The following is a 114261-nucleotide window of genomic DNA, read 5'->3' on the forward strand; positions in this document are numbered from 1 at the left end:
GTCTAAAGACTTGGGGAGAAAGGAACACCATCCTTTGGAAAGCGACACGCAAGTTGTGCCTCCACTGTGGCTATACTGCCTACCACCTTCAGAAGTCAACCTGGGAAAATGGGACTGTCCTGCCAAGAGCAAGAGGAAGTATAACTGGAGTGCCAAGGCTAAGGGATGAAACACTAGTCTATCGTAGTTTCAGACATGGAGTCCGCGAAGGGACATCAAAACCCAAGAAGGCAGTTGTTGCAGCATCCAGTTCACCTTGAGGATTTCAGACTTGGGAGTCTGCGTGTTTTGCTGACAGCATGGCGACAAGCCGTCTCCAGGTATCACTTGGTGTCTTTTGCTTCTACTGCCATCTTTGTTTCATGTCCACCTTGTACCACATTCTTCCTTAGAACTTCTGTGTACTGTCAGATTACCAAAATGATAGGCTAAGATCTTTACGTCCTTATGTTTGGATAACTGACTCTAGCCACTGATGCTTATCCTTTATGTCTCCTAATTTTCCCTATAATTTTCCCTCAATGTTGCTAATTATTTGTTCCCAGCTGCTTCACCCTTATTGCAGGTACAACTTCTAACGCTAGATTTGTGTCTGTTAGTAAGACTGTGTTTTTTTTCTGTTCGTGAGACAGGACCTCACTATGCACATACATCAGGCTGGCTTTGCATTGGTCCTATCCTCCTGCCTCAGTTTTCAAATGCCTGGCTTGTTATTAAAATCTTGATTTTTTTTTCTTCTGAGTTTTTAATTGTAGTTCCTAGCTTTTATATTCAGTCTTTCGGAACGATTTTATAGTACCTTTCATACAACATTGAGTTTTGATTCCACTTTTTAAGTGGTAAATTCTCTTGCTGTTGTTGTTTTATGTGTGACCCATGCTTGTATGCAAGTGTTAGCATGCTTAGGCTGAAGCCAGAGGAGAATATTTGGTCTCTCCTCCTCCTCTGCCTTTTCCCCTTGAGACCGGGTCTCTTACTGAACCTGAAGCTCACCCGTTCAGGCAGGTTGGCTAGCCAGCGACCGCTGGGGAATCTGCTGGTCTCTGTTCTCTAGTACTCAGGTTCTAGGTATGCCTGGCTTCTAGGAGAGGCCTGGAGATTCGAATTCTGGTCCTCATGTGTGCACAGCAAATGCTCTTACCCACTTTGCTATCACACCTGAAATCACCTTTCCCTTATTTGTTGTTTACCTGAATTATATTACTATGATTAATATGTTACTTTTGACTTAAGTTTTATTATCTTTGACTCTACGCTCTTGAACTATTTCTTTTTTTTCTTTCCTCCTCCTCCTCCTCTTCCTCCTCCTTCTTCTTCTTTTTTAGGAAACATTTCTTATAAGAAATGGTATATTTGTTACTGTTATGTCTCATATTATTTACATTAAAAACACCCTTTTATTGGTTCTTTGTGAATATCACATCATGCACTCCAGTCCCAATCATCTCCTCTTCTCCTCATACCTGACCTCCACGCCTGCAACCTCCCCTACAACAAAAGAAAAAAAGAATCTCATTGTGGAAGCTGTAGTGTGTCAGTGTGTCCCACGGTATTTTCTTTTGTCAACACTTTTTTGCTTGCTTTTTTTTTTTTTTTTTTTTTGCAATGACTCATTGGTTTGGTACGAGGCCTCCAGTTTCTGCCATCCTATCAATACTGGATCCTCACTGAGATTCCTCTCAGATATCCTGTTGTTGCCCTGTGTCATGGAGATCCTGTAGTTTTGGATCTGTAGACCTGGCCCCTCCATGCCCTCCAGCAGTTCATCAATTCGGTAGATGTTGAGATGGGTCAATTTAAAGCCCTGGATCTGAGCCTGAGAAGTATCAGAGACGCTCAGCTCACCAGTTCACATTCTCAACGCCCTTGGAGCCCTGCTGCCCAGGTGAGGTGCAGAGCCTGCTTTTCTCCGTGTTGTGGCAGGTGAGGGACATGGCCAGTTCTCCCTGGCCATAACCCCTAGCCAGCTTTCCCATCCACCATAGATGATGAGGAATGAGAGAAGAGGGTGTCTCTCCTTGTCTGCACCACCGCCCAGCAAACAAGAGGCAGGGCCAGCTCTCCCACTCATGCGCTTGGGGGTGGTGTGGTTCATCCACATCCCCCAGATCCTGGGTCAGCTTTACTGTGCTGCAGCAGGTGAGTGGCAGGGCCACTCTTCCCCCTGCCTGCCACTGGTGGTGAGGGCAAAAGAGAGGAGGGGATATCACCAATGCCACAACATGGCAGACAGAGGCTCTTGAACTTAAAAAAAAAAATTATTTAATGGGTAGTTTGATTTCTTCTGTATTTCTTTTAATAATCAGGAAGATTTGTAGTTTTGTTCTTATAGTTGTATCTGTGGGATGCCATGATTGTATAGTAGCCTGTTTTCTATTTATTCTGCCAGCATCTTAGTATCTGTAATTCACTTTTGTAAATAATGCAGAATTAGTTTATCCATTCTAGTCTCTCTCTCTCTCTCGTTTGTTTGTTTTTTGAGACAGGGTTTTTCTATGTAGCCCTGGCTGTCCTGGAACTCACTCTGTAGACCAGGCTGGCTTTGAACTCAGAAATCTGCCTGTCTCTGCCTCCCAAGTGCTGGGATTAAAGGCGTGCGCCACCACTGCCCAGCCATTCTAATCTCTCTTGGTGTTCGCATCTGTATCTAAGCACCACATATCTCTCTTTCCTGATGTCACGGCTGCAGAACTCCTCATGCTTGCAGTCTCCTCTCACCTTCCATCCTCAGGGCCTTCCTTCTTCAGAAAGTCACTTGTGTTATCTTACAGGCCCTGAGGTACGGAACATCCCATGGTACTTGCATTTGCTTTCAAAGCTCCACAGCCCAGTGTTATCTCACCCTCACCCTTACTATGACCAGAATACTCCTTCGAAATTGGCACAAGCCTGTTTCATAGCCACAAACCATTTAAGGATAAATGAAGAGAAATTGTCCATAAGAAAATGTATTAAGATACCTGACCAAGGAAGAATATTCAAAGCTGTCAAAGCCATCACTGAGATTGTTACAACCTAGAGTTGTCTTAAATTTTTTTTTTTTTAATTACTAAATGTGACATGCTGGGTAGGAAACTGATGAAGGAGATATTAGGGACCAAGTAAGTCAGAATTCTGCTGCAACTGAGGAACAAAGAGATCGAGGAAGAGAAAGGAGTCCCGACATCCCCTTCAAAGCTCACTGCTATCTTCCTTCCACAGGCTTCAGCTCATAAGGGTTCCAGAACCTCTTGTTGAGCTAGCCACCGTCCTCAGTAAACCGTCCTCCATCATACAGTGATGGAGGAAGACAGTTGACATCAACCTCTGGCCTACACAAGCATGCATACACAGGTGTCCTCTCATCACATACACATTGACAAGAAGGCAGGCAGGCAGGTTAGACTCAATTCAAGTCTGCAATCCCAGCACTAGGGGGTAGGGACAGAACTCCTGGAGCTTGCTAGCTACCTGGTCTAGCCAATTAGCTATAGGTTCAGTTAGAGATCACCCCCCCCCCTCCCAATGGTACAGATCAATTGAAAAGGCCCTTGACATAATCCTCTGGGCTCCATATACAGATGAATAGAGTCTTCAATAATGTCCCACTATCGGTTCATTGTGACAAATGTAATGTACAATGTAAGATGAGTGAGAGAGGACACTGGGTGTGGGCCCTATGGCAATCCAGAAAACCTCTAGCTGTTCTAAAATGCAAGCTTATTTAAAAGAAAAAGGAACACGTCCTGCTTGTGGAAGGGTAGCAAGTCAACAGATGGCCCAGGATGGTACTGCGGTCCTGGAAACGCAATCTCCGCTTTGACAAAACTTTAGAGACAGAGGCTACCTTCTCTCTTCTCTAAGCTGCATTGCATGCCAGAGGCCCATGACTCCAGTTTAAGAACTCCTGTAACTCAGAGTGGCCGTGAGTCTCTGACGGCATCTTGGGAACAGATGTAAAGAGTAACAGTGGGGTGGAGGCTGTGCCCAGATGGAGCGAGGTCAAGCTGTAAGCGGCCAACTGACTGTTCTTATTACTTTAAAAAGGGCAACGAGGATTTTAAAGCGGGTTTTGAGTGATTCCCCAACCAACATGATGATTATTAGAGTCCCAGGCTCTACATCTCATTGTTTCTAGGGTGCCACGTCACGGAGGTCAGTGTAAGCCACCGCCTCGGTGGTGGTGGGTGGTGGCGTCACCATCTGCCTCAGAAGCAGCTGCTTAGCAACTCGCTTCCTGGGTTAGGGTCACAGTGCAAAGCTTGGCCCTTTTAGAACACTTGCTGTGCCTTTTCCTGCTTCCTAAATTCAGCCTTAAGGGACACCACATAAGAGCAGGTGCTAATGCCTAGTCATGCCTGTTGAGGCTTCAGCTAAACTAAAGAACAAATGATATTTATTCTTCGGTGAATAAAACAAGCTCACTTGTTGCTTTACAACAGCACACAAAGGAGAAGTTATTTTCTCCAATGGAGTCTCCCTGAGTACACAAACCACTCAAGGGCAGGCCCCATGCTCAGCAGGAGATGGGCAACTCAAAATGAACGCAATGGTACTTTGGGGGGGGGGTTGTTTTTTGGGGTTTTGCTTTGTTTTGTCTGTTTCCTGATGCTTTGGCCATTTCCCCCCTTGGTCTTTTACTTCTATATTTTGTTAGTGATTTTGTGCTTTAATGGGTTTTCTGTGTGCCCGCTCCCTGCACTCGAGTGCGTGCGTGCGTGCATGTGCGTGCGTGCGTGTGTGTGTGTGTGTGTGTGTGTGTGTATTTGTGTGTGCTTTTACTTTTCTGTCTTGCTCTATCCTGTGCTCTGCTTTTGTTTTTATTTTTCCTGTTTGCTTTCTAAAGATTGAGATAAAGAGGCTCAGAGTTCCATAGAGAGGGAAGATCTGGGAAATAAGGGAGAAGTTATCAGAATGTTATATGAAAAAGAGCTGTGTTCAATTAAAAAAAAACCACACAACTCATTTTAAGGCAACAGAGTCGTCGGCTAAGCTCTAATGGGCTTCGATGCTCAGGATGTGATACACAAAGGGACAAATGTTTCCTGTCCCTGCACAATGCTCTATATCTGGACACCTCTTATTAAATACATTTGTGACGGCAAGCTTGACACACATGACAAAATGGCTTGATGAGGTCACGGCCAACAGGTCCATATTTAAAACAAAAGCAGCAAGACCATTTTAGTGAAAACTACTTTTATTTTAAAATCAAGTGCACAGCACTCATCTAACCCTGCTGTGTAGACTTAGCACCATACTCACTGTTTGTAGTTAGTCATAGCACAGATATTTGGTTTGCATTTTTGTACTTGAATAGTGTTTATTAGTGGACTCTGGTTAAGTCCTTTACACACATCATTAATCTTTTCACAGTACACATTTAATGATGGTCCAGTAATCTCAAAATAAAACAGAAAAAAACCTCTTAAGACTAATTAATAAATTAAACAAAACAACCCCCACCCCCATCCCCAGCTAACTGTTGTTGAGTTGCATTATATACTGAATTCTGCTGTTTTTAAAAATAATCATGATTCTCCAGCCTCCCCATCCGGGTATGCAGCAATAGTCATCAATTATTTGACTCTACCCCCAAAAAGGATTAATCCAGTGTTCTTTAGCTTTTTAAATATAAACTGGAAAGTGTTAATAAGCTTCTTTAAAAAGGCAAGTATTCTTTGACAACAAGAATGACACATAACCAATCAATAAAAGCACTGACAAGACATTAAATCACCACAGGCACTGGCTGTTGTTTCAAGTTAGGATTCTCTCCCAATCTCTTACATTCATAGCATTACTGAGGTAGTTACAATACTGAACACTGGACTCCATGCTGCAGGCCTCTATCTGTGAACGGGAAAGATACATTATCTTTTGAACCTACTTCCTCCTCCTAATTCAAGTTTTCTTAAGAATTATAAAATCCAATTAGCAGCCTTTTTAAAGAGGAAAAGTGATACGTTCCTACAACAGTTTTCATGCTTGAAAACTGTCACAAGTGTTCTTACCTGAGTGGTTTTCATCACCAGGCCTTCTGTGTGCTAAATATAAAAGTTAGCTTCCTTGTAAGGAAAGCACATTTCTGGAAGAACTCCTGTTGGCAGCTGCTGCCCACGGGCACTTCTCCTCCGGAGCTGCCCGTCAGTCAATCAGGCTGTGGAGCCCTTCCGTCCCTTCCCAGCAAAGGCCACCGACTCCTGCTGCATACCCACATCTTTACAGCGAGCTCTCGCCAATAGACACTGTGTCTCATAGCTGCCACAGTTTCCCTTCTATTCAAGTGCTATCTTATAAAAACAAACACGCCTTACTCATTTTAAACCAGAAAGTGCCCCCCCCCCACCAGCTCCTTCCTCCTGCATGGATAGGAGTACTATGCTTATAGTTTATCAGTTATCTTTTTACTTCTGAAGTCTGTTCTCCTCCCTACTTCCTGACAGTATTTTATGGCCAGGTTGCCCCGGGTATGACTATTACTGCTGCTTTCATTCACTACCAATACAATGACTTGTCCCCGGGCAGGTACACAGCCAACCACAGAAAGCGGCTACTGAGATCAGCACCCCTGCTTGCCTGACTTGCTGGATCCCAAGGGTGCTCACTGAACCACCCTTTCATAACAAAGTGCTGCGTCAGCCCACACTGAGCACTACCCTAGCCATCCTGAACTCAAGAACAATCCTACCTGACTCGACTCTAGCACTGACACTTTATAGAATGCCTTCTCCTGAAAACTGCCTTCAGGAACAACAGCCAATCTGAGTATTTGGGCATCACTGGGTGATGCCCAGCCTGTCCGTGCACGAACACAGGACCCACTTCATTCGACCTGTGCCGTGATCGATTCTTATCCCAGCAGGAGCACTGCAGCTGATGTTGCACGGGTAGTTCATGTCCTAATACTCCCAAGGCATGTCGGTTAGAGCCAAGTATTTCCAAGTGCTACAAGGTCCCTGAGTTAAATGTGCTTAACCCTGAAGAATCGGGGCTGATCACTTAGGGGGAAAAGGCAGCAGAGGAAAACCAAAATTATGACCATGATTTCAAGGTATGGATCTGCTTCGCCCCTAATTGTAGTATATAAATCCAGCACCTGTATTTATGATATGAAGTTATATAAAAATCATCTGGATTTTTTTTTAACTGCACAGATTAGTATATGTAGCAACTGGTGAGTTTGAATTTAGAAACCTACCAGTAGGTAAAAAAACAAAAAAAAACCAAACAAAAAAAAAACCTCTGAGCTGCAAGATTAAAACAATTCTTCAAAAATTAATACTGCAACTTCCTTCATAAAAGATGGTTTGGCAAGTCCACAGATAAACACTAAGTCTTTGACATATATGCCAGCATAAGGCCAAAGCCCATCACAGGTCAAATCTTAGAATGGCAAATTTTCTGCTGTATTGAGCATCTTGAAATATTTGGACCATCAGTCAGGAACTGGGACATTTCTGTCACACAGGATTTGACACGTCAGTACCATGCAGAGTCCTCCTAAGCACTCATGGTTCTGAAAGGGGTATTGGTACTCAGTCTTCCGGTGCTGGGGCCCGTTGCATTGTGGTACTGATTGTATCCTTTCCTTCTGAAAAGGAAGACAAAAGGCTTGCTCCAGAGCTAACCATCTCAGAACAGTCTGGATCGTCTGTGGCCTGCATACATACGTCATCACCTCTCAAAGCATGGGGTAATACATGGGAAATGTTCGTTTATCTGGTAACTCCGGTTATAAGAAACACTGAGGCAGGGTTTAACTTCTACTGGTATTGCCAGGGACATCCCAACACCAGTCTGCATGTGGCCAAGGCCCTGAACACTCGTTTGAAAGCCCGCGGGACAAGTCTGTAGCGTGTAAGACGAGGTGTGTGTGGTAGACACAATCTGCTGACGGCTGGGCTGTTCTGACACAGGATGTCGTCGGTACTGCAGGGAGCTCGGATGGAGATACTGAGGCTGCTGGAAGTGAACCGGCCGGGAGGGCTGCGCTGTCTGGAACACAGTCAGCTGTGCCGACTGAGGAGCTGACTGTCCCCTCTGCTTGTTTGCTTCTTTCACATCGTTATCGTGAGCACTGAGACAAAAGAAAGGGAAGAGTAACACCATTCGGGCAGGATGCAGCAAAGCCCGCTTCCCGCCTCTGCCACTGCTCACTCCACAAACCACCACTGCTGCCACCTAAGGTCACTGTCATTTCAACAAGTGACACCTTCCTTGTACCTTTCTCAAGTGTTCATCTTGGTATGAACAGTGCTGGTGGCTTTGAGGACTCTTTACAACTAGGAATTTGAGGTCACATCTTGGCAACCCTTAAATTCAGTGGTATGGAGAAGGGAATGGAGTAAGATCGGCCTGGACCGCTCCGTGTCCCGCCAAATACTGAGGGTCGTACCAGTAACAGGATCACAGGCAAAGAATGTTCCTTGGCTGCAGAGCACGATTGTTCACAGCAGTGGCAACTGACAGAATTACCCTAAGAACCTCGAGCCTTTGAGAAGTAGCTAGGATACACTATACACAAAGGAAAATGCTAACTAGAAACTATAAATGCAAGAGCAAAGAGGCTTACAGCAACAGCCGTTCGATACACTGCACCAAGAAGTCCCAGGAGTAGGCAGTGAGACGGTGCAGTCTCGTGGGCCACGTTGGAGACAGACGAAGGATAATCCTCGAAGAAGCCACACACGCAGCAGCTACTAAAGAAGGTGCATAATTTAGAAAGGCATAATCTGTGGAGACATCAAAAACGAGCCTGAGCAACAGAACACAGGAGTCACCATGCACAGTCACCTGAGGCCACTCTCAGCCACTCACCTTGCAGAGACACTTCCAGGAAGTAATCTGCATATTTGGCCATGTAGAGTTTAGTCTTCTCCAAGCAAACCATCGGCCAGCCGTCGTGAAGGTCTGTCTCGTGCACGGCTTCAGACAGGTAGTACTCGATGAAGTGGGCAGCCGTGGGCAGGCAGAGGTTCCACTGGAAGGTCTCTAACAGGAGCAGCTCCATATGCAGCAGGGTCTGCTTGGTGAGCACGAGATTCATGTTGGTCATACAGCCCAGACTATTGAGCTGCTCGAGCTTAGGCACGCTGTCTTCTTTTTCTTCAAATTTGCCTTGTAAAAAGGAGTGGAAAAAAAAATGTCAGCAGAGTGGTAGTTGGAGGTCTTCCAGCAGGACACAGACTTAAGAGCAGTCTCCTCCATCTCACACAGATGTCCTTGCATCTGTTCCATGTCATCCTCTTCCTAGAATTTCCCCACCCTTGACCTTTAACCATTCTCTGAAAAGAAATGTGCACTTGAACAGTGTCCTGTGGCATAAAGAAAACAGTCATATATGCTAACAAGGCCAGTTGATTTTTTTTTTTCAGGAAAGTATCATTTTGGTGGGCAGGGGGTAGTTGCAGAACATTATTTTAGAGTGTCAAAAATTTAACATCAGAACTTTATGTGGCGGAGTGCTCAGCCACTGAACTAGTAGCTCTTAACTTCTGAAAAACCAGTAAGCACCAAGCATATTTAATCTTGGCAAGTTTTCAGCATAATCTCAAGGGCAGAGAAAAAGCAACTATGGAAGGAAAAACCCCGAGTGGACGCCTCTAATATACTCACTGCTATTTCACAAACAAAAGCACAAAGAATAAACCTCCCTCTATGTCTCCTTTCTGTAAGTTTATTTTTCAGAAAAGGAGAGGGATGAGGTACGGTGGTGCGTGCATACAATACACGTGCCTGTAATCATTTGGGAAGCTGACACAGAACAGGAAGTAGGATATGGGCTGTATAGTGAAAAACTGTCTGCACAAGCTCACTGAGGCGGCTCGGTGGCTAGAAGTGCTCGCCGTGCAAGCCTGGACACCTGAGTGCATGCCCAGAACCCCCAAGGGTGGCAGCAGAGGTCACTTCACAGGTTGTCCTCTGATCTTCACACAGCACATACACCCAAGGGTGGGCTTTCCTTCCCTTCAATAATGTTTTAAAGCCGGGGGTGGGGGGGGGTGAATTCTTATCCTCTTTTAAATCCCTTACTCAAAGAAGAACAGGAGTGACGGTCACACTGTAGGGCTCACTATCTGAAGCCTTAACTTCTTAGAAAATGCTCATCTGATGCTCCAGCTAGTCACAGCGGAGGGGTAAGATTTCCTTTCCACCTAAGAAAAATGTTTCTACGGATTATGAAACAAGTTACATTTACATTTCCAAATAAGCACTCCTAGGCATAAAGAGTGCACTCGGACACTTCATAAGCTATGCCTGTCTCTGGGGCATGGTGGTTCACAGAAGAACAGAGACTGGGATTAAAGGACACACTCTCTCAGCACTGCGCTCTATTTTACACTGAAATTTAAAAGTTATAATTACAGATTTCACTCAAGGGATTTTACACTAATTCTTGTTCAAAGCTAGTTAGAAAGTTATTTTTCAGAAGCACACATTATTATATATAAAAATTATTTTAACATCTTGATAACGATTACAATATCATCTGCTTTCCTTGGAAACGTTCTATTATTTTTCTCTTTTTTTCTTTTTATTAGATATTTTCTTATTTACAATGCAAATGTTATCACCTTTCCTGGTTTCCCCTCTGAAAACCCCCCTCCCCTCCCCCCTCCCCTTGCTCACCAACCCACCAACTCCTGCTTTCTGGGCCTGGCATTCCCCTATACTGGGGCATCAAGCCTTCACAGGACCCAAGGCCTCTCCTCCCATTGATGACCGACATGACCATCCTCTGCTACATATGCAGCCGGAGCCATGAGTCCCACCATGTGTGCTCTATGGTCGATGGAAACCTTGTAATTTTAATCTACCCAATTTACAAACATTTTACAAGTAAAAGAAAGTAAGTCTGCCAAAGCAAGGAAATTAACATTCCCTGGTGAAGGGTTTCTTCTTGCAGGGGTGGATTTGTAACACTGGTTAAAGCTGCTACCACAGACAGCAGAGGCCAAGGCCACTCGGTTGGCCAGTGTGCTGGCCGTGGGTAGTCAGAGGGGCTCTGTGCACTCTGGCTCATCTGGAGACAGAGAAAGTGCTGCTGCGAACCTAGGAGCAGCTCCCTAGGAGTCTGCTTAGGGAACAGAAGAGGGCTCAAAGATTTGTCCCTGATGCCAGAGAAAAACTTAAACCCAAAGATGCAGGAGACAGCTACTCTTGCTCTAGAGAGGCTGTGAACTTCTTTAAATCTAAACCACATGTGGGTCTTGAATGAACTGTGTACATACATGTTAATCAACTGTTGTAAAACTGAACTACACTACTGGCCCTTTTCAGTATTAATTTGAAAACCCTGTTTCCATTGCCTAGGCTGGTCTCTTGAGCATCTGGAACCCCAGATACACCCCACCCCGCTGCCACCTCCAGCTCAAAATCACTCTAAGGATTACTGCTGAGGAGCAAAAGTTACGTAATTCAGACTTTAGGAATCGAGACAGCCTTCCCTAGTTCAAGTCATATAAAAATGGCATTTTACACCACCACCACAGTGGCCTTCGCGTGACAGCGGTGCTCAGCGCTGCCACGGAGCAGGAAAGGAAGTCAGTGCTCCCAGAGGACTTACATAAAGCTCTGCAGAGGAGAATGGTGCAGGTGTTTGTTCAGTCGCCGATGAGTCACTAAGGCTTTCACGCACTTGGCCATTTGTGTAGCAGCAGGACTGGCTGCACACTTCAAACGAATGTTATAAAAATTAATGAGCTTATTTATGCCATATTTTAAGTTGCTTTGAAAAAGTTAATATGCCATAATTCACCATAATTCAAGGATCAAGGGTGCTTCAAATTCTCCCTTTGAAACTTTCATCATCAAAAAATAAAAACTATTTAGGGTCAATTTCAAGCTTAAGAAATCAAGACACTACATAAGGTTAGCCAGTTCACCCAGGAACAAAAAAGAAGTCTAGTGAAACCAAAACTGAAGGCCAGAGGACAACTTCTAATTCCCAAACTTGCATTTCTAAACCAAGACGCGATGCCAGACTACATGAACAGCTATCTGGATGACAGACTTTATCTATGTTTATAAATATTTAGCTGTCAATGTCAAGTAGTCTATATGCTGTTTCTCAAACTTAAACATGACTTGCACAGGGCTGGAGAGATGGCTTGCCCATCAAGAGCTCAGGTTCTTCCAGAGGACCCATGTGGCAGCTCAAAACTGTCTGTAACTCCAGCTCTAGGGAAGCCGATACCCTCACACAGACACATATAAAGGCAAAACACGAATGCACATAAAATAAAAATAAATCTTTTAAAAGTAAAATAAAATACATTTCATGCCAGGCACAGTGCACAGGCCTTTAATCCTAGTACTTGGGAGGGAGGCAGAAGCAGGTGGATTTCTGTGAGTTTAAGACCAGTTTGGTCTACCTAGGAGGTTTCATGTCAGCCAGCTATATAGTGAAACCAACAGATAAATAAGTGACATGCTGGGTAATAACCACATTTGGGATTCTAATTCAGTCTGAAGTTTTTGGAAACCTTTTCATTACGGATAGTGGTACACATTCAACTCCATGGACAAGATTTTCACGAAGTGTGAAAACATAAATGAGCTACATGCATTTGCACCTACCACTGTGTTAACTGCTCCGTGTCATTTAAATCTGCTTGTTCATATACAGATCACAAAGATCAGGGTTTTTTTTCACTTGAAAGGAAATACCAGAAGCCATATGACTATATTGATAAAGGACCCAAACAGGAAACAAGGATACAGGAAATTCATATCTGCTTCCCAGAAAATAAAGAATTAGAGGTCAGAAACAAAATACCACAGTGTCTTTCCTTTGCAGGAACTGTACAGATCAGCCATGGAAACCACATGTTTTCAAAGACAGCAGCAAATGATAGCATCGTGGCAGAGACACCAATACAGTGACTAGGCAGACGATGCTCTCTGGAGCTCAGCCAGTATTCTTTCCCTTCATTACTAAATCGGAAAGTCATCTACACTATACACAAAGAATCCTCACAAATCACTAAGGCCATCAGCTTAAAAGAGAAATGGAGAAAGAGCAGGAAAAGGCCACTCGTGGGGGGCAAGGAAGTGAAATTCATTAAAAAATAAGATGTAAATCAAACCACGGTAAGCTTTAACTTTTCACCTAATAAAAAATAAAGTGAAAAACTTAAGACGGTATCGGTGAGCCAAGAGAAACAAACACTTGCTACAAATTATTGCACTAACAGCCTAGGACGGAAAGTCCCATGATCACAAGCATCTATCCGAAGCTCTGCTTCAAGGTGGCTTCCTAACTGCCTGTGAGCCCAGTGCTGCTCGAGCCAGAGCGAGCCTCGGAGAACAGCTGAAGTCTAAGAAGTTACTTTCCGGAAAAACACAGTTCTACTGTAGAAAAAGGCAGACTCTTCAGGAGTGTCAGAGAAACTGGTCAGTACAATGCTACACTTTTTATAACTGCAGTTTTCCTATGTGGCTCTACTTGCTCCTCAGAACAACTTTATAAGCCAAGTGTCTTTATTTCCGTTTTATAGAGAATTAACCCGAGACCCAGGGTTATTGAAATGTGTTATTGTATTGAAGATTCAAACCTACAAAACCTATCACTATAATCTGACTCCAAAATACTACAAACTGCTTTCAAATCAGATAACGTGCAGGCCCTTTCTTCCCACTTCCAGGTGTACTTCCCAGGCAGGCAGTGAGCATTAGTTCCAAGAACATACAAACTCCAATCTGTTTTTGGCCACAATACACACAGCATCCAATCTATTATATAACTGCCTCTTGATCTAATAGTTATGAACTATTCTTTATTTCAGACAGCCTCATATGCAGGGAACAGACAGCAGGCAGTCAGAATCTGAAGTTAGTCTTTTTAATGGAGAGCTGCCACTGGTATCCAAATGGAGGAAAACAGGTGCTATAATGTACGAAATGCTGGGTATAGTAGAACATGCCTTTAATCTCAGCAAATGCGAGGCAGAGGGGCAGAGGGGCAGAGGGGCAGAGGGGCAGAGAGGCAGAGGGGCAGAGGGGCAGAGGGGCAGAGAGGCAGAGAGGCAGAGAGGCAGAGAGGCAGAGAGGCAGAGAGGCAGAGAGGCAGAGAGGCAGAGAGGCAGAGAGGCAGAATCTCTGAGGTTGAAGTCACCCTGGTCTACAGAGCAAGTTCTAGGACAGCCAGGACTATAAAGAGAAAGCCTGGGGGAGGCAAGAGTTTAGAAAGAAAAAAAAAAAAAAATACAAGAAATACTAAAATAATTCCACAAATTTATAAAAAGTATCAGAAACTATTGGTTTATAAGCACACTAAGCTTTACTGACACAGTATTAGAGTCTGAGGGGAGGTTATACTATTGCTTGCTAAATTCCAATCTCCTCAGTTCCTGACCTAGAGAAGACAATTGTTCCAACTCTCACTACACTTGCTCTGTAGGGCTCATGGGTACCCTGGACCTGCCTGCCCCATTCTACAGTGGGAAAGTGGAATACAAAAGCGGTTCTCTCAGGAGAACAGGTAAAAGGGTCTGGCTCTTCCAGCAGTAGGTGACTGCGGTGGATTGAAGGAGAATGTACCCTAGGCTCATATGTTTAAATGCTTGGTTCCCATGAGTGGAACTTTGGCCCTGTTGGAGGAGTGTCCCTGGGGGTAGGCTTTGAGGTTTCAGAAGCCCCTGCCATTCCAGTTGGTTCTCTCTCTCTCTCTCTCTCTCTCTCTCTCTCATGGTTGTTGTCTGAATATGTAAGCTCTCAGCGTCTGCTCCAGGACTATGCTTGCCTGCTGCCATGCTCTCTGCCACAAAGGCCATGGACTCTGCCACCTCTAGGTTGGCGAGCCCACTACATGCCTTTGTAAGTTACCGTGGTCACTGTGTGTATAGATCTTAGAGGAAAACAGATTTTAGTGGGGGAAGTAAGATATTTGGGAAGTACGGAGTATTCTGATAAGAACTTGGCTCAAGAGGCACACGAGGAGACTCGACTGGATTTGTAAGAAGGGTTCTAGAAAAGTCATTGAAGTAGAAGTCTCAGGGTAAGAAAATAAAACTTAAGAGGCTCAGGTCTGGAAGTGATATCACCTAGTAACGCGCTGGGTCTTAGGTTTGTCAATGTCTAAGAGCTTCACAGCCTATTGGGAATGTTCTTATCATAGCAGCCATACTGGATTCAAACTTTTCATCAGAGGTCAAGGGTGATGATAGCAACTATATGCTACTTTGAAATACTGTTTAATGGCATGGATACTATAAAAACAACATTATCAATTCCACTTCATATCAAACGTGACCTTTTTATACTACTGACTAGAGAGAAACTCAATTTTAATTGTCCTTTCTCTTTAGTGCAGACACTACAAACCTCAAAGTGAGGTTTGGCACTGAGAGGCCTAAAGTACACTTCAGTTGGATTATATACTGAAGCCACGTTCGTATCAGTTGCATCGAACCCAGTCAAGTTCAGTAAGCTCGTGACAGTAGCCAAGACAAAGAAGCGTGTGGCACCTTTAAGACAGAGTTTCTCAACGTCAGCTACATTCATGTTTTGAGTTAGAGAATCTCAGTTCCAGGGACCTGTCCTTCGAATTACAGCATATTTAGTAGCATCCAAAGCATTTACACACTAGGTATAGTCACGTCCCCAAAATGGCTTCTGGCTGTCCAATCACTGATCAAGAAAAATTAGTTCTCAATCAAAATGGTCCATCAAAATCACCCGTGGGATTTTTAAAGTGTTAAAAATAAAAATATGCAGCCCCTATTACTCAAATTCTGGCACAGTATCTTAGATACCACTCTTGTTGCTATTCCCAAACATGTGACGAGAAGCTAGAGGAGAAGGATTTTCTATCGTTGGTGGGGAAGACACAGTGGTAGGAACAGGGAAGCGGAGGCAGGGGAATGCACGGAGTTAGCTGGCTTTCTCTTTTCCTCTTTGTTTAGTCCTGGCCCCAGCCTATGGGGTAGTGTCATCTGCACTCAACGTTCTCCTTAGTTAAACCTCTCTGGAAATTTCCATATGCAGAGTGTGTCTCCTAGGAGATTCAAAATCACGTTTAGTTGACAATTAACCTGTACTGTATGTGGTGCCTAGAATCTGTATTTGTATCAATCTTGATAAGGTAGGGTTTAGGCATTTGTTGTTTTTAAAAAAAAAAAAAAGCCTGAACTATTTTTTAATATCCAACTAACAACCATAATATAAAGTTGTAATATAAATTTCCTAAAAGCAATAAACGGGAAGTGACTAGGATTTGACAATAATTCGGTGAGTTCTCTGGTTTTATCCTGTCAGCACTGTCTACCTTGAGTCAAGTCACTGTGGTTCATACTCACTTGCTAGAAGCAGACAGGAAAGCGCAACTAAGTGTAGCTGCTGAATGGAGATGTCATAGCGGTCCATGAACAGGTCCAGCAGGTAGACGGCGAGATGGCGGGCAGGGGGGCAGAGGGTGAAGCGATTGCTCACAATGGCAATCAAATCAGCAAAATACCGCCTGAGGTTCAGCTGAGGAGACTGGCCCTTGTAAGAAGGCAGCTTCAGCTCCTAGATCAAGAAGAGGAATATTTAATATATAGACGTACCGTCATAATATCAAGACTCAACATTGTTTTCCTAACAGATTGTGTAGTGAGAGCTTAAAGACGCACTTTGCTTGAAAGGAGCGCAGCAATGAAGTTGAGTGGAAGGTGTATGGCTTTAAGAAAAACCACACTGCAAATACACTCTTTCTCCAAGGAGGTCAAAGCTTTGGTTGAATGGGAGCGGAATGGTGAGTAGGCTCCTGGGCCTGTGCAGGGCTGTAGAGACCAGAAAGAACCTGTCAGCCTCTTTTAATCTTACTTCCCTCCTATCCCTTACGATCTTTATTTTGTCACCATCCTTTATATTCCTAAAATTGTTCTAATCAAGACAGTATCAAACAATGTGTTTTAAAATTTTGTATTATTAGGAGACTCTGCGGCTGGGAATATAACTTAGTGGTAGAGCATACTCTTATCATGTATTAAGCCCTGGGCTCAGTTCTCACAGCACGAAACACCACACACACACACACACACACAGGGAGGGGGGAGTATCCAAATGTGTATCAAGATGGAAAGCTCTGAAATTCATTTTGTAAGATCAGTGTGATGCTGAGACTAAACCTTACAGGTAATCACAACAGAATCACAACCAAAAGCACAGAGAAATAAAACAAAAATGAGACTCCGTAAAGAAAATGTATCTTGAAGGAAACCATCGGAGTGAAAAGGGCAGCCCTCGGGACAGGAGGAACTGTCTAAATTCATATATCTGATAAGACGTTAGGAGCCAAATCACTTTTAAAGCTTCCTTTCTCTTATTCTAGAATGTGAAGAATTGAACCTATGGCCTTGCACGGACTAGACACCCCGTTACTTAGATACATTCCCCAATCCTTCCCAAATTACAGAAAGAATTCCTACAACTTAAAAGCAATAAAACAATCTAATTTTAAAGTGGGAAAATAACTTGGACATTTTCACTAAGAAAACAGAAAAAGTAGCTCAGGAGATGGCTGACAGGACAAGAGAGCTTTCTAGGAAAGCACGAGGACCCAAATCAGATCCCAGAACCTGTATGAACGGCTGAGTACAGCTGCCCATGCCTCTAACTCCAGCATCAGGGGAAGGAAGGGCAGGCGGACTCACAGGGCTTGCTGGTCAGCCAACCCAGCCAAAGAGAGTTCAGTGAGAGATCCTTTCCCACGGCAATGCAATGGATGGAGGAAGACACCCAGAGTATTACCTATGTACACGTACCACTCACACATGACCTCAATGGAACATACAGAGAAAAAAACATAAAGAAGCCAACACACACAGAAAGAGATGCTCGACAGCTTTAATCATGAAGAAAATACAAAACCAAAACCACAAGCTAATACCTCATACCCATTTAGAGTGCTATTATCAAAAGCAACCCCATTCCCAGAAAGCCCTCATAAAAGGGAAAGTAGCAAGCACTGACCAGGCCACGCAGAAACTAGAATCCCTGCCCAATCGTACTGTAAAATAAAATGAGGTAACTGCTGGAGGCAACAGTCCAGTAGTTTTTCAAAACACTCGCCCCAGGATGCCACACTTCCACTTTTAATTATATATCCCACGTATTTGAAAGCAGGGAGATAGGTAGGCATTTGCACACCCACGTCCATAACACCATTACCCACAATGAGCAAAAAAAAAAAAAAGCAAAACTAGCAACCCAAACGCGGATGAGCAGATGTGTGCACGCACACACACTGTTCAGCTTTCAAAAGGAAACTGTGACATATGCTGCACGGGTGAACTTGGGAGATCATACACTAGTCACACAAAAGGACACTTATTATGTTAATATAATCCCACTTAACACGAAGTATTTGATCAAAGTCACAGAGGCTCAAAGTGGTTCCTGGGCTAGGTACCTGAGAACTGGGAAGTTCCACAATGAACACTTAGTTTTAGTTTAGAAAGCTGAAACTCAAAAGAACTGGGATGCAGAGATCATAAAATACACTGTTGAGAACACCAAAGATGACCTAGCTTGGCCACGGGGAGAGGGAGTTCTAGAAAAAGAAGCCTGAATATACCATTGCACACACTAGCAAGATTTTGCTGAAAGGACCCAGATAGAGCTGTCTCTTGTGAGACAATGCTGGGGCCTAGCAAACACAGAAGTGGATGCTCACAGTCAGCTATTGAATGGATCACAGGGCCCCCAATGGAGGAGATAGAGAAAGTACCCAAGGAGCTAAAGGGATCCGCAATCCTATAGGTGGAACAACAATATGAACTAACTAGCCACCCCCCACCCCCAGCTCCTGTCTCTAGCTGCATATGAATCAGAAGATGGCCTAGTTGGCCATCGGTGGAAAGAGAGGCCCACTGGTCGTGCAAACTTTATATGCCCCAGTACAGGGGAACGCCAGGGCCAAGAAGTAGGAGTGGGTAGGTGGGAGACTTTTGGGATAGCATTGGAAATGTAAATGAAATAAATACTCAATAAAAAAAAATTCTAGCCGGGCGTGGTGGCGCACGCCTTTAATCCCAGCACTCGGGAGGCAGAGGCAGGCGGATTTCTAAGTTCGAAGCCAGCCTGGTCTACAAAGTGAGTTCCAGGACAGCCAGGGCTATACAGAGAAACCCTGTCTCGAAAAAAACAAACAAACAAAAAAAAATTCTAAAAGGGAAATAAGTACCCTAAAAAAAGTACCCTAAAAAAAGAAAAGAAAAGTTTGTAAATAGAAAGTTTGTGATAGAAAATACTATGCCATGGTACGTTTTCCAAATTAAAACAGATGGGAAATATACCTATGCCTGGACAAAGACAGTGAAAATGGCAGGGGAGGGCTAGCTTGGGGGTATTGGAATCATAACTATTTGTCTTTCAAAGTTCCATTTGTATTCTCATTGTCATTCCATCAGTTGATAACAAACTCAATTATGGAAAAAATAAAAGACAAACTGGTGGTCCTATCTAGAAAATATTGGTGGGCTTTACTTTTAACTATGTTAATTTTACCAACAGTTATAAAGCCAGCCTGGAACCCAGGGTCATCAGTGAGATTTTATTCTTACTCACTGTTATTGCTGTGTGAGTCATGGTATTTGTGGGTAGGCGCAATGCCATGCTGTACACACGGAGAGATTTTTTTTCCTTCCATCTTTAAGTGAACTCAGGGGTAAAGCTCGGATCACAAGTACCTTTACCTGCTGAGCTACGTCCCCAGCCTCCACAGAAGAGTTAAACTAACATAACAACACAGGTCACTTGTCTTCTTCAGTGGGAAAGTACAAGTGCTGATCAGAAGGCTGTCAGAACCTGTTGTCTTTGCGCAGGTATGGAAAAGAAACTATACTTTCTCAGTACATCTTTCTTCCGCTATCTTTCTCTGTGCCTTGTTCCGGAGGATCAGATCAGGAATTTGGAGGACCAAAGTACAGGGAAGCCAAATGTACCACCTAAAGTCTCCTCTCTAGCCAGTTTGGAAATAAAGGCCTCTAGGAAACTACCAACTAACTACAACTAACTCCTTGGACTGATATTTTCTTATGTTTCTCATAAAACTGTGATTGTTTCCATTTGTCTCTGTGGCTCCTCAATATTTTCCAGAGAGTTACGGGACTGGAATATGGGGCAGACTGATAGGCACTTAAAGTCTTTTTGAGTGGGAAACCGTATTTACAAAAGTAGCCCAGTTGGCATTCATTATTCTTCACTTCTTCCCAGTCAACACAATGTTGGTCACATCAACTATCTCTTTAAAATCTGGTGGGTCTAAACTTAGACCATCGTTCACCGATGAAGGGTAAGATGAAGGGTAACTGCCCTGGGGAAGCGCTACATTCAGATGCCTTCAACTTATCAAACAGATTGTTGGCGGCAAGGGCCATGCTGGTCACACTAGTTACTGATCTAACACCTCGAATATGCTAAGTACTAAGCAGGCCACACAAACAAATGATCAAACCACCGATTAATAGCTGACTTTAGCATTTTTAATGAGAAAAGTTTATTTAACTTCCTTGACTCGAGTGCACTACAAATAGTGATCTCTCCAGCTGTAAAGTTCAAGTCCTACACATTAATGCAAATCCTCTGTGTTACTATTGCCAGAAATCAGGACCATCGTCTACAGAGAGCTTAAAGACAACCCCAAGTAGTTTACAACAGGTGGCCTGAGACAGGCTTCAGAAGTAATCCCCCACATCCACCTGACTAGAGGGCTGCCTTATTCCCTGGCTCCTTCAGAGACTACATAAGCATGCCAACAAACTCTTAACTTAAAAAAAAAAAAAAAGAAAGAAAGAAAATTCTACTTCTAAGATCACCTGTAAAACCAATTCAGACAATTATTTATGATTAAAACTACCTATATATAAAGTATTAGGACTAAAAATCACAGGGATCATCATGAAAAAAAATCTTTAAACAGTCAGCCCCACCCCCACACTCAAAGTATCATTACCATTTATACCAAGTAACTAGTTTTGTTGCACACTAGAAAGATAAAAAGACTGACACTTAGAAAACCCAAATATACCTCCCCAAAATCCAAAGTGAATTGGGACTTTTCCCTCTAACATTCCAAAGAACCTGTCCATAGTTGGAACATTTATGTAGAGCAATCATCTCATAGGGGTCTGGGATGTACTCAGAGTAAGAGACTGAATGCCAGGACTATTAAAGAACTTTTGGAGATTTCAAGCTGGGGGGGTGCAATTTTAACAACTTAAGCCAAGATTCCATGTCCTAATCTGCTTAATTTGGTCATATACACCAGATATAAATCTATTATCACTCAAAAATCCTTAAGCCTCAAGCTGCACGGTCTTATTAAAGAGTCAGCTGTTTCGATCCTTTCCCAGTTTTCATCCAAGGTGAAACTGAGTTAAGTTGATCATTCTGGATCTTCCTTCCCTCTGGCTGTCAGAGAAGCAGGGCTATCGCATATATCTGACTTATAACATCCATCCTATAATCATTAGTTAGAATACCCAGGCTTTGGTCCAAAAAGAGCAGTTTTTTTTTTTTTTCCAATGACTATTAAGAACATTGTGTCTATTTTCTACACTTGACATTACCAAGGACTAGCTCCTTCCACCTTAAGGCTTTTTGTATAGCCTGGATTTGAAGGACCAAGGAACAGTAAGTTAGCACATAGCTCTTACACTGTTCTAAGTTCCTGCACAGTACATACTTAACAGATTTCACAATCACCCCATAAGAACGTTCTGTCATTGTTATTTCTCCTTTTACAGACGGGGAAACTGAGAAAGAGAAAATTAAGTTGTCCGAAGTCTCAGAGCAGGTTTGGGGAAAGGTTGGAGAACTGAGTCATGTACAGGGCTTACAACAGCTTCATGCAACAGCATGTTCGAAGCAAGGAGGGCTGTTCACTCACACACAGACACAGACAGACAGACACACACCCATGGTCGACCTGGCAACATTGGAACACCATCCACCTTCTCCCAACTACCACGCCCCAGTCTTCTCCACATTTACAGGTTCTTCGGATGCGGCCCAGGGAAGGAAGAAGTTAATTAACTTTGACAAATAAGCAAACTCGCCTTCTCTGGCCTGGAAGGTAGAGAGTAAAGAACCTGACTGGCCTTTCCAGGAAGCACAAGAGCCGGGATGGGGAAAGTCGGGTCTCGGGAGTTACCTTGTACCGAAGCGCCTGGTGAATATCCGCAGCCAGCTGTCCTCGCCACCACTGCCCCTCCAGCTCCATGGAAGCCGGAGGTGCGCCCGGCCAGACGCCGCAACTTCAGTCTGGAAGACACGCCCCAGACACGGTCACGGCTAGCAACTCCCCACCACGTCCCCCCGCGATCCTCCGCGCCCCCTCTTCCAGGGATGCGATCTCGGGTCACCCCGCGCAGCTGCTCCTCTTCACCTGACCCGACCCCGAGCCATCTTCCAACAAGGCCTGATCTACCCAGTCGTCTGCAATCGCCCGCTGCAAGAACTGCAGAAAAGTGCGAGCTCCGAAAGCTCCGGGCGGGACGGCCCGCCTCCGGCTCTCCGAGTTCTGGGTTCGAACTCAGCCGCCTGCACTTAGGCGCGGGAGCCCTGACATTGTCAGAACGTCGCCGGAATGGAGAGTGACCAGCGCGCGAGACCAGGTCCGCGCCGACAGCCCCGCACGCTCCACCACCCTGGGGGTCTGCGGTGCGCCCGCCGCAGCGCGGCCCCGGAGCGGCAAACAAAAGGCCGGGCGGCCGGCCGTGCTCCGCGCCTCGCTTCCCCTCGCTTCGCTGCGCTCCCGCAGGCCTGCCCGGCCCACGCGGGTTCTTACCCGGAACCGCGGCCCTCAGAGCCCCAGCCCGGCCGGCGTGCACGGGGCGCCGGCAGCGTTCATGCCGCGGACCGTCGGCCGCGAAGCCCCCGCCTCAGCTAGGGCCCAGCACCCGGGCGCTCGCGCCGCCCATTGTTAAAGGACCGGCAGGCGGCTCGCCGTACAAAGCCAGCGCCGGGGCACGGGCCGCCCTGCGCTGCCAATCGGCTCTCGCGATACAGCGGGGTCGCGCCTCGCCGTCCAATCGGCGGCCGGGCCGAGCCAGGTGCGAGTCCGTCTCCCGGGCCCCTGCCCGGTGCCGGGCGGTCTCGCTCTGCAGCCTCGGCGGTCTGTCGGCGCCTGAGGGCCGCTCACCTGCAGAGAATCTTTGATGGGTCCCGGGTGCTGGCAAAGAAAGATGCGATGTCTCAGCCCCGCGATTAAAATTTGGCAGCTCGGATCTGGCCCGCTGTCTCACTTCCGAGGGGCTGCCCTCCGGGATCCTCCCCCTACCCTAAGCCTTCCGAATGGGCTTTAGCTCTTACCAGTCCCTAACGCGCTTTGGTTGTCGAGTTCTGATCCAGTCTCCCCTCTAAACCCAGTACTCCTTTTAGCTCTTCTAACTCAGCAATTCTTGTTGCTTTCGCTTCAGCGGTTCGCGCGAGTTGCGACTGGAATTGACATCTTTAGCAACCTGGTTTGTCAGATCCGTAATGGATGTAATTGACCATCTGTGGTGGTCAAGGAAGAAACCCTAAACGGTGGGAACACTCCAGCGTCAATTGAGATGTTGACTGGGGCTGGAAATGTAACAGAAACCCCATCAGTTGTATTTGAGAGTATCTGGAGGACCACCCCAAAAGAAGTAGATGGGTTCCCTCAATTTTCCAGAGACTGTAAAGCGACTTCCTTCAATATTTAAACATAAATCATGAAACCTCACCCTTACTTTGAATATTTTGTTTAGAAAGAGGAAGAGTGACAAAGGGCTAGTACAGAAAAAGTTGAGTGCACACTGCGGGAGCATGACTTATCACCCTGGTATTTGCATCCATCCCGGAAGGGCTGCTGCAGACCCCTGTGTGACAGTGTTACACAATGCCTGGGGAGAGCAGGGATTCAGGAACTGATGGGAAGAAACTGGAAGCATGCACGTGAAAATTGGCAGAACCCAGCCTAGCCCGGTGCATTTCGGGAAGAGACTACTAGTAGAGGAAAAGGACGTTATCTGGCTAAAATTTCCATGTCTTATGGTATTTAAATAGTACTCGTGTCCTCAGTTTCCAATTCATGACTACTAAGCAGCTTTTGGCTTCCAAATGATTTAGGGTCCAGGCCTTTCTTAAGAACCTTTTCAGAAAAGTGGGTCACAGACTATAATTGTCTATGCGATCCCATAATAAGCAGGTTGTCCTACAGTCTCTACTTTGAACACGTTGTTTGCCGGGAGAGACCGGTTTAGAAATCATGTATTATTCTAGACTTAGATGGCTCATTATAAGATGCCAGTATTCATCCTTGTTCATGCCTGTGTATGTCTCTGGTGGTCTTAGAGCCTACATTCCTAAAAGGAATTTCGGTCTTACTGTTTTTTTTTGTTTTTTTTTTTTTTCCCTTTAGAGTGAGCTGGGCAGAAGGCACTTACTTCAACTCTGTGTTTCCACAGTTTACATTCTACTGGGAAGAGAAAAGTCATAATAAATGAAAGATAAATCCATACCACATGGTGACAAGTGCTGTAAGGCAAACAAAGTGAAAGGCTAGATAGGTGGACGTTGTTTTATGATAGGGAAGCCATGCAAAGGCCTGAGGGGAAGTGACTGGGTATCTAGATGGTGGATGGGCATGCCAGTCGAGGGGACAGTAAACACGACCGGGTTCTCAGGAGAAAACACTTTTGGAAGGAAAGTAGAGGGCAGTTTTCGTCTTCAGTAAAGACAATCCAAACTTCAAGAGACTAGCAAAGGTTTCAGAGCGAACCGGGCAAGGCACCGGCACAACAGAGAATGGAACCTCGAGTCGGGTTGCAAGAGGTGAGGGTGAGCCGGGCGTGGTGGCGCACGCCTTTAATCTCAGCACTCGGGAGGCAGAGGCAGTCGGATTTCTGAGTTCGAGGCCAGCCTGGTCTACAAAGTGAGTTCCAGGACAGCCAGAGCTATACAGAGAAACCCTGTCTCGAAAAACCAAAAAAAAAAAAAAAAAAAAAAGAGGTGAGGGTGGGAGCAGATTCTCTGGAAGGCTTTTGTGACTGCGAACTTCAGGCAGCCGGAAGCCACCACGCTCTGGCAGCCAAGACACTAACATCGGCGCACGCAGAGGAGAGGATTCTTCACGAAGCTCTCTGTACTCGAGGCGTGTGTTTACCAAACGGTGTGCCCTGAGAACTAGGGGAGGGGGATGAGCAGTACAGTGCTTGCCCAGTGTACCTGAGTCCCTGGCTTCAGGCTACTGTACCACAAAACCAAAACACTGTAAACCAAATACACAGAATGTATTTAAAAGTTTTTTTTTTTTTAAAGAAGCAAGCCATTGCTTTTTGTCAAAAAGAGAAAACACTTTAAAATAAATGCAAGCAAAAGGCAAAACATACAACCAATAGAAAACTATGCATACTAACTGGCAGACTCCTTTCTCCACTTCTTCCAGAGATGGCCTTTCCCAGAGGCACCACTACTGCTGTGTCTTTTGTTGTATCTTTTCAGAAGTATACAGGTCTTTATAGCAGCACGCACATATCGCCTGCTTGCCTCGTGTAAAATGGTAGCTTATTCCGAGGTCTACTGTGCACCTTGTTTTTGCCATACATCCTAGTCTAGGGATCGTTCTGCCATGGGACATCCGGGGCTCTTCTCAGGCTCTATCAAATTCCTTTGGCTACGGAACACTCACTAGGAGCCAGAAGCCCTGGACCCTGTTCTTGATTTGTTTCCTTGGTGCAACTTTACACCGTGGCACTGTTTACATCACAGCAAACACATTCACACCCAGTGTCTTTGCCTACAACACCATCATCTCCCACTTAATTCAGATAAGCCCATTAACTGCTCTTATTGCCACGACGACTGTCATCCTTCTTTAAAATATTTGACCCTTGGCACTTGGAGCAGTTGAGAAAAGGTAGACTACACCTGTAATGAACTTGATCTGGCAGAGCCTAGATCATATTTCTAAGCCACTACAGTACAGAACGCAAGGATAGTCTTTATGCTATTCTCAGAAACTGGGATCAAAATCCACAGATATTTATAATTCGAAATTTACCAGGGAGTTAATCAACATTGAAATTGAACATACATTTTTACTTCTGGTTAAAATTGACATAGATTGTGATTATGAATCTATGTGTCCGGGCCATAGGATAACCAGTGATCAGACACCATAGATATATCCTGGGTATACCGGGGGAATGCTGGCTTGGAGAGTATTTGACTTGGTGAGCTGAGTAGAGCAGACTGCCCTTCTGAATGTGGGCAGCCCTCATCCAGGCAGCTGGAGGTCTGAGCAGAGTTAAAAGACTGCCCTCCCTCGGTTGAGTAAGAGGGATTGGGGATTTCCTCCTGCTTAATTTCTTTAAGCTGGGACATAGTTCTTTTCTGGCTTTTAAACTCAAACTGAAACAGGCTTTTCTTACATCTTGAGCCTGCTGGCTTTCAGACTAGAATATGACCTCAGGGTTCCCTCTGAGAAATTTTCACCTGGAACTGTACCAGAACTAGCATTGAATGTGCCCATGTCTCATTGGGACTGATGGCATTCCACAAGGGCGGTGATCTCTCACTCAACAGGGAATCCAAGTTGCCTGGGAGATTGTTGAAAATAATGCTGCTCTCCTCTCAGAGGTTCTGATTGAGGAAGTCTTGGGTGGATCTAGGAATCCTCTTTATTAGTAAGACTCTCCAGACGGCTCAGATGGAGGTGTCCTGACCTCCACAAGTTGAGCATCACGAATCAGGCCAGGATTGCTTCTTTTCCAGAATGAGATCTAATGTGGACTGCAGTACACAAAGCAGTCAGACTACCTGAAGAGTCTCCCAGAAGAGGTGTGTTGGTGAGGATGTCATCAAAGGCTGGGGGAAGGGTGCTGATGTGGTGGTCTCCGTAGTACTCAGCTCTATGTAAGAATCCAGATTATGCCCAGCATTGATAAACTTGAAAATAAGCAGCCAAATCTCAAGGTGTCAGGACTAGGAGACCATAGTCCTCTCTGCCTTTTCCTGTGTTCTGTTTCACTGGTGTCGGGCTAAGGAAGCCAAATAGACCCACACAGATAAAATGTTGTTCGGGTATGGATGGATGTACACAGCTAAAGCAAATTCTGTCTGGGGAAATTCAGAAGCATGGATTCCAGTCTGGTACACAGCATCAATGACTGCCTGGACATCTGTGTAGGGCATCTGGATAGGAAATCCTGTGACCTGGATCAAGGTTAGAACAACACAAGGTATGTTACAGTCTTAGAGGTAGTCTGGAATGATCGTATGCAGAAAGATCACAGAAACCTTAGTGGTGTGATAGTTATAGCAGTAATTGCCTTTTGTGAGTGACAATATTTTAGATATAGTGTTAAATAAGCCGCGGATAACCGTATGAGGTAAGTTCTGTCATCACCCCTGGTCTACAGACCATGTTGGAGCACAACCAAGGCCCTCTGCCGCCAGAATGTGTGCAGTTGTCGCAGGACAAACTTGGATCCTCTGGATAGCAAACTGCAAACAAGGAAATGTTGGGGTTCTACATAGGAGGGATTTAAGTGGAAATCTGAGGGGTTTATTCAACACCAGTCATGCCTGGAGTCTCTACTGTGATAGTAGTGAAGGAACGAGGAACATGGGTCTAAGTAACGTTACATAATAGGACACAGATGATAGCCATGAACCCCTCAGTCAGCCTTCCATTGCTTCCCTGGGGAGGATGTTTCTCACCCTTTAATCTGCTCACTCGCTTTTCCCATGTGCTGTCGTTTCTCTAGCTCACCTAACAAGATTTCATCATTAGGATTTTCTGATCTGCCACTGTAACCCAGACCTGTGTGAATGCACTTGATTGTGTCTTTAAGGTTCACTGCCTAAGTCCTGGCACAGAATGGAAACAATGTTTATTAAATAAACATATACTAAATAGTTGAGTGCAATGCAAAGTGTAAACTCATTTAATCATTAGTACAACTTCAAAACAAACAACTATTTTTACCCTGTTATCCAATGGAGGGAAAGGTAGAGATGGGTTAGGTGACTTGACCTCGGTTAAAACCAGTAAATGGTCAAAATAAGATCTAACTACAGGCTGCAGGGCTCAATCTTGACCTGATCTTGACCTATGTCAATAGGTCAGTACCTACTAGTCTGGTATTTTTACATAGACACTCCAAGCTTTAAATCTTGGCTTATATTTAACTATATTTTATTTATCTCTCTAATCCCAAATTCTATTAAAAACAACAACAAAGTAAGAACAACTCCCTCCTCATTCCTGAAGGGATGGTACCTGCAGACCCCTCCCTGGCAGCTGAAATACTCAACTGCTAACAGAGTTCATTCTTTCTCTTAGGGGGTTCTCCTGGGAGACATCTTGCTTCCTGGAGGGGAGAGGGGAGAGTCTAAGAACCCAGTGGACTAGTTAATAGACAGCAGCTGGGGTGAGTGAAGACAATAAGAAAAGGGAAGGAAGACTAACAAATGCCTGCCTTGTTTATCTATGGACTTGCTCAAGTTGAGATGTCTTTTCACTATGCAGGGGGATGTCAGTGTGCAGACGACGGTAAATGGTGAGGTTGGTACATGTGAAACTGGAAGTAATTGGCACACAGAAGACACTGAGGTTTCCTGGACTCCTCTTGCCCAGAAGCAATGACACAGAATTAAATATATTATTCGAGATCATTTCTCAGTTTCCCAGTTGCAGGGTGGATCTCTCTTTCCAAAAATCATCATTTATGCATCATAAAACATATAGTTGGTCCTAAGAAAATGCCATTTATGGGATGGTCATGACATTACAACTTTTTGGTCTGTAAGTAAGTAGAATCCATGCTGAAGAGCTCAGTCTCAACCTAATTATTGTCTACTTTGCTCTATTGGTTAGATACTTTTACAAAGAAGCTCCAAGCGTTAACACCTTGGTTTATAGCTAACTATATCTTACTTATCTCTTTAACTCCAAATTCTATTAAAAACAAAGGAAGTTAATAACTTCCTTCCTATTTCCAAATAAATGCTACCTGAAGACCCCTCCCTGACAGCCGAAGTACCCAACCCCTAACAGACCTCTTCCTACTTTGTCTCAGAGAGTTCTGGGAGACAGCTAGCCTATTGGAACAGGAGATTCTCTCTCTTTGCATTTCCAAATCATCTGTCTTTGGTGACCAAGAGAACAGGTATTTCAGAGATAGTTTAGAGTGCTATTATTTGCCAGTTAACAACAGGTTAAAACCAAATGTCATTTGCATCCTAAGTCATATACAAACCCAGTAAAACTGTAGCAGCCTTTCCAAGTCACTGTCTTCAAATGAAGCAAAACTGCCCGGGTAAAACTCTAGCTTCGGAAGGAGTTGCCGTAGAACAGAAGTGCACTGTCGATTCCAGCGTGTCGGGTGCTTAGGCCGCCATTCCATCATCTTACATTTCACTGCCCTCTCTATCCTATGGTGAGAACGCAGAGATAATTTGGTGACAAACTGCAACTCTACTCACGCTACTCACTTGTCACAAGAACTTTTCCACTTCACAAATGAGAAAGAAACTTTGGGGGTTTATGAAGAAACCAGGCACTTATAGTGAGGGCTGCCAACTATGATGCACACTGACCAATCAAATATGGAGAGATAGGCTCTTGTTGGCTCAGGAAGGCCAGAAATTAGGGCTGCAAAGAGTATCTCTTCCAGACACCCAAGTATAAGCAGTTGCTGGTTGACAGAATTTGTCATGTGATTATTGACTGGGACATTTACCTGTCAAGGCTCATTTGACAAAGGGCATAGTGTTTTCAGGAAATTGCCTTTCCAGAAATGCAGATATCTAGTCTGGGGCATTAGAAGGAGTGGCATCGTTAGTTTAGTCAATTCAGGATGTGGACTTGGAAGGAAAGGAGGCAAGGCACTGAATTGGGTGGTCACTCCCACCCACCCACCCAAGAATGCAGTTCCACAGGAGCAGAGGTGTGGACCATCCCTGCACTAGTGCCTGGTGGCACCATGGAGGGAGAAGGGTGTAAGTTGGATCACAGGATCCTGTGAGTGAGATGACCTTGTGGGGTTGTGTCTACAAGTTGTTACGGAGAAGCTGCCGAGAGCCTCTTCTTTTCTTTTTTCTTTTCCTTTTCCTTTTCCTTTTCCTTTTTCTTTTTCTTTTTCTTTTTCTTTTTCTTTTTCTTTTTCTTTTTCTTTCTTTCCCTTCCCTTCCCTTCCCTTTCCCTTTTCCCTTTTCCCTTTCCCTCTTTCTTTCCCTCTTTCTTTCTTTCCCTCTTTCTTTCTTTCTTTCCCTCTTTCTTTCTTTTCCCTCTTTCTTTTTCCCTCTTTCTTTTTCCCTCTTTCTTTTCCCCTCTTTCTTTTCCCCTCTTTCTTTTCCCCTCTTTTTTTCCCTCTTTTTCCCTCTTTTCCCTCTTTTTCCCTTTTTCCCTTTTTTCCCTTTCCCTTTCCCTTTTTTTCCCTTTTTCCCTTTCCCTTCCCTTCTTCCCTTCCCTTTCTTTTCTTTTCTTTTCTTTTCTTTTCTTTTCTTTTCTTTTCTTTTCTTTTCTTTTCATTTCTCTTCTCTTTTTGGTTTTTCAAGACAGAGTTTCTCTGTATAGGCCTTGCTGTCCTGGAACTCACTTTGTAGACCAGGCTGGCCTCGAACTCAGAAATCCACTTGCGGAGAGCCTCTTCTTGACTGAGTTTACAATGCAACTTCTACGTTTGTTTTGTAGTATGTCAGCTAACATGGGCAGTGGGTCTCAGTGGGTCTGGCACCAGAGTGCTTCACCTTCTGATAACGATGCAAGTGGACTCTAGGCTCTTAGAGTCAATGGTTCAGATAGTTCTGGAAGCAGCTCCAATGCAAATCAGTTGGGAAAGCTTTCCCTACTGTGTTTATTCCTTGTTTTCTTAAGAACTGGGAAGTAGGCCGGGTGTGGTGGCGAACGCCTTTAATCCCAGCACTTGGGAGGGAGGCAGAGGCAGGTGGATTTCTGAGTTCAAGGCCAACCTGGTCTACAGAGTGAGTTCCAGGACAGCCAGGGCTAAGAACCCTGTCTCAAAAAACCAAAAAAAAAAAAACCAAACAAACAAAAACCCCCCACCAAAACAAACAAACAAACAAACAAGAACTAGGAAATGAAGACTGGAGAGATGCCTCAACAGTTAAGAGCATTGGCTGCTCTTCCAGAGGACCCAGGTCTGATTCACAGCTGCCACATGGTGACTCACAATCATCTGTAACTCCAGTTCCACAGGATCCAAACTCCTGTTCTGGACTCTGTGGACACCAGACAAGCACGTGGTGCCCAAACTTACATGCAGGTGTATGTACCCATACACACAATAATATTAATAGGGGTTTGTAAATATAAAAGGGGGTAGTAATGGCTGCAGATGGAGTGGGCCTAAATGCTTGCAAAGGAAGTGACCAGATCATTTTGGCGGCAGTGTTTTGACTAGCTGACAGTGGGTTACATGTGAGGCTGCAGTGGGAGTGTGATCCCCTGCAGGAAGTCCCACCCAGAAGCTGCTGACACGTGTGAAGGGGAGTGAAGCCTACTACAGGCTATGGCCCATTTGAGGCTTGGCTGGAGCTTTCCATAAGTCAATGAATGTATATATTTGGGGAAGTGGGGAACACTCAGAAGTGACAGTGCTGCTGGGTGCTTGAATTCTCTAACTGCTCTGTTTTCCCTCCATCATGGTCATGGCCATTATTAGCTTTCATATCCTTCTAGAAAGTGTTGGCTCTTGCATACCACAGGCTTATCATCAACTATCTACACCAAGGATATTTCACCCATGGCCAGTGATGTCCAGAGTTATTTTAGACTATCCCTTCAAGGGCTGCCTTAGCTGGTAGAGAGACCATTTATCAATGCAGATGCCAGGACTTAGTAGTTCAATGGGTTTAGCCCTTATCATCTCCCTTTTCTTGCTTCCTTTGTCGAGCCTAATGAGTAATTTGAGAGGCTGGGATAGATGGTTAGAAGGTGGCTAGGCATGAGATGGGACGGAAGACACAGTACCTGCTCTTTAGATCTTCTACCATGCTTTTATTGGTGTCCGAGTAAACTATTTCTTCAGGCTGAAATACAGACAGCTGAAAGTTAGGAGCAACTCTAGAGATCACCTTTAAATCCCAGTCACCCCTGAAGTCCTGGGGCAGGGAAAGCTGGACCCAAACCAGTCTCTCATGAAAAAGCAATCTCAAACTCAAAGATCACACATTTCCTTTGATTTCCATAGTACTTACTCAGCATGGGGCGTGGTTGTAAAAGATAGTTTTCATGGGTAAAACACATTTTCTGTTCTCATTTCTTTTTTTAGGCAACTATCTGGCATCAAATGATCTCACACACCGGTCTCTTATACTTATGGTGACTTTGGCAAAATTACCAAACATGACTTTGTTCTGAACCTCAGATGCTTTGATCATTAGAACAGGAACAACAGAGCCAGGCAGTGGTGGCACACGCCTTTAATCCCAGCACTTGGGAGGCAGAGGCAGGCGGATTTCTGAGTTCGAGGCCAGCCTGGTCTACAGAGTGAGTTCCAGGACAGCCAGGGCTATACAGAGAAACCCTGTCTCAAAAAACCAAAAGAAAGAAAGAAAAAAAAAAAAAAACAGGAATAGGAACAATAGTTATACCTGCTGCTTTGGATTCTTACAACAATTTTAAAATGAAGCAAAACATGTCGAGCCTGGCATTTAAGGGATGCTCAGGAGACATCAGATGATGCTCATCTGTTGCTTATCTGGGATGGTTTATAACCATTCTTCTCTGGGTCTATGTGTCTTGTAGCTGGCAGGAACCAGGTCTTTGTGCCCATTTGTACCTGCATGTATGTATGTACTTAAATACACACACTTCATGTGCCCATCTCCGTACACTCTATCCTACAGTAGGAAGCAATGCTTGTTCGTCATGTTTGTTCATTTCCTGTCCCAGGTTAGGTTTACAGCTCAAGTTCTTGCCTAACCCTACTCTAGTTCCTTGTGAGATTCACAAGGCCAGTTATAAGGGGCTGATTTTCAAGTCTCTAGTTTGGGTTTCTGAACCAAGGAATAGAGGCAGCTGAAGGGATGGGGACAGGGGATCCCTACAGTGAAAAGAAGGGAACGACACTAGAACCTATCAGGTCTCTAGGTCCCCAAACTGTGACCCTACCATCAATCCCTAGACATGAGAACTTGTTAAAAAAAATGCAAAATTTCAACTCTGCTTTCATGGCCACTGACTCAGAAACTAGGGTGTGGCCCAGTGATGCTTGCTTTAACCAGTCTCCCAGTGATTCTGGTGCATGCTGTGATTAGACAGCTGCTAGAGTAAGGAACAGACTCAGGCACACTGAACATGGCAGAGCAGAGCAAGAAGCAGAAGTCTGAACTCCAAACACCTTGAGGGGGACTGCAGCTACACTGGACAGAGCAGAGAGACCGAGTCCCTGATCCAGCAACCACTGCCTACCCATGAGGCAACTCCCATGGATCAGTGAATCCCTCAGGTCTGAGTTTGAGGCCTGAGTATGCTGACTTGGTAAATCCTGTGATGGGGTTTTGTGAGCTTTCCAATTTCACTGAAAGGACTTTTGGTTTGTTTGTTTGTTTGTTTGTTTGTTTGTTTGTTTGTTTTTGCAAGAATTTGTGTTCTCTAAAACTTCCAAAAGGTTTCCTGTTAATCCTGGATCTAGGTGTGCTTGTATTGCACAATGCAATCTGTGTTCTTTGTCATCTAATATAGTGGTCATTCAGACAGTAGCTTATTCTGGGATGCATGTGGTAAGGCAGGAGACTGACTGGAGGAAGATTAGCTCAATGATAGTGCTTGCCTTGCATGCACAAAGCTCAGTTTCAAGCACCATAAAAGGTCAATAGAGATACAAGTCCATCAATCGTATTTGATTACAGCGTCCTAGGGTAATGTTGGCTTCTGACTTTCCCGAAGATTAAGGCTCACGTCCCTACCAGGATTTTGCTCATCCCTCAACCCATCTCTGCTCATGCAGCAGCCAAGCTGCTCTGGAAGCTCCTAGAGACACTCCCTGTGCACTGCAGATCTTGCTGCTAGCTAGCTGTCCCCTAGGGGCCATTCTTTACCCTGAATTTCAAGAGGCAAGCTCTGGGTTACCTCACTCAGGATGATATTTTCTAGTTCCATCCATTTGCCTGGGAAATTCATGATGTCCTCATTTTTAATAGCTGAATAGTATTCCACTGTTGTAAATGAACCATATTTTCTGTAGGACATGAATGGTATGTATTTACCAATAAGTGGATATTAGCCAAAAAACAGAATACTCATGATATAACAAGAAGTTTAACAAGAAGAAAGGCCCCAGTGAGGATGCTTTAATCCCACTTAGAAGGGGAACAAAATAATCACATGAGGCAGTGGGAGGGAGGCAACCGGGTGGGAAAGGGGAGGGGGGAAAGGATGGTACAGGTATGGGGAGAGACCGGAAAGGAGCCCAGAGGGGCAGGAGAATGAATGGAAATATGCAGTTTCAGGGGTTGGGGGGAGCAGGGAGAACCTCTAAAAATCCCAGAGACCTGAGAATGAGAGGCTCCCAGGACTTAATAGGGATGACCTTAGCCTAAATGCCCAATAGTGGGGAGATGGAAACTGAAAAGACCACCTCCAGTAGATAGACGGGGCTCCCAGTGAAGAAATAGGGTGACCCACCCATCTTTGACCTAGAATTATGCCTGTCTAAAGGAAATGAAGGGACAAAAATGGAGCAGAGACTGAAGGGAAAGTTCATCCGGTGACCAGTCCAACTTGGGATTCATCCCATGGGTGGGTACCAAACCCTGACACTATTACTGATGCCATGTTGTGCTTGCAGACTGGAGCCTAGCTGTCCTCTGAGAGGCTCTGCCAGCAGCTGACTGAGACAGATGCAGATACTTACAGCCAACCACTGGACTGAGATTGGGACCCCCTATGAAAGAGTTAGGGGAAGGACTGAAAGAGCTGAAGGGGATTGTAACCTCATAGGAAGAACAACAATATCAAACTAACCTGGCCTGGGAGCTCCCAGAGACTAAGCCATCAACCAGAGAGCATACATGGGCTGGTCCAGGGCTCCTGGCACATATGTAGCAGAGAACTGCCTTGTCTGGCCTCAGTGTGAGAAGATACACCTAATCCTGCTGAGACTTGATGCCACAGGGAAGAGTTGTGTGTGGTGGGGAGCACCCTCTCAGAGGCAAAGGGGAGGGTAAATAAAGCACTCTTGGAGGGGGGCTGGGAAGGGGGACAACACTTGGAATGTAAATAAATAAAACAATTTTAAAAAAAGAACCAAGTAAGCAAGTTCTAGTCACTTAGCTTGTCATCCACTTTCCTGAGTCCCACCCCACTCCCCCCCTTTTGCTGTGAGCTCCCCAAAACACATTCATGACTTCTGCAGCAGCATTTTGTTGTTGAATTTTCCTCCCTGAAAATGGAAGGTCAAAGAATAAGGGGCGTGTCTTTTACCTTAGCCGCAGCTACATCTAACACAACACCAACAGGAAACCGCCAAACCCAACCTGACTGGACAAGGAAAAAAAACTGAACAGAACCAAAACTAAACAAAACAGAAACAAAACCTCTAGACAGCTCTCTCTCTCTCTCTCTAGGAGGCAGCAGCGCCACCGCGCCGCCGCAGCCATGGCTATTTGTGGTTTGCACAAGAAAGATAAGCACATTTCCCTTTTTTAAAAATGGCATTTCAAACAGGAAATATAAAAACACGTATGTATGCTTGATCTGCATGGAGAATGTTTAGAGGAACGCACGAGGAACTGATAGGCCAGGGTTATTTCTGTTATTTCTTAAAAGAAGTGGGGAAAAACTATATCCCTTGGTATCCTTGACTTTGGCCCCTGTGACTGCATTTCTGAGCTGTTGTGAGTTGCCTAGAATACACAGGCAATCAAGGACCATGACAGAATGAACACCTGCCCAACACACGGCCACCCAGCTATATGTAACCATTGCATCCTTCTGAATTTGCTTATGTTTTTACTTATTCGTTTCTATTCTATTTATTATCTATTTATTTGCAGCACTGAGGATCGAACCCAGGGCCTTGTACATGATAGCCAAATGGTCTGCCGCTGAACTACATCCCTGGCCCTTACTTTAGATTAAAAAAAAATAATAATAAAGACAAGATAGCTCTCTAGGTATCTGTAGTTCACAGCTATCACTCCAGGGTCTGCTTGCATGCTGCCAAGCTTCCCGCCATGATGACAATGGACTAAACCTCTGACACTGTAAGCCAGCCCCCAGTTAAATGCTTTCTTATAATGGTTGCGTTGGTCATGGTGTCTCTTCAAAGCAAAAGAACAGTGACTAAGACAGAAACTGGTACTGAGATAGTAGGGGGTATCTCTGTGTCAGACCTGACCATGCTGTTTTAGGGAGGATTATGGAAGGACTTTGGAGCTTTTGGCCTAGGAAAGCTGTTGAGTGTGAAGAGCTCCTTGGCTGGTCCATAGGAGCTTAGAAGATAAGAGTGTTGCACATAATGCAGATAAGAAAGGTCTGGCTTGTGCCTTCCAGATGTAAGCAAAGGCTTGTGTGAATAATCTGTGGTGTCTGGTCAGCTGGGGCTGAGGAATCAGCTGTGATTAAGAAGAGGCTAGCATCCTTGAGGTAAAGTGTTTGGGAAGTGTTTCCTCAGAGTCAGCACATGTATACTATACTCCTTATTCTGCTATATATACTTTTGGTATTGTTCTTTCTTCTCCTTCCAGTCTAAAGGTAACTGCTAACATGCATTTGGTATTTAGCATTCCTATAAATGCCTTTACAAATCTATTGTATAGAAAAGTGTGTATACGTGTATAGTGTATATGCACATATAGATACACAATGTCGGTTTCAAACTTCACTAAGTACTCTTGTACTTTGTGCATTATTTCACATCCTCTTTATTTTTCTTCCTATAATGGTTTTTTATTTCCATTCTTATTGTTATGCTTAGCTCTAGGCCAGTGCTTCTCAACCTTGACTGGAAATTGTAATTGGAGAGCTTAAAAAACTACTGATATGCAGATTTGCCCATCCATCCCAAGGTAATAACGTATAGATTGAGAACTACTGCAAACTTGTTCAAACATTTTCCATGGCTGTGGAAGAATTCATTGTATGCATATTTCACAACTCACAGACTAATTTCCTAATCGGGAATTGTTTCCAATTCCTTGCTGTTTTCTCTGCTGACCACTGTGTTTTTCTAACCTGTGCATATTCTCCAGGGCACACAGCTAGATGGTTCAACTGGGAGATCACAAGTTGAGCAAGTTCAACTTTATCATATTACCAGGTAATCTCTACCTCCACCATTTCTCTGCTTTTTGTTAACAGTTCTATGAATACACATCTTTTACTCCTAAATTTCCCTGATTTTAAGTGAGCCTGAACATTTGCCTTCATTCTGCCACCCTGTGGCCCTCAATCCAGAAAGTGCTACTGATGGCAGCACAGGTCTGCTCAGCCATGACACGTAGATACTGGGCTAAGCTGGTCTCCTCATTCCTGGACACCAGGCCTTTTTCCTCCCACCTTATTTCAAAAGTAAATGAAGAGCGCTCCCTCAGAGTCTGGCTCCCGAAGGGATGCCTGCTCCAGCTCCTTCACTTGCTAGCGTGGTTTTAGACCTTGCTGCCATCTTTGCTTTACCCCTACCAACGGGCACGATTTCTGTCCTATTTTCATTCTGCAAGATAAGCATTGTGGTTTGGAGTCCAGAGAAGCAATTTCATTTATCGTTTTTTATACTTGATCATCAGGTGACATGAAAACTTACATGCCATCTTGAATGCTATGTGTTTTATTTCTGACGGGAAAGGTTATAAGACGTAAATAACATTTGAGATGACATTCTTTTTCTCAAATCATTTTTTTTTGAAGATTCAGGAAAGGCATCAAAGTAGCCCAAGCATAAGCTAGATGGAGGAGAAGATTCATTTTGAGTGAGCATTGCTGAGTAATTCCATAACTGGGCTGTCACAACTCACAAAGATTAGAAGCAATACTCACCCTCATGCAGATACACCCGAAGGACTATTTACCTGTACACTCTGGGCTTTGCTCCCCTGGAAGTTTTTTGGAAGCAGCTGTTTCCAGAAGCTCTCCTTTGAGTAGTCAAACTGTACAGCCATTGGTGTATTATTTTGTTGAATATTAAACCAGACCTGTGAAACCATCAACAAGGAGACACCGTAAGCCCACAGGAACGCAAGACTACAGTAGGGAAGGATGATGCAGAATTCTACAGGCTTGTAGACAACTTAAGTGTCTGAAGCCAAGGGGGCTGTGAGGGAGGAGCAGATTCCAGGGCTCTGGGAGCTCTGCAGACTGGCTGTCAGGGTAAGCGATGGGTTAATCCCTGACCCCACAGACTCGTGGGTGCCATGACTTCAAAGTTCCTGGGAGACTCTAATGTGTGCTCAGGATGACATGAAGAAATAACTTGAGGGTTTTTTTTATCTATATACTTACATTTTTATCATTGAACAAACAATCTACACTTTGCAAGGGACAAAATGGGTCAAACTGCTTATGACATTGCCCCGTCGATGGATTCCAAAGCAAACACTCATCAGTTTCTTGAGTTAACACATAAGCCACATGGCCCTGCATAAGGAAAGAGATTCGTCATACAATGTATTTGTTGACTACCTTCTATATGTAAAAATTATAGTTATTCTGAGTTGTAAAGTTTTCTTTGGGTTTAAAAAAATGGATTTTTTTAAGGAGGAAAAACAACTTAACAGCAAAACCCAAAACAAAACTAAAACCAAACCACTACAACAACAAAAAAATCAAAGTCAAGAAAGTTTCAGAAATCCTCAGACCCAGGTAGTATGATGATTTAAATAAGAGATTCTATGAGCCAGTGTCACCGTTAGAGGTTCTGTAGGGTGTACTGGTGGCAATAAAACATGCTACTCTAACAAAGTCAGTATGCTATGATGGCTTTCTAACAGACAGTCCTAAAGCATTGTGACTGGGCCACTTTTGTCTAATTCACACAAAAGTGCTGTGGGAACTCACTTTGGTTAGCATATACCTGGAGACAGAATACCAGGCCAAATAAAATAAACAGTTAAGTAAGATTATTGCCTAAGGCTCCGAGGGAATCATGGAAGGAGTTTAAAATCCACTAAATTAAAACTGAGAGAAAGACTTGGAACTAGAAGGTAAAGTATACAGGAAAGCAGTCTAACGGATAAGAAGCCCAGGGCAGGAGAGCATCTTAGCGGGCAAAGACACTTACCATGGAAGGCTAGTCAGTAACATGAGCTCCATCCTGGGGACCCATGAGAAAGCCCAAGGGGAACGCCACAGCATGCCCTCTGACCTCCACGTGTGTGCCCTGGCACATCTCCCTGCCACCCATACACACACATACATACTAATAATGATAATAAATATTTATTTAGAAAAGACAGTATTAGTTATGGGGCCAACGAGAAAGCTCAGCTGGTAGAAGCCTGCTGGCCTGGCCACAGGAACCCGTGTAGGCAGAAGGAGAAAGCACTCAAGTTTTCCTGTGACCACTATGTGTGTGCTGTGGCATGTGACTCGTGAAATAATAAATACAATTTTAAAAAGTTTTTTTTTTAAGTATTTATTTATTTTATGTATGTGGATACACTGTCGCTGTCTTCAGACACACCAGACGAGGGCATCAGATCCCATTACAGATGGTTGTGAGCCACCATGTGGTTGCTGGGAATTGAACTCAGGACCTCTGGCAGAGCAGTAAGTGCTCTTAACCGCTGAGCCATCTTTTCAGGCCCTTAAAAAGTTTTTTTTAAATGGTTATTATTTTGCTCTACATGTATCTTCTCATAGTGTTAAGACTTTCTTAGTGGAAAAATAAATAATTCAAGTAATGATAGCAATATTTAGTATTTATTGGTTATGCTAAGATTCATACTGATTTTCCCCTTTTAATTCACTCTCAGTTCTGAAGGTAGGCATGTTTATCACACACGCTCTTTAATGAGGACTTGGAGTTTAAGGGGCTAAAGTGACAGCGAAAAGCAAAGTGACACTTCCAGCAGAGGTTAGCAGGATGGAGAGGTGAACAAAGCCCAGCCCACACCTGAGTGAAGCTGCTGACTTTAAACCCAAGCCAGTCTGGACACTGCTCAGCCCACTGCTGTCCTGTCCCTATGTCTCTACTTCTCTGGCCCAGCTGCTTTAAACCCAAGCCAGTCTGGACACTGCTCGGCCCATTGTCGTTCTTGTCCTGATGTCTCTATATCTCTGGCCTAGAGTGCTTGCTCTTCATTACTGTGTCTCCCATTTCACCTCATCCACCAACTGAGGTGGAACCTGCCTGCTGTGGATTTTCTCTCTGGATCAAGTAACAGTTATTTATTGAGATCTTATTAGTGCCACCTACTAGCACTTACAACCAGGGTAGTGGATCAAAGGGGACATTAACAAATTTGACAAATAATAAGCTACAACAAGGGATCTTGGGAAATAAATCATATCATAGTAATAAACAAACAAACAAACAAATAAACAAAAGGCAAGACTGGAAATGCTGAAACGTGGCCAGAATATATATATATATATATATATATATATATATATATATATATATATTCAGAAGTGTAATGTAAAGTGTTAAATCCTGGAGAAGAAGAGAAGACATCATTAGAGTGTTAGTTCAAGCCTTACAGTGTAGTTTCTGAAACCGGATGGTGGTGCTGGATGAGAACAGCCACAGAGCCACGCACGGGATGCCACATGACCCCTTATCTCATTCACTGCCCATTTGCCACAGACAGCTGCTGGGGTATGAGGTGATTTAATATTCCCGGAGGCCACACCAAGAGCACCATTTTACAGGAAGAAAAGTAAAACCTGTTCTTTGCACTGTAGAAATGTTGGTGTGCCAGCATTACCCTCAGGTCACAAGTGCTTGCCCTTGAAGCTCTCTGGTGAGCAGGAAGTCTCCCAGACTGGCAGCTTAAGTCTGCTTGAGTTTCTTTCGCACTTTCCGGGACTTACTTCTAGTACTGAGGTTCCCAGGATCACCAATGCCTTCTTCCCGAAGTACAGAAAGAAATTACAGAGAAGTATGGCATGCTCTTCTTTATTTCCAATGGCCAAACTAATGCAGCACTGGGCAAAAGGGGGAAAAAAAAGGAACAAAAATAATACAATGTATTCTAAAAGGAGGAGGAGAGGAAGAGGAGGAGAGAGGAAAGAGAAAGTTGAGTCCAGTAAACAAGGCATTTAGAACCTTATACTCCCTGAAGTCCAGCTTCCACTTTATCAGGATGTTACTACAAAAGCAAAGCAGAAAGCTCTGACTTTGATAAGGAGTAAGAAGAAGAGAATATTAACTTGGGACACCAGGCCACTCAGATAATGGGATAGGTGATCCGGATATTGTACAGAGTGGCAGGACAATTTATATCCCAAACGAGACATTTCTTGCAAGACAGATATACTGCCCTGAGCTTCCAAGGGCGCATTCTGGATAAGTAATCACACAGGATCTGGAGGAGTGATACTTGGGGCCTTGGAGCTACAGTCTGTCCTGTACCAATACAGTGTTTGATTCAAAGAAAGGAAGAGATATAAGTCAAATGATGCTCAATCAGGAAGCATAATAGAAACTTCTTACCCTAAAGAGCTAGACAGATGGGCTACAGATAAGAGATCCAACCCAGGATACTGAGTAAGCGTGTGTGGCAAACAGGAATAGGTACAGCAGGAAAGGCAGCCTGGTGGCCTAGGCCCACGCCAATGGAAGTATGTTTGTTTGGTCCTTAGACATTTTGTGTGTGTGTGTTTTTGTCTTGTTGTTGTTGTTGTTGTTATTGTTGTTTTGAGTCCCTGACTGTTCTAGAATTCACTATGTAGACCAAGCTGGCTTCAAACTCAGAGATATTTGCCTGCCTCTGTCTTTTGGGTGCTGGGATTAAAGGCATGGGCCACTACTCCCAGTCTTGGCCCTAGAATTTTTTTTTTTTAAAGAAAATGTTTGTGTAAAACTTTAGATTTCTGACTTCTGTTGAAAAAAAGATTCTGACTTTCTATTAATAACATTGGGCCTAAATGTTCAATTGGCAGCTGTTTAGTCTCTCAGACTATCCAAACACCCAGAAGGGACCTTACACTGGACCGAAGATTTCTGACACTTAGATAAAAGCCAGAATTTCTCAGGAACTTATAAAACTGGTTCCCTTCTACCAGGAGTCATTTCCCTTACCTCTAGCAGAAGGGACACATGGCTGCCTATGGTGCCTACCACAATATCAAAGTCCATGTTGGCCTCTGTGTTCCCTCAGTATCACAAGTGCCTCTCACACATTTCAAAGTCCATCCTAGGCCTCCTTGCCCCTCCTCTACCCTCCCTCCAGCTCATGGGCTTCCCTCCTCGCAGCCATCCATCCTTCCTATATCCCTGCTATTCCCACTCTTCTCATTGTTACACACGTTCTCTCTCTAGCTCTTGCTGTCCACTTTCTCTCTGTGTCTCCTATTCCCACTAACTCTATTTCACTGTTCTCTCTCTCCCCTCCCCTCCCCTCCCCTCCCTCCCCTCCCCTCCCCTCCCTCCCCTCCCCTCCCCTCCCCTCCCCTCCCCTCCCCTCCCCTGCCCTCTCCTCCCCTCCCCTGCCCTCTCCTCCCCTTCCTTCCCCTCCCCCCCTCTCATTGCTATTTTCCTTCTCTTGCAGATAGCCCTGGCGGTGCCCAGTCTGCCAGCCATTTTCCGTCTACTTCTTTTTGTGTACACCCTGGGCTCCTTCAGGTGGCTCTGTCTGTCCTCCCTTTTCTATCTACAACAAAGCCCCTAACCATATCATGGGTCATGTCAGCAGTTTCTTTACTGTGCCCACTGGGATACAGCAGCAATCTGCTGTTGAGTAGCAGCGATAACACACCAATGAGACACATGCTCTCCAGTTCATGACGGCCCTAGAGAGAGGGACATGGGGTGGGATGGGAGGCCAGTGAGCTCCCGGTTCCAACTATTTATTCAGCATCATGGAAGGGAGCATAGCCAGAGATACAGCCACACCAGTGTGCCCTGGCTGCATCTGATGCTAGATGACAGGGTTCAGAGAGAACATAATACCGCACTGCTATGTTCCCACAGAATAGGAATATTCATGAGGAATTACTTTGACTTTTGAATGGAAAATCACCCTAATGACTTATTTTCATAAATGACTATGGAGTAGTCAAGTAGACACAAATTATCAAATACTTTCTGTTGTGAGCTATCTACCAGAGAAGACTGCTAGACTGTGGGTTTTAAGCTAATAGAAAGCCTTTATAAGCTGGCTGGCTACTACCCTGGACGCCTGGCATCCCAGTGTAGCCCTGAGCCTTTCTTAGAATGAACTTTTAAGCACAGGAACCATTCTCTAGGTCGACAGACTTCAGTTAAGAATAGTTAGCCAGAATTGGAACTACAAAAGCCAAGAAAAGCAAGGTTAGCACATTTAGAGACTTTCCCAAAACTATGGGCTTTGATGGATTAGGTCTTTGTTTTTGTTTTGGCAGGTGGTGCTGTGTGCTGAATTTTACAGCCTGAATGGTACTTCCATCATGGAGTCATTTGTGCTAAGGTCTCAGGGCCTGCTAAGGTCTGGGGCCCTGTTACATTCTCATATTTCACAAAGCAGAACACTACATAAGAAGTGCTACCTTAAGGGGAAAGACAAGTGAGAAACAGTATACATTTTAACTATAAAATGTCGTTTGTTACCTCTGATGTCATCCATATGTCAGACCCATCATTTTCATCCAACGTCTCGGCCGCAAAAGGAATCAGAGATACAAATCGGGCAATGAGGTCCTGGAACGGTATTAACTGACGTTCACTGAGCATGTCCATCATCCCGTATAGCACTTTATAAGCAGAACACACTACAGGTCTCCAGGGGCCAGAAAGAACAAGCTTAGAGGGATAAAATAACTTGCTCAGAGGCACAAAGGTGAGTCTCTGGTGGGGATTGGGCCCAAATAGCCTGACACAGAGAAGACTTGTCCCGCATTATGTTTTATTGTAATAAATTATTACAATTTAAAAATACTATACCACCACATCAACATTAAATGTGTACTTTATAACTGTAAATGTCAGCATTTTTGAAAAGGTGAGAAACAATGAATATTTGCCTTGCTTTTAGATCAACATCTTTCTGAACTCCTCTTCTTAGAAACTTCTTTAAGCTGCTGCAGCCAGAAACAGAGGGAGACGTGACCTGCTTCCTCAAACACAAGAGCACTGAAGGATGTCCCCTCCCCACCAGAATGAGGCAGCCCAAGACTCAGGCAAGAAAGGAGAAAGGACAACACACAGGAAGCTCTTTAACATTTGAAGTGATGTGTAACAGGTGCCCGGTAATGCACAGCCACCACGGGTTGCACTAATGACTTCATGCAGTTACGGCTCAACAAGTGCCTGAGAGAACCCTTAGTTCCAGGACAGTGGGCCTCAGACCAACAGGCAGCAAGAAACCATGATGGAAAAGCAGAGTGCTGTAAAAACTAACCTACCTGGATTTGGGTGTTGATATATATATATTTAGGTCAAAGGGTCCTATTAAGAGAGCTTTATAATTAACAAATAACATAAATTGTCTGAGGACAATCAATCGCCTAGATTGACCCCCAGATAAAAGGTATGGTTGAGCTCAGCAATAGTGGTGCATGTCTTTAGTCCTAGAACTCAGGTGGTAGAGGCAGGCAGACCTTTGTGAGTTTGAGGCCAGCCTGGTCTACAAAGCAGGTTCCAAGACAGTCAGGTTTACACAGACAGACACACAGACAGACACACACACACGAGACTCTTGAGTCTTCATAGGTTCTCTGTAATCTCGATGAAACTGCTAAAAACAGTAACTGAAAGAAAACTTGCCACTCACAAGCGTTGCATTTGAGTCATGAAGAAATATATCCAGAAGCTGCTGAGGTGGATTCAGTGCCTTGATGTATCTGGTGACTAAGATGTGCATTCCTTCACCATTAAAAACAGTTGCCACGACTCTTCGGTTGGGAAACATGGCCTTGCAGTTCCTGGTAAAAGTCTGTGCTCGCTGTAGAATGTCTATTTGGTCTGAAAACTAGAATCAGATTTAAGGCAGCTCAACACTATGCCTCCCCCTTACAAAATAAGGGAAAAGCCAATGTTTACTTCTGATAGATTTGAAATTTCCACTGGTCTTTAAAACCGTTTACACTTTTTTGATGATCCGTTTCAGAATAATTCAGCGTGAGACCTACCTCGTCTACTTTTGGATTGTACGTGACATATGATATCTGAGGTTCAATTGTAGCAAAAATGTTTAGGAAGGTACATTCTTTGGGGTTCTGCCCACTGCAGTCTTCTCTAGGAGGGACGTAGGTGTTACTCCAGGTATACCCGAGCAAAATGGGTGGGATGTTCACTTGAAATGTCCCGCTAATCTGAGAGAACAAAGGATGAGAATTAGCTAAACCTATATCCCAGAGCAATCCTCTGCCCAGGAGAGCCTTGGCTTACACAGGGACATGGACTCCTGCTCAGTAGTTAAGAGTGCGCGCCACTTTTCCAGAGGACCCCAGGGTGTTTCTCAGTGCTCGTGTTGGGTGGCTCACAACAGTCTGCAACTCTAGCTCCAGGGGATCTGATGCTCTCATCTGAACTCAAGGGCACAAACCCACACATATACAGAACCCAAAATAAAATAAATTGTAAAAATGAGAAAATCTAATTTAGGCTCAACGAAGATGCTGAAAGATCATGTTGTCTTCTCCGTTTGAGTCTGGAGTGGGAGGGAAATGTAAGGGCAGAACCCACAGCCCTGAGTACGGTTGTGGAAACAGAGATAGTGAATGTCAGTAAGAAAGTTAAGAGGCAGGGCCGGGGGGGGGGGCAGGGAGAATCATAGTGACACCAGCAGCCTATGGTCAGGAGCCCTCACTGTGTGCAAGACCCTTGCACTGTGTACACAGTATACAGGGTGCCAAATGCTGGGGCAGTGTGTTCCATTCAGCGAGGCGGCTACTGCCGTTACCTTTACTTACAGTTCCAAAGTTGAGGTTCAGAGAGCTGATGCAATTTGTGAAAGATCATAGAATTAATGAATAGTAGAGCCAGGATTATAATCCAGTCTTTGCCATCTTTGAAAGCCACACTTCGTAACTACCTGTCATACAGCCTGGTCTGAGGCAGAGAGATGTCTGCAGAGATTTGCAAGTATAGCAAACCCTGTACCTCTGACCCCCTTGGATCTCTTTGTCAGTAATACGTTCTATCAGGGCCTCGTGTGACTGTCCATAGCATCTTTCTATCTTCCAACTACTATCTCTGATCTCCTCCTTTTAAAAAGGCAACAGTTTCAGTTGGTACCGTGACACCAATAAAAGGCAAGCAGAAGTCTGGGTGGCTGGAGAACCTCTTCTCTGACACGCAGAGTGGCTGTCCTGTTCCCCAATGCCTCCTGTCATGGCACAGCTGTGAAGCTGGACTTGTAGTGAACAGTTTAAAACTCTAAGGATAAAGAGGAGAGCGGAGCAGAAGGATAAAGACCGCTTGGGCACTTGGGAATATCCTTGAGCAGCTGGCCCTGGGCATCTGAACTTCTTTCCTGGAGGGGTAAGAAGACCCCTGACTGACACCGCCACCGTGGTTGGTTTCTCTGCTGCACCTGGCCTAATCAGGTCCTAATAAATGATTCATTTTTACTCAAATCCCCTCAAGTGCTTGTGAGACTCATTAAAATAACTTCAAAGAGTCAAACAAGTAAGGGAAAAATAAGTCACAAAAGCATTCTTGTCTTACCTACCACCAAACTCTAAGCCTCCATTGCCCCAGCAGCCCAGGCACAGCAAGGTCCTGCTGCTCTGAACCCTCAGAAAACCCATCCCATACACCACAGAAACACTATAGCATTTCACACTACACCAACATGAAATTCACTTCCGACTCTTCAAATTCTCAGGGTCTGGCATAGGGATTTCGGGTACCCTGCGTAAGACCTTCCAAGATGTAACTGAGCCTTAAGTCGAGCCTAGACTAGAGTGTCACACTTGCTGGTTGCGCAGGCTTGTTGTTGCTGTCGAATCCAGCAGTTGAGCCCCGCCCCCAGGTTCTTGCAGAATCCAGTCTCGTCATCGACCTGACATAACTAATAAGCAAGGCTGGAAAGCTGAAATTCTTGGTACCTGGATCTGGCCTTACAAAGGCCTTCATGCAAATACGAATTTTGCTTTAAGACGTAGGACTAGCTATGTTATTCTGTCTTTTTAAACACTTTAAAAATACAAGAAATGAGTTTATGGGTACCTCGTAGAGATGGTGACACCCTGCAAAGCCCTCTCAGACCCCACAGTACTTGGTAATAGTTTACTAACCTGGCAGTACAGAATCTGACTCAAAAATACCAGTAAGATAGAAACGAATCTTGGGGTAATTAGCAAAGAACTTTTCTGTTACCTCAGGCTGCTGCAGAAGGGCTGAGAAAGGGAAGCTGATGGAGCCCAGCCAGTTCTTTTGTATGTATGAGTGAGCACTGCAGCTCTTGAGACAATGGTCCTATTAAAGCAAATTTAAGTTAAACTCACAAATATGTTTCCTATAAGACGAATACTTTTACAAACTCATAGGTAACTATGACAAATCAATCTTTTTATTTTTTTTGTTCTTTCCCTCCTTCCCTCCCTCCCCCTCTCTCTGTGCATGTGTGCATGCAGTGTGTGTGTGTGTGTGTGTGTGTTCATGCGTGTATGCACTCATGGTGTATCTGGGTGCACTTTTTATGCCTGTCTCAATGGGGTTCTCTTTCACTCTGTCTTACTTCTTCGAGGCAAAGTCTCTCCCTGAGCCCATGTATGTAACTGAGACTGACCCTAAACTATGAGCCTTTACTTTGAAAGTACTGCGAGTCTGACCCTGAATCACCACACCTAGCTACAAATTTTATGTTTAAGATGGCCAGTTTGGTGACCTGTTGTGTCAGTTAGTGTGGGTCAGGAGGAGGCAGATTCTCAAAGAGCCAGTTTCACATTTTCAAATGCTAACATTTCATCATATGATCTTTACAAATCATAATAACCCTTTCCTCTTGGTCTTAGGATGTGACTTCTTTGTAACCTAGCTGGCCTAGTGGGCCCTTCTCTTTCTATTAGGGTCTACTAAATGGCAGCCATAGAGTGGGACCAGTGATGCTATGAAACTGGAGACTAGGAAGTAATTGGTGATTGCTCATGCAACTAAATGATGCAGCTAAAAGTTAAAACTGAAAGTTTACACAGAGACCTCTCAAACATTTAAAAATGTAAAAACATAACATTCAAAAGTTGCAAACTAAGGAAGAATATATAATTGAAAACATACACAGAAAATAATATAAATTAAAAATAGTGAGTACTCAGAAAATATGCAGACCAAGATGGTTTGAAGATGAAGTCATCATTTTAGGATGTTTCTATCATTCAGGATTGAGTCAGAAACAAAACAAGCAAGCAAGCAAGCAAGCAAGCAAGCAAATAAACAGATACTGAACACATTTGCCCAAGTAAATTCAGAAATCCTGGTCACAAGAACACTAGAAAAACATAATAAAACACCAAACAGAAATAAACCAGAAAACACAGACTGAAGTATAAAAATTCAAATAGTTGGTGATTTTTCAAAAAATTGAGAAATCTGATAGAAGTTCCAAGAAATTCTAAATTTTAGGCACAAGGGCCATAGGAGGAGAAAAACGAGAAACACTTATCATTTATCAAGACACAGGCTAAACAGAACCCAGGCCTGAATAATAACCCCAGCGTATCAACACCAGGTGCTGCCCATCCTGCTGACAAGGACAACCAATCAGAAGCAAATCCCTCTGGCTATGGACTACCCTCCTGCCTAGCTTCTCCTGCTTTGTGTTATCTACAGCCAGTGTAAGTCCAGTGTGAATGGGTTAGGCTTTCTAAGCCACATGGTCACAGGTCTTTTTCTTTGCAGCTGCACTCAGGCTTTGCTGCTGGCAGCCGCAGGACCTTGCCCAAGGACCACATTCTTTGGGACAGGAAGCTGCGGTAGGTAACTAAATAAGCTCCCACCTTTGTTTCAGAGCTCCTTGATCTCAAAGAACGTGGGTGTGCTGCTGCATACCTGTAATTCCTTCCTCTGGGAGACTACGGCAGAAGAATCGTGAGTTCTACATCAGTCTGAACAATAGGTTAAGATCTCATCTTTAAAAAGCAGATACAAGGGGCTGGAGAGATTGCTCAATAGTCAAAAGCACGTTCTGCTCTTCCAGGGATCTGAATTCAGTTGCCAGCATCCACACCAGGCTGTTTACAACCATCAGTAAGTCACTGACTCCAGTAACTAACTCAGTCCAGCTTCAGGGGAGCTGACATCCCACTGGCTTCTGTATACACACGCACATGGACACATGAGTAAATAGTAACACAAATCTTTTTAAAAATAGACACAAACGATATGGTCAGAAGAAAACAACGCACTTGGATAAAGTCAGAAATGACAAAAGGCTAACAGAGTATTAGAGATTATAAGACACTGGCAATGATATGCTAATGATTTGAAGTCTTTCAAAAGAATCTTTTCTTCTGCCTTCTCCTTTCTTCCCATTCGTCCCCTCGCTCCACTGAACTCTTCACTCCTTCCCCCTCCTGCCCGTATCCTTTCCTAAGCATTCAAACCATCATCTGAACACTGGATTCATTTACGTCCATTCTATGCCTTTCAGGTTTATGTTACAGTTGAATGTAACCCAGGCTCTGAGCCTGGAGTACCTAGTCCACCCCCAGATGCTGTTGGCAACAGCTCTGCCATCTCTAGTGTTGAAAATCAGTGTTGTGTCTGTGAGACTTGTAAGTCCTCAGGGTTCTGCTAACACATAAGTTAACAAAGTGGGGATGTGTGGGGAGTAAAGGTCTGATAACAAGAAAATAATATAGGAGAAAGAGCCTTTTAGGAAGAGAATAATGAGAAATGATCGCCCAAACTGTCTTTCACATGGGGGCTTGCTGTTGTGGAATGTTCTCCAGAGAAGATTGACTGGACCCGGGTGTGAGCCAATACAAAGTCTAATAGCCAGCGACTACACTGGATGTTAGGGATCCATCCCAGTGTAGCCCTGAGCGCACACACACACACACACACACACACACACACATGTCCCAGCTTGACATACTTCAGTTAACAAGAACAGTACTCAGCTTAAATCCTTGGATCCTTGGCCATCAAGAAATTGCCAATTAATGCCTTACCTGCTGTCTTTATTAAGAATTCATTTACAGTTTTAATGTGAATATTTGTACACTCTTGGAAAGCTGGCTTGAAGACATGGCTGGGAAGAATTTGTTCAGTACTGTGTACATGTGACCTAACTCTGAGCTTTGCACTGCAAGGTCTCATCCAAGTCCTCTGATCTAGAGCCTCCCTTCCCCAAGGCAGAACTGTCTGTCCCTTCATCAGAACTGAGATAACGAGGCCAGTTCTTCAGGGCATTTGTTTTCTGCACGGCCATTTCTACTTCCCCTTCCTGTTGTCCTTTTTACAAGTTGGTCCTACACATCATGCCAATCCTTTGACAAGATTCACCCCTTTCCCTTTTCCCTGGCCTTCTAGATTCTAAAGTCTGGGTGCCTGATTCTTTTTTTTTTTTGATGCCATGTATGATGTCATCTACAGATGGGCTGTGCCACATCCTAGCTCTTCCAGGATTCGTGTGGCCTGTGGGTCCCAGGTTGGACACACTTACAAGAGAAGGCTCACCTAAAGGGCTAAGATACTAAATAGTTCTTCTTTCAATGTAGATTTACATAACCCAGACCATCTGCTGACTTTTATAATACCCTTTCTGTTCTATTTATTACAGAACACAGCCCATGGAAACTGCTCAACAATTTAACTTGCAGGGGAGTAACATGTCTGTCTAAACAGGACTACAGGAGACAGCACCAGGTGGCTCAATGTTTCAGAGAGGAAAAAAAAAAGAGAGACCCTTTGGTTGACGAAGACAAGCACGTATCCTGCCTGCCACCGTCTCACGGTGAATCCTTTCCCTCCTGATAAAGCCCTCTGCATAGCTGAGCTCCCCAAGTTTGGGCTCTGAGACCATAGTCTCTGAGTGATCCTGATTCCTTCCTATCAGGCCCCATCTCCTTTCAGCAGTGAACAGGATGGACCTCACCCTAGTAACTGGTCCAATGACTTTTAAAGCCAGCTAAAATGAAAGCATTTAACTTATCTGCCTGAAGACAGGGGCTATGGTGGATACACACCTTTATATTTTTCATGTCAAGCTAAATGGAAGGAAACACTTATTTACATCACTTGCTGTGGTGCTAGGCATTGGGTTGGGACCTTTCACTAATATATAGAGAAGGCAGTTATTAATTTTAGAAATTATAGAAAACAACAAAATTCTGGTCTTAAAATAACTTAGTGTCTTATGTAGAGTGGTGTGCTTTCTTTGGTCAGCTAATGAAAAATGTGTAAGATTTTCTGCCTGTCTTCCCATCCTTACTACCAAGAAGCTGATATTTACATGTAATGTTCAATCATGAACACCTGCTTCTCCCAAGTCCTTGGCCTGTTTTCCATTCCATCTCTTTATCAGATGTTATGATTTGGTGTATTTAGAGTGGTTTGTCATCTGTCTGACTTTATTGCACATTGACTCAAACTCTTTTAAGAAAATATTTACATGTATTATTTTTTTAAAGATTTATTTATTATTATATATAAGTACAATGTAGCTGACTTCAGACACACCAGCAGAGGGCATCAGATCTCATTAAGGGTGGTTGTGAGCCACCATGTGGTTGCTGGGATTTGAACTCATGATCTTCGGAAGAGCAAGTTAGTGCTCTTACCCACTGAGCCATCTCGCCAGCCCCCTTTACATGTATTATTATGAGCAAATTACACCAGGTGTGATGGTATACACTGGTTATGGGACTGCCACAAGTTCAAGACCAGCCAGGGCCACACAAGGGACTCCAAGGCCAGCCTGGGCTGCATAGGGAGTCCGTGTCTCAGAAACAGACAACTTCACAAATATGTTCCAAGATTTCATTCATTTTGACCTCATAATTATTTCAACATTAGTCAGCCATTTTCCCATGTTACCTCATGTTTTTCAATCACCACTTCATCGAAAATGTTGATATGTATGTTATCTTTTATTTTAGATAAACTAGAGAAGCTGTAATCATGTCCTGGTGAGCTGAAAACGAGAAAAGCATACTTGAGTGTTTCAAGATTTTTTTTTTTTTTGCAAAATCCACTTGTTTTCTAAGTGCGTCATTGAATCATTGATAAAGTACAATAAATTATCTATGATCTTTTTCTTTGTAAAGTTTAAACTTATAAAAAGAACCCTATATGCCTTAGAGCCTTGCTTCTACTGTTTACTAGAACTGATGCCTGTATTATAATTTATCTTATTTTCTCTACAGATGAAAATAAAAGCAGGCGACAACATGGGTTCAGTTGGATATCATGTTCAGCCAAATGAACCTGGCAATGCTTGGCATTGCCAGTCCTAAAGAGAAGGCTCATCAAAATAGCCAAGACTGCAGATAGCCCTTCTCTGGACTTACCATTCCCAGACCAGCAGGAGATCACTGCATTGCACCAGAGTGTGTAACGCCCTTCTCTAGGCTTTAGTTCTTGGGCAACAACTAATACAAAACAAGGACATTGCTGCAAGGTTTAACTTGTAGAAAAGTAGTATGCCTCACTGAAGAGAATTTGGGAAATAGTTTCAGGAGATCCAGGTGATGATGGCCCTGCCCAGCAGGAGCCTTGCTGCCCCTGGTCTCTCTCTACTCCTTTCCCTACCGTTAAGAGCCCTTTGGACCCCTAAGTGTCCCAAGATAAAGCTTTGAGGATGTCAGCTCCCCCATCCCAGGATGCTGGCCCTATAAAAAAGTTATTTCTCACCCCCAACCCTGACTCTCAGGTTCTGACTATTGGTTTCTGATTGGCAAGCAGCACAGACCCATGCCTGGTAATATCTTTACCATACAACTGTTACTGACATTATTAAAATAATTTTTTAATGAAGCAAGTACTACTTTAAGGAATCTCTAATAAATGCCAATACTTTTCTGATAAGTTTCTGGCAGTGACCACTGAAAACTACTGGTTGAGTTTTGTGACAATTTTAAATTGAATGTTCCCTGTATTTCTGAGAAATGAAATAAGCTAACTCTCCTACATTACTCCTCTGGGGTTTCACTTCATGCTGGGTGTACCTGGGCCAAGTCTGGGAGGCAATGGGTATTTACAGCACTCGACTAGCATGAGAACGGGCAAGAATCACTTCAAGACACCTTTCAGTTTGTCCATTTGGTATATATCTTAGCTTTCCAAGTCCTCTGCATTAGCTTACATGAAATAGTCTACTCAAAATTTCCTCAAGTTTTGCCACAATTCTCCCTCCAAAGTAATTAGCAAAGTTTGCTAATTATTCTTTATTTACTGTCACTATATGTTAATTTGCATGCAGGTTTTTTTTTTCTTTTCCCTTTCCAGTGCTGAGAATTGAACCCAGAGCCTCATGCTTACTATACAGACACGATATCACTCTATGGTCCTGTATACAGTTCTTATTCACTAGAATGTCACAGGGAACAAGGAGATGGAATTGAGGCATTACTACAGACAACAAAAAGTGATAGTTGGATCCTTAGCTGACTTTCTGGTTCCCTCTGCATCTCTGGCTTTTCTCACTGCTAGAATCACAAAATTATCAACCTTCTAGTCTTCTCTTCAATTCACTTACACATTTCTTTCTCTTCCTGTTTCTTTTGATGTTCTCCTAATTAAACTACTTTAACATAGTGTGTTTGTCTGAGCACACAGGGACAGGACATTATAATCCAAGCACTCAGAATGCAGAGACACGTGGAACAGGAGTTCAAGGCCAGCCTCATTTATAAAGCAAAATCTAGGCCAGTTTGGGCTACACGGCAAGGCCTTGTCTTAACAAATGACCCCCAAGAACCAACTCCAAACTTTAATGTATACATTAATAATCCAAGTATTTCCAAAGATACATAATCAACTATCTTAATTTACAAATGTTCTAGCAAATACATTTTCTTTCATTTTCTCCACACTGGTCCTTCTCTTCTGCCACCCCAACCCTTTCTCTCTCTCATTTTCTCTTATACATTTTGGTCAGTGTCTGGTAGTTTTCACTTTGACAGAGGCATTGTGTATGAGAAAGCCCATATAACCTGAAAGATGTTACCATAGAGACCATGATAACTATATTCATTCTTCTGAGTTTCCTTGGCATTTGTTGGAAGAGGCTATATGTTAACATAGAGCCAGATGAAACATATAAATAATATAAAGACATATAAATAATTGCATACAATGATGGCAATATCATATGGGCTATGAAATGATATAAAATATTCATAGGAAATTATGTAACATCTAGGAATAAAATTTCAACTTTTCCACCCCTCAAAATAAAGCTATATTATTTGAAAAATATTTAGGTATTTATCAGCTATGGACATTGGTCATAAACTAAACTGTAACCATGTGCCCAGAGGTAAAACACAGTGTATCAGAGAAGGTAGACATGGAGTTTGGCCCATTTTCATTGGGTCATGTATAGGGTGATCCTATGCACACTTAGTGATGGGATTTTTGAGACCATACTCACTTCTTCTTCTTCTTCTTTGAAGCAGGCAGAAGCATGAGGGCATGTTTCTTCTGAAGTTAAAATCTGATTTACTAACTGTCATCTTTGATGCGTAGGAATATTATAGGAAATGTGGTTTTACTCATTCTTGACAAAATGAAAGTGTTCTAAAGCATTGATATAAGTGGCTACAAATTTTAAATGAAGGAACTCAAAGGAAATTCACTGATGATTAAACACATACATGCTCCATAATCTTGCTAGACAGGAGACTACTGGGCCCTGCCCTAAACCCACAAACTTAGAAACTAAGAAGGTAGGCCCAGCCATCTATGTTTAAGAAGCTGTCTAGGTAACTACAATGCATAAATGTTTAAGAGCCACTGACTTAAAACAAACAATGTGCTTCAGAGGGTAAGTGCAAGAAAATACAGAACAATGCTGTTTGCAAAGGTAAAAAAAAAAAAAGCAAGAAAAGAAAGGGTTAAATAATCATGGTGGCTTTGCTCAATAGTAGAGTATATAGAAGTTCAAATAAAGGGATGGAAATGCCTTAGTCTAGTTAATGCTGCAATTACAGAACACCTGAAACAAGGTAACTTGTAGAGAACAGTTCTCACAGTTCTGGAAGCTGGGAGTACAGAACCTCTGTAGTGATTGGTGAGGGCCTTCTTGCTGTTTCTTCACATAGCTCAAGAAGAAAACCCTCGAGCCGGGCGTGGTGGCGCACACCCTTAATCCCAGCACTCGGGAGGCAGAGGCAGGCGAATTTCTGAGTTCGAGGCCAGCCTGGTCTACAAAGTGAGTTCCAGGACAGCCAGGGCTATACAGAGAAATCCTGTCTATAAAAACCAAAAAAAAAAAAAAAAAAACAAAAACCCTCTTCTGAAAACCCACCCCCATTTCTATAACACTATCAAGTCATTGATCAGGGCTGGTGAATACTAGGACAATGAAATACCCTGTGTTTTACAGTGATATCCTTGGAACAGAAACATTTTCTCTCCTAGAGGGAGGCTGTTTAATACTCATGAAGTAAACAACTCACAAGTCTCAGGAAGTCTCTGAAACATACTTGATTTACAAGTCCCACTTCTGAGGTTATCTAAGCAGTAAGCCTTGCTGAGGAAAGCATACTCTGACCCACCAAGCTGCCTACACGTTCTGCAGAGCACTCTAGGACTGCAGTTTTCCTGGTTTGGCATCCAGACTGGGTGGGTTTTCTGGTGACGGTGCTGCCTTTGAGTCATCCATGCTTCTGTAAGGAACCCCTCTCCCACACTCATGCTAGTAGCCCCAGTACACTCATTGGATTTCTACGTTGGATTTTGGTAGAATTATTTCTTGGGTCTGTCTTCAGACATTTGTTTTTGCCTCCCTACCAAAAAAAAAAAAAAAAAAAAATCATGCACCACTCTCTCCCAAGAAAAAGGTGGATGGTACCTATCTCCACATGTACACACATACACACACAAGCATACATGAACATGCTCCCTCACCACAGTTACCCTGACTAGAAACTGCAGGAAAACAGATGCCAACTTACATAAAATCCACCTTGATTTCTTCATTCCAGCATGGCTGAGATCCATTTGCAATGTTGGTTTGATATACAGTGTGTTGAAAGGAAACTTCTATGAAAGGGTGCACAGTATCCTGAAATACAGAGTAAACACTGGCTAGATTTTTTTAAAAAAAAATAAAGTCTTACATAATAGAGAAAAGCAAAGAGTTGGGAGATTACCTGGCAACTGGTTTCCTTAGTTTTTATAGCTCTTCCTTTCAACAGCCATTACTTAGTCATTGACTTAATTAATATCTATCAGTCCTATTCTATGTCAGGCACTCTTCAAAGATTCAGGGACAGACAGAACTTTTCTTTAAAGATTTTAAAGTTTGTTAGGAAAAAACCCCAACCAAACAGACAAGCAGGTAAGAAACAGGAACGATGTGGCAAGAGAAGAGGCTTGCAGCTGTGGGCTTCAGGAAAGGGCATGGGTGTTGCATCTGGGACCCGATGAGCATCATCCCGCCCATCAGGAAATCCTGATTGAGCTAGGACTTTGAAATAGCTGTGATTATCTGGCCAAGAGCAGGGAGATGGGTGGAGACCATTCCCAGCAAAGGGAACAAGTACTGGAAGCCAAGACAACATGGCTGTGGAGTGGACAGACAGACAGGAGGACAGCTGGCAGACAAGAGTGAGACTATCAAAGATTCTGTGTTTGAGCGGGGAGCTTATACCTTGTTTTATAGGGCTTGAGGGCAGAGAATGAGATAATATGAATTACATTAATAAGAAATACCTTTTCTTTCTTAGAGGAAAATAACTGTAATCTGAAGGACACAGACATGAAGAGACCAGTTGGGAGCCAGATGCGACCAAGAGCAATCAGCCTTATAAGATGCTAAGTACCTCATTTATGACTTCATTCGAGGGGACAAGTTTGGCTGCATTTTGATGTCTGAGGTGAGACATGGATGACCTCAGGTGAGTAGGCATACTCAAAGTTCTTCAGGAAAAACAACACGGAGACATAGTTTTAATATAAGTGTTGGTAGGCATAAGGGTTATTCTGGGTCTTACAGGAGTTTGGTTTGGTTTTGGTTTTGGAGTTTTTTGTTTTGGTTTGGTTTTTGTCATTTGTTTTTGTTTTGCTTTTGTTATATCGTATTGGTGATCATCACTGCTGTGGAGGAGTGGCTCCTAATTGAAGTATAAGCTGACTGTAGTCCGTGGTGACAAGTCCACTGGTTTTTCAGCATCAAGGGAAAGGTACAGCTAAGTGATAGTTTTAGGAAGATAGCCTTTCTCAGCTTTTCGTTCATTTGTTTGTTTTTTGTTTTTGGGTTGTTTGTTTGTTTGGGTTTTTTTTTTGGTGTTACAATCTTTTCTTCTGAAGAATGACAGTTATAGAAAACAACAGTGGTGGTTTTATGTTCTTTCTTCACAAAAAAACCATTATGATGTGCATTGGTTGTAAAAATAATTAGTTGTGTTGAGGAATCCGGTTGTAGTTTGTAAAACAGCATCAAAACCGTTAAGAAGTTTTAGATATAAATTAACAGCCTAAGCAAGCAAAATGTTTGTTTTTTCACAGACAGAATCCATGAGCTATACCAAGCTAAAGGCAAGTGAGCAGAGAACATATGTGGCAAACAGGGGAGAAGGAGATATCTGACACTCCTGGGGCATTTGGGTAGTAATATTCATATTTATGAATCATTCTCGATATGAAATATCCAGGATACATTTAATGAAATGGATATTTAATATTCAAAATGTTTTTATTTGACTAGTCATTGGTAGGTAATGTCTAGTTTGGTCACAAGGAAAACAAATAAAGCATACTCAGTGTACACAGGAAAGAGAGGTACAATTCTGCTCTGGTAGAGCTGCCTATAAATCCTAAGCAGGGCAGGCTATTGTAGTGACTCTGACCACGTGAGCCTTTCCATTTGAAGATCAGAAATGGAATGTGTGTTCCACCTACTTTCCCTGTCCCTCTGCTTCCGACATTGAGGGCTCACTGCTGTGACAGCGGAATGGAGTGGCAGGCAGCAGAAACTTCAAAAACTCCCAACAGGGAATAGGAACAAGAGGACATTACTTGGTGATATAGAAGATGCTTGTGTGAAAAAAGCATACACTAAGGTTACGTTGTGAATCTCATATCCCTGTGATGTTTTTTGGTTTGGTTTGGGCAGTTTGTTCTGGGCCAGGGCTTTGAGCATGTTATGCAGACACCCTACCTCTGAGCTACTATGGAGACTCTTAATATGTGACAATAAAAATAGGTCTGACTATCCAAATGAAGGTTTTAAGGTTTGTTCATTTTATGCATATGATTTGTGTGTGTGTGTGTGTGTGTGTGTGTGTGTGTGTGTGTGTGTGTGTTCAAACCCCCAGCATTGCAGGCACTAGGCAAGTCCTCTACCAGTGAGTGACATCTCCAGGCATTAAGCATAAGTGATAAGGACATTTATCACATTTAGAAAACATGTTCTGCAACTGCAGACGCTGGAGCCCACCACCGACCTATAAGGCACTGTTTTCCTGGTGGGAATATTACAGGCCCTCAGGATCCTGACGAGAATCTTCATATCTCCATCAGAAATGCTCTGGGCTGTGACTTTTCTTCTTTCTTTCCTCTGAGGTTTTAACTTCCGCCGTGGTTCAATGAATTTACAAATTGCATCCGTCAGCTGGCTAAGGGGTAAAAAAATGTGATCAGCTCCATATATACAAAACAACATCATTTTAAAGGTGTTTAAAATAATGGCTAATGAGGCCATTATTCCGATTCATATTATGTCCATTGCAGAAGGGGACAGAGCTCTTTTCAACCCAAAGTAGAAATAATTTCCTGAGCTTACAAAGGAAGTGACTCTGTGTCCCCTCATGCCAGGAGGGCATATGAATGCACCAGCTTTTTGGCTACATGGTCCAAAAAGAAGTAAAATGTAGCAAGATAAAGCTATCTTTATCTTTATCTTCATCTTTCACCATGATTCTTACTGTTTAAAGCAATCACTCTATTAAAGATGACTAATATCCTAATAGTTTTCATTGCTCTGAATCAGCTAGTTGCCCATGCTGACAACCTAAATCTTTAGAATTACAGTCTGATGGTCACAGCAGTTTCTGCTCAAGGTCTGGAAATACAGGGCAGTGGATCTTAGTGCCCTGCAGCAGTTAGTCAGCATCACTTACTGGTGATGCTGAGAATCTGCATGTGGCCCCTGGAAGGGCTCAGACCCTCTCCTGACCCTCCCCTTGGGCTTCACTATGGGCGCTGAAGGATGGAGACAATTCAGCAAAGACCCTACCACCTGCCCCTGTGCTGCTCAGTGCCCTGCGCCACTGAGGGGCAGAGGATGGGGTTATTCATTGCTACCAGCGACGGCTCATCCAGGAGCAGTCGCATGAGAAAAACCTCAGAACAACAAAAGAAATGGCAAGGGATGTTCTTTTCTTTTTCTGTCTTGTCCCAGAAACTGCCCAAAAGGAGAGAAAGAGCCCAACCTTCTCTCGGTAGTATCTGTGCAACTACAATAGCATCAGATAGGTGATCTAAAGTGACCAGATGCATTTTTGTCACCAAACCTCACTCTGCATTCTGAGACACTCTGCAGTTTTGACGGGTGACATAAATATTTGTAAAATACAGAGAACCCAGAGGATTCTGAAGAAAACAGCTCAGGGCCTTAATTTTACTCTTAATAATTGTGAAGTACCTTGTAGATACAATTTCTTCATAGTCAGCTACAATATCTGACAAGTTAAATTTGCTGACTTTGACGATTCTTTTCATGATCAACCTTCTCACCTACAGAGAAATCCGCAAGTTAAAAGAAATGGAGTGTTCCTGCTTTAAGACTACATATTTATGATACTTCTGGCCCACTGGATATTTTACTCCTTGATATTTTAAGCATGAATAGGAAGGGAGTTAGGTAAGTGGAAATGTGGCATTTCTACTGTTGATAAAGTCATTCTCAATGCACAGTTATACCAAGGCAAATTCCCTACATCCTTTCCTTTCTCATTCATTTGATCTTATCCTTGCTTGGTTTTCCCATCGGACTCTCAGTCCTCACAGCCGGGATGGACCTTCACTCAGAAAAAAAGATGGTCCTGAGGTCTCATTTCTACAACACCCACTAGTGACCAACACGAATCCTCACCTACAGACCAGAAGAAATTTGCACTTGTGTGCTTCCCTCAAGCCTGTCCTAGGCTAACTTTAAGTCCCTATTCCACCAGCATGGCAAGAGAGTCAGCCAGAGCTTAAAGCTTCGCTGTGGCTGCTATAAACCTTGCTTTTTTTCTTCTTCTTTTTAAAATTTGAGCCAGGGTCTCAGTATGTAGCACAGGTTGGAATGATCTTAAGTAGCCCAGGTTGGCCTTGAACTTGCAATCCTCACTCAGGCTCCCAAGTGCAGGAATCACAGTTATGAGCCACTATTCACGCCTCAAATTTCTATTTTTTTGAAAGACTGCTGTAGTCTTGGGAAAGTCTCCCCACTGTTCCTCCTCCTCTAGTCTTCATAATAGGCTTAGGCTTTCAGACATGACCAGACAGTGGGGTTGGCAACTTTATGCTTTCTGTTCTGCCACACGTCACTCTGGAGCCAATGCAACCTAAAGCTTGGTTACCTGCTTGAACTGGTTAGGAAATGGAGGTGGTGGCAGAAGAACAGGCAAAATACCCTGCCACACAGGCAACAAACTGTTCCCTTGAAAATGAACCAGGCCTCCCTTTCCTCAGGAATTTTGCTCTTTTGTCCCCTTTGGCATCGATAGGACTGGGCTTCTTGCTGTTCCTCCCTTGCTGTTCTCTCATGTGAAACAGGTGGGTTTCACTTGGGTTTTCAAACATGTGTTAGCCTGGAATGTTCTTTTCTAGAAAACTCTATGACGGTCTCCCTTTCCCAGTTCAAGTCTAAATGAATGAGTAGTGAGTTCTCATCCAATTGTTGGCTTCTCGTGAACTTCCTTTCTTAGCTACTTCATATACAGTTGCACCACCTAAACACACACACACACACACATACACACATGAGAGAGAGAGAGAGAGAGAGAGAGAGAGAGAGAGAGAGAGAGAGAGAGAGAGAGAGAGAGAGAGAGCATATCCCAAGCCTTGTTTTAAAGGACAGTGTTAGCTAGGATGAGGTACAAGTGTGACACTGTAACATTCTTGCTTAAGCAGGAGTTGGGGCTGTGCTCTCAAGGAGCACTCACCAGTGATGAGGTAAATTAAAGAGAGTTGTTTGTCTAACTCTAGGAAAAGTGTTTGCCATCTATGGTGTGTGTGTGTGTGTGGTGTATCTACCATATACAGAACCAGCAGGCGGGTTCTCACAAAAGTAAATTAGATACATTGACAATGCCACATTCATTACCTTTTTCAGAAAATTGACAGAATTAATCCTTTGCGCAGTAATTGAGTTCACATCTGAAATGGATATATCCTTCTGCCCCTGACTCTCATACTCCTAAATAGAGAACTGGGTTAGTTTGTGATGCAGGGATCAATCTGATGTGCTCTGACAAAAATATTGTTATTTGTTTCCATTCAAGCACAAAGATGGTAGCAAACACACCTCAGGAGGGACCACCCTTTTCTGATTCTCTGAGAAGGGGCACAAACCAGTTTCTGACTATATTCCATTTTCTTCTGGTATGAAGCCCACTGATCTTTTATTTGTATTGTATTTGTTTCAATTAGCAATAATCGCGCCTCAGATAAACCTCATTGGCTACGATACTGCCACTGCGCACAGCTTGTATTGTATTTGTAAACTTAGTCCATGCACCTGCACGTGGATGACGGTTTGCAGGAGTAGGTTCTCTCCTGATACCATGTGGGTCTCAGGGATAAAACTCAGGACTGCCAGACTTGGCAACAGGGGCCTTAGCCTCTGAACCATTTGATAGACTCACTGGTCTTCTAAATTGTAGTGATGACCGAGAAAGGTTGTCATTTGAAAGTGAGAAGATGAGGAAAAGTCATTTACTTTGCATTTCTTCTTTCTTCCCTGAGCCACCCCTACGGAGCTTCCATGACACTCCTGACTGTGCTGTGAGCATGCTCCCACCCACGGCTGGAGGTTTAAATATGATGAGATGAGTACTGGGTAGTTTTTGTGTAGCTTCTAAAGGGCTGAGTGGACATCTGAATCTGGTATTTTTAATCTAAGATGGCCGTCATCAACTAACAGCAGTAATTCCACTGCACAGGGGTGTTCCTTAGAGATGAAAGCCAGTTGTTCTTGAACTATCTCTTACAAAGTTTTAGAGGTGGATTATGACAGTTGGCCACTTTCACAGTTATCAGCTCTTACAAGCCCCTCCTATGAGACTGGTGGTGTGTGGCTGAAGTGCTTAAAAGCAGGTCTTTTTGTTGTAAGAAGAAAAGCTCCTATTTGGAATATTTCCTAATTCATGATACAAACACTCCCCTGGCTGTAGATTGATGGCAGCCACCAGGAACTCTCTGCAAGTGTGGCTGGGGAGGGACTTGTATGACAGGCTGCAGCACATAACCCAGTAAGACCAGCACTTCTCTTGTCTCTTTTGGGGGGGGGGGGATTCTAAAGATCTGAAGTTGAGATATGTTTTACAATTAATATCTACATTCACTGTGGTAGTGTGTCTTCCCTGACTCCTCTCCAGAACTGCTGTAAAACTGGTGATATATTTTATGATAACATCAGTAGCATCAATTTAGAATAAACCTAAAGGATTTGGGCTGTTTAGTAGATTGGATCAAACTACATTGTAAAGTCAAGCTAAGGGCATGACGGAATCTAGGTGAGCTGTACATTTTTAGTGTCTATGGAGAAAGGGGAAAAATCTGTGTTGATTATTAATTACCAAAATTAATACAGAAATGAAGACAAGTTTGAAGCAGCATGATATTAACTCTGTCACACAGTGAGCTATGTTCGGATAGGAGCCAGGTACCTGGAAGACTATGTCTGGAATCTCCTTGTCATAGAGGGGCATCGGCTGCAGGAGGAAGAGATCTAGCTGGCCTGCATTTCTCAGCTGCAACAGCTGGAAGCGTTTGCTCCCTTTCATTTCTTCCTCGGACACAAAGTTAAATTCATCTTGCAGCTGCTCAAGACGGAAATATTTGGGGATTTCCTGTCCTTTGTGTCTCAAACACTGCAAAACACAAACATGTCAAGTCTTTACTTAGGAAATTATTTTTCATTCAAGAATTATTTCAGAATACTGTTTTCACCCCATCGACAGTGAGTAAGGAGGGAGAAATTAAACCCGTGGAGGCATGTGACCTGCAGAAATACCCACGCTGCCTGATGTGGCTTTCTACCCTGACTGATCACGGCTTATAGAGAAAGAGACAATGTCAGTGTTGTATAGAAACAAAAGGCAGAAAGGGGCATCATCAGGATATGAGTACCGGACCTGGAAGATGGGTGTGACAGCCACTACCAGTGTCCTAGGATGAGATGTGACAATGATGAAGGGAGTTCAAAGAAAAGCATGCTGGGAACACAGAGCATTTCGGTTGGCTTTAGGGATGGGCACAAATGACCAGATAATGGTGGCTGGGTGCAAGAAAAACATTTGCAAGTCCTTTTGATAAATCATCGTGGCATTTTTGGTACCTGATAATATGTCTAGCATGTGACAGATTTTTAACAGATGTTAGCTTAAAGGTAAGCCTGCCGACAGGTTCTAAAGTAGTCATTTCAATTGCTGCATTTCTAATGCCTTTTCAATACTCTTAAGCCCATTGAAAACCATATGTGCCCTCAATTTTACTCGTGTACGCACCCTAAGTGTCTAGAAAAATACACAGCAAATAATGGAGGAATGTTTGAGATCCATATGAGGAAATAAAATACATTTATAGTGTTGATCGTTTCTAAAATGTACCATAATATGTTCTGTTATATCCGAGTACTCTGGGTTATGTGGATCAATCCTGGAATCATCTGCCCACTCACAAAGCTTTTGTGAGTTCACGATCCATGGGAGTCCAGGAACACCTCTTGCGTCAACATTCCTCAGCACACTAATGTGGAGAAAATATTTTGTGACTCTTCACACAGTATGCAGGTTACATATTACACAGGTTAAAGCCCACCCATGGTAGAAACCCAGAGGTAAATCTAGCCACCTCCTGTATTTAACAATAAAAGATAAATATAAAAGATATCGATCTTTATGATACACAGACCGGTGCATCTAATGTTCCAATTTCACTATAGCCTTCTAATAAAGTGTCTACTCTCCTTTAACAGACAATATAGCTTGTTAAGGATAGAACTCTAAATATTCATCTGTGCCATCTCCGATTTGCAGAGTAGTCAAAATGCAGTAGATGCTTAAATGAATAGCACTTTTTGGGTATATCTTATAAACTCTAAAAATAATAATGGGTTAAATATTTTATGTGATTCATGATACTAAAATTTAATCTAAATACCTGCTTGTGCAAAACCAAGAAAACATATAATGTAAAAAGTGAACCCAAGGGGCTGGCAGGATGGTTCAGTGGGTCAAGGTGTCTGTTGCCAAGCCTGGTGACCTGAGTTCTGTCCCTGGAACCCAAAGAGTAGAAGGAGAGAACTGACATCCATGGGTGCTATCGCACATGAAAATAAAAATAAATACACAAAACAAATAAATGCGAAAAAATATTTTTGAAAGAATTGACTTCAGATGGTACTGTAATGATTGGAAGGTAACAGAAAGCAATGTGGTTAAGTAGGCAGGGTAGGCCAGGGGAGTATCTTTGTTCATGAACAACTATCTTCAAACAAGGGGGCTATAAAAATAAGCTAGGTTCATGATATATCCCAGTGCCGCAGCTATGTCAGCTATAGACTAAGAGAATAAAGAAGGCAGTCCTGGAGTATGTGCTTAGAGTTGTCAATTAACTTGACATCTTCATAGATAAATGATCGTGTCATATGTAATTAGAAAAATTTGGAATGGGTTTCCAAGATTTTTTTTCTCTCAAGCATCAGAGAACAGTTCCCATCCATCAACTGAGCTCACAGAATTACAGCTTGGACAGATTCTGTAACAGTTTGGCCTAAGCGTGATGTCTACTCTATAAATTCCCCCTTCATCAGTGTCTGCTCTTCTCCAGTTATTGTTATCAAGGTGTGGTGGACCCACCCTACAATATGGTGGCTGTGTGAATGAATTCACAGCCTCTACAGGTAGAGTTGGGCCTTTTCTTTTATTTCCTATTTCTGTTCTTGAAGCTGATTTATTTTTCTATATTTATTACAAAAGACCTCTAAAACCTGATACCCCTGGCATCTTGCAACAAATATTCCTTCCTCTTGGGACAATGTTAGCCCACATGCCCCAGAACACAGGGTTTAAGGCAAAACTTGAATGATCACAAGTAAACTGGACAGAGAAACATGTGCAACGTATCTCCTAAAAAAGGAGGCTGCCATTGGGTTTTACCACAGTCCCATGACATCTGCTTCATAAAATACCACAAACCTCAGAACCAAGTCAGCCACACGGTCTCCTGGCCTAAGGCCAGTTGGAGACCTGATGATTGCACTGTGCAGATGGAGTACTCAAAGATCATTCTAGAATGTTAGGAATTTTCTTCCACCAACCTGGTAATTCATTAAGTGATTCTGTGGTCATTCAGAATGAATGAGAAAAATTTAAATCCCCAGAAATGAACTCCTTGGGAGTCTGAGCCTCTGCCTTGCAAGTGAAGGACTATGGGAAGACCTCTCTAGTTGGCCACGTGACGGTAAAACCTAGGCAGTGAAGACACACATCATCCTACACATAAAACAGTGTCACAGAGGGAGGAGCCAAGTAAACCCTCAATGTTGTGCTGCTACTGGCATGCCTCTTTACACGCTTGTTTCATAGGGTGTCCTGCTTCGAACATGAAAAGTTTATTACCTACAGTATGCAGAGCTCAGCGACTGCGACACGGGTGTCAGAGGGATTCCATTTTCATCTAAGGCCCATGAGAGGGAATAGCTAAGTTTCCCTGAGGTTAAAAGGCAGAGTTCTTCATCTTCATTTTCCTCAAGATTAAAAGGCACATCTGTTTTAAAAAGACATTTAGAACCCATCACTGGTTTAGATATGCAGGGCCCGAGGGGCTGGGAAGATGACTCTGTGCATAAACTGCCCCACTCCCACCCCCCGTGCAAGCATGAAGATGAAGCTCGGATCTTCAGAACCCATAACAGAGCTATCTGCAGTCCCAGAGCCGAGGAGCCAGCCTGGTGGATCCTGAAGCTGAACTCTCCAGTTCCCCTTGACAAACTGGTGAGCATCAGGTTCAGGGAGAGACTCTTTTAAAAGGGATGCAGAGCAATGGTAGAAAGTCACTCAGTGGCAGCCTCTGGCCTCCGTCATGGCACCTCTCAGCTCCCCTCTAAAAATCCAAAAGGAGGGCTGCCTCATACTGCAAATGAAAGAAAAATACTGAGCCCAAAACAGAGATGAGCATCTCTCCACTTCTTATGCCTGGGATTTGGGAACCATTCTCCCTGAGACTAGCTTCCAGTAAGGAAGGATCATTGACGGGGATGGTCATGGACACACACACACACACAGACACACACACACAACCCCTTTTATTAAAAAAAGAGCCAGACTACCTTTTTCCTGTATCTTCTATTTCCCCCACTACTGGCTCCAACACACACACACACACACACACACACACACACACACACACACACGTATACACGTACACAACATACACTCTCAAAGAGTTTACCACCACTATGGGAAACTGTTGCTATGTTCCCATATTTTGTGAACTTAGTTTTAGCTTCTAGATGTCTATGAGAGAAAGAATTTTCAGGTCCATCTGGACCAGAGCAGACTATATTCTCCAGCCTGTCCTTCCTGGCTCTTTTGTTTACACATTTTCTTCAGCATCCTCCTTGCTCACTTGTTCACATCTCCCTTTGCAACTAATAGGCACAAACAAATGCAAAACTCCTAAGAAGATGCAAGAAAGAAATCTTGGGAGAAAGGAAAGACCTTGTTCTCAGAGATGTGGTTACTAATCTACTTGCATATGACGAATAAAGTCAATCGAGGAACAAAGGGATAGAAAACCTCGTCTTTCCTTCTTTCCTATGCCGAGTCCCTCGTTTTCTTCTTTTCTCTTTACCTTCTATACTGTTTGAAGAATAGCAGACATATCCTGCAGCATCCTTACAGTCATTAAAAGAAAGGAAGTCAGAATCAAATCCCTGGACTGGGAAGATAGCTCAGAAGAGGACCCGAGTTCAGATCTCCAGCACTCTAGTAAAAGGCTGGGCATGAGGGTACACCTCTGTAACCCCAGCCCTGGGGAGGTAGGGGGAGGCAGATCCTGGAGTTTGCTGACCAGCCTGCTAGGTTCAGTAAGAGACCTTCTCAAAAATGATTGACAAAAGACACTTAGCATCCACCTTTAGCCTATACATACAAGCATATACATATACACCACACTTACATACATACACTTATATCCTACATGCACCAAACAAATACACACATGCACACACCAGAGCTCATACTCTAGAATCCACAATGCTTCTCCTCTTCCATAGGACTAGAAAAGGCATAGATGTTCATGACAATGTTTAAGTTTCCCAAAGACCCGATTCAAGACAGTGTTAAACAAGCTAGTTTTTGACACCTGGAGTAATTTTTTGGTAACCAAAATACTGTAAATGGGATTTTATTTTTCCTGAGACTTGCTATGGAGCCCAGGCTGGCCTGGAATTCACTATCCTCTTTGACCTTCTGAGAGCTGGGATTATAGGCAGATGCCACCATAACCAGTGTTGTATAAATTTCATCCAGACTGAAACATTCTAGTTTGCAGGGGAACTTTAAACAGAATGGCAAACAACTCAAAATAGCTTCAGGAAGTCCCTGAAACCGCAGATTCACTAGGTTCCTCTCTAGCAGAATAAGAATAAAAGCTAAGTATCTCTCTGAGAAAAAGAGAAAGTGCCTGGGAGAATCAGAAACCAGCCCAGCTGCCTGGAAGAGGTTTAGAGCAACAGAGACACCTAGCAGGAGCATCCTCCAACCTGCCGAGCTATCTGCAGGCTGTGTTCCAGTTTCCCTGCTTTGTGAGCCGTCATCCATGCTGGGTGGGCTTTGGTGATGCATCTGCCTTTGAGTCATCTCTGCTCCTCTAAGGAACCTCCATAAAACTCACTGGTTCACAAAGTTGAACTGTGGTGGTACCCATACGTTGTTCTGTCCTGGGCTCCCTATCTAGAGTGAATAGATGTGTGCTGCATCTCCCCAGGAAGAGCTTTGTTCAGAACACCCAGCTAGGGTACCCAGCATTTGGTACGTATCAAGATTTAAAAAAAGGCATGGGGAGGAAATTTTAAACAAACTCACTGCTTCCTACGCCTCCGTCCATAGGTATGACCAGTTTATCAGAACTAAATTCTGTATATTCCAGGACAGTCTTGCCTTTCAGCTCTGTCTTGTTAGGTAAAGGCAGATACAGTTTAACCAGTAAAGTTGACCTTTTACTTATTTCATAAACCTGAATATAAGACAAATGGTTGACAACTCACCAAAATGCAAAACAGGGACAATGGGAAAATAGAAGAACTCCCAGTAACTCACTTGAATCATTTTTGAAAAATACTATAGTTAAAATAGCACTGTCCTACTACATTTCATTCACACAGTTAAGTTGGGAACAGGAATCTGGTAGGCCCTATCGTGACTGCCCTTAAAAGCAGAGCAAGAACAGGAAGTCGAGGCAGGCCAGAAAACCTCAATTTTATATTATACATAGACCCACTTCCTCCAACAAGGCTCAACCCCTTAGGACCTTCCTAGATAATACCACCAATGGAAGACTAAGTGTTCAAACATGTGAGCCTGAGAGATCGGGGGTCTGTTGTGTGTTCACCTACCTGGTTCCTTAAGAGTAACAGCAAGAAGAGAAAAGGAGGATGAAGAAGAGACTCCCTTCCAACAGACTGAAGCCACCAAGTTGGGACTGGGAAATGAGCAGTGGTGGCTGACACAATAATAGCTCTCTGGCCTACTGCAGCGTCAACAGTTTACTTGGAACGAATAGGTACCGCTGCATTCCAGGCTGGCAAGAATCTTAACAGAACAATATTATGTGGAGCACCCACAAACAATTTTGTGCTTGTGACATTAAAGATCATAGATGAGGTGAGTTATGCATTTATTAACTGTAAATACATTGCTAACCATAGAAGCCAGAGATTCCTTAATATAAAAGAAATAGCCTACCCTATATAACAGGAGTCAACAAGAGAAAATGACACTTTTGGCATAGAACAAGACAAAGGCAAATGGCAACGGCATACCTCCAAGCAGATTGTTTCCGGCCAATATATCAGCTGAATGTTAAAAATTTGTTGAAACATGACTTTAAAGTCAAACTGTAGGGGAGATACTGAGGTGCGGGAAACCTGTTTATCGTTGTAAAATATTTTGATAAAATATTTAAGCTTCTGCATTTTTGCTCTCCTCTTTTGCTCATATCTAAATGAATCAAACAAATCATTAGATGACCCACAAAAGCAGAGACCATATAAAACACTCTCCCCCCTCCAATTATCTAAGAGTGTCTTAAAAAGATAAGAGAATGACTATCTCAGAAGATAAATTCTACCTTTAAGTCCAATAGCACCATAAATAATTTTATGTGATAAAAATATCCTCTTTACAGCTTTTGAATTGTAAAACTGAAAATTGAAAAACAATTTTCAATTGTTTTTGAAGAAAGACATACATTCAAAAATAGGAAGGAACTGAAATCAGGATCTGACTGTTAATTCTGCCAAGTCATATCTTAAAGACACTATAGCATTTACCAGATGTCTTATAAGAGTAGGAAGGAGGGAGCTTTGGCATGGAGGTAGAAGGCTTACATCATCATCAACAACAATGTGCTCTCTCTCTCTCTCTCTCTCTCTCTCTCTCTCTCACACACACACACACACACACACACACACACCTTATTTTCTGTTCAAGGAATTGTAAATCCCATAGGCTTCAGGCTGTATTTGCCCCTTTCCTGCAGGACCACAGAGAAGGCATTCCCCACCACACCCCCCAGACCCCCTCTGGACACTACAATAGGTGAGACACTATGTCACTTTCCTGAGACCTTTATGGAAACACTCGCTGGTCATAAAATCACCCAGTGGGTGACAGGAAGTTCCCAGTATTCTTTATGCCTAATTTGTTCTCAGCAAGGCATCTGACCCAGTGAGGATTACGGCTTGATTTTAGAGCTGTTACTGGGAATTAAGCCTAGGCCTGAAACCCTTCTCTCACTTCTGCCCTAATCATCTTATGGGCCAGGGTCTCTCTTCCCATTTCTTGCCCACCCATCTTCCTGTAACCCTCTCGGGACAAACATTTCTTCAACCTTCTCTTTGTCTCTTCCACCCTCCCAGATACTCCAGAGAAAGCTGCCCTGTGTGTTGTCCTCTGAAATTTAAAACATGATGCCTAAGCTTGCCACTGGGCAGCTAGGGGAAGAGGAAGGTCTCAGAAGCAAGCTCCTGGGAGGCCACCTCAGACAGGAGCCTAGCCCAGGGACCAGCCTGGATACACTTACTAATAACGTGGCCCCAAGATGGTGTTGATGTGCTGATGAACCACTCATGAACTGTGAGCGCCCTGGTAGCCTAAAGCCACGGCCCAATAATATGATACAAAAAGTGGAACATTAGGAATGGTCTCTGGGGTCACACTGTTGTGTTCCTGTAGTCTCTGTGTTGATATCCATCAGCAAGGCTTTGATACTCTGTGTGTGCTCCTGGTCTCAGTAGCCACTGAACTTCTGACACTGTCACTGGGCTCATACAGGCAGTGGCCAGCATTCTTGGGGATGGCCTGACCTCTGACATCCACCAGTGCCATCCTCCTGCCTGCCCCAGCTGAAGGACTTCACTGAAGATTTGTGTTGAGCTTATAAGGTTCAGAGCGTTCGTGCCAGAGAAGATACCCCAGTGAAAGCCAGCGAAAGTCAGAGGCTGTATTTCAGCCCAAACAGCTCTTCCCTGCTTGGTGAGATGTCTGGTTTTAACTTTTAATATTAGCATGATATTATAAGGAATGTTTGTGTGAATAAACTGAGCTTATTTGAAAGTAAAATCATGTGTGGCCATCCTAATTGCCAAGGGCTTTACAGACCTTAGGCTGTGCTCTCCACATTATGAAAATTTACCACCTCAGAATTATATTATCTTCAGGAAACAGTACCCCTTTTCTTCTGTTGTAAATGATCTTTAATTCTAATTTAATTTTTTCAAAACTTATTTTTTAATGATGGTTATAAAGGCTTTCACCTCCCTTGTAGCCCACCAGAGGTAATGGAAAAGAAAGGATGATGGGGAGGGGAGAAGTGGACCTGTTTAGAAAGGTTCTTTGGTAAAGATCTTTCCCAATCTGTTGGTTGCCATTTTGTCCTATTGACAGTGTCCTTTGCCTTACAGAACCTTTGCAATTTTATGAGGTCATATTTGTCCATTCTTGATCTTAGAGCATAAGCCATTGGTGTTCTGTTCAGAAAAATTTCCCCTGTGCCCATGTGTTCCAGGTTCTTCTCCACTTTTTCTTCTATTAGTTTCAGTGTATCTGGTTTTATGTGGAGGTCCTTGATCCACTGGGACTTGAGCTTTGTACAAGGAGATAAAAATGGATTGATTTGCATTCTTCTACATGCTGACCACCAGTTGAACCAGCACCATTTGTTGAACATGCTGTCTTTTTTCCACTGGACAGTTTTAGTTCCTTTGTCAAAGATCAAGTGGCCATAGGTGTGTGAGGTTCATTTCTGGGTCTTTAATTCTATTCCATTGATCTACCTGCCTGTCACTGTACCAATACCATGCAGTTTCTATCACTATTGCTCTGTAGTACAGCTTGAGGTCAGGGATGCTGACTCCCCCAGAAGTTCTTTTATTGTTGAGAATAGTTTTTCCTATCCTGGGTTTTGTTTTTTGTTTTGGTTTTTTGTTATTCCAAATGAATTTGAGAATTGTTCTTTCTAACTCTATGAAGAATTGAGTTGGAATTTTGATGGGAACTGCACTGAATCTGTAGATTGCTTTTGGTAAGATGGCCATTTTTACTATATTAATCCTGCCAATCCATCAACATGGGAGATCTTTCCATCTTCTGAGATCTTTGATTTCTTTCTTCAGAGACTTGAAGTTCTTGTCATACAGATTGTTCGCTTGCTTGGTTATAGGCACATCCAATAGAGGGCTAATATTCAATATATATATATATAAACTCAAGAAGTTAGACTCCAGAGAACCAAATAACCCAATTAAAATGGGGTACAGAGCTAAAACATTTTTTTCAACTGAGGAATATTGAATGGCTGAGAAGCACCTAAAGAAATGTTCAACATCTTGTCATCAGGGAAATGTAAATCAAAACAACCCTGAGATTCCACCTCACACCAGTCAGAATGGCTAAGATCAAAAACTCAGGTGACAGCAGATGCTGGTGAGGATGTGGAGAAAGAGGATCACTCCTCCATTGTTGGTAGGATTGCAAGCTGGTACAACCACTCTGGAAATCAGTTTGGTGGTTCCTCAGAAAATTGGATATAGTACTACCTAAGGACCCAGCTATACCACTCCTGGGCATATACCCAAATGATGCTCCAACATATAACAAGGACACATGCTCCACTATGTTCATAGTAGCCTTATATTTGTAACAGCCAGAAGCTGGAAAGAACATAGATGTCCTTCAACAGAGAAATGGATACAGAAAATGTGGTACATGAACACAATGGAGTACTACTCAGCTTTTAAAAAACAGAGACTTTATGAAATTCTTAGGCAAGTGGATGGAACTAGAAAATATCTTCATGAGTGAGGTAACCCAGTCACAAAAGAACACACATGGAATGCACTCACTGATAAGTGGATATTAGCCCCAAAGCTCAGAATACCCAAGACACAATTCATAGACCACATGAAGCTCAAGAATAAGAAAGACCAAAGTATGAATGCTTCAGTCCTTCTTAAAGGGGAGAACAACATACTCATGGGAGGAAATATGGAGACAAGTCTGGATCAGAGACTGAAGGAAAGACCAACCAGAGACTGTCCCACCTGGGGATCCATCCCATATACAGACACCAAACCCAGACACTATCATTGATGCCAAGAAGTGCTTGCTGACAGGAGCCTGATATAGCTGTCTCCTGAGAGGCTCTACCAGAGCCTGACAAATACAGAGGCAGATGCTCGCAGCTAACCATTAAACTGAGCACAGGGTCCCCAATGGAAGAACAACAATATGAACCAACCAGACTCCTCAGAGCTCCCAGAGACTAAACCACCAACCAAAGAGTACACATGGTGGGACCCATGGCTCCAGCTGCATATGTAGCAGAGGATGGCCTTATTGGACATCAAGGGAGGAGAGGCCCATGGTCCTGTGAAGGCTCGATGACCCAGTGTAGTGGAATGGGTGGGGAGGTGGGAGTGGGGGGGTGCGGGAGCACCCTCATAGAAGCAGGGGTAGAGGGGATGGGATAGAGGGTTTTCAGAGGGGAAACAGAGAAAGGGGATAACATTTGAAATATAAATAAAGTATTCAATTAAAAAAGGTTCTTTGGAGAAACTTCTGTCTGTGTTGTCTAGAAATTGACAGTTCAATTCACAGGTTAGCAACAGCAGCTTGATCCACTCACAAATAATACTTCATGGATATACCAGCAGTCCAGTTCAGTAGAGGGGAGTTGCAAACAGGAATCAGCAGCGGTGGCACTACCTATCAGAAACAGCCAGGCTTCAGCCTTGGCTGGAGTCAGCAGGAGGGAGCAGGCTCAACAGGAGCGCCAGAAGTTCTTGGCTGTGCCTCTCTCAGGGAAGTGAAGATCGGTGAAGATGTGAGACCCACAAGCTTTGCACAGATAGCTCTGAAAGCAAGCCAAGCTCAGCCTCTGTCACTGTCCGTTGAGTTGTATTTATTCCCTCCAGTCACCACAAGTCCTCCGTGGGTCTTGCCTCAGCACGTGCATCTGTCTCAGCTGGCATCACTCTGCCAATCAGCTCGAGTCCAAAGAAATGGCAAGAAACCGCAGCACACCATCAGGTTTTTGGTTTGTTTCTCTCTATGGAGTCCCAACAATTGCAGCTCAACTACGAAATGTAAGGCGGGCCAATCCATGTGTATTGCTAGCAAAGACTCCTTCGTCACGCGTCCTTTCACGTGCTTGCTTTAGCAGAACATCCTTTCACCTGTGTCTACTTCAGTGAAACATTTATGAGTGTGTCCTAGTCTCTCACCTGTGTCTACTTCAGGAAAACACTCCTTCACGTGTTTGCCCCAGCAAAACACCATCCAACACAACTGCCTCTCCAAAGAACTCTTAAGTTTCCATGCCATCTGATTCTTCCCTCATCTCCACTCTTTCCACTTCCATGGCCTTGGCATGAACACTTACTCCTCTCTAGAGGACTGGTTTTGATCTGTGAGATGGGCAGCCCTGCTGTCTGATGGCGACCACTTTGGAAGGCTGATGCTGTCTCATGGCGACCGCTTTGGAAGGCTGTATTTCTTGTAGCTTGCCTTAATCCCACCATGACTTTTCTAGGTTTTCTGACATGCATATCCTCTTTCCCTCTGTCAGGTCTCAGGGTCTCCATTAAGTCTAGAAATAAGCTCAAGATGGACTACAGGAGGATTTCTGGCAGTTAGATAGAAGCCAGCACTCCTCAGGAACGTTTGAAATGGATTTACCGTACCCAGAGGGAGTCATTCCTCCCACTCTCCTCCTTTAACACCGTGCAATCATCCTCCTTTGAATCTGCATGATTTCACGACCCCAACCTTAAGGGCAGTAGCGATGTACTCACATAGAAGCCAGAGGCAGGCGGATCTCTGTGAGTTCAAGGCCAGCCTGGGCTACACAGAGAAACCCTATCTTGAAAAAAAACAAAAATAAAAATAAAATTCCGTCTGCACGAGTTGCCCCCCTCCACCCACCCCACTCTCTCAGTATTCTATTCTTACTCCCAGGTGCTCTCATCCCTCTCATAGACAGCCCTGGCCATCTCCAGTCTACTTCCTCTGCTCTGGGCTCTTCAGACGCCTCTGGACATTTTTTCTCTCTTATTCACAATAAAAGCCTTCCCCCTAAGTGGAGCAGTCATGCTGGCAGTGTCTTTCTTCACTGTGGCCCCTCCCACACGCTCTCTAATCTCTTTTCATGGTTCATTTCCTTGCCTTCTTTTTTGATGGACATTTTGTACATGTTTTACCTAATAAATGCATCTTGGGACCTCATTTAAAGGACAAATAAATGGCTGCTTTCCTGCTGTACCTCTCTACTCAGCAAAAGGGTGGTGGTACTTGCATCCTCTCTGCTACTCTTTGTGTTTGCCTTTCTGTATAACCATCCATCTATTCGTTTATAAATGTGAATTTTCACTGGGGTATCATCCATGTTCCAACTCTGTGCTAAGTGATGTGTTCACAATACTCCAGGATGGAATGGTCCTGCCTCCTCGGGGATGGAGATGTGGAAAACTAGATGCAGTTCAGTGCACTATCCTGCATTATCCCGTTTGTGGGGGATGGGATCCATAAGCCTAGTGGATGAGAAAAATAAGTATTATATTTGTTTATGCATAATGTCCTAGGCGAGGACAAGGAAGATCTGGGGAGAAATGAAATTTGTACCGTCAAAGAAAGAAACTGTCTAAGGGGCCTTCTTGATATGGAACAGTTTTCATAAACATTAGATGCTCTATAATGATCAAGGTGACAATATAATCTTACTTAATAGTGCTTTATATCCCCCATCTCTACCTAAATAAGAATACTACCATGACAAAGTATAAAACTTACTAATATATCAGGCAGTACAGGTTTTATGTTGAGTTAAAATGGTTAGTCTCCTCCTTCAGGAATGCATTTGATATGTGGCCCAAAGCAACTTTACCTTCCATTAGAATAAACTCTCCCCCTTCCAAGATGAGGATAGCATTGCACTCCACTGAGCTACAGGGACAATGACATGTGAAAATGATGTATATATGCAAGTGTAGCAGGTTCGAACAAGTGGTACTGGATTAACCTGACGTTAGGAACAATACAGTCAGTAACGATGATGAAGAGACACTTCTCTATGGTGCTTACAATGAACACTTGGATACGTTTGTCAATTCTGCTGTGAAAGAAAGCTGTGGCACCAGAGTAATTGGCTTTGCTCTTTCAACTTCCATTCCTTCAGGGTCTGAGGCTGGATGGGAGAGAGTCTAGAAACCAGAGACAGAAGAACATAGAGTTTGTACTTTTCTGGTATCTGTTGAGAACCCTGAGAAGCATGTACTGAGCAACGAGACAGTCTAACTCATTAGACCAGAAGGTTTCATCAGCCACACACACGCTACGCACCTCCTGTGTGTCTTCATTCTGCAATGGCGTCTCTCCGCTTCCGTCCCCAGGTCCTTCTGATGCTCTCACTTGGTTCTGCTCATCCCACGTGTTCATTTTTACCCTAATTAACAACACAATTGTTTAGAGCAGAAGTGATGTAGGTAACTTGGGAGTCGTTAGAGTTGTACATTTTGAAAGAAAATGAGGAAAGTCGCTAGGGGTGAGGTGATATGTAAACTGAAGGGAAAGGCCACGTGTCTGCAATCTATTTTTGCCTCTCGTGGTTTAAGCTGTGCAAACAACCTGGTGTAGAGGTGGGTGACCAGTGATAGCACGTGTGTGACCACCTGATCACTGGGGCTGACACACCAACAGGGAGAAGCTACTGTTTGAGCTACCGTTGGTCAAGTAACTCTCAGGACTTACTGAGAGCACGCGTTAGGCAAAGCCCCGAGTACCTGATACTCATTGGCTCCGATCTCACAACTTCACGCAGTGGGCATCACTACAGTTCAACAAAGCTCTACTTACCTGGGCCATTTTCAGAAAGTAACCGTCCTGGGAGCTGAATTCGCTTCATTAGGGGATTTGTGCTTTTCGGTTCAAAGTTTCAGTTTTTATTTTTAGGTTTTAGGGAGTTGTTTGGGACAATGCATGCCCTGCTTGGAGTGTAAAAGGGCACAGACACTCTGGAGAGCAATCTGGTGGATCCTCAGAATGCTAAGCAGAGAATTGCCATGCAATCCAGAAATTCTTACCATGGTGCAGTCCCGAGAGAAACGAGCCCTATCCAGAACACATGAGGGGTAATTACAAACTGGGACGTAATGGCTTCGTTTTCAGATGATGTAAGTGCTCTTAGACTGTGGAATATACTTTAAAAAGTGATAAACCATGAAGCATGTCCTAGTGGAAATGTTTAAAGAGTGTATGCTTCATCCTCCTGAAACAGGACACAGAGATGTTACTATGTGTGATGCCTGTACAGCGTGGGACCAGAGTACCTGTACTGAAACCCCAGCCTCGTTAACATCACTTCAGAATTCAGACAAATGATGGAAGCATCTAGGCCTACTTTTGTCTCACAGTCAGGTTGATATGAGGGCTTGAATGTAGTCAGTGTAGAAAGTGCACACCCAAACATTCTCAGCAGGACAAAGGACAACCATCGTTGCTTCTCTCTGATTTACAGCCATTAATAGTGAATCTGCTGACTTAACTGTTCCTTAATGCAACGGCTCTCAAACTTTGTAGCATATTAAGTCACTCAGGGAGATTCAGTTTTAAGACTCCTGGACTCAGACCATGCACCACACAAATACACACACACACACAGAGACATACACACAGAGAGAGCCAAACACACACACAGGCACACACACACAGATTCACACACACAGGCACACATGCACAGCACATACACAGAGACACATGCACACAGAGACATACACACAGAGATACACACAGGCACACACACAGACACACACACAGACACATACACATAGGCACACACACAGACACACACACAGGCACACACACACACAGAGATACACACACAGGCACACACACACAGGTACACACACACAGGCACATACACAGAGACACAGTCACACAGAGACACACTCAGACATACATACTTGCATATATTTATTTATTTGGGTAGTGGTAGGAGGCTCACACACATGAACACCACAGCACCTATGTGTAGATCAGAGGACAACATGCAGGCATAGTTCTCTTTCTATCTCTTGGGCCACAGGGACTGAACTTAGATCATCTCGCTTGGCAGGATGTGTCACTACCCACTGGGCCACATAACCAGTCCAGGTCTCTCTAAGCTCAACAATGCTAACATTTGACCAGGCAGGTTTCCGGCCTGAACAAGATGACTGTCTTTATATTCAACTTCTTGCTGGTTCATCTCTGTCACTTTATAACACAAGCTTTAGCTGAGTCTGCCCTTTCTGCCACCTCAGACATTCAATTCGTATGGTAGAAGCACTAAGCATGGTTAGATATTCGTTCCTGCTGTAGATTCAGTGCCCCCTTAGCTGAATGTGGTGACAGGCTCACCGGGTTCCTCTGCCTTGTGTTTGGTTCCTCCTCCTTTCCAAAACACTTAAAGCCATTTCTCAAGTATCCATCCTTGAACTTCTCCTGGCCTCACCGGTGGTCTCCACTCTCCTTAAGGAGTGTCATGGACACTGGTGGCATTAATTAATACTGTGCTACCGGCTTCCACAGTTTTATTTCTAACTGTTTGCTCGACTACCTCATTTAGGGATGTTAAGGAGCATAGATCCTGTGTCCCAGTGAAATACTAGAAGGACCCAGTGAATTGTCAAGCTTTTCTTGTTTTAAGTCCAGTCTTTCCTCAAGTCTTGTTTTGTTAGAGTCTATCAGGACCAGGTTGGTTGTTGGTCCAAGAATGGTAAACTTAGCCAGGAAAAAGAATTCTCAGGAGCATTAAACACGTTGCTTCTCTAGTTGATCTGAATGATAGTTTAATTGCTTAAGCTCAGTGTTCCAGTTTAGGATCACTGGTGCTAAGCCGTGCTAGGACCAACCTAGTCACTGACACTTTGGGGTTTAGTTCAGGGGTTTCTAAGCTAAAACGCAATTGAGAGGCAAATCCCAGCCCAAGTCTGTTGGAAGAGCCGACACTGAGAGCCTCTGGTGGAACTGGAGTTGAGCCTAGTGGAGATAAGACTTAGAGAACATGTACTGAGTTATCCATAGCTACAGTTCAGAACACCCTTATGGCATCCTTGTTCCTCTAATTCATGGTGCATAGGTGTGCCAGGTTAGAAGCAAGTTCAAGCTCCTATTGATTCAGGGGTTTTAAGGTAAAATTCCATGCTGGGCTTGGTTTTCAAATCTGTTTGATGACACCTTTGTTAAGAGTTATTGTACAAGAAGAAGAACAGAAAACACACCTTCCCTGGTTGCCCAAAACCGCACCCACCCTGACCAGTTTTTAAAAAATATAGACTCAGGACAAAGGGTTGTCAGGAGAGAACTAGTTATTTCTCTGGAGTTCATAAACAGCTCACATGATTAACAATTCCCAACTAGAATTCCTATTTAGTAGATAACACTTTAATGACCTAATCTAATTACTTGTAATATGTTTCACCACATTTTATATGTGGAGTATGATCGCTGAGTTCATGTTCAACTTTGTGAGAAAGTGCCAGACCACTTTTTGTGCCCATCAGCAGAGAGTGGAGATTTTGGTGGCTCAGAGTTCTTGGCAGCATTTATTAATGACTTTCGGTTTTTAGCCACTTGAACGGGCATGCTAATACTGTTCCATTGCCGCTTAAATTTACGTCTCTCTCTGGCATTTTGCTAAGGGCGTTTTCATGTGTCCATCTTCAGTCCACTTACCTTCTGGCCCATGTCTACCCATTTGGCCACTTTTAAATCAAGCTGCTTTCTAGCTGAGTTGTAAGATTTGTTTATATATTCAAGATACAGGCCACTCGTGAGTATGTGAAGTGGTTATGTTTCTTGGACATCGTTCCCCAGTTAATGTGAATTCTCGGTATTCACAGGACATCATCAAAGACTGACAAACACAGCTAGAGTGGCCACTTACCTATGAAACTGCAGCTTTACTGGGGTGCTTGTAAATCCTTGCTTTTGCCGGAGAGATTTTATCTGTTTCCAAGTCTGTAAGACACTGTGCAGCAGGGAGTGGTCCTTTTCCCTTTCGGCATCATACAGCTGCTTCGTGTCACTGGGAAAATGATTGCAGACCAAAAGTGGGCTGCTAGATTAGAGCTGTAAGAACTGTAAGTCATGAGGAGCACTGTAGAACATTGGACTGAACCGATCCTCTCTCCCCACTTTACCCAGATCGGAAACCTCTATCTTAGGGTGTTTTTCTTTTATCCACTGAACACCCAGTAGAACTGTACTCTGCAAGGGTTTTATCACAATTCAAAAGTGCTCTGCTGAAATGTGACCTTTCTAGAAAAATGGAAATCTCCTAGGTGAAGGCTCTGCAAGATCCCGAAGGAACAACATATAAGAGATGCTGGAAGAAAGAACCAGTGAGAGAATGGGTCTGGGAGGCCCTGGAACCTGTGCTGTTTCTTGCTATTTCTGGCTGGTATGACAACATGGTATAAACCAGTCAGAGCTTTTGTCTGCTCTGATGAAAGGGTGTGTGCACTCCCATAAGTTTTATCTTGCCGACTGGTAAGTTCCACATGGGCAGCCCCATGGCCATTAATTTAGGAACAGTTCAGATTTTTTGGGTCTCAGAATCTTAAGAGGCTTTGATGAAAAGCAAGGCTGAGGACAACCCTGGCTATCCGACACTCTGGAAGGGTGCTGGGGAGAGTCTGGTGTGTATCAGACACTCTGGGAGGGTGCTGGGGAAGGACTGGTGTTATTTGAAATACCTGAGGGTAAAGAAATACCATTCAGGATCCAACCTCTATCACTTCCTTGATGGTGAGCAGAGTCCACTCTCAAAGGCTCCTTTGTTAAGACATTAAAACCTGCCACCCATGACCATCAGCCCCTTGTAGCCTTATCAGCTTTAGAGGACCTCACCTTTCTCCAAGAACTGTTAACAACAACAACCCATATGGATCCTCCACTGATGGCACCATGCAGTGAGTAGATCATGGGGATTCTAACTTGACTAACAGGTGGACACATAAGCCGCTTGTATCACTGGCAGGTGGAGGGGACTTGCATCACTTGTGTATGACCTGGCATGCAGCTTGCACCTAGACCTTCCTCTCTCCTTTCTTCTTTCCCTGTTTCCTGTCTGCTTGATATCAAGGTCAGCATCCTCCTCTGACACATTCTTCCCTTGCCAACGCCTCCTCAGATCTATCTCATCCTTTGGGAGTTCCTTTGACGAGTGTCAGTCTACGTAATGGCTCTCAGGTTTCGAAGGCTGTGATTTTTCTGTTTCACAGATTTTCCATACTCCTATCTCCAAGTTCCCTTGACTTCTCTGTCTGCTCAAACCTGCACTCTCCAGTGAACTTCCTTCTCAGTTATTCTGCTTCCCGGCTCCTTGGGAATTCTGGGAAGTTTCTCATCAAGGAATCTTTTATCAATAGATATTAAGCCTAACAGCATTTTCTCGTGGTAGTTCTATGAAGTGTTTCTACACAAACATGAGTCTTAAGGAAAGACTGGCAATGCTTCTGTAATCTTCTAAAGACTAGGAAATTCTATTTTTTTCAAATTTTATATCTCTCAAAGCATCCATGACTTCTAAAGAAGTTACTTAATAAACATTTGATACATGCAGGACTCACTCAAAACCTACCTTATCTGCCGATAATAATCTTGTAGTGATTTTGTGGTAAATTGGCTTAATTCTGGGTTTTTGCTTATTAGTTTGGTAGCATCTTTCAGGGCTCTCAGCTGCAATCAAGGAAAGAGGATTTTGCTATATTTCATAGACCTGTGGCTATCACTCTAGCGTACAGAAGCCCACATGTGTGCAACATAATCACACGAGTAAATTTTGTCCTACTACCTTTCGTAATTTAATAACTAAATTTAGCAATGAAAACAAGGTAAGACTAGACCAGTGCGTGACGGGAAGAAATGGCCCTTACATCGGTAATCATACATAAATGTAGAGATAGCTCTCTGCAGGGCAGTGGTGGCACATGCCTTTAATCCCAGCATTCGGGGGACAGAGGCTGTCAGATCTAGGATTTCAGCACTTGTGTGTACTTTTAAAAGAAGGCTTTACTATCTATCTATCCAAGGCTGGTCTCAAACTCAAAGCAATTTTCCTCCTTCTCTAGGGGTGTACCACCTCAGCAGGCTACACTTGTATTTAACAAGCAGACATTTGTTAAGGTACAATACAGTTACAGCTTTTTGAGGTGTCGACGTTGTATGGTTAGTGAAATACTGTACTCTTTAATTTTAAGCATACTCAGGTGAATGAGACCTACAACTTTTTTCTAGAACATTCCTTAACAAAATGCTTGGGTACCAAGAACCCCAAGCAGGCTTAGATGAGAGGAGACACAGTAATCAACGGATACAATAATCTCTGATGCTTCTTCAGAATTTATGACTCCCCTCCTGATATCTACAGATAACTAGTCAGAATTTATGACTCCCCTCCTGATATCTACAGATAACTAGTCAGAATTTATGACTCCCCTCCTGATAGCTACAGATAACTAGTCAGAATTTATGACTCCCCTCCTGATATCTACAGATAACTAGTTAGATTTGCCACTCTCAGAAGAAGATTCTTCTATTTCGCAGGAGGCTCAAGACCGCGACTCATCTTAGTGAGAAACGCTAAACTGTAATACTTAAAAACGGCGCCTCTTAAAGTCATTGCGATTTCAAATGCTCTTCTTGAGTCAGAGTCAAGAATAGCACTAATGCAGTGGTTCTCAACCTTCCTGATGCTGTGACGTTTAATACAGCTAGTTCCTCATGTTGTGGTGACCCCCAACCATGAAATTATTTTCATTGCTACTTCATAACTGTGATTTTGCTACTGTTACGAATTATAGTGTAAATATGTGTATTTTCCAGTGTCTTGGGTGGCCCCTATGAAAGGGTCATTCTAACCACAAAGGAGTCATGACCCACAGATTGAGAACAGCTGAACTAGTGGCTGTCCTCAGCAGGCTTGAGATGTCTCCTCAACAAATCAGACCTTCCATTTTGCTCTCAACTCACTGTTCTGACAGGTTAACTACTACAGCACTGAAGGACAATGTTCTTTGATACCTGCTCTATAGCAAGAACATCCACTCCCACTATCAAGTGTTGGACCCTTGAAAGCCTCCTCACCTTCTCATAGAGCAACTGAGAGAAGCTCTGCTTCTGCCTGTCCTGGAAAGACTCACAGAGCTGGAGCAGCCTGGCACACAGGACGTGTTCTTGATTGAAGAGTGGGTGGTGGCTGAACTGCAAGCCCACGATGTTAAGGTCTAGTTGGTACATTTCCCTCTGACCATCCATCCTGTCTCTAAAACAGCACCCCACGTCAGATTTCACCGCCTTTTAAAGAAAAGTATGCACCAAGGTAATTTGATTCTGTTGCCTTTGAAACCACAAGTAGCTTTTTCAATATAAAATAACATGCCAGGTGCATTTAAATTCCAGAGCTATAGAACTATAAAGGCAGCAAGCAGGTCATCTTTGAACTTTATTTAGATTCTTGATTTAATAAAATAGGTTTATATTACATTTTTATTTTTTATTATAACAGTTTATTTTATTTAACACAGCAACTCAGTCATCTTGCTGTAAATTATTGTCATCTACATCATTACTGTTTATATGGATATCAGATTTTCAATTTACAAGACCCAAAATAATGTTTTATAGGAACACCATGGCAAATTGTGTTTCAACTTTTGCATTAAGAGTTTTGTCTTGTGAGTCAGAGTTAAATGGAATTATCTATTAAAACATTATTTGTAAAGCGAATACACTGGTGATCATCTGAAAAATCCCTTCAAAAAAAACCTAGACTCTCTAAGTGGTCTAAGGACACCATCCCTTTCTATACAGAACACTATCTCTACTTGAACATTAGACTGAACCTCAATTATAATTGTTTCAGTCTAGAAGTCTTAAATTATTTGCAAAATGGTTCATCTATGCCTTAATCTGTTGTTTTTAACTTAAACATGCATGTCTAAACATATATGGCTGATTTTTAATGATGCAATTTGAGAAACATGATGAGTTCCTTAGCACGTACAGTCTAATCTAACAGGACTGAATCCGCCTCAGAAGGACGGCACTGAGCCTTCCCTCTGGATCAGTCTGGTATAACAAATCTATTTGGGGGTTGAAAGGGGCTTTCCCCCTCTGAAGCTCACAGTGACATTTGATTGCTGTTGGGGGTTACTTAGAAGTTGGACCACATGGGAGATTATTAGTCCACTTTTCTCATAAACATATTAATCACTGATTAATAGCTGCATGCAACTAATGGTGCCTTACTCTGCTGCTACTGCTGTAATGAAAACCATAAGCTGGAGAGGAAAGGGTTAATGTGGCCCACGTGCCCTGCAGACTACATGCCCTGCAGGCAATCTGGGGTTTTTATCCCAGATAACTCCAGCTTGTGTCAAGCTGACAAAAACTTAACCAGGACAAATAGATTTAACTGGTTATCTCAAGCATGTGTCATCAGCTGTAAAAAAAAAAAAAAAAAAAAAAAAAAAAAAAAAAAAAAAAAAAAAGCTGTTTGTCTGAGTCTTGTATGCTTCTTGCCTCGTGCTATGACATGCTGCCCTGTCTTTGGGACTCTGCCAGCACGGCCATTATCAGCTATGCTCCCTAGAGAGGAATCAGAAGCCTCGGTAAGTAAACTGTGATGCTCACACTGTCTGTGATACTATGTTATTTAAACAGAAATTTGACCAAGACCATGTCTTCCAGCCTTGTTGGGAGCCAGCCCTGGCAGGTCAGGTACTGCTGAGATGGGGCACAGCATCTGACGAAGACCAAAGGCATATGATCTCTGGCCTTATAACTCTTCTTCACTGTTCTGGGGGCCAGAAGCTGATGGCCTCGGGAAATTATGACTCTATCTTGCTATACTGTGGCTAAAAGCTGCTGGTTTCTGGCAATTAACTCCTGCTTATAGCAAGGGATTACGAGAAAAAAATTAAGTTACTAGGCTCTTTTCTTTCTGGCTCAAGGGTCTCTCACTGGCCAGGTGAAAGGCTCAGAGTTCATTAACTCTTCATGAACCAGAGAGAAAAGAAAGAGGGGGGGAGGGGGGAGGGAGGCGGGGAGAGGAGAGAGACATATATATACATACTGGATGAAGCTGAAGAAAGCTGCACCGTCATCTTATTACAGTTCTTAGTTTTTATATTTTCTCTAAAAATTATCTCAAACAACTATCAGGTAGAACCGTTAGAGCAGAATTGATTGCATGAATCTCTAAATATTTGTACATTCCACTAAATTCACAGTAAACTTAAGGCAATAGTTTATGTCATAGATTGGTAAGGTTTTAGGAGTTACAAATGAATTACTTACATATCTTTCTACTAAGACTAGTATCTGACTAAACATTCAGTATCTGTTACAAAGTCCCCTATAAGTTCATTATAAGTTTAAAGCAATAATTTGTATGTTTACAAGTTTTACCACAGTTTTGTCAAGAGACCAATCATCTGCCTTGTGTTTCATTAGTTTTGACATATTACATAGATAACCAGTCAATATTTTGTTTTCTGTCCTTGAAGCTAGAATAAATTGTCCATTACTAGTTTATGACCTTTAGTTAACAATGATCTCACATCTAACCTAGAAGGAATGTTTTCTTTGGTTGTAAATTTGTCCAAAGTCTGCTTTCTATTTCTAGCGCCATTAGCCTATGACACATGAAGGTTTTTACAAAGCTCTGTTTGCAGCCTATTCTATAGAGGACTTAAAATTACTTGTATAAAGTATGGAATTCTATAAAATCATTATCAAGAATTATGGAATCATCAATTTGCCTACATAGCATTACTACGTGAGAGTGCATCTTCACATTGATTCTGCAAAAAATCTGCCCAATAGGGTGGACTAATGCCCAGGAATCACTGGGCTATGTACTAGTGACAGGAAAGGCCTAGCAGCAGCAGGAAGCAATCCTGGGATGAAGTCTCTAAGGACCTTGCTCCTTAGATTCTTAGAGCTCACCCATCGCAGGCCATGCAAAACGGTGGGCCATCTCCAGAAATTTTACTTACATGCCTTTGCTTTGCCTAGATGGCTCTGACACTGCCTGTGCCCTTGCTGTCACATCTACTGTTAAGCTGGAATAAATGTTGTTCTGCCCCAAGCCAGATGGCAGTCTGGGGACACTCTGAAGATCTAGAGCCGCCAGCGCTGTCCCTAAATCTCTGCCTCCTTACTTTTCCCTGAGCTAGGAACTCATCCCTACGGCTTCAGGGAGGAAGGAGAAAAGCCATAAAATCTTGTTTACTAACCACATCTGTCCTCTATATAATGGCCAGCTCGGTGTCCATCTAAGGAATTAATTTATCAGTTAACATATTGGTAAATTGGCCATGGCTTGAAAAAGCACCAAAAGGACAACAGTTTCAGTTTAAAACTATGAGATGATAAACTGTGGAAATTTCACGTTAGAGAAGCTTGTTTTGTTTAGTAGAGGAAGCACTAGCTAGCTATGACACACCTTGATCTTATTTATTCCCGTGGGGAGACATTTAGCCTTTCCTTGGTCTTTTCTTACTCATTATTTACTGACTGAGGTCCTCAGTAGCTAAGGCACAGTAACCAAGCTGATGGAGTTTCTAGTAACAACCAAAGGATGTGAGTTTGTGCTGTAAGCAAAATCGAAAAGGGGGAGTGACTATAGTCTGTAGACTTCAAGTGGTTCAGCTGCCACAGGAGTAAAGTGCTTTATGAGTGCTCTGTGGCCAGACACGTTCAAATAAATACAGCACTCAGGAGGCAGATTTTAAATCAACAGTAGGAAAAATTAGAACTATGCAATACAGGAATGCAGTATTTGGGGAGATGATAAGCTAGAACTTCCACTCCCAAGAATTCTCCATCGTGGTATACAACACCAAAATCCATCCACTCAACTCATAAACCAAGGAATTACCCTTTCTCTTATTAACCACTGGCTTAGTCACTGTTCCGTTGCTGTGAGGAGACACCATGACCAACTCCTAACAAAGAAAGCATTTAAGTGGGGGTTGGCCTACAGTTCAGAGGTTTAGACCGTTATCATCATGATGGGGAGCATGGTGGCATACATGGTATTAGAGCGGTAGCTGAGAGCTAAATCCTGATCTGTAGGCAGGAAAGAGACACACACATACACAGAGATGGAGAGAGAGACTGAGACAGACACAGAGAGAGATGAAGAGACAGAGATGGAGAGAGGAGGATGGTGAGGGAGAGGCAGGATGATTAGACCTGGCCAGCTTGGGCTTTTGAAACCTCAAAGCCCACCCCCAGTGACATACTTCCTCCAACAAGGCCACACCTCCTAATCTTTCTCTAATAACGCCATTCCCTGATGACTAAGCATTCAACTCTATGAGCCCACGGGGGCCACTCTTATTCAAACCACCAGAGAGACTGTTATATAGCAAAACCGAATACATACAAACCTACAACTAGCATTTCTATTCTGTGACATCTAGCCAGCAGAAAATATATATATACATGCATAGTCAAAAAAATATGTGCAAACATTTCTCAGACATTGTTGTTACAATGGCCAAAAAGTGGATACACCTGATATCCACTAGTAGAAAAATAGATAAATAAAATGTGGTTTTCTTACAATTGATTTCTAGACAGAAAAAAAAAATAAGCTAACTATTGCTTCATTCATAGAGTAATTTTTTATGATTCCACTTATAAAATGGGCAAAACCAACAGGGAGAGAGTAATCCACATAGCTAAGAGTTTAAAATGGCGGTTCCCTTGACTACCATTCATTTGGCACTTTTTATATATATACAAGGTGAGAGTCATACAAATTTTGTATTATGGTTTTCACATCACATTTTATTTGAACATTTCCCATCATTAAATAGACCTCAACAATCTTGAAGATTACTTAACATTTTATCCAAGGTCTATGACTAAGCTCAGTATCTTTAGAAGGTAAAATAAAAACATAAGAACATAAGTTATAATTGATGTTACAAGAGCCGTTATCTAAGAGTTATTACGAGCAGATCGCCGTTGCTTACCTTTCTGTGTATAGTCTTTAGTGCTGGATTCAAAGACTCCTTGCTCATGCAGAGCCTATAATTCCAAGACGGTCTAATAGGTGAAGGTAGTGACATTATTTCTCCACTTTCTTCAAACCAACATTTTCCCTATCAGAGATAGGTACAAAGTATAGCAACTGAGTATTTCACTTAAAAACAAACACCACATGCTGTCTGTTCCTGGCTTAACTCATCAGCTGATATACTTGCCTCCTGCAGGCTGAGCAGGCGATTTTCCATTTTGTTGCAGATCTTTTTATATGTCTCTGGCTTTTTCTGAACATAGAGCCCTTCGTCTTCTAAAATTCGAGGGAGCATGCCTTTCGGCAGTTTCTGCTGGCTGGCCACTTAACGACAAAACTTAGATAATCACTTTAAAGACCACGATGGGAGAATAAATGCATAGAAGGTCAATACCCTTTACTGCCCTGGCAGGCACAGAAGTTGGTGCCCTAGAACACGGATCATCCGTGACTTGTGTATTTCAGGGGAGTGTGTTACCTGGAGAACTACTTGGCACAAAAATATTTGCCTCCTGTTTTTTTATCTGTTCTTGGTCATCTTCATAATCTGCGGCTTTCACTTCAAATAAATCCGTTAAAATCACTTCTTCCATAAAATCCTCATCTGGGCCCTCAGCAGTGTTTCGGAAACTACCGCCAGATGCAGAATGCTTGGAGTAACTCTCACTTACTGTTTTCTGTTGAATAGCAAAAATAAAAATTGGTCTGCACGCTTTCCTCCCATGACCGGTATGCAAATAAATGGTATATTCTGGAGCCTTCCAACTCATTTAGCCCAGGTCAAGTGCTAGCTAAAACTGTGCGTGTGTGTGTGTGTGTGTGTGTGTGTATGTAATTATATAAAAAATATATAAATTATAAATATATAATTTAATAAGATAAGGTTTGGCTGAATAAAGAGGAACTCACTTAAGGTTAATGTTATGTGGTATTTTTTTTATAGCTCACTATTCAATTCGCCAGTGAATGTTGCTGAAACAGAGTAACTTGGGACCCTTCCACCCTAGTGAAAAAGTTCAGACGTAGGCCTGATATGGGAAGACCCACGTGGCCTTCAAACCTCCTCTGTTTGGTTTCCACCCCCCCCCCCAAAGCAGCACTACCTGAAAAGCAGAGAAACCATTTTCTACAAAGTATTTAAGAGAAAATAACGAAGAGGAAAGAAGTCTATGGCCAAGTGGTTAGAGTGAAATTCTGAAATACAGGCTTATTTATATAAGTTGTTTTAAAATCTGGGTATCAGTATGAAAACATATATTATTGTTGATAAGTGCCTCTCGTGAGTATGGATGGATCTGCTCACAAAAACTGAATAAATTAGATTGCTTCAGGTGACTACGTAATTTAAAATCTTTGTGTATTGAACAAATTATCATTCAAATATATCATGCAATAAAACATACCCCTCTAATTCTAAAAAATATACACTTAGGGTAAGTAATAAAATAGAATTGCAGGATCATTTTTATTTAAGAGAGGCTCGGCATGTTGCTCTAGCCAGCACAGAATTCACTTGGTAGCCTACACTGAGCTAAAATAAACTCTAAGATTCTCCTGCTTCAGTCTCCTAACAGCTACTATGAGCTGCATACAACACAAGCGGTGTGTGCTAGCACAACCAGATCATGGAATTCTTGTGGCTACAGACCCTTACCTGCTCTTTGACCAATCCTAGCAAAAAAATTTTTGCAAGTATTTTAGACTTGAGGATGACATTTTTTCTTTTTCTTCTTTATTTATAGATTTATTTAGACATCGGGTTTCTCTGTGTAGTCCTGGCTGTCCTGGAAGTCATTCTGTAGGCCAGTCTGGCCCTGAACACTTGCCTCTGCCTCCCAAGTGCTGGGATTAAGGCTGTCACGCCCAACCCATGATGGCATTTTTCCAACCCCATTCTTGTTGTTTTCCTCTCAACATTATTCCTCTTTCCCCTCCTTCCTTGTATCCTTCCTGAATTGACTGAAGCACAGTTGGGCATCACGTGGGTTGGTGTCAGGTCCTGTCAACATTCCTGCCTTCCTATCCCTTTTATGAAATCAAAGAAATATTTTACAGGCAGCTATTTTTGTGGTGTCTTTTGGGGATTCAAGATATAACAGAAACAAGCATAAGTAAGCTCTGGGGGACTCGCCACAGAGGAAAGCGCCTTAAATATCTTGATCACCAACTATGAAGTATGAAGGGTCCTTTGCTCCAGCTGGTGCTCCCATGCAATGTTCCTCCACACCACTAGTGTAGGCCAGGGTTCTCAGTCCTCCTGATGGCTGAAGAAAATGGGTCCCCAGTTTGACGCCTGATGTTTTGACCTACAGACATCTTTGTGAACCTTACTAACTCATCTTTGTTTTCAGTTTGGGCTAAGCCCCGACCTTGACCCAATAAGCATCTGTCTGCCCAACTCTTTCTCATTTAGTCCAACCCAGCTGCTATCCCAAACCGTCACCTTCCTGGTCTCCAGTAAGCAGCTTACAGCAGAGCATTCCCTGTGTTGGTGGCTGCTGTGGGATGGAGTCTAAGCTGAGGAGATTGAAATGTCCGTGGACATCAGTGAGCATCGAGTAACAAGGGAAGATGCTGTCCTGTCTCGAAGGAGCATCCCTCCCTCGCTACAAAGAGATCACCAGAACCTTCTGAGAGCATCCTCAGACTTCACCCTAGGTTCACGGATGAGGTTGGACCATCTTTCTCTCGGCAGGAAGGAGCCACACTCAAATTCAGCTTCTTGTAAAAGAGATTTCTTGGTGGGACAGGAGCAGTAACTTCCCAGGGCCTTCTGGCAGGAAGATAGCTTTCCGAGATAACTCCAAGTTGCAGTCATCTAACCTGGACTCCAGCATGCCCAACCCGGTCTGTGGCCTCACCCTTTGCTTCACTTCTTTCATACTTGTTCTGTGAGAAGGAAAAGTGTCCCCGCATAGCATCGGGTGCCTGCACTCCGCTATGTGGGAAGAACAGGGAAGAAGGTACCCCTTTCTCAGAAAATCCTACCCCTTAACCGGTATCTCGAATTTCTGGAAGGTCAGCTGACTTTCTTTGTATTTAGGATCTTGGGAAGGATGGAAAAAAAACATATTTTGATATTCAGATATTGAATACCTAATACATTCCAGGAGGAGAATAAACAGACCAAAATATCTATATTGGGCAACACGAAGAATTATGAGGAAGAATGAAGCAGGGTAAAGGCACAGAGAGCTCGGAACTCGGTGGGTCGGGGCTATTATTTTAGTTAGGACCTTCAGGCAACAGCATCTTTAATCATGTGTCATTCACATAGTGTCCCGACGGTAGTGAGGGATGCAGTATGGATATGAGAGGAGCTTTCAAGGCAGGTAAATAACTGTAAAGCCCTGGGCCCTGTAAGTACGGAGCAGGGGACGGGGGCGGGGGGGGCTGTGGCTGGGGTTAGGTGGCAGAGGAGGAAAACAAGAAATGAGAGAGAGAGAAAGCAAGAGAGTGCGCACAGCTAAGTGGGCGGGTCATGCAGGACCCGGGAAAAGCTGAAAAGACTTGGCTTTCCTCATAAGCGAACCAGGAAACCCTTAGACAGGGTTAAGCGAGAGAAAAGTCTTTGCTTCTTACAGGATTGCTCCGAGTGCCCAGTGAATTTGGGGATGGGGATAGGGTTGGGGGGAAGGCCTGACAACGATGCAGGCGAGAGTCTGTGTCTGTGTTGGCTTACACTAGGGCGGCACCGTGAAAGTACAGAAACGTGAGTCTGATGGCAGGCAGTCTTAAAGCGGAACCTACAGACATGTGCAGAACTAGGCATGAGGTATGAGAAGGACACAGAAGCTAACCTGGCACCAACAGGATCAGGCTGGAGAACCAGGAAAATGGAACCAGCACTGCTAGTTCTTTCCGCTAGTGAGCGTTCTGTTTCTAGAAAGCTGTGGGCGCATGCGCAGAGAGAGCATTGTGGGACATGGTAACAGACATTTTTCTCAAGACAGAAGATTTCATGCGGTGTTTATTTTTTCCCTTCTTGTTTCTGTATTAAGGTTCTGGGTGGTGGTGGTGTTGTATTTGCTCAGGTTTTTGAAAGGTAAAGTTTTATAGATGTTCTGAGGGCTTCGTTGATTTTGTTTTCCAAGACAGGGTCTCACTAGGCAGCTCAGGCTGGCCTCATCTCTCAAACGATGAGATTACGGTCCGTGCCTTATAATGAACAGCTGTCGGTAGACGATTTATATTCTGGGGTGTGTGTGTTTGGGGGTGGGGAACCCAAGGCCAACAAAATCAGTTAAAGAGCCACGGAGAAATAGAACGGAGAGAACTGGAGAGGGCAGAGAGGACCTGGTCCCGGGGACCTGGGCGATACACAGAGAGATGGGAGAGTTGGAAGCAGTAGGCTCCGGGTGGCAGGGCCCTGAGAAAACGTAAAGGTGAAGGAGAAAGTCATGGTACAGGGCAGATAGTAAGGATAGCGAGATGGATGAATCAGGAAGGGGTGAGAATGGGAACTGGAGAGGCGAGTGGAAGAAGACCGGCAAGCACACAGCAGCAACTGGCTGAGGAGTGTGCACTAGTTTGAGAAGGAACAGGAAGATGTGAGAGAACAGAGGGGTCTGTAGCTGACTGTGCAGGAACGAAAACTGGAGAGACAGACGTGAGGAGTAATGGAGACCACAGCGTGAGGAGACACTTTTTTTAGACAAGGACAACAACAAGACACAACGAACACAGGTGGGGGTTCTGATACCCACACTTCCCTGCTCTGTGGATGCTCAACTCCCCAGCCTTAGTTTCCTTATCTATAGAATACAAACAATAAAGACTGTCCCACAGATTTGGGTGTGTGTGTGTGTGTGTGTGCAATCCTGAGAGTCAGGGCAAAGCACAGGCTTGGTGCTGTCCTTAGGTACCCTCCATCCTCTTCTGAGAGACCGTCTGAGACAGTCTCTAATTGGCCTGGAATTTGCCAAGTAGACTAGGCAGGAGCCTCTCCGGGGTACCACATGCACGCCACCACATCTGGCTTTTTGACCTGGGTTCTGGAATCAAACTCAGGTCTCTCACATGTGCATGGCAAACGCTTTCGCCACCGGGCTAGCTTTCTGGCGGCCCTCACTTATGAGCATCGACTAACGCGATCCATTCTGATGATCTAGTGGATCACTGAGCAGCCAGGAGGCACTCTGTCAATGCTAGGTATTATATATAGTGAGCTGCTCAACTCCAAGAAAGGAGGAAGGTTTAACAATGAAATTATCATCTTCCAAGCCAGACAAGAGGGTGCCTGCCACGATCTTAACAGCAGGGGAGTCCAGAGTTCCAGGCCAAAGCTGAATCACAGGGAAAGACCCTGCCTCGAAATGAAACAAAACACACACACACATACACGGGCACACACACACACACGGGCACACGTGGGTACACACACATACACATGGGCACATGGGTACATACACACACATACACACACATGGGTACACACACACATGGGCACACAGGTACACACACACACACACATGGGTACACACACGGGAACATGGGTACACACAGATGCACATACATGGGTACACACACACATGGGCACACAGGTACACACACACACACGGGTACACACACGGGCACATGGGTACACACAGATGCACACACATGGGTACACACACACATGGGCACACAGGTACACACACGGGAACATATGGCTACACACACACACACACACACACACGGGCATACACAGACAGGCACACAAGAATCCCTTTCCCGTCCAGCTCTCATCCAGTGCCTTTAATGAACAGCTGGTTTGGGGGAGAGTAAAGCTATCAATTAAGAGATACAAATCCAACCTGCTGCAAAGACTGGCTCACTGCTGAATCTTCCTCTCCACTCAGGATGAAAAATGAAAGACCTTCATCCAGCAAGACTTCAGTCTGTGGGTTAAACAGCAGCAGTTAATGTCATAAGGGATGCACACTGCCTGTGTACAAGGGAAGGAACACTTTTCCATAATGTGGCAGATGGCAGCTTAGTGGCAAGTAGAAAACAACACAGCAGGTATTTTATCAGCTCATTTACACTTACTTGGCTTTCATTCACAGCTTACCTCTCACCTTTCACCTTTCACCTTTTTTTTTTTGTAACTCTAGTGAGAACCAAAATAGAACAAAGTCAATCTCCTTCTCTGCTCTCACACTAACCTGAGTAGTTAGAGGATTATTTCTCATTTTAATCAAAACGCTGGCTCTGACCACTGTTCTCCATGTTCAAGTGTTCTTGTGGACACCTGCTCACACATACCCACATATTTTGCCATCCTATTCCACAATATTGGGTGGCATAATCTTCATTACAGACTCAGCCATAAATAAGTCCTCTTTTATTGCCTTCTATGCTGCAGACTCAAATTCTTTTAAATAAAAAAAAAATACCACTTCTTTCTCATGCATATAAAATTGCCTTAAGAGAAATTTAGAGGGGACTCCATTCCACAAAAAAAGCAAAAGTCACATTAGGAGTCACACAATTTCAAAACATATAAAATGTGAGCATGCACCTTATATTTTGTTTCTATCTGGAGTCTAGCTGGTGTTTGCACATACAAACTGCCCATTGTCTCTGGCGTGTAGTTAGTATGGGAATTCTTATTTTATGTACTTAATTCATTTTTATATTCATGTATGAGTGTGTGCCTATGTGAGTTTGTGTGCACCACATGTGTGAAGGATCCCTGTGCTTTAATATCTGCAAAGCTAACTGTCCCCCAGACTTAGGGCAAAATGACCAGTTCCCAGCAGTGTCTGCCTTTCTCTATTCACAGATCCCACTGATAACTGGACGGAAGCTACCTCTTCCATATTCTTTTACTGGAAATGATATGAACAATTTGCATGTCTGTCTTGTTTAAAAAAAAAAACAGCAACCTGCAATTTCTTTTCTTTCCTTTCCTTTTTCCTTTTTCCTTTTTCCTTTTTCCTTTTTCCTTTTTCCTTTTTCCTTTTTCCTTTTTCCTTTCCTTTCCTTTCCTTTCCTTTCCTTTCCTTTCCTTTCCTCTTTTCTTTTCTTTTCTTTTCTTTTCTTTTCTTTTCTTTTCTTTTCTTTCTTTCTTTCTTTCTTTCTTTCTTTGTCTTTGCCTAGCAAGGGATTAGAGTGGGGCTTTGTGTCATGGACTCACGGGTGAAAAGCGTCTCAAAGGGGGCAAGAGACCCATCAGCCTGAGTAACTGAGCCGGTAAACTGGAGCGGAGGAGAACCACGCTCTTAATGCAGACATTTTTGGTTTTAATTAATTCATTAATTTCTTTATGGTTTTGTTACTGCAACCTAACCTACTCTCACACAGCTACTCCCCCTCTCACACAGCTACTCCCCCTCTCACACAGCTACTCCCCCTCTCACACAGCTACTCCCCCTCTCACACAGCTATTCCCCCAAATCTGAGTCATTTCAAACCTGCAACTGCAGATTTGAATCTGAGAACTGTAGCGCCAAGCGCCAAGTTTGGGAGCATCTCGAATGCTGTTAGAATAATTAACTGGGAAGTTCTTGGGTGACTGCAGAGTCCTCAGTTCCTATGTAAGCAGACTGAAACCTGGGTCAGTGTGGTGAGGCCTATGCCAGGAACACAAACTGCCAGCTACCTCCCAACACGGGACTTTACAGGCACTGCCCCACTTTGCTGAGTCAGATAGTTTCTCTGCCTTACTTCATCAGGCATGCCATGACCCAGTTCCCCTCATGCTTCCCTGGTGGACCTCTAGCCACCTGCCATCTGGAGATGCCCAATTCACGAGCTGCTATCAAATCACAAAAAACTGGATTTTGGTGTCAACCACACAGTTCCACAGTTTAGCCAAAAGCCATCTAGTTGTAAGCTAAAAAAGCTAATTTTTGTTGTGTAAGTTATACCTCCATAAAGATGTTTTCAAAAAGTATTTTTTTAAAAAGTTCCTCACCTTAGACCATCGATAAGTCTTTGTATCAGTGAGTGGCTCAGCTGAGGACTTTTCACCTTGACTGATCTGAAACACAAAATTTTACAGAAAACCAGCTTTAAAAAATCCTCAATTTTTTAATGGTATGTTTACACACACACACACACACATTTATCTTTCCTGAGATGTCATATATAATAATACTATAGCCAGACTGACTTCTCTTGGGTTAGGTTATATATCATGGGGGGAGGGGGAGGGGGGAGGGGTGGCGTGATGGCCAGTCTTATATCAACTTAACCTAAGCTAGAGTCATTGGAGAAGAGGTAGCCTCAGCTGAGAAATCGATTCCACAAGATCTGGCTGTCAGCAAAGATGTAGGGAATTTTCTTAATTAGTGATTAATAGAGGAGGGCCCAGCCCATTGTGGGTGGTGACACCCCCTGGGCGGGTGATCCTGGGTGCTATAAGAAAGCAGGCTGAGCAAGCCATGGAAGCAAGCCAGTGAGCAGCTCCCCTTCACAGCCTCTGCATCAGCTCCTGCCTCCAGGTGCCTGCCCTGCTTTAGTTCCTGCCTCGTCTTCAATGATGAACATCTGTAGACAAGTGTGAGCCCTATAAAGCCCCTGCTTCCCAACTCATCATGGTATTTCATCACAGCAACTGAAACTCTCACTGCAATAGGGTATTAAGACTTAAAAAGGAGATAGAAGAAAAGATAAAAACAGCAAAGCAAGCTAGAAGGTGAAGCTTTTAAAAACTGAAGTATATTAAGAAAACCTCAGCTATTTCTTAACATTACAAAAAAAATTTTTTTTGATCCACATTCCACTTAAAACACTTATTCTGAAAACAGAAGAAAACCATTAAAAGCATTACCTTAGCATTTTTCAGTTTTTCTCTTACTTTGCCTCTCAGCGTCTCTGTTATGTTTCGATTTTCTTCTGCATTTAAACCAAGACGTCAGCATTACATAGAGTCCACATCATTTCACTCTCGTTAATCGGCAGGGACCGTGAAAGCACTCACTGTGTATCTTAGCTGCAGTGGTGCCAAGCCATCACGGTGAGCAGAGAGAAAGGGCCACAGGCTCAGGAACATTTAGCAGCCTGCGCCTCTTCCCCCTTCTCATCCGGAACAAGCAGTTTTATCTATGGCAAAATGTGCTCCTTTTGCAACCTCTTCCCTATCCTGTGTCCCTTTCCCTTGCTGCTGTATCGGCCAGATAGACAAGGAAAGCATGAAACAGCTCAGACAAATGACTTCTGATGCTGTTTTCTTGTTAGGAAAAAAAAATTCCTTGTGAGCATTTGTATTCCATCTAGAATACCCAGGGACATGATCTAATAACAAAGCCACATTGTGTTGTGGTTGTTCATGATGTTAAAGTGGAAGAATGGAATTGGAAAGGCAGTGTGTACGCTCTGTATGTATTTATTACTTTCTGCTACTCACAGGATGGATTGAGAAAGACAGTTGTACAGTTCTGAATACGATTTTTAAAAAGGAAGGTGAATTGGCTGTGTTCTCTTGAGTTGGCCTTTTCCTCCTGCACCTGTTGAGGACTTGTAAGTCGTTCTGGTAGGAATAAGGAGTAAGACTAGAGCTAAGTCACAAGAGGACTTCTGAAGCAGGGTCTGCATGGACACATACCGAAGGTCTAACCCACTCTCAGGCACCAGTGAATCCCCTGTGTGTGTGCAGTTAATGATGGAGAGAGTGAAACATCATGAGTTCAATCTCCATGTATTTTCCTTGGGCCCGTCTTATATCATGTAGGAAGCCTAGTTTATGTTTATGCTGTAGGATGCTGAAGTGCAGGGAAGGGAAGCAACCACTACATCCTTAAAAACTAAAACCCAAGGATATCAGAGGTGTGGCACGCTACAGGAGAACCTTTTGACAGATGCCTGTCCGCCATTTCTTCTGTGCCGCTGTTTGCTGCTTCTGACATCTGTGGGGGGGAAGGGGGGAAAGCAGGGAAGGTTAGGAGGCATCCGGAAGTTACAGAAAGGCTTGTCTTACGTCAGTCAGTCTGAGCATCGTCGCCTATAAAATATCCACTCACACTCTTCTGTCTGCTCAAAGTTGAGTTATTTCCTAACTTATTTGAATTCTTTATATATGATTGATTTTAAAATGAAGTCATTGCCACCTGAAATCTAAAAACAAACAAACCAACCAAGAACAAAGCCCTTTAAATGACAAATCTGCCGGAGACTTAGTTCTTCCTGCTTATTTACTACTTGCCTCATGAATCTTCTGGAAAAGTCCGGGGAAATTAAACACGGCCAACATCCCACAGGTGTCATTGCTTGAGGGATTTCTCTGCAGTACCTGACCATGCAAACACCTTCCTTCCTGAAAACTACCTATATGCTGCCTCCAATTCTTAACTGTTCCCCGCCCCCCCCCCCCCGCCTTATATCTTCAATGGCCACCCTGTTCCCCAGCACAGGAAGGCAAGTGTACTCAAGGCTTTAGAGAGTGTGTGCATGCCACGGACTCCCAAACACGTGTGTCGAGCTCTGACTGCCCTCTCAAACGTTAATAAATAAATAAATAAGTATTCTAGCTCCCTCCTGGTAGGAGGAGCCGAGTGCTGTTATTATTTTTCAGTGTGTGAAGGTGAACATTTGCAGTCTTTCAAAGCTCAGCCTTATAAAGTAACTGTTCTTACTCTCGAGAGTAAGAGTTTGGAGTCCGAGTTTGTTAGCAAAGACTCTCAAAGTCTGTACCTGCTGAGCAAAACAGCCTGACGCTGGAATGGAAAAAGTCAAGAGATACATATAAGCTTAACGACTGCATTAAAAACGTGGATTCAGGGGCTGGTGAGATAGCTCAGTGGGTGAAAGCACTTGTCACCGGGGTTGGCTACCTGAATTCTATCCACCGGAGCCACATGGTAGAGCAAAAGACCCAATTCCTACAAGTTGTCCTCCAGCCTCCATAGGCATGCTATGGCATGTGTATGTATGTGTGAACACACACGCATACATACATACATACACACATGTATTAAAATTTTTTAAAGAATGGACTTTTGTTGAAAATCAAAGCAGGATATCAACAAGATCCTGGTTTTTAAAAGATTAATATAACAGGAATCTAGTTAGCAGGGCTTACAGAAGAATTCTGAAGTCTGCCAGTGACTCTTATATCACGGTTAAAACTCTTGAATGAGGTCACCATGAGTGGATATGCCTGTCTCACTAATCACAAATCTCCTCACGACAACTGAAGGCACCAGTGTAGTGACCTCTGAGGTGACAGAAGATTGCCAACCTTGGCAAGAGACTGGTGAGGAGACCTAGCTTTCATGTCCAACAATTTTTATCAAACATGGCTCAGCTGAGAGGGTGTTCTGACCTAACTTGTTTGAATTAAGGAGACTGGCAGCCCTTTTCCCTTCCACAGAGGTAGTGTTAACAGCCAGCTGTAGGGAGGACAGAGCAATGTGCGTCCAAGCTCGAAGGAAGTGCTGCTGAGAACACAGCCTACTTCATTTCATTGCTTGCTGATATCTTCTGTTGTTCTGTTGTTCTTAGCTCACTAAAGCCTTGGCAAATACAAAAGGATCAAAATAATTCCTTGTATCACATCATAGAAGAAACTTGCAATTGACAGCAACTGAAACCCTGTAAGCCCACTATTGTTCAATGCTAATGTATCCGAGTTGTTTACAAACTGCTTAAAAATCATAGTGTATAACCGAGAGCATAAAAGGAAGGGAATACAAATGACCAGTTTTCCGGGAATCGCACATTCTGGTAAAATGCTATAAAAATTTGGATTTTTAAAAGCCACCCACCAATTTCATTAATACTTTACCTTTTTAAAAATCTCCTCTCTTCTCTTTGAAATTTTTTTCATGATGACTCTTTTATTTTCACTTTCTAAATAAAGAAGAATGAGAAACCATGTTATTAAAACAAGGCTGTTATGATAGGGTTAAAAAGCATAGTAGGGGCTGGAGAGATGGCTCAGCAGTAAAGAGCGTGGGCTGTTCTTCCAGAGGACCCAGGTTTGATTTCCCAGTGCCCACATGGCAACTCACAACCTTCTTTAACTCTAGTTCCCCAGGCATCCAGTGCCCCCTTCTGGCCTCTCTGGGCAGTGCATGCAAATGGTCCACAAGACATTATTTGTAAGCAAAACACACATACACCTTTAAAAAGAAGAAAAAGAATAGAATTCAAAAAAATACAAAAAAAAAAAACCCAAGATGAAAAACATTATCATTTTGCTCTACCTAAGATGTGCCACTATGCTGATATAAAAATACAAAAGAAATGATTAGTACCTTCAATATTTAATACTTATATGTTATAGGCTTTTAGTCTTTAATAGAAATTTTGGTAATTGTCTGATGTAGCCATTTCCTCTGAGATAAAGCCTTCCATCTTGGACAGAAGCTCCGTAGAGCACAGGATGTTTTAAAGGAAAGTGAAAGCATGGAAGCTCATTAAGACTCCGGAAGTAAGCAACTGGAAAGCCTCAGGAAGTTCTTGAAATTGACCAGAAGCACTAGGCCCCTCCTTTCCAAGCTTATATAAGTGTAAGGACTGCAGACAGGCACTCTCCAACTTGTCTAGCAAGTTGTAAAGTGTACTACAGCTTTCGTGAAATGCCACCTATTCTGGGGTGGGCTTCTGGTGATGCAGCTGTATCTGAGTCATTGAGTGACCCCCCAACAAAGCCAGTGGTTCCCTAAGTTCGATGTTGTGGCATCCTTACTTTGCTCTTTCATCAGTTCCCTATCTGGATGAATTCACATCTCACCAGGAGTTACACAACAATGTCACTCTTAAGTATGTGCCAAGAGGAATCCAAGAAGGCATTTTTATAGAGATACTTGGCACTTGGCTCATCCATGTTTACTGTAGCACTATTCACAATACCCAACATATGGAGCTTAGATACCCATCAACAAATGGATAAAGTGACATCTATCTATCCATCCAACCATTCCATAGAATTTTATGAAGTCATAAAGAAAAAAATGTCATTCTCAAGGGAAAACGTTACTGGAACTGAAGATCACGGTACTAATGAAGAACACGCTATGAAAGACAAGTATGTTTTCCCTCAGATGCAAAATCAATCTACCTATTTATAATGTGAAAATGAAAAGGTAGCCTGAAGGGGAAGAATGATGTCAAATGGAAATGAGAGAATGAAGGGGAAAAGAAAGACAAATGACACATTTTCTCACATGGAGTGCACACACATGCACACATACACAAATGCATACATGCACACGAACATAGTAAAGGCGTAAAAGTAGAATGGGCAGGGCATGGTGGTACAGGTCTTTAACACCATCACTCAGGAGACAGAGAACTGTGCATGCAAGGCCAGCCAGGGCTACATAGCAAGTTTTGGCCAGCCAGGGCTACATAATGAGACCGTGCCTCAAAATATCTAAGAAGCATTTTACAAAGTAGAAACAAGGTGGAAGGGGACTCCCTGGGAGTGTGGACATGTGGAGGGTAGTTAGCGGTGGGGTAGGAAATGAGCAAACACAATTATGTGCGTATAAAAAGTCCCAAGGAAACTCATTGCTTTCCATAATAACTAAAGCAACCACTGCACAGAATAAAAAGAAGTGTTGCCTCGTTTCATAAGACACGCAAGAGTTACAACTCAGATAAAATTATCATGAATCAAAGAATGATAGATGTCTATGCATTGAAAACCTGAGGGACGCACTAGAACAATTGTAGACACAAGTTAGAAAACTTCTCAGTAACAGAGCAACAGGATACATATAAAAGTTACCTATATGATAAGGTTTTTTTGTTTGGTTGGTTTTCAGTTTTGTTCTGTTTTGAGGCAGGATCTCACTCTGTAGTCCTGGCTGGCCTGGAAGAACTCACTGTATAGATGAGGCTGGCCTCAAACTCACAGAGATCCACCTATCTCTGCCTCCTGAGTGCTGGAACTAAATATGTTATAAATACACCCTAAGATGGTAGAAAAAACAGTTTAGGATCTTCCTGCTTCAGCCTCCTTGATGTTAGAATTATGGGTGTGAAGCATCATGGTGTTCTTCATGAGGGGACCCTGTCTCAGAACACCAATAAACACACAATAAAATGAACTTCAAACAAATACCTGGTTTCTGGTGCCTCTACAAATTTTGTTCATAAACCACAGAAAACAACCTCTGCATAACAAAACTCTAATGATTTATTAAAATAAATCAGAGGACTCAAAATGTTGAACTTTTTTTTTTTTTTTTTTTACAGATCTAAAGCTGTCTTTAGCCTATTTATAGTCCACAAAGGACATAGGATAAACAGATGGTTATCACAAGACAGAGCTGGATGAAAATCATATTTGCTATATTGAAGTCCCCCTCCTACAGTTTGACATTCTCTGTTACAAAGCTGGCTTGTGAGTGAAGGCCAACTCTCTCTTTCAGAATATTGTCATTAATTTTTGCAATGAATCCTTCCTCTAAAGGGTAAGGAAACTGGGGATTAACGATTTCTGTATCTGATGCCCGACAAGTCCAGTGCCAAAACACAAGTGAAGCCAGAGTTCTTGATCCACAGCAAGCAGACGGCAAATGTATTAGTAAAAGGTTTTACTCTTTGGCGGCCACTTAGAAACCCCTGAATGCTAGGAAGGGAGAGATGGCTCAGTGGCTAACAGTGATTCCAGAAATATGTTTCTCCCTGGGCTTGTTTGTTTGTTCATGACAGGGTTTCTCAGTGCAGCTTTGGCAGTCCTGGAACTCACTCTGTACACCAGGCTGGCCTGCTTCTCTGTGGGCTCTTACTGGACCTCTTAAAATGTACTAATGTCCCCTCGTTCTTGCTTAGAACAGACTTCAGTCCAGTGTGGCTGTTGGTTTCCTCTTTAGCTGAGTGGATCCACTGTCATACAGTTTGACACTTCTAGTTCTGTTTTGTTTTAATTTTTTAATTATTTACTTTTCATCACAATCACTGCCTCCCTCCCCTAACTCCCCAATCCCATCCCCTTCTCCTCTGAGCAGGTGGGGGCCCCCTGGGTATCCCCCTACCTTGGCACTTCAAGTCTTTGCAAAGCTAGGAGCTTCTTCTCCCACTGAGGCCAGACAAGGCAGCCCAGCTAGAAGAACATATCCCTTGTACAGGCAAATGAACTCTGCAACTGACAAGATGAGGAGGTGGGGGCATCTCCAAGAGAGACAGAGAACTGGGATAATAAGAAAGGCACCCAAGAATCAATGGGAGTGACCTTAGCTGTGACTCACAACTTTGGGGACATGGAACTTGACAAGACCACTTCCCGTAGCCAGGCAGGAACCCCAGTGGAGCCATTAGAGACACCAACCCACCCACCAAACTTTCAACCCCAAATTTATCCTGTCTATTAGAAATGTAGGCCCCGGGGGATGGAGCAGAGACTGAGGGAATGGCCAATAAGAACTGTCCCAACTTGAGACCCAGCCAATGGGGCAAGCACCAGTCCCTGACACTATTAAGGATACTCTGTTATGCTTGCAGACAGTTGTGTTTCTTACGTTACGTTCTTCAAAATTTCTTTTATTTGAGCTAGAACGTTGTGCCAAAAAAAAAATATTCCAATAAAAAATTCAAACAGTGGGCTGCATTTTGTCCAAATAAAAATCCACTAAACACATAGCATCAACTACCCTTTAGGAGCAGGTTACAGAAAAAAAGCAGAATTTAACAAAAGCCTCCCACCAGCCATATTCTTTAAAAAGCATCAGGACCCTCAGATTATTTTACTACCCGACAGGTTCAGAAAATTCTCATCTTTTACTTATCTGTGATTCCCCCCCCCCCAAATCAAGAAGTGGGAATCTTAGCCCAGGCTCAGCTGGGGATGCACGTCTGAAATCCTAGCACAGGAGAAGCTGAGACAGGAGGATCCAAGGAACGCATACATGGCCCGAAAAGAAACCTTCTGAATTGTAAACTGGTATCTCTGGAAAACATCAAAACCAAGTTCCCTGTGCTCTCAAGACCAAGTGGTAAATCCTGGGTGACAAAGATTTCACTTCTGCCCCTTTGCCCCCTCAAAGCCCTACAGCATGGTTTGAGGAACGTGTGCAGGTGACACAGATTGTCCTATGGACTGGAGGCTTGTATCTAATACACCCAAGGCAATGTGATGATGCTACCTGGGAACTGATCTTGAGAATTATCAGACTGCACTGATTTACCGACCGAGCACGGACACCGGGTCTAGTGAAGCTGGCGAGAGTCCTGTGCTGTTTATATTCTAGGAGGAAGAGCCATCTCTGGGTCTGGACTCCAGTCTCAATTGGAGAAACCCAGAGGCCCTTCTCAGTGCGAGGGCCCCGGGGCCACACTTGCCACCTAGGGGTGAAGCAAGACTACTTTATTTTCCTGTCATCACTTTGCTTTGAGTTTTGTAACTTTTCTCAATGGACTGCACGCCACATTTCGAGCCTAAATTCGCATCCTGTAGTCTTCTAGGGACTTTCTCCTAGCTCTTGTACCTGCCTTCTGTCAGTACTTACCTTGAAGTAAGTTCCGCTTGAAGTAAGTTACCTTGAAGTAGTTCCGCTGATTCTAAGGTGTTGTCCTAATGCTTACCCTAGCAAAGAGTTCAACTCCAGCCGCCCAGCCTCCTCCACTCAGGAAATAGTTTTCTGACCCGAACTTAATCCAAATCCCTCCCTGACCTCGAAGCTGTGAAATGCACACGTTTTCACCCCTATTCCTAAAACCGGGATGACTGGCAGATGGCGCGGCTCTGTGCCTTCTCTTGCCACTTCACGTAGTTGCCTTGTTATCCCAGCCCCAGAATTCCGCACAGAGGAGGGGTACATTCCCGGTGTACTCTGGTACCGTCATGGGGACCTTGAGAGATAAGACATTCACCTGATGGACACTGCTTCTGGTGAAGACAGATCCTGAGCAGCTACCAACGCCTGCAGCCCAAGAGCATGCGCAGTTCGAGCGTTTTGCTCTCTGCCCCTCCCCTCCCCTGCCGCCTGGTTCTGATCCAGCCTCAGTGCATGAGATCTCCTCGTGCACCTGAGCTAACCCTCCCACCCCCCCACGCATCCCTCCGGCCTCTCTTGCCCCTCCCTTTGGGATGGGGGTTAGTGGCGGCTTAAGAACTGCATGTGCCACGGAGAGGGGACAGGAGAGCTGGTGCACAGTGAACATGTTTTTCATTTCAAGGGACTGGTATCTGGCCCCATGCCACAGCCCTCAGTGCAAATGATTTTTTTTTTCAGAGCTTGCAATTCGTGTCACAAATTTAATATCTTTTAAGTCTTGGGCTGGGTGATGGAGAGCAAGCGATTAAGCGCACTTACTCCTCTTACAGAGGCCCGCATCCCAGCACCCAGTTAGGTGGCCCACAACCGCCTGCCTGTAACTCCGGCTCCAAGGTGTCTGATGCCCTCTTCTGGCCTGGCTAGCACCTGCACTCACACATATACATATCCTCCCACAGCCATAGAAACATAATTAAAAATAAAATAAATCTATGAAGAAGAAGTAGTGGTAGTTTGGGGCTGGGGAGATGGCTCAGCACATAGAACTGTGATGTCAGTGAAGTTAGGATTCCCTGAACCCATGTAAGGCCAGGCAAGTGTAGAGACAGCGGCAGGAATCCCCCAGGGCAAGCTCTGGGTTCCAGAAGAGAGCAAAGCCCCAGTAAATAAAGTTTAGTGTGATGGCAGAAGACAACCAGGGACACACTGTGGCCTCCGTGAGCGCACCTACACCACCATCGCAGGCAGTAAATGAATAAACAAATCAAACAGCAGTATGTCCCCACCCCGCATGCCTCTTTGTTCCTTGTTAAAATAATGATGACCTAAACAGAGCTGATAAAGTTGGGAGTTTGCGAGTGGGGCTCAGCACAGTGATGTGTGTCCCTTCATTCCAATATGCTATTTTTATGAACCTCTTTCTGTGTCCGCCCCCATTGAGCAGTTAGCCTGATATTCTGAAGATACTTAGGAGGTCTTTAAAACTTAACGGGCCTTGAGAAAAGGGAGGTAGGGATATAGAGCAGCTGCAAGGTAACTGCCCAGGCAAGGTAGATACCCTGCGGCACAAGGGAGCAAACTCAGAAGTTCCACTTGCCTCATTATCTGAAAACAAACAAACAAACAAACAAACAAACAAAAAATGACTTATTGTTAACTGTGTCCACGCCTCAAAATTATTTGGACAAATTCTCATTCCAAATAAAATCCTGTTGTCTGGGGCTCATCTGGTATAGCAATTTAAGAGCAATGGTGGTAGATTCTTGTCCTTTTGGTTGTGAGCTTAGCCCTTAAGGGCCAGGCCATCTCTACAGTCCAACAGCAGAGTCAGAAAGCAGAGTCAAGAATGTTTCCCTTACATACTGATGTCACGGATTAAATGGAAAATGTCTGCATGTTGCAAGCATCACAGAATATGATGAACTTTAAGAACATTTAACTTCCAGGATTATCAACCAGTGCTATGCATTTTTTTAAAAGTATACATGGTGTGTGTGTGTGTGTGTGTGTGTGTGTGTGTGTGTGTGTGTGTGTGTGAGTGTGTGTGAGTGTGTGTGTGAGTGTGTGTGTGAGTGTGTGTGTGTGAGTGTGTGTGTGAGTGTGTGTGTCTGAGTGTGTGTGTGTGTGAGTGTGTGTGTGTGACTGTGTGTGAGTGTGTGTGTGAGTGTGTGTGTGTGAGTGAGTGTGTGTGTGAGTGTGTGTGTGTGAGAGTGTGTGTGTGAGTGTGTGTGTGAGTGTGTGTGTATGTGTGTGAGTGTGTGTGTGTGAGTGTGTGTGTGAGTGTGTGTGTGTGTGAGTGAGTGTGTGTGAGTGTGTGTGTGTGTGAGAGTGTGTGTGTGTGTGTGTGAGTGTGTGTGTGTGAGTGAGTGTGTGTGTGTGTGTGAGTGTGTGTGTGTGAGAGTGTGTGTGTGAGTGTGTGTGTGAGTGTGTGTGTATGTGTGTGAGTGTGTGTGTGAGAGTGTGTGTGTGAGTGTGTGTGTGAGTGTGTGTGTATGTGTGTGAGTGTGTGTGTGTGTGAGTGAGTGTGTGTGAGTGTGTGTGTGAGTGTGTGTGTGTGTGAGAGTGTGTGTGTGAGTGTGTGTGTGAGTGTGTGTGTGTGAGTGAGTGTGTGTGTGAGTGTGTGTGTGTGTGAGTATGTGTGTGTGTGTGTGTGCTACAATGTATTATTGTTATCATTGCTATTATACCTAAGCATTAAGTATATGGGTCCAAATACCTAAGTCAAGATAATGTAGGATTCAAGATCTCCTACCAAAGAGTTTATAGAACAGATGTTGAGGAATCCTAAATATTTTCAAGGTTAAAGAGCGCTTCCTATCAGAGGGGAGGGAGTCAGGGTAAGAATTGACATTCAGTAGCTATTTCAAACTAGTGGTCTAACCTCACATGCAGAACTGTTTTGATTCAGGCTATAATACATTTTTTTTTAACTGCTCTAGCTACAGATCAGATTTCATATAACCTTTTTAATTTCTTGGTAAAGAATTAGAAAGACATGTGCACAGGCAGGCAGGCAGGCAATCATCCAAGGCAGCAATAGTTACTGATAAGTCTTCTACAGTGTCTTCTGTGCATAGAGAAAGCCTTTCCAGTTCTCCAGAGGCAAAGCTGCCCTCCTTAGCTCTCCAGCACTGAGTCTCAGCATCCATTGCGTTTTTAAAGTCTTCTCTATCTTGCTCACCTTTTACTCGGGGTGTCAATCTGCCCGAGCCTTTGAGTCTAAAGCAGCAGCTGTAAAGGTTACATGAAGGTCGGGAATGGTGGCCCACTCCTGTAGTCTTCCCACTAAGGAGGCTAAAGCAGGAGGATTCTGAGTTCCAGGTCAGCCTGGGTTAGCTACACAAGGAGACCTCTTCCTACTCCCAGTTAGAACAACAACAGTGATGTCGTTAAACAAGGAGCAGTCCTGTTTCACAAGTACAACTTATCTGCTGGGTTCAAGCAAATCGTGCTTTGAACTGTCTGGTGAAAAAGCCAAGTCTCTGTCACTTCAGGGTTAGGAGGTGTGTCTATCCCGCACCTCCCGCATGGGAGGGCTAGGTAACCGTGCTGCTTGCTGCCCTCCTTTCTTTCTGGGATGATGGCAGAACATAACAGTGATGTGTGCATGTGCATTGTAAGCTGTAGCCAGAGAAGGGGTAATACATTATGACAGCAGATACTCATACGAAATATAGATTTATTTCTCCCCCTGCCCCCAAGGACCTTTCTTCAAAGTTTAAAACGAAAAAATAATCACATCAAACACAGATACCTCAGTTGAGAAAGAATAAAACCAAACCAAACAAACAAACAAACAAAAAAACAGGTACAAATTATCTTTTTAAGAACATTTCAACCAGTTCTAGGGAAGCTGGAAAATGATGGCGTAAAAGAAAAAGATGATGAGGGTGAGAAATGACCTTCCCCAAAGCCAGTATTAAATGAGCTTAAATTGAAGTTATCAAAGATGAATGCTATACTCATCTTGGAGGTTTAAGCAATGGTCTCCCTTCACTTTGTAAAAATAGAAATTAGTTTCCCACGACTTTCAGAAGTTTGTGGAGTAATCTTCAGACACTCCCCGTGTATTCGATTAGTTCAGAAGAGTCTATACGTTTGCTGCCAGATTAATTTTTCATTTTAGATTAAGTCTCGGCAATCCAAGTGGGTAACAATGGGCATCAGATGCTCATCTTGTTGCTGTGATAAACCGCAACTTAAGGGAGAAGGACTTTATTCTGGCTCACAGTTAAAGGCACAATCAGTCCTTCCTGGCAGGAAGCCACAGCATTAGGAGCGTGAAAGCCGGTCATGCGACTGCAGTCAGGACACAGAGAGATGAGCGCCCAGTACTGCTGCTCACCTCTCAATTCCTTTTTGTTTAGCCCAGTGCTGCCACCCATAGGACGTTATTGCCACCTGCACTCAGGTTTGGTCTACCCACGTCAATTAACCCTATCTAAAAAACTGGTGAGCCTCATTTAGACGGTCTCTCACTAGCTTGTCTCCTAGGAGACTGCAGACCCTATCAGATTGACAGTTAATACTGACCACTGCGTCCGAGGTACTAGCTCTGTTCTGACAGTGTCACCACGTGGAAGACGTATTTCTGCCCCCCCTACATTATATCCATGTCCAGCAGAACCAGAATCTTCAAGCCTAGGCAGGCCTGTGCTGGCCCCTGTCCATCTGTCCATTTCTTAAAGCTTCTCTGTGACAAAGCCAGAGTTTTGCAATGACAGGGACAAACTGTAGCATGCAGGGTGATGTCACAGCAAAGATTTGTCCTGCAACAAAGCAGAATGCTACCATGGGTCCTTAGCAGGCGTGGAGTGAATTAAAGCTGGGGCCTCTCTCTCAAATCTAAATATTCAGAACTTATTTATAGAGCCCTCCATTGTTTTTTTGGTCATCTTGAACTGAGCCTATTGAATTTCTCAGCTTTGATTTTATTCTCTGAATATACATATTATGTTAAAAGAAGAGAAACATTCTTAATTCTTTCATCCTGAGGGTTACATCTGAGTTTTCCTATAATTATTTTCCTTTTTAAACAGTACAGTGACAGAACTTCTTCTGCTGTTAAACTTTAGTAACAATAACATCTCAGGGTCTCTTGTTTTGTTTGAGCTCCGTGGACTCCCATCCTGCCTCTGGCTTCTGTACCCACCCAGATGACCCTACTCCTATACGGCCTCATCTCCACACTTCTGACCCTACTAATTATCTCACTTTCTGCTCTTCCTCTGGACTACCATATGGGACAAAAAGTGACCTCCTGTGTCCCTTTCTCTCACAGGACACTCCTTGCAGATTTGGGAGCCTGGCTTTTGCTTAAGGACACCACTTTCCTAGCATCCCCGGGGCCCCCACAGGGAGAGCTAAGCCCATGCGCAGCAGTGCCTGTAAGCAACATCTGTGTTCTGTCTCCATGTGACTATCCCCGGGCCCTGACATCCTCCCTTCTAAAGCACAGGCGCCGCCTGTTCCTCTACCTTTTTTGTTTGTTTGTTTTCAGACAAGCTGTCACTGTGTACCCCAGGTTGGCTTCCAAGCTCTGTCTGTCCTGTCTCAGCCACATGAACACTGGTATCACAGGGACACACCTCCATGTCACCTCTCCTCTGCTCAACATTGTCACTTACTGGTTAGTCTCCTGGTCAGTCTTTAGCACCAAACTGAGTGCTCCCCCCCACCCCTGCCACCACCGCCTTTCTTTTCCTTAACCACAGGATACAGGGGTTGGGGAGGATTAAAATAGTCACTATACACTAGTCCTGAACCTTGAGTTCCCCTACTTGGTGTGGCTAAGACTCTAATATCCTCTTCTCTTTTTTCTTTGGTCTTTGCCTTTTTAAAATTTAATTTTGTAAGAATATTTTGCCTACACGTACTCTGTACATCACATGTATGCCTGGTACACTCAGGGGTCAGAAGAGAGTCTTGGGTCCCTTCGAACATGAGTCATGGATGGCTGCAAGTGACCTGTGTGTCCCAGAAATGGAAACTAGATCCCTGCAAGAACAAGTGCTCTTTAAAAATGTGTATGAGTGCTTATCTGCATAAGTACATGTGCGACATATACATACAGTATCCATAGAGGTCTTAAAAGTTAAGAGCAGCAGGTGCCCTTAACTGCTGGGCTATCTTTCCAGGCCCATGAAGAAGTCACTAAATCATCTAAGTTACACACACACACAAGCGATTGTTACCAGGAGTACACAGCATAATCCCTGGTGCTGTGGCTACTGGTCTGTTCCTGCCCATAGCTGGTGCTTTAACCCAAGCCTACCCCATAGCCAGCCCTAAATGCTCAGCAGCTGGCTTTGCTTTTGAGAAGCCATACAGATTCAGACCTGGATGTTGACCACCAGGCCACCATGACAGATAGCTGAGTCTCCAGCTCTAAGAGAATGTGTATGCTGGTGCCATCCATAGCTGCGGTCCTGTTCCTTCTAGGGCCTTGTTCCTGAAATCTTAATTACCATTCACCCTTGTCCTATCTCACAGCACTGTTCTGTCTCCCTCTTCCCAGCAACAACAACAACAAAAATAACTCTCAGATTTCTTTCTTTACATCCAAACTTGTAGGGAAAAAAAGTAATCTTTTGGCTTTCCTAACCTGGTACTGTCCCACCCACAGTGTCTGGCCTCCATCGGCCATCATGCCACCAAGGACTTCCTTCTTGTTATATCTGTGTATTTATGTGCTTATTTATTGTGTGGGTGGGCATGTACTGTGGTGTGCATGTGGAGGTCAGGGAACAACTTATGGGAATTGGTTCTCTCTTTCCACCATGTGGGTCCCAGGGATCGAACTCAGGTCATGATGGTTAGTGGCAACCACCCTTAGCTGCTGAGCCATGTTGTAAGCTCAACCACCAAGTGCTTTCTGATTGTCAGTGTTAGTGTTTCTTGGGCCCCTCATCTGATCTTGGCTCGGAAGGCCACTTGTACGTCTTGTTCTACCTTCCCTGTTTGCTTCTGTGTTCTCTCTAATCAATGTCTCTTCTCCCACCTCCCAAGGCATTTTACATTTCCAGTGTCACTTTGGGCTTTTACTCCAGTACTTTTCTTTTTAATTCTTAAACAAAAAAATTAATTGATTTTTGTTTATAGTATTTTGCCTGCATGTATGTCTGTGCACTAAGTGTATGCCTGGTGCTTGCAGAGGCCTGGAGAGGGCATTGGATCCCCTGGAACTGAAGTTATAGACGGTTGTGAGCTTCCATATGGATGCAGTGTTCTTAACCTCTGAGCATCGATTCTGACCCTCTCCAGGCGTGACCTTGTCTTTCACTCTGTCTTATTTCTTTGAGGCAAGGTCTCCCCCTGAGCCCACTGTAGAAAACCAATCAACACTTGGATTGCTAAGGAAGAGGAATACACTTTTGAAGTGGCACTTGAGCTAGTCCACTATGGGAAAGCTGTCAGTTGGTAGACAGTGTTTATCCAAAAGCCAGGAAGAGACCCTTTATGGGATGATAAGAGTGGTCAGCATCTCTGAAAGGAGCAGCGTGGTCTCTGGACAACCGAAAGACATCTTTTGAAATGTAGAAAATTGGGGTCTCACTCTAGATATACTGAATTTTCATTTTTTTTATTTTTATTTTGAGACAGGGTCTTACTATGTAGGCCCTGCTTGCCCTGGGACTCACTATGTAGACCAAGCTGTCCTCAAATTCACAGAGCATGACCTGCCTCTACCTGGTGGTTGCTGGGATCAAACGGGTGTACCACCATGTCTGGCCTTATAATTGAGAGATTTTTATTTCAGTGGGACCCCAGGTGGTTTGCATATACATTAAACGTTGGTAAGCGTGGCCTTTTCAGACTCATTCAAAGCTTTGCAATTCTACTTTAACATCCACAGTCAAGTGCTGAATGGTGAGCTATGCAGATATTAAATGCATATTCCCAAGGAGGAAATTTTCCATGTGTCTAGAATAATCAAAGAAGGTTTCACTGCTCAGTCAGCTGAGCAGTGGAGAAATGTAGTCATACCAAAGGAAAACTCCAGGAACGGACATTTATAGCTGGCCTGCAGTTTGGAAGGCAGGTTGGCTTGAATGACTTCTTGGGGTTCCACTAAAATATCTCTGAGCCTGCTTTTCAAAACAAAAACAAAAACAAAAGCAAAAAACAAAAACAAAACAGGTCACATATTTTGTCTCAGGCAGCATATTCTGGACAGAATGGTTTGATTTTTCTAGTGAAACTTCAGAGAGCTGTGGTAGCCCCAGAAGTGGGCTTGGAGATTAGAAGACAAGTTTTGTAATAGGAAGGACATACTGTTGAGCCTTGAACGTAAGGTGGGGCAATGTAGCAGAATCAGAACCAGTCTCCCTGGACAGGACACAAGGAACACGAGGAGTGAACCAGGGTGTGAGCCTGGAGAGAGCCAAGGGCTAGGGACTATCTGAGCCTCCAATAGAGCCAAGGGCTAGGGACTATCTGAGCCTCTGATGTTGCTGGGGATTCTTGACACCATTGTAGGCACCAGGAAGCCATCTGTGATGTCAATCAGGGAAAATGTGATTAAGCCTGTGTTTTTTATTTTTAAATTTAAACTTTTAATTTTTTTGAGATTTTCATAAATACATAATATACATACTGTATATAATTTCTATTTTTTAAGGTCTCTCTATATAGCTCTGGCTGTCCTAGAACTCACTATGTAGAACAGACTGGCCTCAAACACAGAGATCCACCTGCTTCTGCTTCCCCAGTGCTGGGATCAAAGGTGTGCAGCACCAGGCACAGCCATTTCTACTTAGAAAGAAGATCTGTGGCTGGAGGGGTGGCTCGGTGGTTATTAGCACTGGCTGTTCTTCTAGAGGACCTTGGTTAGACTTGTGGCACCCACATAGTGGCCAAAAACCACCTCCAACGCCACATCAGCTTCAGAGGATCTGATCCCCTTTTCTGACCTTGGGCATTGCATGCAGGTGGTACACAGATACAATCTGCAGACAAAATACTGACACACATAAAACTTTTTTTTGTAAAGTTTTAAAGAGGATCTTTGATTGACACTCGAATTTACATTTTGGAAAATGCAAACATGAAGAATTATCTTTGAACCCAGGTGGAATCTTATGAAACTCACATCACATGGCCCTGTTGTCACTTAAAGGTGGCAAAGCCATAGCATAGGGTCCTAGTAAAATGCCCAGCTGGGACTTAACAGCTTTTCTAGGGATAACATTCACGTCTCTGTGTAATGAGAGAACAGCAGGGGTGTGGCAGTGCGCCTAGACTACTTGTACAATGCTCCCCAAGGAAAAGGCAGCAAGGGCTCACCTCTTACCTGCCTTGTGAACTTCACAACACGCCAGCTTTCCAAACCTGCCGAAACACCAGCAGCAACATGCCAACAGGCGGCCAGTGTTGGATACCAAAAATGTGGCTAGTCCCACACAACAGATTTTGGAAGCTTAGGATTTTGAAAACCTGTATGAACAATTTTTACATTGATCGACTCTTGAAATGAGGGTATTCTGATTTTAGTCCCTTTTTAAGCTCAGCTTGTTTTCCACTATGGAGTATACCACCTGTTTCCCATAGGGATCTTGGCTAACAAAACACTAACATGAAATGTCCTTTTGAGACTTCCGTTTATATCACGTTACATTTCTTACTCGTTTTTTTATATGAATTGAAACTTTTCTCTCTCATACATATCC

At 43.5% G+C, this 114261-nt stretch overlaps 2 protein-coding genes and 1 pseudogene across 3 annotated transcripts; all 3 read right to left on the reverse strand.

Moving 5' to 3' along the window:
- Positions 1–5172: 5172 nt before the first annotated feature.
- On the reverse strand, positions 5173–22907 carry Ccnj (cyclin J). Of its 2 annotated transcripts, none has more exons than XM_029472316.2 (6): positions 22757–22907; positions 22121–22230; positions 16281–16491; positions 8800–9099; positions 8555–8681; positions 5173–8059 (listed from the first exon to the last, which is right to left on the reverse strand). In XM_029472316.2, the coding sequence occupies exons 2-6, from the start codon at positions 22187–22189 to the stop codon at positions 7657–7659; spliced, it is 1110 nt and encodes a 369-aa protein (XP_029328176.1). In that variant the 5' UTR covers positions 22190–22230; positions 22757–22907; the 3' UTR covers positions 5173–7656. The 2 variants fall into 2 exon arrangements, with proteins under 2 accessions (XP_029328176.1, XP_021007735.1); XM_021152076.2 differs by having other exon boundaries at positions 8555–8714.
- A 2602-nt stretch (positions 22908–25509) lies between these two features.
- On the reverse strand, positions 25510–100011 carry Cc2d2b (coiled-coil and C2 domain containing 2B). The gene is made up of 34 exons (XM_021152526.2): positions 99934–100011; positions 97999–98056; positions 96982–97046; positions 96124–96189; positions 94019–94102; positions 88702–88900; positions 88411–88547; positions 88180–88308; positions 83276–83485; positions 81771–81868; positions 80073–80213; positions 76490–76592; positions 76232–76350; positions 69415–69592; positions 68459–68609; positions 65990–66137; positions 63977–64115; positions 63035–63238; positions 61471–61563; positions 59803–59894; positions 58604–58774; positions 56981–57077; positions 56111–56220; positions 52029–52125; positions 47367–47465; positions 45173–45355; positions 44815–45012; positions 43653–43742; positions 40937–41050; positions 38405–38539; positions 37975–38097; positions 31934–31992; positions 29199–29373; positions 25510–27150 (listed from the first exon to the last, which is right to left on the reverse strand). The coding sequence occupies exons 1-34, from the start codon at positions 99973–99975 to the stop codon at positions 26962–26964; spliced, it is 4296 nt and encodes a 1431-aa protein (XP_021008185.1). The 5' UTR covers positions 99976–100011; the 3' UTR covers positions 25510–26961.
- LOC115030009 (U4 spliceosomal RNA) lies at positions 61772–61853 on the reverse strand (annotated as a pseudogene).
- Positions 100012–114261: the final 14250 nt, after the last annotated feature.

This window comes from Mus caroli, unplaced genomic scaffold (genome assembly GCF_978045245.1).
Source record: "Mus caroli unplaced genomic scaffold, Mus_caroli_1 scaffold_20, whole genome shotgun sequence".
NCBI classification, from domain to species: domain Eukaryota; kingdom Metazoa; phylum Chordata; class Mammalia; order Rodentia; family Muridae; genus Mus; species Mus caroli.

Coding starts and splice junctions, on each gene's coding strand:
- Ccnj (XM_021152076.2), bottom strand. CDS start 22,189: ATGGAGCTGGAGGGGCAGTGGTGGCGAGGACAGCTGGCTGCGGATATT. Junction 16,492..22,120: donor ACCAGGCGCTTCGGTACAAG/GTAACTCCCGAG, acceptor TTCTTGATCTAG/GAGCTGAAGCTGCCTTCTTA. Junction 8,715..8,799: donor CCTGGAAGTGTCTCTGCAAG/GTGAGTGGCTGA, acceptor ATGTCTCCACAG/ATTATGCCTTTCTAAATTAT.
- Cc2d2b (XM_021152526.2), bottom strand. CDS start 99,975: ATGAAAAAAATTTCAAAGAGAAGAGAGGAGATTTTTAAAAAG. Junction 43,743..44,814: donor ATGACTCAAATGCAACGCTT/GTGAGTGGCAAG, acceptor ATACCGTTCCAG/GACCTCATTGCCCGATTTGT. Junction 29,374..31,933: donor GTAGAAGATCTAAAGAGCAG/GTACTGTGTCTT, acceptor TTCTCACCATAG/GATAGAGAGGGCAGTGAAAT.